This window comes from Myxocyprinus asiaticus, chromosome 25 (genome assembly GCF_019703515.2).
Source record: "Myxocyprinus asiaticus isolate MX2 ecotype Aquarium Trade chromosome 25, UBuf_Myxa_2, whole genome shotgun sequence".
Classification (NCBI taxonomy): Eukaryota; Metazoa; Chordata; class Actinopteri; order Cypriniformes; family Catostomidae; genus Myxocyprinus; species Myxocyprinus asiaticus.
Window position 1 is genome coordinate 36,361,876 of NC_059368.1, and position 114,374 is coordinate 36,476,249.

Genomic DNA, 114,374 nt, shown 5'->3' on the forward strand with positions numbered 1-114,374 from the left:
CAAATTATAGTGCATAAATTAAATTTTGTTTTTAAATGTTACCATAAGGAAAGCAGGAGAAAGTCTTGGAGAAATAACTGACAACCTCACGCGAGCCACTGAAAAATTCAAACAAAATGAATTTAGCCCACGAGCTGCTAGCTGAACAGGCCTGTAATAATGTCATAGCTCTTAATACAGTGACAAAAAGCTTTCTATGTAAATAGTGCTTAAGTGTGTATTTTTTCGTTGTTGCCAGTCCAACATTGTAACATTGGCTCAACCAGTGGTGTGAGTTTGGGGTGGGACTATCTGTTTGTCCAACACATGGAGGACGGGGAGTGTTCGGGAAACCTGTTTGAAATCATTAGTGGCGCCTTGCTATTATTGCTCTGACCTTTGTTTAGGGATTTTCCAAAATTGTACTTCCACACCAAATTTCGGCATCTAATTCGTCCCACACCGTTTGTGTTAAGGGTATGAGTGATGGCTTCAATCATGCAACATGTTGAGGAGACAGTTGCTTTGACTTTTAAAAGCGTTCAGGTGTACAATGTTACACCCTAGCAACCATCCAGAGCACCCTAGCAACTGTACTGAGTGTACTGAGGCCCTTGGTGGGATATTGTGGCAGCAAGTTTTCTTGTTATTTTTGCAATTCCGTTTGGTGACATAATTACACACTTCAGCTTTGATTAATGAACAGTTTTAACATCTTTTTTAACATGGTCTTTTAGAGTTTAAAAATGTATTTTAAGGGCACAAAATAAATATTATGTTATATAATGAAAGACACTTTAAATCTCCGATAGGTTTTCTTTCAAACTGCAAAGCTGGAACATCATATATGGACAACACAATTTACTGCTTCTAGGAATGACTGTTCCTCTGAGTTCTACAAGCCTTTTCTGTCAGATCTCTTCTGTGAGCTTTGGTTTCTCCAAGATTTCCCAAGGTCACTTCCTTACTCTCTTAGTGGGTTTTGGTTTAAAACCTCTGTAAAGATGCTTTGTGATATTTAATAATGTTAGAACTGCTATAAAAATAAACCTTTGTTGGACTGAATTCAATTGAACACACATGAACACCACAGACAACTCGTCCCCATCAATGAGGAGCAAAGGCCGTACATTTACAGCATAGCATAGCAATCAGTCCCCTTGAAAATCTTTGTTTTTATCAATTTCTTTGAAGGAATCATAATTATTGATATAATTAAATAATGCGTTTTTCAGCATTCACCTTATGGATGCCTAATTCATATTTGGTTGTATTACAAGTGAACATATAGACCTACTGGTCAAATCTATGCCCTGAATGCATTGCATGTGAATGTAAATGCATAATATGTAGATTTAAATTAACAAAGGGCCTATATGGGAAAAAAGTCAGCAATTGGTCTTTATAGGCAGTTCTTGTTTTTCTACAGTAGCACTGTAGAAATACATTAATGTCATAAATGCACACTATTATGGTACATGTTTGCCATTTTTAACCATAACCGCAGTATTGTTTATAACAAGAGCTACATTTGCGGGGACTAAATGATTTCTGTCAGCATCAGTGTTTTGTTTTTTCAGACTGAGAACCCAAAACCACTTCCTGATGAAAGTGTCACAAATGGTGTTAAAAAAAAGAAATAACAATACCTTATGTTGCCAGCATGTGGGATGCAACTCTCTACCTACCTGGACATTTACACTGAGTCATTTAGCAGATGCTCTTATCCAAAGCAACTTACAAATGAGGAATCAAGCAAGCAATTTGTCATACAAGGGAGATATGTCTCCCTCTATTGGATATTGTGGCACTGACCGCACATTATCAGACCTAAATTAAAATCTGTTGCATTTTGGTAAAACCTTAAACCTTAAGCACAGATCCGAAACTATTTTTTCATGAGCCGATGTATTTTAACAAGGTAAGAGCCAGGTGAATATCAAAGACAGCTAAAACACGCTTTTTCTTTGGTTCGCAGCTTATTTTCTCATTCTCAGCATATCAATAGAAATATCTCATTCTTTTTATACTTTATTTTACTATGGATTTGAAGTGCTTTACCAAATAATCATAAGATTAAACAAATAAATATTTTTTTTTTGTTGCCTGTAATCAGTGTTGATAAGTTACTCTAAAAAAGTAATTAATTACTAACTACTAATTACATCTTCTACAGTGTAATTAGATTACTGTACTAATTACTCTGTCTGAAAAGTAATTGCATTACTTATTACTAATTACTTTCTACAACACAACCTCTACCAGATGAAAAATACAAGGATGATACTGTTCTTTTAATTCTTTCAAATAAATAATATAAAATCAAATTAATTATTCATGAACCGGCCAAAGAATTTAAAGGGGCAGCGTTAAATTAGAACACACATATTTTAACATTAGACATTAAATTTCGATTTTAAATTCACTGTTGTTTTATATAGAATTCTTCTATAGTCTATACAGTATTTAACACAATTACATCAGAAGTAACTGTAATTAAATTACTGAAAAATAAAGAGTAATCCCTTACTTTAATTTTTTCAATGAAAAAGTAATTTAATTACAGTAATAAATTACTTATTAATGCATTACACCCAACACTGTCTGTAATCTAATTTAATGGTGCACTCAGTAATTTTTTTAACTGACACCTAGTGGTGTGGATGCAGCATCATTCAAATGCACTAATTTCAGTAACAGATGCCATTGTAGATGTTCAATATTCACAGTTAGCCATGATTCTTTTAATCCATGCGTGAAAGTGTCCAATAACAGGGCGAGGTGCATTCCAGTCCTCATGGGAAGTGATTTACCTTCTAAAGATCGGACCCATTTTGCAATCTGATATTTTATTCTCTCTTTTTTCACTTACTGGCAAAGCTTTTTAGTGCCAGTGCAAAAAAATGAAGAGCAAAGTCACACATTAGGTGTGTAAATGTCCTTACAAAGAATGTAGAGTTCAGGCAAACTTGCCGCCAACTTGCCGCAAATTCGCCACTCATTATTTTCACATGCAAATGAGCTCGCTATTCGCCGCAGATGATTGCCATAAATTTTCACAAGATTCCCCGTGCCTTTAGAGCTCACACACCCCCAAAACATCAGTGAGCCACCACCATGCTTCACAGTGGGGATGGTACTCTTTTCACTATAGGCCTTGTTGACCCCTCTCCAAACATAGCACTTATGGTTGTGACCATAAAGCTCTATTTTGGTCTCACTCCAAATTACAGTGTGCCAGAAGCTGTGAGGCATGTCAAGGTGTTGTCGGGCATATTGTAACCGGGCTTTTTTGTGGCATTGGCGCAGTAAAGGCTTCTTTCTGGCAACTCGACCATGCAGTTCATTTTTGTTCAAGTATCATCATATTGTGCTCCTTGAAACAACCACACCGTCTTTTTCCAGAGCAGCCTGTATTTCTCCTGAAGTTACCTGTGGGTTTTTCTTTGTATCCCGAACAATTCTTCTGGCAGTTGTGGCTGAAATCTTTCTTGGTCTACCTGACCTTGGCTTGGTATCAGGAGATCCCCAAATTTCCAACTTCTTAATAAGTGATTGAACAGTACTGACTGGCATTTTCAAGGCTTTGGATATCTTTTTATATCCTTTTCCATCTTTATAAAGTTCCATTACCTTGTTACGTAGGTCTTTTGACAGTTCTTTTCTGCTCCCCATGGCTCAGTATCTAGCCTGCTCAGTGCATCCACATGAGAGCTAACAAACTCATTGACTATTTATACACAGACACTAATTGCAATTTAAAAAGCCACAGGTGTGGGAAATTAACCTTTAATTGCCATTTAAACCTGTGTGTGTCACCTTGTGTGTCTGAAACAAGGCCAAACATTCAAGGGTATGTAAACTTTTGATCAGGGCCATTTGGGTGATTTCTGTTATCATTATGATTTAAAAAGGAGCCAGATAACTATGTGATAATAAATGGCTTCATATGATCACTATCCTTAAATAAAAGACAGTTTTTTTGCATGATCAGTCATATTTTCAAAATCAATGCCAAAATTTCACAATTTCTGCCAGGGTATGCAAACTTTTGAGCACAATTGTATATCTTCAGAAGCAACATAATAGGTGTGGTTGAGAGACAGATCAATATTTAAGACCTTTTTTACTCTAACTCTCCACTTTAACTTTCACTTCCACATTTGAAAGTGAAACTAAACAGGCACCATATGTGACTTTCAGATGTAAAAGTGAAAGTGGAGATTTATAGTAAAAAAATGACTTTAATTATCTGTTTCTCACCCACACCTATTATATTGCTATTAAGTGCTACATTACGGGAGCTGTCCAGTCCCATGGTGCTGAAATGTTGACCAATATGCACAGATGATTGTCTCAACATGAAAATAACGCAGAACTTCTGGACAAAATGGAAACTGTATGGAGAGCTATCAACTACTGAATTTAATTAAAGAAATAACGATGCATTTGGCAAGACAGGGTTTCAGATGTGGACTTCATAGATTTATAAAAGTAACACAAGAAATGCATGTAATGTAAAGAGAGAGAGAGAGAGAGAGAGAGAGAGAGAGAGAGAGAGAGAGAATCGTACACTCACTCTAATCTCCTTTGTTAACCATATATTAATTATTGATTTTTTTCTATTTAAGTTTTAATCTGAAGGGTTACTTTACTCACACATGTCTTCTTAAGGAATCTGTTTATTAAGAACATATTATATTTATAGACCATTTCAAGGACTGTTTGATGGTGACGTCAAGTGACGTCCAATTGGAACATCCAATGGCAGCCAACGGTCAATGGATGTAGAAAGGAAGTCCTGCCTTACAGGTAAAATAGACAATCACCTTTTAGATACAGAAATCGCCTGTCAATCAACTCGAGAACGCGCGTATGCATCAGCTATACAAGACGGTAAAATTGCATTTTTTAGCGTAATCTTAACAATTTATTATACCAGTTTTGACATAACAAACACGCCCCTCCCATGGATCATCGTTACCAACAGTGACTTTTCCCCATTTGGAGGTATGTGATGGGGCTCACCTGAACCCAATGAAGAGCCTCATCACCGCTGCCTTTAAACACTGTGCACGCCTCTCCTCGTGATACCTGCTGGCATCTTCGCAGGTCCAGGAATGGAGCGGGGAGAGTCCACTATGAGTTAGATGTGATGCCGGGGATTGGAGCACACATCGTAGCCGATGGGTCAGGATGCCAGGCTGCTATTCCCCTCAAGTGCCGAGGCCCAGGAAAGCCGGGCTGCTCGAGAGGAGCTGCCGTCCCACGCGCCTCGTACCAAGGAGGGGAGCGCGTTGCTGCCACAAAGACCCTGCCCACTATCACCTGGACCTTCCTCTGTCTTCACTACTCTTCCTTCACATAGCCCTTTCCACCGCAAAGGCCCCAGGTTCCCCTTTGTTTTGGACATTTTAAAGAAATGCCTCTCCGAGTCCTGACGCCACACCCACTGTGTCTGTCTCTTGCTCACTCCACCACACAGTGTTGTCAGATTTTACTGCTAATTTGAAATATGTTCTTTAATTGTAATCTTGACCAACCATTTTGGAGATTTCAGTATTTCCCCATTCAAGCAGATAGGAGCTGCACTTTCATGATGCTGGTTTACATAGAAAAATAGCTGCCCAAATTGCCCAAGAGCGATCTAAAGATTTTTGATTTTGATTTCATTCTTGAAATGGTCTATATTGCTATTGTGGTTATGCTTATGAAATAAGATCAATATAATGTTATACTGTATTATGTGACATGTATATTTCAAAGAAATGTAACAAATGACTCAAACAAGGTGATGTAGTAAACCCAAGAACAGATGTATTATAAAGAAAAACTCCAATCATCCCAAAACACCTTTTAAAAACAGATTAACAGGATTATCAAGAGCAATTCAAGACTCATCAGAACAACCATATCACACAATTAATACCAAACAAAGGTAAAGGAAACAATTGAAGTATATACACACAGATTAATTGGTAAAGGTGACCGGCTTGAAAAAAATCAAGAACTGGAAAACACCAAACTACAATTCCCTTCCACTCTTCTATTTTAAGAAGACTATACTAGAGGCCCAACACTTCTCACTCTGAATATTTTGCAGTACATACAGGGGAAACATCAGTTTTTTGACTGTATACTTCTGGCTCACAGTTCAATTGTCCCTGCAATAAATACATAATACATAGCATAGGCTAGGAAAATGTGCTTTTTCTGTGTTTGCCAGAAGGGTCACAACCAATGTTGGGTGTCATTGGATTGCAAAACAAATTAGTAACTGTAATTTAATAATTTTTAAGAACAAATGTTGTGTAACGGGTTACATTTAAAATTCTTGTAATCAGATTACAGTTACTGACTTTCAATGAAAGTACTTACATTTAGTACATTACCTGGGTCACAAATATTTTAAAATATAGTATTTATGTGTCATACAATTCAAATTTGAATTTCTATGTTCATATGTGCATCTGTTTGCGTTTCTGTGAGAGCTGAATGATGTGCAACAATGAACAAGGAGAAAATAGACATTGTTTTGAATTTTGTGAGCATAAAAACAAAAAATGTGACAATTGTTTTAGAAAGTAATTAGTAATACGATTACTTTTTCAGTGAAGTAATCAGTAAAGTAATCTGATTATAATTTGAGAGAAGTAGTTAGTCATTTGTAGTGGATTACTTTTTTTTAGTAACTTACCAAAAGCGGGTCACAAAGTATACAGCTGTCAGTACATCTATCAACATGCACAGTATTATTAGACAGAGCAAAGACACAACGAAGGAAGTGAGAGAACCTGAAAAAAACCAAAGGGCCACAATGACTACTGCCACGATAATCACAGATACAATCTCGTAGTATTTAAAGATGACTTCATGCCAGTGTTTCCATACACTCAGAGGCAAGAGATACAGCATTATTATCAAGTGATACCGATCTGTCAACCGAAATGTAATTCTGCGCAGTAAGTAAACAAAAAACACTGCGAAGGCTAACAGCCATGGCTTGTTTTCCCAGCTTTCCCTAGAACAACAAGACATAAGAACAGCTTTACTCAATATCACTGATCGAACAGCATGACACAAAAAATTATAAATATATTCTTGTCAGATGTATTACCATGCATCCACACATCTGGTGAGGATCCAGTACGGTTCATCCTCATTAATTTTTTCAAGGTATAAGGAACTAAGAAAACTGAAATCAAGAAGTGCTCAGAGATGACCCATATACACAGTGTTGACTCATATAGAGTGCAAAAAAAACACATATTAAGTGAGAGAATGGAAGAAGCAGGAGATGCACCTAAACCGGTAAATACATTTTTAAAACAAACTTTTACTGTATATAAACTTTTATTAACAAATACCTGGGCCTGAACATTGATGATTGAGAGCCACTGAAAAAATTCGACCTCCAGCTGAAAATAAATAAATCAGTCAATCATGTAGTCACTTCATTTGAGTAAAATACACGTTATGTTGTTAAAAGTCAATGGCTATAGTGTTGAAATTATACAATTATACCTGAATTTCTCATTTTTCTTATCATTGAAAGCCGTGAAACCCAACAATTTTGGTGTCTCAGAATTTCTAAAACACAATTAAATCTGTTAGTGAAACAGCACATTGTCATGTTTTTGAGTTAAAGTCCACATGAAACGCTGTTCTCAACCCATTTTACATCCGTAATCTGACGCATTTCCGAGTGAAACAAGACATACATTGAGAAAAACAAATCTAGGGTGGGACTTGATTTCATCCATCAGGAACTGACTGTTAAAAGTGGCTGTTACATACCAGAATGGAAAAGCAGGTTGGAGGGGAGGGGGTGAAAATGTGAAAAAATGTTTCGGGACATCATCCGAAAAGGAAAGTCTTTTCAAAGTGAAACAGTTTATTAGATTAAAAAATAAATAAATAAATAGAAAGATCAAAAAGACAAACTTTTTTTTCTTTGGAATAACATACACTGATGAATCGTGCACAATAAGACCAGGAACTTGTAAGAAAGTAAATAGGATCAGTTTTGATCAACAGATAAAGCAGTTTTGCTAAAAAAGACAATTATACCTGTCTTCTGAAACTTGTGATAGGGAGGAAGGTTTGTATGCTTCCAAGTGTGTTCTGAGAGTACAACAATTGTCAGCTTGTGAAAACACAGTTATCCTGAAAACAACAACAAATAAATCGGTAAGCGAGACCGTGTTTACACATGCTCATATTAAATGTTCACATGCTCATATAAAGTCCACTTTTTGAAAAAACAGGCACCGAAGAATCATTCACAATAAGACCAGGAACATAAATAAATAGTAAATAGGGTCAGTTTTGATTTCATGTTGACTTTTTAAATCATCAACAGACAAAAACAAAAGAGCTCAAATTGATAATCATACCTGTCTTGGAACATTGGTGGTGCAGAACAATTCAGAAAACTCGGCGATAAGCAGCTGAAAAAAATATGTGATTAGTGCCCATAGATTGTACTAAAACTTTGAATACATTTTCATTTATATCTGAAATCCTCATTTCTGACATAAACTTTGTAAGAGGAAACAATGGCAAATCAAATACACGTTTTAAACGTAGTAGTCTACCCTGTGTAGTCGTAACTTGGATGTGATGATGAACACTCCCAAGTTCTTGAAAAACAGGCAACATCGTTACCAGCCATCGTGTCTCAAACAGGACAATATGTCTGTGGCGGAGAAAGCTTTGAGCATTAGTCGTGTGACTGAAATGCTCTCAGCACTAATGTAGTGTACTAGAATGCCAGAACTTAAACCACTGGGTGTGGTCAGCAGTGAAGTATGCATTTCTCGTCTCTCCTTTCTTTTCTGGTAGAGCACAAAAAAGTCCCAAGTGTGCTGTCAGGTGCGGGTAAATCACAACATATTATGTTATTAAGGTCTACTCTAAGGTTTTACCACTGTGTTCTGAGCAGGGTCCTTATGCCCAGTTTGTTCCAGGAAAGCTGTCACTTAAAACGAATTTCTTTAGTGTGCTGAAGACTGCTCTGACAAATAACGCTTACTAAATGCCAAGACTTTTCCTTGAACAAGTATATTTCATTGTGACCACTTTCAAAAGACTATCAGTTTGAGATTTGGTCATTTATTTCAGCAGCTGAGATGAATAAATAATAGAATCATATTTTTGGTGATGTATTGTTCTGTACATTTTTTTTGAAAACTGCTAAAATAGACACACACTGGAACAAACTTTGTACATACTGTGTTTATGTACATGTTCCATTGAGACATGATGGAATCAGCCAATGATCTCTATTCAAATACTGTAGTCAGTCTGCATGTGTAGTGTATTGTAGTGTCATGAATTGATAGCAACCCTGTTATCAACATCCCATTCCTTTATTTTTTATTTCTTCTTTAAATCTCCCATATTTGGGCTATTTGCAATAACCACAATCTCTGTGTTCAATTCTTCATTTCAGTTCCTCATGTTCTGTTGAGATTTACTTTTTACATTCTTTTTGTTTAATGTCCCACAGACCCCAGTTTCACTGTAAATTTAAATTACCCTATTATGTATTATTTTACATTCATTTGACATAATCAAAACCCAGATGGCAGATGTTATTGAAGCTTTAAAGGGATAGTTCACCCAAAAATGAAAATTTTCTCATGATTTACTCGCCCTTATGCCATGGGATGTGTATGAGAACAGAACACAAATTGAGATTTTTAAAAGAGAACTCCAGCTCTGTAGGTCCACACAATGTAAGTGAATGAGTGCCAAAATGTTGAAACTTCAAAATCCTCATAAAGGGAGCATAAAAGTAATCAACATGACTCCAGTGGTTAAATCCATGTTTTCAGACATGATATTATAGGTGTGGTTGAGACAGATCAATATTTAAGACATTTGTTTTTTTTGTTTTTTTAATCCCCTTTTTCCTCCCAATTTGGAATTCCCAATTCCCAATGTGCTTTAAGTCCTCGTTGTTGCATGGTGATTCGCCTCAGTCCAGGTGGTGGAGGATGAATCCCAGCTGCGTCTGAGATCGTCAATCAGCGCATCTTATCACGTGGCTTGTTGAGCGTGTTGCCACAGAGACATAGTGCGTGTGGAGGCTTCACGCCATCCACCGCAGCATCCACGCTCAACTCACCAAGCGCCCCACCGAGAACGAACCACATTATAGCGACCACGAGGAGGTTACCCCATGTGACTCTACCCTCCCTAGCAACCGGGCCAATTTGGTTGCTTAGGAGACCTGGCTGGAGTCACTCAGCACACCCTGGGATTCGAACTAGCGAGCTAGCGAACTCCAGGGGTGGTAGCCAGCATCTTTACCACTGAGCTACCCAGGCCCCTAAGTCATTTTTTATTATAAATTCTCCTCCCTGCCCAGTAGGTGGCGATATGCACGAAGAATGTGAATCACCAAAAACAGAGGAAGAAGAATATGAAGTGGAAATTGACTGAGCAGGGAGGAGAATTTATAGTAAAAAAGGACTTACATTTAGGTTTATATTTATCTGTTTCTCACCCTCACCTATCAAATCGCTTCAGAATATATAAATTTAACCACCAGAGTTGTCTGGAGTACTTTTATTTAGCCCTTATGTGGGTTTTGGAGCTTCAAAATTTTGGCACCCATTCACGTGGATTGTATGGACCTACAGAGCTGAAATATTATTTTGTGTTCTGCAGAAGAAAGAAAGTCATACACATCTGGGATGGCATGAGGGTGAGTAAATGATGAAAACATTTTCATTTTTGGGTGAACTATTCTTTTAATTTTCTGTTTTCACAAAGTAGGCATGTACTTTTCAGAAAAGTGATTATTATCTGTTAACACTGTTTCTGTTTTGGGTCAATCTCAGAGAATGTTCTAAGACCCGAAACATAATGAATCATTTTCATGGAAGACCGTTGAAGCGTGTAATCAAGTTGAAATGTTGTTTCTAATCAGTTATCATAAGATTAAGAAAAGTCACAAAGTATCAGACTGAGCTCTTATAAGTGGTTTGCACATGTCTCTTAGAATAAGTCATTGTTTATAACAGCCTTCAGTTATCTTGTTTACCACATTGCATTCTTTCATTTGGATTTCTTTTTAGGAAGAACACTGTCATTAATGGAATTGTAAGTATGCTGCTCCCTCTGCCACAGTTCTGTCAGGATCCATCTGTAAAAAAATTCACCTGACAAACCTGTACTGGGCTGCATTTCCCGTAAACAATAGATCTTAGCTCTTAAAGGAATGTTCTGGGTAAAATACAAGTTAAGGTCAATCGACAGCATTTGTGGCATAATGTTGATCACCACAAAACTTTTTTTTACTCACCACTCCTTTTATTTAAATATCAAGGTTACAGTGAAGCACTTACAATGGAAGTGAATGGGGCCAATTTTTGGAGGGTTTAAAGGCAGAAATGTGAAGCTTATAGTTTTACAAAAGCACTTATATTAAAACTCATGTATTATTTGAGCTGTAAATTTGTTTAAATTGTAATTTTTACTGTCATTTTAGGGTTTTAGGATTTGTTGACATCACATCGTCATGGCAACGAAGTTGTCAAATTGGCTATAACTTTACACAGAAAAGTTAGTATGTGATTTTATCACACTAAAATCATGTTAACACACATTTTGTTTGTCTTGTGGCTATACTTTTGAAAAAGTGAATATTTTAATGTTCAAAAATTGGCCCCCATTCACTTCCAGTGTAAGTGCCCCTCTGTCATTGATCAATATATGTAATCAATATTAAGCCACAAATGCTGTCGATTGAGATTAACTTGTACTGAACCCGGAACATTCTTTTATGAGCGTTCTCTACGTGCGAAGTTACGAACATTCTTTCATTTTTTTCACGTGCGTTTGCCAACACTACACTTAGCAAAGATGCACTTTAACGCTACGTTTCCACTGGTGCGGAAGAAGTCCACTCAAAGCTGCTCACAACGCTAGGGAATAGCTTGCTCCGTGCTGCTGTCAATCCCACAATCCACCAAGCTTGCTCAGCTTCGCTTACAACGCGCCAGTGGAAACCTACGGTAGGTGCTACTCTAAAGCCCCGTTCACACCACCACCACCAGTGTCATCACGCAACGAAGCAACACAATCCCATTAATTTTCAATAAGAGCACAGTGACTTCCGGCAACACGAGACGTGGCGACCGATGGCAACAGAGATCGCCGTGACGAGCAACAAGACTATAGCACTCGCAATATCTCCTTCACTGACTAACCTATCTAAAAGATGTGTAAACGTGTGTGTGACGTGTGTGGAGAACGTACGTTCGTTACAACGTCTATGGCGCTCGGAATATGTCACTAGAGGGCGCTACTGACAAGTACATTAGACATCACGATAACACACGTTTATAGTATGTGTGTGTCAGTCATGTCACGCTGCACTGGAGACGTTTACACGGCAATAACGCGTACCTGTTGATTTGTGTAGACGTCAAGGCAGTGTCACTTTAGAAACTTAAGCATGTGGATTGCATCACAACAATGGCATCCCTTATGGAGGGAACTCCGTGCCGAAACCCAAGCGTCCAACCGACTGACAGACCGACCGAACATCTAACCCAGTGTTTCCCAACCACTGTGCCATGAAAGATTGTCAGGTGTGACGTGGAAAATTATCAAATTTCACAAAATAAATAAATGCATGAAACAAAAATTATAATTTCAGGGATCCAAACTCCTCACCTTTTGGAGAAATTTGCTGTTTTGAAACCATAATCGGTCACTTTTGTGATTGTGAAGAGCAATGATTAATGTGCAAAAGTGACATATTTATACACGTTAAGGGTCTTTCACATGACTCACGTCAGCACTGCAGAATACATTGAAGTCTATGAAGTGATGCCACTTTACACCAAAGTGTTTTCACACACACATTTTTGCTTCACCAATAATGTCTTTGAGAGTACTAAGCAACAAGAAATATTTAAAAACTGGCATTGAATGTCTCATAATTTCTTTTAATTAAATATTACCTTATCGTTTACGAATATCAGAGGCCCCAGTTATTGAACTCATTTAAATTCACCAAGAAAATGCTTAGACCTAAACATAAACGAGTCCTTTTATTACTTTCTGCTATCAAAGCAACTGCAAGATTTTTCTCTCTTCCAAATACATGTTTTCAATGTTTATTGTGCACACCTCCCGCTTTTTTATGTGGCAAACTCGTAAAATCGCCCCTCTGTGACACTTTCTGCAACTTTGTCATGTGGAGGGCAATGCGGCGCTTGACGCTGGCGTTGAACGGAGCGTTGACGCCTCGACTTAACTCAAGTGAAATGCGCTTTACAATGATGAAAGAACATTATTGAAACTCAAAATTATTATTATTTGTCTATTATTGTGGTCTTTTCTGATAAAAGCCATGCTCAGCAGTTTAAATAGGCTACTGCAGGAAAATGATACCGTAGATCTGCTTTGTGTTTATAATTCTTGTACTGAAGTCAGAAGATTTGTAGCCATGCAAGTTTTAATAAAGGAGAAGGTAAGGACGTTATTGAAACTCACTATTATTAGACTATTATTGTTGTCTTTTTGGATGAAAAATAATGCTCAGACTGAAGGAAGACTATAGATCTGCTTTGTTCTTTTAATCCTTAAACACTATAAAGTCTCTTGGTAGATTTCGGTCATGAAGGACTCAAAATGATTCACTGACTCACTCATAGCACATAAGACGCTCAATTGTCGCCACCTAGTGACGTTTCCAGAAGGGGTCACTGAACTAATCAGTTAATAAAATTGAACACATTTGTGACACAGAAGCAAGCCTCACCAAAATACTCTTTATTTTGCAGTTAATTCTGCACAATTGTAAACTTGAATAAACTTGAATCACTAAAATAGCTGGAATTGGTGCTTTTAGCTTATTCTTTAAAAAAAATATCTCCAGAAAAAATGTTCATGGACCAGTGATTGTCTTACCTTTTTCGCCCCTCATGAGTTTGCATCCCTGTAATTTGTTGTGGCATTGCAAGAACAAATCTACAAATTAGAAAAGAAGCAAAATTGTTGTTTTTTCATTACCCATTTAGCGCTCTTGCCACCTGTGACCTCACACAGTGTAGCCTACTTATGTGACTTGTTTTTTGTTTTTGTTTTTTTTTTTGCATAGCCGAATTTCAAACATTACAAGTAAACATGCTACTAAGACGGACAGAAAACATGGACAAGTTCTTGAAAAGGAAAAATATTGACGATGGTTAGCCTATGTGGAATAGTGGTGTGCCGTAGAGCTTTTTAGTCATAAAAAGTGTGCCTTGGCAGAAAAAAGGTTGGGATCTAACCGAACATCTGACTGAACGTCTTGTGCATTGAGCGTCTTACACGGCTGGTGACCCACGTGATGACCTGACGTGACGTCAACATCTTGAAATGAGCTGGATTTTAACTAGGTAAGGAGCCAAGCTGTTGTTTAAAGACTATAAATGGACAATACAAGCACTAGATGTAGATATTTTATACCTAAAACAATACTCAACCATTTTTCCTGTGTCCTGCTGTACTTCCCTCAATAAGCATTCAGAGAAAAGTGTTTATTATAAGGCTATTATAAGTCATTCTGAGTGATGAACTGATAGCTAAAAAAAAGCTACCACCTGTCTATCATGACTTTCTCTGATCATTTTGAAAGAAACGTACACATATTCCATGACAGAAGGATCTGAAGTTCTGTTTTCATTTTTCAAAGGCAGTGTGTGTGTGTGTGTGTGCATGTGTGTGTGTGTGTGTGTGTGTGTGTGTGTGTGTGTATGTTACTTAAAGAGAGCAAACATACTGTACATACATACATAGAAACAAAGTCTTAATTAATGTCTTTCTATTTTTTCATACTATTATGAAATATATTATTATTCATCCATATATCAATTTTTCATATAATTATTTGTCAAATTGCTTAATTTTATGTTGTGTGCTATATTGTCTCACAAGTTAGAGATAAAGAGTTTCAATTTCAAGGTCTTCAACGTCATGGGACGATGTTGTGGAGAAGTAATTGTCCATTGACTTTGCATGGTCTAGTAACACTTGTTGAATTTGTGCTGGTCAAACAAAGTCAGACTGAGCATTGAGAAAGACGCAATTAAGAATATTCAATAAACTCTGCTCAATTTTACCATCACTTTGTCTCCTGCCTTCTTCTGTATTCCCCCTCCTGACTCTTGGGCTGGTAGGAGAATAAGTTAACATAACAAGCTGTTGATGTTGACTGGTTTTGGAAGTCAGACAGAACTCTGATATATGGATATCTTCTGACCGAGAGAGAGGTCTTGTGTACATTAGATCTAACATGCATTTTCACTGCCTCATGTTTTCATTTTCTAAGCATATTGAATACTGTACATGGCATCACATCTCTGTCTATAGGCTATACACATAAGTGGTGGGTGAATGAATTGCAGAGTAAAGGTACATCAAATAAAATTAAGTAAATAAATAAATAACATTTAAAATACAAATACATTTTTCCCATCTGAATCCATACATTAATTTCAAGATTTTCAAATTGCAGGTTCTGCCTACTGTACAATGTTCACACTCCAAACAAAACACTCCAAATGAATAAATTGTTGATTATTGTTATTTGCACAGACACCAGTATTCATATTGATAATTATATTTCAATCCATCATTCTTTATATGTTCAGTCTCTTTGTTAGGGCTGGTTATTGCGATACGTATCACCATACATATGTCTGTCTGTCTGTCTGCCTATCTGTCTGTCTTTATCTTTCTTTTTGGAGAAGGTTTGGCACAAGGATTTACAGGGGAATTAAAAAATGTTACTTCATATCAAGAAATGTTGCAGACCCTTGCTGAAAATACCAGCTAAAACCAGCTTAATCTGGTTGCCCAGCCTAGCCAGTCTGGTCAGTTAGCTGGTTTCAGAGGGGGTTTGAACACTTTTTAGCTGGTCAGGCCAAGACCACCCTGACCAGCTAAGACCATTCTGTCCAGCTAAGATCACCCTGACCAGCGAAGATCAGCATGAGCATTGAAGGCCAGCTAAGACCAGCCTGACCAGTTTAAAAAAAGGGTTCAAAACCCCTTTAAAACCATACACACACACACACACACACACACACACACACACACAATTTTAGCAGCATCATTTATTCAATTGGCCTGCAGTGCTCTATGAAACAGCAAACAGAAAATAGGAAAAAAGCATGTATTTGCTCCATAGGCTAAACATGAGAAAAATGGCGCCATCTGGTGGAAAATATTAAAAATTCACATTTTGAAGCCAGGGCTCTGGAATGAAAGCATAATAAAATAGAATTCATGATTTTATGCTTTAATGGCACTGGGATCAAATATTGCAGTTTTAATGGGTTTCAATGGGGACATTTTTGTCCTGAAGGTCCTGAGTGTAACTATTTTGTGTACACAGTGTATTATAGATGTATTACAGGAACTGAGGTTGAAATATCAAAATTCCCCCCAAAAATACACACCTTTGGCAAAATTTATGCCGTTGGCATTAACACAGCCTGAATTATCGAAAAAACAAAAAATGAAAAAGACAAAAATGTCCCGAAGGTCGCACAAGGGTTATGCCGGAAGTGTAAGCAGACGGTTGCTGGCGACAGTCGCCACGGCAACAGTGACAACAAATGCAGAAACGAGTCCATCTTTCAACAACATTTACTGATTTCAGCCTCAGTTACACATCTGATACCCCCGTTTAAACGAAGGAAATGACCTCAACATTACAGCCACAGAATGAGTCGCAGAGCGGGGTTTACACGTTTTCCAGCCGTCCGCGTCCGGTTCCCAGCCGCCCCAAATATAGAAACACCGCTCCACTGCTGTGAGTCTCTCAACACCTCACATTCACTTCCATCTTTTGCCCATTTAACAAGTTCATGAAGTTCACAGGCTTTTAGTAACTATCTCTGAGACATGTTACTACTCCAAAAACTTAAATTAATATAGGATCTCCTTGAAACATTGTAATGTTGTGTAATTTTGTAAAGACAGTTGTGGCTAAAAGCAAGATACCTCAGTTTAATTGTAGTAATGATAACTGTGGAATTTTGGCGGAATTGTTTTTATTTTTACCATGTTTTGATAAAGTATCTTGAACATGGGTTTCTCTTCGATACAAAATGCAGGAACTATATGGGGGCGTGGTCTAAGATGATGACGTATGATACAGTATACTGTCATGTTATTAATAATAAAGTTTAAAAAAACAAAAGGTTTAAATGACCTTAAATGAGGGTTGTTTTAAACTTTGTCGTTTTCTTCTGCATTCACTCAAAAAATTATAATTTTAAGGTTTACACATTTCGATTTCATAACAAAATTCCAGAGGTATTTTTGATAAAATACCATTAAAAAAATTATTATTTTAAGTTTCATTAATTGAATTTGGTTAAACATTACACAATTCAATTAGATGGAATTTTGAAATTGAAATGTTTAAATATTAAAAATAGGCTAAAATATTTTTTAGTGCTTATAATATGTTTTCATAGGTTTTGGCTGTCTTGTAAGAAAGGTCTGGTTAAACAGAGGTTGGTTAAATAAAACTCTTGCTTCACTGTATGATACAGAAATGAAGAACAGGGCAGTTACGGAAACATCATGTATGACCGACGTATTGTCCGAGGAAACACATATGCTCAACATGTACTACCCATTGTGAGTATTTCTATATTCAGGGAGCGTAGAATCCTCTCTTATTAGAACAGATATAGTTTGTGTTGTCTGAAAGTTTAATGTAAGAATTGCTTTTTTCATTTAAGAGTGAATAACGTTATTTCTTTTTTTTTACAGTTTTGCTTTGTACTGTCCACATTTTACCTAAATTGGTTGGCAATACTTCTTGCTCCATGTTGATGGCACCTACTTTCATATTAAAGTCATTAAATAAATAGAAATGTGTTTTTCAGACATCTCAGACTGATCCAGTCGATTTCCTCAGACAACAGGAAGCCAGAAGAAAAGCTATGTCCAGGAAGAGGGTGAAGGAACAGTTTGGGCTGAAAACACCAGAACCACTGGAGGGCAGAAAGAACATAGATGTGCAGACAGGTAGTGAAGTTATCCGTCAGTCTAGATTGGTGTCCAAATTTCAAAATGGACACACAGTCTGAGGCTCTTATTGTTGAGCTCGAATCAAACTTAAGTCATAAAAACACTGACTTGAGACTTGTCTTGGACTCCAAATTAGAGACAATAATCTAGGTCAACAAGGAGAAGTATTTTCTCTGAATATCGCAACACTGTTTAGATAAAGAGTCTGTCATGCACTTGTTTTTCCTGTGTATGTGTAATAATTTGAATGTGTATTCCACAGCAGTGCTTCAACATGATGACAAGAGCTGGATTAATATTTTAAGGTTTAAAGTCATTGATGATTGGATATACAAAGTGGCTGATGAATAAACTATTAATATTTAAAGTGCATGGTTTTAAAGGTAAAAATTATCTTCTGATTCAATTAAAGCCTCACATACTCTCTTTTATACAGTATTAGATAAGTGTGACTTAATGAAGAGGAAATCCCTATAAATAAATGTATAAAAGTATATGAAAATAATTGTACTGCCACAGGTTTAGAAAACCAACCTGCAACTATCCACCTTTTTCCTGAATGTGGAAGTGTTCCACGATTCGACTGTTTTCAACATCCGGTCTCCAATTTTTTAACTTGCATTGGCATATATTCTCCAGCGGGTAATGGAGTGTTTAAGGTATTACATTTGTAAAAATTGTCAAAAAACATGTGGCTGTACAGTGCAGATACTTCACAGTCGAGATTACCATTTTTTTTTTTTATTGACAGTGCCTCAACTGACATTATATGACCTGACATGAAACGATGGTCCGAAATTAATTACTGTTGTTATGTAATGACAGCCAACAACAGCCTGAAATTCATTTTTACTCCAAGAAAACTTAAATGGTTGTTGTTCTCCATCTGGATCACTCATTTTTGCAGTTTTTACATTGCGTCTCGAGACCAGAAACAGAAAACCGGCAATTAGAATCATCATGGCGCTGCCCAGTGGTTGCTCAGGAAAACTGTGGATACAGAGACTTGATTCTTGGATGGAACTTAACACAAAGACTTGAGACTTGACTTACATTGAAAACACTGATAAGTTGACTCTACTCAATTGATTGAGTTAACTCATTTCCTCAATTGAATTGAGTAATGGCGTCTCCAAAAGGTGAGCAATGAAGTTCACCTAACTTGGTGTTCATACAGATTTAAGTTAAGGTGACTAGATGCAAGTAGATGAAACTCAGATTTGTTTTTTAAATGTTGTTGTTTCAACTAAATAATTTAAATTGAATGGACTCAAATTTAGGTCATACAATGACACAGCTTAAATAATGAAGATTATAACTGATTCTTGATCAGTCATCAAATAAACGTATTTCTCCGCATAAATGCCTGTAGTTCTGCTGCATATGCACAAGGAGAATTGAGATAGTGTTAGCAGGGTCCATCCAACTTGACCAAAGGGGACACAGATGTATGGAGTGAATTTTTAAAGTAAATAAGTCCAAAGAACTTAGATATTTGAGTTCAAGCCAAAAACTTGACCTTTCACGCAATGTTTAATTAAGAGAACTTGATTTTTCCAGTAATGACAACATTAGGGAAGTGTACAGCAGTGTAGTTTTGGCCTTGAAAGACTTGACTTGGACTTGTAACAAAAGAACTGAGACTTGACTTGGACTCTGAGTCTGAGTCTGAGTCTGAGTCAGGGACTTATTTAAACATGTTTGGATAATACCGTGTTTGAGCACCAGAGTTCAAGAGGCTGATCAAGGCTCTTACTGATGCATATTGTAGAGACGTATCTGGAGGAGTTGAGTGATCATATAGAAGACGCCAGTGTGGAATGCCAAACAGACATGTTCCTGGACAAACCGGCCACTCCCCTCTTCATTCCAGCTAAAACTGGACGAGATGTAGCCACACAGATAGAAGATGGAGAGGTGCAGTATGGATTCTCTTAGTTGTCACTTTTTGCATGCACCTGTTCTTGCAATATTTTGCAGTTCTCACACCCTTTGCATTTCATGCCCTCTGTTCAGTATTAATGCAACAGCAATTAATTGTAGTGAAATATTTAATACTATACAATCACGTTAATTCAGTCTTTAAAATGAGTCATGCAGGTAACCATGGCAAGTGAAGGTTTGTTAAAAAATGTTGTGGATAATATCTGTTTATCAGCTCAGGGCTGAAAGTCTGATTTTGCTGCTGTTGGTCTTGGTCGCAGCTGTTTGATTTTGATATGGAGGTGCAGCCCGTGCTGCAGGTGTTGGTGGGGAAGACAATAGAGCAGGCCTTGCTGGAAGTGGAGGAGGAGGAAGAGCTGGCCAGCTTGAGGGCCCAGCAGCAAGTATTCAAGGAGATCCGCGATGCTGAGCTGGTGGAGGTACAGAGGATGGAGGAGAGGGAACGGCGCCTCTGTTTAGAGAAGGTGAGAATCACTCCAATTTCATGCAGCTCAGCCACAGGTGTTCGTCGTCGTCATGGCAACAGAGAAACAGGACACAGAACCATTTTATTTTGTGGCAATAATGGCACGATTTGGTGGAAGGTGGTTGAACTGGTCCATGCTATATGGATTGGTGCATTGTGACCTGAACTAATTTTGATTTGCTAGAGTTTGCTCATCACTCCTGAAGGTGTGAGCTGCGTGTTTATTGTTCTAGCAAAGTGCATGAGGGTTGTTGACAAATTACATGGCATTTTTTATTCAACATCAATATTTTAGGATAATATTAATATATGATATGTTCAAGGGAAACTACGGAAGGCGCTGGTGTAGGCTCTAGCACCCCCCACGAGCCCGTGACACTACATAGGATAAGTAGGTGTAGAAAATGGATGGATGGACAGGGATATTGATTATTTTATTTGCAGCCCACTTAAATAGTCAACAAAATATTTTTTTAATTACATGTTGTCTTTTGATTAATATGAGACCATTAAAACATAATATTAGGAATTTGGGGGAAAAAATAGTTTGAAATAGCTTTAGATGAATAGCATGTGTGGAAATAATATTTTGAAATAAATTGTAAAAATGAATCATAAAAATGTCTTTAATTGGGGTCAGTAGTAACACTAAAACTATTTAAAAACAATATTAAGACTTAAAGGGATAGTTCACCCAAAAATGAAGATTCTCTCATCATTTACTCACCCTCATGCAATCCCAGATGCAGAAGTGTATAGTAACGAAATACAAATACTTCGTTACTGTACTTAAGTACAGTTTTTTTTTAATATTTGTACTTTACTTGAGTATAAATATTTCTTTGGACTTACACTTCACTACATTTTGAAGAGAAAATTGATACTTTTACTCCGATAAATGTCTCCAGACCCTTTCGTTACTTCTGCGACTGAACGCCGCAAAAAAAAAAAAAAAAAAGAAAAAAAACAGATGTATGTGCAAAAATGCATGCAGACCCACCATAGTGATATGTGATTCATTGAAAGAATCATTTAAGTCGAATCTTTTACATTTGATTCCTTTGAACTGAACAAAAAGATTCAAAAAGCGGTCTGAATGATTCGGTTTGCGAATCACGAATCTGAATAAAAATCACAATAGATGCACGCGCCAGATTACGTGTTCCGTCGTCTGTCTCCACGGGGGAAGACAAGAAACTGCTCATGTGAGTTTAAGTTTTTTTTGTTTTTTTGGACTAATTCATTTGATAAATTTAGGCTTAAATATTATGTAAGCTGTTAAATAATGAAGTTATGTGCGATTAGTCTCCCGCCTTTCCAGGAGACCTCATATAAAAGTCAATCACATGCGTTCACATTTTACATTTAAACAAGGTGCTATGTGTATGAATAATTACCAGCGCTCATAAAAATGTCCAACATTTATTTTTATATTTTATGAAGATGTCAAAACTAGTTTTCTGGTGGTTGCTAGGGCATGCTATGCAGTTGTCAAGGTGATCTCTGCTGTGTGTTTTGGCGCATTGCTACAGTATGTGGTTGCCAGGTTGTTACTATGCTGTTGCAAAGTTGTTTTCTGTGTTTTTGCACATTGCTCTGCAGTTGACAGTGTGTTCTAGGTGGTTGTCAGGTTGTTGCTATGCTGTTGCAAAGCTGTTTTAACTGTGTTTCAGCACATTGCTATGCAGTTGCCAGGTTGTTCTGGGTGGTTGCTGGGTGGTTGCTTATTGGCCCAAATGAAAAGAGCCCACCTCTACAAGTCTCTGTTCTGGTCACTAATATGACTCAACTCCGTCCTTCAGTGTTCCAATTTTTATGGACTGTGGTGTTTATTTACACATCCCATAAATATGATTATTCTGATGTGACTTGAATGTGCCATTAAAGGGATAGTTCATTTAAAAATGAAAATTCTCTCATAATTTTCTCACCCTCATTCGATCCAAGATGTGTATGACTTTCATTTTTTTTTCTGCAGAAAACAAACGAGAAAAGATTTTCAGAAGAATATCACTGTTATGTAGGTCAATTCAATGTAAGTGAATGGTGGCCAGACCATTGAAAGTGTCTTCTGAATGGATCCAATTGGTTTTGTGTGAGAATAGACCAAAATATAACTCCTTTTTTGACTATAAATCTTGACATTAGCAGTCTCCATGGCGATCAGGATTTCAAGCTCGATTACACATCCTATAGCACCATATAGGGCTCTGAGCATGCATCAAGCACTAGAAAGTGAAATCAAGCTTGAAATCATGATCGTGCCTAGAGATTGCAATGGCAAGATATACAGTGAAAATGAGTTACAATTTGGTTTGTTCTCACCCAAAACCAACTGAATCGCTTCAGAGGACATGGATTTAAACACAGTAGTATTTCGGAAAACTTTATTCTCCCTTAATGTGCTTTTTGTAGATTGAAATGTCAGGCCACCATTCACTTGCTTTGAATTGACCTATAGAGCTGAAATATTCTTCTAAAAATCTTTGTATGTGTTCTGCAGATGAAAGAAAGTCATACACATCTGGGATGGCATGAGGGTGTGTAAATGATGAGCACCACCAATCAAATAAGTTGACATGGGTTTAATGAACTGTTCTGAAATTTATGAAATATACTTGTACTTTTGATACTTAAGTAAATTTAATATCAGCTACTTTATTACTTTTACTTAAGTCGTTTTCTCATGAGCTACTAACTTTTAATTGAGTCAATTTCCATGAAGGCATCTTTACTTTTACTCAAGTATGACAAATGGATACTTTTTACAACACTGCCCAGCTGTGTATGACTTTCTTCTGCAGAAAACAAATGAAGATTTTTTGGAAGAGTATCTCAACTCTGTAGGTCCATTCAATACAAGTGAATGGCGGCCAAAACTTTCAAGCTCCAAAAAGCACATATAAAGGCAGCATAAAAGTAACTGGTTAACTCCATATCTTCAGAAGCTATATGATAGGTGTGGGTGACATAGCCCTATTTAGGAGGGCTTCAATCCCCCTAAAATTAATCTCAGCCCCCATGAAGAAGCATATCATTGGTTTGATTCACTGAACAAATACGCCCCATTCACCCATTCGATTCATGAACGAGCAAAGTTTAACATCTGTTGACCGAATGAAGCATCTCATTCGTTAAGTTCAGTAATCTTGTTTAACAAGGAGAGAAAGGGGCTGAATTAATTAAGAGTCAAATTGACTGATGACATTACAATGACAGCAGGACATACTTAAAATTTGTTATTATTTGTAATAATTTTAAGGCTAATATTGTTGAACTCTGCTTAAGTCTCTTAGTAGACACACAGCTTTTAATAAAGTATAATTATACTTGTTTCTCTCAAAAGTGTGATTTCAAAAATGGTCAATGAACAAGTGAACAAATTTGAACTAATCTTTTATTATTATTATTATTTTAGACTTTTACCAGGTTAGTCTCTTGAGATGAAAATCTCTTTTCTGAGTGATTTTATCTTTTGAATGAATTTAAAATTTCGAATCACAAGTTAATGCCATACAGAGAAACATCACCTGGAGTTAGTTCACTCCACTAAATAAAGACCAAGCTAAATGTAACATATATTGTAATAATAGGTTTTTGTAGTGTTCGATGTAACTTTAATCTACAGAAGTTGCAAAATTGATTCATGTTACAATTTTTGTTAATAAATGGAGAATAAAAAAAAAGGATTCTTTGAATGGTTCTTTAAGTGGTTTCAGTTATTTGTTTAACTTTATAAGTGTTTATTCTGAATGAATATTAGCCAGCTATGAAATACTGTATATGTGAAATACCTTAAATGTGCACATCTTATAGTGTCTTTGTAGGCTGAGCCCACCTAAGACTGAAATCCTAAAATCGCACCTGGTGGGTGATAAACAGATCAATATTTTAGTCCTTTTGTTCTGTAAATCTCCACTTTTTGGTGATTCACATTCTTCCTGCATATCGCCCCCTACTGGGCTGGGAGGATAATATATAGTAAAAAAGGACTTAAATATTGATCTTTTTATCACCCACACCTATCATATCTCTTCTGAAGACATGGATTAAACCACTGGAGTCGTATTGATTACTTTTATGCTGCCTTTATGTGCTTTTTGGAGCTTCAAAGCTTTAGTACCCCTTCACTTACATTGTATGGACCTACACAGCTGAAATATACTTTTAAAAATCTTCATTTGTGTACAGCAGAAGAAAGTCATACACATCTGGGATGGCATGAGGGTGAGTAAATTAGGAGAGAATTTTCATTTTTGGGTGAACTATTTCTTTAATTCTGATTCAAACACAAAATTCTAAATAGCCACATGCATTTCCTGATCTTGACACAATCACTGGGTTTAAAGTATAGTTAAAGAGTCTTAATGTGTCTTTGTGTATTTCAATGAATCTTTCTTTGTGTTTTTCTCCAAATTCAGGAGAACCGGATAAAGCAGCAGATGGCAGTGCTGGAAAAGGAGAAAGAGACAGCAGAGAAAATCGCTGCGAGAGCATTTGCTCAGCAGTACTTGTCTGACTTGCTGCCCACAGTCTATTCCAATTTGAGGGATAGTGGCTATTTCTATGACCCTGTGAAGAGAGGTAAGTGTGCATGACAAGCAGAGAAACTAGATTTATTTTCTTGATTTTAAATGCAACTTCTGCAAATACAGAATTACATACAATTACAAAGGACATAACTACAAGAATTACTAAAACACACCGCTCTGTTCAGTGTTAACTTGAACAAACATATTATAAAGTTGAGTGAGTTTTCATTCTCTCTGCTCCAGATTTAGAGACCGGATTCCTTCCTTTACTGATGGAAGAAGTCAGCAGTACTTTGGAACAGAGATATGTGGCTAGAACAGTGCTTGACAGTGAGTGAATGCTTTTCAGGCGAAGTTCAGTTTTAACTGTAACTTCCTTATTGTGTGTTTTTTTTTTTAAGATTTTCTGCTGTCTACTAAACAAAAGATTTGAATTTGGGATTGATCTATTAATATTGTGGTTGTCTTGTTGAGATAAGGCAACAACAGTAATTTCGGCATAATTTAGACTTGTTCCCCTTGTTCTTCCACAGTGCTCATTCAAGACGTCACTAACCAACGATTTGAGGCCTTTCAGCTGCAAGAATAAACTTTTGCTTCCAAGTGAGATTTCCCTTTACTAGAGGTAAACGGGATCAAACATTATTCACTTTAACACATTTGTTATAAAATCAAAATACACACAAAAAGCACATTGTTACATGATTTTTGTTTGTGTCAGCAAAAATACATTTATATAAATTATAAACTTGTAATAAAAAATAATTATCTAAACAATGTAAACAATTATTATTATTATTTTATCCCCTTTTTCTCCCCAATTTTGAATGCCCAATTCCCACTACTTAGTGATCCTCGTGGTGGCGCGGTTACTCACCTCAATCCGGGTGCCGGAGGACAAGTCTCAGTTGCCTCCGCTTCTGAGACTGTCAATCCACACTTCTTATCACGTGGCTCGTTGTGCATGACACCACGGAGACTCACAGCATGTGGAGGCTCATGCTACTCTCTGCGATCCACGCACAACTTACCACGCCCCATTGAGAGCGAGAACCACTAATTGCGACCATGAGGTGGTTACCTCATGTGACTTTACCCTCCCTAGCAATCGGGCCAATTTGGTTGCTTAGGAGACCTGGCTGGAGTCACCCAGCACACCCTGGATTCGAACTCGCGACTCCAGGAGTGGTAGTCAGCGTCAATACTCGCTGAGCTTCCTAGGCCCCCATAAACAATTATTATTGAATAACAACAATGACAATAATAATAACAATAAATTATATGATTAAATTAATTATCGTAGTGGCGGTGTGGCAGACAAACCTCTTGTTCAGTAGGGAAAGGAGGAAGCAGGAACCGGATTAACAATCATCAAGACTTTAATTACAACATAAAACGCTGAACTGCAACATAACGACACACACACACACACAGAGCGGCCGCGTGCATCTCTCTCTCTCTCTCTCTCTCTCTCTCTCTCTCTCTGGCGTCACCGGCTCCTCCTTTATCTCTCTCCTGCTTACGTCAAGGCCCGGCCACGCCCTCCTCCTCGTCACATACCCCCAACACCCGATTCAGGCCAAATTGGAAACCTCCGGAGGGGAGGGGAGGAATTCTGCCGCCGACTGGTCTTCGCCGCCTCCTGGGAACCTGGGTAGGATGAGGGGAGGGAGAGGGGAGAGAGAAAGAGAGCGGGAGAGCCCGAGAGAGAGAGAGAGGGGAGAGAGAGAGAAAAGAAAAAAATAACTCCGGTTCCCGACCACACCGCCATTCAGTCCTCAGCCAGCTGTCCAGCGATCCTCCGCGACGCCGGGCGATGGCACTGGATTTCGTCTTCTGGCGGACTGCTTCAGTACCATCGAACCAATCCTCCCCTCAGCGTCACGATCCTCCATCAGCGGCGAGGGCTCTCTGACGGCGCATCTTCCTCCAGTCCCAGTTTTCGGCACCAGTGTGGCAGATAGTGTTGCCAGACTGGATGGGTTCCTGCCCAATTGGGCTACTTTCAATAGATTTGTGTGGGCAAAAATGTGCTTGGGAGGGTGGTCAAAATTTGGGCTGCTTTGGAATGATTTGGGTGGGTTTTTAAAATGATAGAAGAATTTCCATTGCCCATGCAACTAAAATAAAGAAAACGTGTCCACACACAAACATTCAGTCAAATAGCCAGAATACTGATTGACAGAAAATGTGTTTAATCCTGTTCAGTGGAACTACGAGTTGCCACACCCACCAGTGAGTTCTGAATGTGCGCGATCTGCAGGTGTTGCACGTTGATTTTTGTTCTTTTTCTGTGCATGTGTGTTTGTTTATATGTGTGAATAAGAAAAATGGGTAAATGGAAAAGTTTTAGGAAACTTTATTTTTGCATCGCTTAATTGTGTTGTCAAGGTTGGAAAGGCAATGCTGTAGTATTATGGTTAATGTGCATTTCATTTTCATATACACTATTTGGGAATTTTTTTGTGCATTCGTGCAGGTTTTAAGTAATCATTGGGCTGGAAAATGTCAAACGAATCTGGCAACACTGAAACCGACACACACACACACACACACACACACACACACAGAGCAGCTGTGTGCGTCTCTCTCTGGTGTCCCCGGCTCCTCCTTTATCTCTCTCCCGCTGATTAGGCAACTCAGCGCTGGACATGCATCCTCGCGGCCCGGCCACGCCCTCCTCCTGGTCACAGGCGGTTACTGTGCTCACAAATAAATCTGTCCCGTGACATCAGATGTGTCCACTTTGAGCACATATCATGTTCTCTACATTTACACACTTACCTACAGTTACTCATTAATTTAATTAATTTTATGATTTTGTTTCTTTGCCGTAACCACAAGTGTAGTAACACATCTGCTGTATTTCCAATAAACACGCTCAGGAATGGGAACATTGCCATTTTTGTCAGCCAAAGATCCCAAAACAATATCAGTTTAATAAGTGTTTTATCTCAAATTGTGCAGCGACAAAGAAATGTTGAGGTGAAGAATTAACCTTATATTCCATTTTTCTCATTTCAGGTCATAACAGGAGTTGAAAAATGCACCTGGAAATTTTTTTTTAGTGTGAAATTTTTTTTTTTTTCTTCTTCTTAAATTTCAACACATTGGTTTTGGATTTAATTAACATTTATAAATAGAATTGTCAAATGTCATTTTCATACTATGAGTGAAATTCGAACTGTCAATGTTCTGTCTTGATGAACTGCATTTTAAGGACTGCACTGTAGATGGCGCTGCAGAGTCGCTAAATCAGCACTGATCATCACTTGAGATTATTCATTCTCCTGGCCACATGATCAATTTAACACATACGTGATGTATGGAAAACTTGTGAACGGCCCTCGTGGTTATTTTGGGTGTGTTAAAACTTTGTTTTGGGATATTGATGAAGGTTCAACAGCTAAATGGGTTGCCATTTGTTTATTTCGCCGATATAGGAGCTGCCCACAAAACAATTCACCATTACTGTCTCAATAAAGTGTTGTGGTTATTGTCGCGACATTATTCTCGTTTTGTCGTTCGTTTGAAATGTAGTGATTGTTACGTTCTCCTGTCGAGCTGACTCGTCTGGGCCGGTGACATTTCAACAGTTTACGGTTCCGCTTCAGCGTTCATGCACTTCACGTCATAGACTATATACGACTCTATTTTAATCCTGCTTCTTTATTGGTCAGCTCTCAGCTCTGACCACGCCCAAGTTTCACTTTGGGCGGATATGGCACTTAGAATTGGTAACTCAAATAGAAACGGGTGTGTTGATGTAAATATAACGCAAGGAAAGACCTCTGAGTCATATCATCACACTGTGCTGACTTATGCAGACCTCAGTACACGTAAATGTTTGCATGACCTAATAACAAGGCTATTGTTGGTCATTCAAACATATGAGGGGTTTTTATTACAATTTAACACAATATGAAAGCTTCAGCTATAGAGACCTTTTATGGGGAAAGGCTGCATCTAGAGAATGGGCTGAAAATTCTCTCTCTGATAACCATTTGCTTTTAAAAATTCAGCAGTTTGCAGTAATCCTCTGGATGATGAAAGCGTTTCATCATGTTACACATAGCCTACAGTATAGGATATTTCTTTGAGCATGGTTACAGTAATGACAGTAATATTAAATAAAAACCTCTTTTTCATATTAACATTTTTCTTTAGTCTATAGTTATGTAATAATGGGTCTCTTTATTGAATTAATGGTCAATATATGAAGCCAATTTTAATTATACAGAACCCCAAACTCTAACTTTGCCCTAGAAGAGAATGACTTGAATGTTGAATGTTTGTTGAACGACTGAATGCTTAGAATTACTGCATATTCCATCAATTGTGTCCCCAAAGTGTAGCTAAATAAACCCTAAAAATACATCTCTCTGTCAGACAAGAGCATTATGACAATATTTTTAGAATAGAAGAAAAAACTAAAAAACAGTAATGGATCAAATAATATAAAGCCCAGTTATTATACAGATGTTAAAGTGGTAAGGGGGATTTTATAGAATCTGGATCTTAACAGAAAAGGCCTGAATCGAGTGAGCGAAACACTATTTTGTGGCTGTCCTTAAATGTACAAAACTATAGACCACATTTATAATATCCTGTTCATGTTTCACAGAAATGTGGAAAGAAATGTAGAGGGAAAAAAAACATCTATTAGATAAAGCCTTTTAAGTGATTGACTTGTATTCCCAGCTGTCCGGTGATTCAGTTGCCACAAATATGATATACTGTACATAGAACCCCATTGAGTAAATCTATCTGAGAGGTGATGACAGTAATACCTCCCACCAAGCTTTTTATTGGTTCCTCAGTTTTGTTCACACACTTTCACTTTAATGACAGATGTACAGTATAGCTCCAAACACCTGTACTTTTCTGCCAACAGTCCATCTGTTTGTTGAAGTCATTCAGAGGGTTTGCAGGTTTATTATTTGGGTCACTGACAAATAAGGTTGTCCGAGGTGATAAAAATGAGAAGTGTTTTAAAATCTAGTTTCAAACACAAGTGTCAAGTTCATAGAAATGTAATCTTTGTGTCCATGTTGGTTTAACAATTAAATAAAAAAATAAATACAAATAAAAAAGATTTAATGATTAACATTTTTTATAAAGTGAACTCACACACAGTTCTGAGGGTCTAAAGGGGTCCTCTCTCTTTTTTTATTTTTTTTTATTTTTTTGTCCCATGGCTACCTACATGTTGGTTACACCACATGACTTGGATATTGTAGACAAACATTTTTAATAAATATGAATCATATTTTAAGAAAATTGTTTCACTGCTTATTTATTTTTATTTTTGAAATTATTCTGCACAACATTTCTTTTTTCAAGAATTTCAGCTTTTAATTAGATTTTGTATTTCTTTTTTTTTTTTTTTTTACTGTCTCTGGACAGTTACACCATGCAACATTTTTTACTTTCAGCCCCAGTGAAAATAACAAAATGACTTTGAATGGCATATGGACAAAGGGCTTTCACTTTAAAGGGCTGTCAACTCTGGAGCATGTTTCCAATTGAAATAAAATTAATACAAGATATAAAGTCATTTTACAATAATGCTTAAGCATTGGCTTAAAGAAAAACAGCCGTAGTCATGGTAATAATATATTCTCAGCCTAACTGATTTTATTATACAATATATAACCGAGTTGGGAGCAACCTCAATAAATGTAGTATTTTTTGTATTTTTTTATTATTAATGTTACTATTATTATTATTATTAATTTTCTTTTTCTTTTTTACTTTTCTTTCTAATTAAGTTTAGCTTATAATTATGATTTTTTTTTTTTGTCTATTTTTTGTCTATTTTTTTAGGAAAAACCTAAATAGGGACCTGAGAAGCAACTTAGCATGCGCTATAATCTCCATGTTCAATGCATCTTTTTCATTTTTTTCTTGCTGAAATCTTTTTTTTTCTTTTTTTTTTTTTTTTGTATTATCCTTACACAATGAAATAAATAAAATAAACATTAATTGAAAACATGCTTACCTAGAGGTAATTATTTTAAGTGAATTAAATTTTTTTTTAATGTATTTTTAAATGATTTAATAGATCTGGACAAAAAAAAAAAAAAGAGCATAATTGACCCATTTGAGGGTTTGGAAAAGTGACTTTACCAGTATTTACATGAGAAATGCATGTATCCAACTGGATGAAGAGAAGTCATATATCATATTCATTGACAAAAATAAAGATTTGATAATACTTTCAATGAGTGGCCATGCACTCAAAAAATATTTTAGCCTATTTTTAAAATTTATGCATTTTAATTTCATTAAAAAAATTCCATCAAATTAAATTGAGTAATTTTATGTAATTGAAATTCGTAAATCTTAAAAAAAAAAAATGTGTGAGGTTTATGACAAAATACTCAAAATATGACTTTCAAAAAGAACAGTACTGTACTAAAACAGAGTTTTCAGTATGACGATGTAAAGCACAATAAAATATTCAAGCATACAGAAAATGTGGTGCACATCCATTTGCAAGGCACCTGGTTCCTATTCTACCAGAATGATGCACATATTCTGTCTTTAAAATTTGTTATTTTTTTGCTGCAAACACCTCTGGTAATGTGAAAGGCCTTGGATGTCACTGTGGCCTGCAGGCTTCACTCTAAAGCACTGAGCTTAAAGGAATATTCAGGTTTCAATACAAGTTCAGCTCAATGGACAGCATTTGTGGCATAATGTTGATCACCACAAAAATTAATTTAGAATTCTCCGTCCTTTTCTTTAAAAAAGCAAAAATCTGGGTTACAGGGAGGCACTTACAATGGAAGTCAATGGGGCCAATTTTTGGAGGGTTTAAAATCAGAAATTTGAAACTTATAATTTTATAAAAGTACTAACATTAATTCTTCTGTTAAAACTTATGTATTATTATTTGAGCTGTAAAGTTGTTTAAATCATCATTTTTACAGTCATTTTAGGTTTTTAGGGTTGGTTCGCATTACATCGTCAAGCAACGAAGTTGTGATATTGGCTATAACTTTATACAGAAAAGGTAGTAAGTATTTTCTCACACTAAAATCATGTTTACATGCATATTGTTTATGTCTTGTGGCTATACTTTTGTATTTTAAGGTTAAAAATTGTCCCCAATTCACTACCATTGTAAGTGCCTCACTGTAACCAAGGTTTTTTTGTTGTTGTTGTTTTTTTTTAAAGAAAAGGAGGGGCAAGTCAGAATTAACTTTTTGTGGAAATCAATATTATACCACAAATACTGTCAATTGAGCTAAACTTGAATTGAACCTGTTTCAGTGATGTCACTTTTCCCTGCAGCCGCCATATTTGTGACCATCAGCGGGAGGAAACAATAGCGTTGCATGGAAAAACACCCAAAAAAACGATATCAAGAAAAACATCAAAAATGGCTTTTGATCCATGCCAATCACAGGAAAAGTGTATACAGGTCTGAAGACAGCACAAATATTGCCAAACTGAACTTTTGCGGACATTTAAAGACGTTATCCACGATTCATCTCTGTACGCCGGCGAGTCCGATGTGTGACTGGCGAGTACACACTCACCGGCACATCACCGTATACATCTCTCATTCAGAAGTTACAAATGTTTTGTGTTGTTTTTTGGACTGATTTAGTCACAGTATTAAAAAAAACGTCTGTAATGATCCCGTCTGTATGAACGTAAGAGGTGCTTTTAACTCCTGAAGTAGGTTTTTGTGGCATCTCACAGCGCAGCACAATGAAGGTATGTGGAATATCGGTCACAAACATGGCGGCATTACGTCACATGAAACAGGTCAATTGAACCGGACTATTCCTTTAATTGCTATGCCTGGAAGAGAAAACACGCCCCCTCATTACCATACAGACAAAGAAATGTGGAAATGAACAAATGTGAAAATACATAAAAGTTAGAAATAAATAAATGTGGAAATAAATACACCTATAAGTAAATGTGTAAATAAATAAATAATGTGTACATAAATAAATTAACATGGAAATAAATAAACAAATACAATAACGCATAAATAAGGAAATATAAGTGAAAATTGGCTACTCATTTGTCAGATTTGAAAATGTATTTATTTATTTATTTCTATGTGCAATTTTTTATATTTCTTTGCAAATTTATTTATTTATTTATTTTTTAATATTGTCACGTTAGGTCCTCCATACCTTTGTGCAGAGTGTGTGTGGATAGCGTCAGCGCCGCAGACGTTTCAAACAGGAACTGGATCCGCTGTCATTCAGCTGAGCTTACAAAGGTGAGCACACCGTCAGCCATTTCCCATCGCCGGACTCCGTACTCATTTCCGCGGAGGAAGGGGAGACTTTCGGGCGAAGCTGGACTCAACTGACTCACCGTGATCATACCTGCTTTGGTAAGATTTGCGCCGATCGATTTTCGCCTGGGTCAAGGACCACAATACAGTTAGTGCGACTATCATTCACGCGTTTCTCTTTGTACAGACGCCGCCCAGTTCTTAGCGAAATCTCTTCCAACAGGTGTTGCTCTGATTATGGGAGTAGAATAGCTTACATCTTAGCTTACAGACGGGGTCTTTTTCAAGTCATGAAAAGAATAAAGTGGCAATCAAGCTCCTCTTTTTGTTAATGACCAAAAATACCAGACATATAGTCTAGTCTCGATGCAAATGTGTCTTTTGATGGTAATCTGTATCAGTCCGTCTGTCTCCACTATTCCTATTTCCTATAGGCTAATACAAACTCAAACATAGCAAACTACTGGATGTCCAGTTAAACTGTTGTTTTACTGCGTTTAAAGACAGTATAGCCTATTATTACCCTTCTGTCTAATTTGTATGTGACTCTTAATGAAGATCTCGCAGTGATCTTCCAAACTTCTTTGATAATAATATTTGCACTCCTTTAAGGCAGGTGCCTCTATATTAGTAAGGGAATATTCAGATTTTCAAGGGTCTATCTTTGGGAAACACAGACTCAGATATTTGCAGAATGGGGTGGAGACATGAAATTCAAAGGCGGTGTTACCACTTCTGGCATTTTGGGTGAGGCTCTCATAATCTTGGGTTCCAGTATTTAATCGTGATTCATAGGGCAATGCATGGAGTGCATCAAGGCTCAGTCCTCGGCCTTCTCCACGTTTTAATGACTGGTACACTGTGCGTGAGTCAGTATCACTTGCGCTGCTCAAACGTGTTTCTCCTCTTTCTGTTTTAGGAGGCTCCGTGGAAAGTTCCGAATTGTTCTGAAGCTTTGTGACATTTTGACACGAGATTTACAACCGGATTCAAAATGCCGAAACCAGTAAGTATTCGCCGAAGCTCACTGTTATTGTTGTTCATCTGTTAGACTGATAAGTTTGTGTGTTTTTTCTATGCATTGTTTTGAAATGTACTTTCACAGTCTGATAGAAACCAAGTTTTATGTATCTTGACTTCTTGGGATGCTTTCACTTCAAGCTAGTATGAAAGACATTTCTTTAAAGGTTAAAAAAACCTGATATTTTCACTTTACGTGAGTCTGTTTACTAGGGAATTCTGTCCGTTCTTACTAAAAGCGACTTCTAAAAGGCAAACCTATTCATTTGAAGTCAGAGTTTGTCAGGTTTTGTTCTCATTTATGCCTGCTTTCTGGCTTGTTTGTCTCCAAGGGTTCAGAATGTGACTTATGCCGTTTCGATGGATCAGTTTGCATTCATTATCAAATCTCTCGGCTAAACTGGAACAGTTCAGTATTGAATGTTATCTGTGTTTTCTAGTAAAAACTCACTCTATCTTCCATGCAGTGCTTTGAAAAGCAAATGCAGCCTGAAGCATGTGTTGTCCGTTTGTTTAGGATGGCTACACAGTTGTCAGGGTCTGTACAGAGGGAATGACATCATTGTGCTGCTTTCCTCTGAGCTGCCCTTTCATGCTGGGCCCTCAGCACTGCTGGCCCTTAGCTATGAATGTATAGGCTTGTTCTTGGTGTTAGCCAAGACATTTTGTTCAAGATTGAGTCATTTATAAACTTTTAATTGGAGATGGATTATCAATAGTGTTAGACCAATACAGTATATTTGGCCATTTTACCTACCAGTAACCATGTTCGCTTGGCCGATTAACAGAAGCGTTAATGGAATATTCCAGGTTCAATACAAGTTAAGCTTAATCGACAACATTTGTTGCATAATGTTGATCACCACAAAATAAAATAAGTTTGAATCATTTCTCCTTTATAAAGAAAAAAAAAATTGAGATAACAGTGAGGCACTTACAACGGAAGTGGATGGAGCCAATTTTTGGAGGGTTTCAAGGCAGAAATGGGAAGTTTATAATTTTATAAAAGCACTTGCATTAATTCTTCTGTTTAAACTTGTGGATTATTTGAGCCGTAGAGTTGTTTAAGTCGTTGTTTTGGTGGCGGACTACTAAATTACCGGGATTATGGTACATTAAGGTTGCGTTACGTTGTCATGACAACGAAGTTGTTAAATTGGATATTTACACAGAAAAGGTTAGAAATTGATTTTATCACACTAAAATCATGTTTAATCAGGTTTACATCTTGTGGCTATAATGTTGAAACAGTGAGTATTTGAACCTTTACTCCCTTTTGCTGTAACCCAAATTCTTTGCTTTTTTCTTTAAATAAAAAAGGGAGAAGTCGAAATAAATTTGTGGTAATCAATATTATGCCACAAACGCTGTCATTTGAGCTTAACTTGTATTGAACCCAGAATATTCCTTTAAACATTGTGTCCGTTCCAATATCTACCAGTTGATCTGTTAGTGGCTGATTTTTAAGGTCTTTTTTTATTTTTTTTATTTTAAGTTTAAGCACATTTTTAAGTTTGAGTAAATATTGTATAAGTGTAAATTTTGTGTACATCTGATTTGCTGTTGTTAAATTGTTTTATGTATATCAGCATTTATTTAAGCCATCTGCCATCCTGCTTTCCAGATATCAGTATTGCCACTGAAAAACCCATATCAATCGACCAGTACTTAACAATTAAATTATTGGTTATTATTTGATTAATTAATCCTTTTAGATATCTATAAATAGTATTTACTCTAAACACATCAAAAGATATTTTCCCTCTTTTTAACATGCTGTACGACTGGTTTACTTGAGTTTACTGCTCAACATCTCTCTTGGCACTTGCATAATTTCTTGATTGCCAGATCATACTGTACAGATATACTGAGTTATTAAGCCTATTACTTAATACGAGAAGACCAGGAAGGAAATGTTAGGTAGGTTTCAGTTTAAATGTATTTTTAGGGTTGCCATGTAATTCTAGTTTCTATACTGTGCCTTATTTGACTCACTAAGCACTTTATTAGGAACACCTGTAGACCTACTTATTCATGTGATTATCTGATAAGCCAATCGTGTGGCAGCAGTGCAGTGTATTAAATCATGCAGATACAGGTCAGAACCTTCAGTTAATATTCACATCAACCACAGGGCTCCAGACTGCGACTAAAATGGTTGCAAATGCGGCCAAAAATAATTGTTTACGACAATAATTTAAAATCTAGTCGCCGTTGGCGACAGTCGTGTTGTGTGCATTCATATGCGGTTTCATCAGATATTATCTTGTGAGTTATTGAATACATCTTTAGAGCGTGCACCGTGCTGCTTTTCACCCATTCTGTTTTTGACGTGCTCGCTGCACCATACGCAACAACAAACCCAGCGCGAGAGAGTCGTGAACAAATGACTCTTTTGAACCGGATCTTTTTCATGAATCACCCGAAAAGAACTGAGGGTTTGAACTCAGGAGCTCAGGTTAGCAATTTGAATCAGATTCACTTTCTCAGCGAATCTCAGCCGTTAGTGAGCTCACAACTGAGAGTGCACACATTTCAAAATAAGAGTCACGTGTATTTAGGGTTTCTTTACAATTAAAAGTCCTATATTGTGTACCACTTTTTTTCTTCTGCTGGTAATTATTGATTGGGATTGGAGTAGCACAATAAACTGCATCTGGAATTTTATTCAATTTGCACTCTTGTAGTCTCTGTGTCTAGGCCATCCGGTAACAGTAAATAAAGACTTAAGGCAATATTTTAAAACAATTTAAATTATATATATATATATATATATATATATATATATATATATACACATACACACACACACACACACACACACACACACACACACACACACACACACACACACACTGGCGGCCAAAAGTTTGGAATAATGTACAGATTTTGCTCTAATGGAAAGAAATTGGTACTTTTATTCACCAAAGTGACATTCAACTGATCACAATGTATAGTCAGGACATTAATAATGTGAAAAATTACTATTACAATTTGAAAAAAAGGTTCATAACTTCTTAAACTACTTCAAAGAGTTCTTATCAAAAAAAATCCCCCACATACAGCAATGACAGCTTTGCAGGTCCTTGGCATTCTAGCTGTCAGTTTGTCCAGATACTCAGGTGACATTTCACCCCACGCTTCCTGTAGCACTTGCCATAGATGTGGCTGTCTTGTCTGGCACTTCTCATGCACCTTACAGTCTAGCATAAAAACTCAGTGGGGTTAAGATCCATAACACTCTTTTCCAATTATCTGTTGTCCAATGTCTGTTTCTTCGCCCACTCTAACCTTTTCTTCAAAAGTGGCTTTTTCTTTGCAATTCTTCCAATAAGGCCTTCACCCGAGTCTTCTCTTTACATGAAACTGGTGTTGAGCGGGTAGAATTCAATGAAGCTGTCAGCTTAGGACATGTGAGGCATCTATTTCTCAAACTAGAGACTCTGATGTACTTATCCTCTTGTTTAGTTGTACATCTGGTCCTTCCACATCTCTTTCTGTCCTTGTTAGAGTCAGTTGTCCTTTGTCTTTGAAGACTGTAGTGTACACCTTTGTATGAATTCTTCAGTTTTTTATCAATTTCAAGCATTGTATAGCCTTCATTCCTCAGAACAATGATTGGCTGATGAGTTTCTAGAGAAGCTGTTTCTTGTTTGCCATTTTTGACCTAATATTGACCGTAAGACATGCCAGTCAATTGCATACTGTGGCAACTCAAACACAAATACAACGTTAAGCTTCATTTAACTAACCAAATAGCTTTCAACTGTGTTTGATATAATGGCAAGTGATGTTCTAGTACCAAATTAGCAATTTAGCATGATTACTCAAGGATAAGGTGTAGGAGTGATGGCTGCTGGAAATGAGGCCTGTCTAGATTTGATCAAAAGTGACTTCTGTTTTTTACATCAGTAATGTCCTGACTATACTTTGTGGAATTAAAGTACCAACTTCCTTCCAAAACAGCAAAATCTGTACATTATTCCAAACTTGTGTGTGTGTGTGTGTGTACACATACATACACACACAGGTTTGTGTTTGAGTAAAATGAATATTTTTGTTTTATTCTATAAAGTACTGACAACATTTCTCCCAAATTGCAAATAAAAATATTGTCATTTAGAGCATTTATTTGCAGAAAATGACAACTGGTGAAAAAAACAAAAAAGATGCAGTGTTTTCAGACCTCGAATAATGCAAAGAAAAGAAGTTCATATTCATTTATAAACTACACAATACTAATGGTTTAACTTCAATATTTGGTGGAATAACCCTGATTTTCAATCACAGCTTCCATGTGTCTTGGCATGCTCTCTACCAGTCTTTCACATTGCTTTTGGGTGACTTTATGCCACTCCTGGCACACAAATTCAAGCAGCTCGGCTTTGTTTGATGGCTTGTGGCCATCCATCTTCCTCTTGATCACATTCCAGAGGTTTTTAGTGGGGTTCAGGTATGGAGATTGGGCTGGCCATGACAGGGTCTTGATCTGGTGGTCCTCCATCCACACCTTAATTGACCTGGCTGTGTGGCATGGAGCATTGTCATGCTGGAAAAACCAATCCTCAGAGTTGGGGAACATTGTCAGAGCAGAAGAAAACAAGTTTTCTCCCAGAATAATCTTGTACGTGGCTTGATTCATGCATCCTTCACAAAGACAAATCTGCCCAATTCCAGCCTTGCTGAAGCACCCCCAGATCATCACCGACCCTCCAACAAATTTCACAGTGGGTGCGAGACACTGTGGCTTGAAAGCCTCTCCAGGTCTCTGTCTTGAATTTTTACACCAGGAGTGGCATAAAGTCACCTAACAGCAATGTGAAAGACTGGTAGAGAGCATGCCAAGACACATGGAAGCTGTGATTGAAAATCAGGGTTATTCCACCAAATATTGAAGTTAAAACATTAGTATTGTGTTGTTTAGAAATTAATATGAACTTCTTTTCTTTGCGTTATTCAAGGTCTGAAAACACCTTTTGTTTGACCAGTTGTCATTTTCTGCAAATAAATGCTCTAAATATTTTTTTTATTTTTATTTGGAATTTGGGAGAAATGTTGTCTGTACTTTATAGAATAAAACAAAAATGTTCATTTTACTCAAACACATGCCTATAAATAGTAATTCCAGAGAAACTGCTAATTTTGCAGTGGTCTCTTAATTTTTTCCAGAGCTGTATAATTATATGAGATCAAGCTTTTGACACTTTGGACAATTGAGGGACTTGAACACAACTATTACACAAGGTGCAAACATTCATTGATGCTCGAACACAACACTACTATATGCATACTATACTTTATGTAAATATATGTAATGTAGATTCTGAAGAGCATTAATAAATAAAAAAAAATATTTTTTCTCTTATATTTGTATAAATTATGAAATGTGTGTGAACATTTGAGACAAAAGGGAATGCAAACTTATCTTAACTATATATATGGTTTTAAACCTCAGATCAATGGGTTATCAGCTGTCTTCCTTCGGCTTTTTGTCTTGTTTCTGAACAGCAGTCTAAATGGAGCCATTCTGTGATTTGGCAACTAAAAACAGCCATTTGGCTCCTTAATGTTTCAATTTAGGAGCCATTGGCTCCCAAGTCATTTTTTTTTTAAGTCTGGAGCCCTGAAACATCAGAATGGGGAAAAAAATTGATCTCAGTGATTTAGACCATGGCATGATTGTTGGTGCCAGATGGGCTGGTTTGAGTATTTCTGTAACTGCTGATCTCCTGGGATTTTAACACACAACAGTCTTTAGAGTTTAATCAGAATTGTGCCAAAAACATCTAGTGAGAGGCAGTACTGTAGACGAAAACGCTTTGTTGATAAGAGAGGTCAACGGATAATGGCCAGACTGGTTTGAGCTGACAGAAGGGCCACGGTAACTCTGATAACTCCTCTGTACAATTGTTTTGAGCAGAATAGCATCTCAGAATGCACAACACCTCCAGCCTTGAGGCGGATGGGCTACAACAACAGAAGACCACGTCGGGCACTTTGTTATGAACACTATGGTTCTAATAAAGTCCTCAGTAAATGTGTATGTTTCCTGCCTGTTTCATAACATGTTTCAGGTGTGTCTGAAATCAGCAGCTGATGTTGTTTCCTCTGAGTCCCAAATCTTTATCATTTGTTGGATATCAATAATTGATATCCAAACAATGTCTGTTATGCCCTTTAGTGATGTAGCACAAAAGCTCATTGTGTTGAAATCAATCCTCATGTGCTCTGTGGCTGTAGTTCATACCAGCTCAGTGAAAGACTAAAAGAACCGTTCAAATGGGAACTTTAAGCGAAAGTTCATGTAACTCAAGACACAGCTCTTTACAAAATCGTTACAGACCAAGCTTTTTGTCCCCTACTTAAGCACATGAAGGCAACATTTGCAGATCATAAATTTAGGCTGAGTAAATGGATGGTTTCTCTGCTGTTGCTTTAGCCCATTTTTTTATTAGGGAAAGGGGAGCATCAAGCTTATCGATTGGTCAGTTTTGTAGTCAGAATTTTTTATACTAGCCATTATTGTCTGTAAATTAGCAGTAAATGTAAGTTGCGGTAGTTGTTTTTACCATAACAGGTTTTTAGACTACTGTCCTAAGAAGTAAATCGCAAGCCACTTAGGCTGCTGTGATTGGCCAACTTGATTGTACTCAAATGAGAATTTCATGTTTTAGTCCTTTTTTTTTTTTTTTTTTTAGTTGGTTGAGATGGTTGTAACCATCGTGCAACAGAGATTGCTCGGGCTAATACAATCTCTGCCTGAGCTCGGCATCTGTGCTAGACTTCGCCAGTGTATTGCAGCCAAAAAAGTTTGTCTGGCAGCTAAAACCTTTATTTCTGCAAGCTGAGAGCAATGCACAGAAACTGTGGGATTCTATTGAAATGCAGCCTGATGCACAAGGTGGCTCATTGAGAGGATGTTTCTGAAAGAGACTCTTTGTTGTGCTGAGTAAATGGATACCCCTCCGTCTCTCCCTCTGGTGCTAGTACGATGCCAGTCTTTAAGCTGATCTCTTCACCACCAGATTTCAGATGTGCATAGCTGGCCTATGATGATCTGTGTTATTTTAACATTATTGTCAATGGAGGCTTAGTACCAAGTTGTTTAATTGTATATTTTATTTATCAATTAACACCAAGCATGGGTGTATAAATTGGGCATTTGAATGTGATTGTGTGTTTAACTGGCTGTAAAGCTGCTATCACAGTGCTGTTTGCAGCGCTCAAGATAAGTCCCAGCAGTCCTCTATTCAGTACAGGAAGTTCTTTCCATATTATGAGTGCTGTGGTGCTCATTGTGCACTAGAACTGGTGACAGTCATCCTTATAAACAGTGTTAGGGAGTAAGTTACTAAAAGTAGCAACTCTACTAACTTCATTTTTCAGTAGCAAGTTGGTAGCTCATTTTCACAATAGTGTAGCTTTTCCAGTAACTAGTTGTGCCACAAAATGCTACATTTTGCACATTGTATTCTGAACGCATCAGTGGAACCGAGAAAGTTATCAAACTCGCTCACCTAAACCATCCTCTCACATGTGGTGCTGGGAAAATCATCGACTTCTGAAATTGACTTGTCATTGGCTGTGTCTCGTTTGGAAGGATGCGTCCTCCGAAGGTCGCATTTGTTGGCCGCATATGTCATCGAGGATGTCTCGTTTCATAAAAGCGAGTAGGACACTTCGAATGCGACCTTCTTTCACAGGAATTCGGAGGATGCATGAGGTGTATCCTTCATGGGCACTCACAACTCATAATTCTTTGCTTCAACAGAAATGTCTAAAAAAAATAACGTCAATTTGCCCGTAAATATGTTCAAACGCAAGGAATGTTAATTCCCAAGTTGAAGTACCTCAGTAGATGGGTGCAGAGTATATAATATGTTAATTATGTTAATATATAATTAAAGTATTAGACTATTCTTTTCTCTTTACATCATTATAACTCTCCTAAAATTTACCTCATACATTCTCTTCCAGAAGGACTTTGTTCCCTTCTCGCTCAAAGCGCTCGTGCTTGATAAAGAGTGGCATGCTGTCATAGCAACCATGTTATGTTCCATTTCCGTTTGTCCCATGAAGGCCGTCTCGTTTAAACGAGGCTTGTTTAAAGGAGGACATTCGGTATACTGCAGCCTTCAAAGGACGCGACCTCCGGAGGACGCATCCTTCCAAACGAGAGACAGCTATTGTTATATTGCATATTAAAACATTTTATTTTCATGTTTAAGAAAGTGTATCTTATCCCCATCATTATTGCTCATTTTATGTTTTTAGTTTACGGTGTTATTACAGTTTCAATTGCATTATCAACTGAGGCTGTACCAGTGTTACATTTTCACAATAGTACTCGAAAACAGTTTAAAGAACGTACAGTGCTGTGAAAAAGTATTTGCCCCCATCCTGATTTCTGTTTTTGTGTATATCTCATACTAAATTGTTTCAAAAATTCAAACAAAATCTAACATAAAACAAAGGCAATCTGAGTAAACACAAAATACAATTTTTAAATAATTATTTATTGAAGCAAAAAAGTTATCCAATACCAACTGGGCCTGTGTGAAAAAGTATCTGCCCCTTTGTTGCTGAATCCCCAAATCTATGAAACTGCATTCATAATGGGGTTCAGCTGGGATAGACTGATTACTGCCAGCCCTGTTCAATCAAATCAGCACCTAAATAGAACTTTTTCAGCAGCATGAAGTTGGCTAAAAGGTCTCACCCAGTAGCACACTATGCCAAGGTCGAAAGAAATTCAAATCAAATCAAAAATCAAATCACTTTTATTGTCACACAGCCATATACACAAGTGCAATGGTGTGTGAAATTCTTGGGTGCAGTTCCGAGCAACAGAATTCATGAGAAAAAGTGATTGAAATACATCAGTCTGGGATGGGTTACAAAGCTATTTCAAAGGCTCTGAGACTCCCAAAAAAAAAAAGCACTCAGTAAGAGCCATTATCTCCAAATGGAGAAAACTTGGCACAGTAGTGAACCTTCCCAGAAGTGGCCGACCTTCCAAAATTCCTCCAAGAGCACAGCGACAACTCATCCAGGAAGTCTCAATAAAGCCATGGACAACATCCAAGGAACTGCAGGCCTGTCTCGCATCAGTAAAGGTCACTGTTCATGACTCCACTATCAGAAAGACACTGGCCAAAAATGCCATCCATGGAAGAGTGACGAGGCGAAAACCACTGCTAACCCAGAAGTGGCTCATCTGAATTTTGCCAAAACACACCTTGATGATTCAAAGCCTTTGGGAGAATGTTCTGTGGACTGATGAGTCGAAAGTGGAACTGTTTGGAAGACAGGGGTTCCGTTACATCTGCCGTAAATCAAACACAGAATTCCACAAAAAAAACTTCATACCTACGATCAAGCATGGTGGTGATAGTGATGGTGTGAGGATGCTTTGCTGTTTCAGGGCCAGGGCGACTTGCAATAATTGAGGGAAATGTGAATTCTGCTCTCTATCAGAAAATCCTAAAGGAGAACATCCGGTCAGCAGTCTGTGAGTTGAAGCTCAAATGCAACTGGATTATGCAGCAAGACAATGATCCAAAGCATAGGAGTAAGTCCACCTCTGAATGGCTGAAAAGAAGCAAAATTAAAGTTTTGGAGTGGCCTAGTCAAAGTCCTGACTCGAACCCGATTGAGATGCTGTGGCAGGACCTTAAACGGGCAGTTCAGTTTTCAAGCAAAATGTTTATTTTTAAAAGAGCAGCTTGAATGTAGTTTAAGTTATGAGAAGCTTGTAGCTTAGTTTCAGAATAGCTTCCCCAACACTGCTTATAAACCCACTTAACAGTAAGGTTGTATATGTTAACATTAGTTAACTTCATTTTCACTATGGCATTAACTTGTAACCAATAATTAGTCTTGGTTAATGTTTTTTTTCTGCATATACAAATACATATTAACATTAAAGTTTGTATGCATTAGCAATAGTTATTGTAAAATGAACTAACATGAACAAACAGTAGTATATTCAGGAATTACATGAACCAAGAATTATAAATACTGTAAAAATTGTTAGTTCATGATACCTATTGCATTAATTAATCTTTAACATATAGGACCTGTCTGTAAAGTCTCAACATATGTTTACAAATCGATATTTATTATCTGTTTAAATGCATATTACATTTTATGGACTGATCTGGTGTGACTGAGTTATGCATAGGTTAGTTATTGCAAAGTGGGGCATTTGTTTTATTTTTAAAGCAGTTACATATTTTGTATTTATTTTTGACTTCTCAGACAGTGCTCACACCCAGCATGGTGAGTTTTGTGATTCTCCACCAACAGTCAACACTCAATTTCTTTTTGTTCAGCCACCTTCATTTCCTTAGTTTTGTTCATCAGTGCTCATAGAGATCACATGAATATGAATCACTGAATACGTTTTATGCTTTACGTTCGTGTTTAGATGGGTGTTAACTGTTTTATGTAAATAATGGGAATTCTTGTTTCTTAACTCCTCTTAGATTGCTGTCTTTCTGGTTGAGAGTTAAATTAAATGCTCTCTCTTCCAGACGTGTTTTTATTGGTTTTCACAAGTAATGCCATTGTTCCTCGTTTCTATGAGCCTGTTGTTTGTTCATTGGGAGGAAACGCCTCCGTTTCATGTCCCTTGGGAAATTGTTTAAAAATGACTTTGTTTTTCCATAAAATGGTGCAAATTTGATTGTAGAGTAGACGGGTTGTAGACGGCCTTTTGCTTCTTTACTTAGTCATGTCAAACATTACTGTAGAATAGACTGGCATTTCCTCTTTTTCAAATAGTGGCGGAGGCACATTGTTCTGCACAGCCACTCCTGCATTTCCCCCAGCAGACTTATAAGCGGTCTCTTTTAAGCCATGTCTGTTTGAACGACCGCAGCCAGGGTCGTGCACCTGCAGCACAATCAAATTTGAGTTATCAGTATAGATTGTTGTTAATGCCTTCGTCAATGGGCCCGTTATGAACTCCGTTATGAACTCTTTTTTTCAACATGCCTGTGATAGTCTTATCATTGCAGAATTTTTATTGCCTTTGCCTAACTAAGATTTCCAGTCTTATCAGAATGGTTGTTTGCTACTGTAAAATGGAAACTTCTGTAGCTCAGTTGGTAGAGCATGGCGCTTGCAAAGCCAAAGTAATGGGTTTGATTCCCAGGGAACAAACTACTGATAACGTGTACCTTGAAGGCAACCTAATTTGCTTTAGATTCACACCAAAAATGAAAATTCTGTCATTTACTCACCCTAAAGTGGTTTCAAACCAGTATGACTTTCTTTCTTCTATGGAATGCAAAAGATGTTAGGCAAAATGTTGTCCTCGTTCACCATTCAGCTATTAAACTACCTCTTTAAATGGAAATGGAAACAATTAAAAAGTTGTAACCATATTGGTTACAACAGATGGCAGTTTTCTTCTGACACCTGTGGTTATTAATACATTTTCTTTCTCTCTTTCTCTTTAAAGCTAAATGTTCGTGTTACTACGATGGACGCTGAGCTGGAGTTTGCCGTTCAGCCCAGCACAACTGGCAAGCAGCTCTTTGACCAGGTCTGCACAACTACACACACAGCTACACAACTGAATTATCAAGCATGGGTTAGGGTCGGGTCATGTGCTTGAATGCTATCTGGTGGTTTCTTTTGGTTAAATGAATGCTAAAATAAGGTCATTGTGCATAAAATAGAGGGAAGGGAGATAAAAGGTGTTGGCTGAACCCGTTGAATAGCCTTGTTGCATTTGTGGAGCTACTGTAGATAATCAACTGGTCTGATATTAATTTGATCTATCTTCACTCTTTTTCAATGATTTTGTGAATTGAAGTTAAATTTTAAGTATTGTTCAAGAGAAAACTTGTCAACAAATAGTCATTTAAATGCTAAATAAAGTTTCTTGATGGTTAGTAGAGAATTATTCCCAGGTGCTGTAAGATTTGCATAGCTGGAGTGTAAAATAAACACAAAGCCGTAAGCCACAAGATGCCATGGTTAATGTGATTTTACCGTGGGTGTTAAGCACAAGAGTGCCTAAAATCCCCTTAAAATCCTGGCGGCGACAGTAATGAGATTAGACACCAATATTCAACAAATAATTGTATATTTTTTTTAAATAGAATAATAATCACAAATAATGATTCTGCCAAGTAATAATGTTCATTAGCGTGACAGTAGGTGGTTGATCCTCACGAAACCTGTCAAGAAAATACCCTGTTCCTATTTTACTCCAAAATCAAAAGAAACAAATAAGATGCCTATTTTAAATTGCATATAGAAAATAAAGCTTATTTTAGGGTCATTTAGATTTCTTACACTGTGACATTATTTTCATTAGTTACTGACATTTTACACACCATTGGTGCATTAATATAGAAATGAGTTGAGACACCGTTGGTCACAGGTGTGCATGTATTGCACATTGACAGTTTTGCAACGACTTTGAACAAGGCTCATCAGATCAGATTTCACTCTGAATAATCTGTTTTTAAACAAAACTTTTAGTAATGTTTTTTCCCCCAGAAAGTTAAATTTTTGCTGAAACCAATCAGAAAGTGGGATTTTGATTTAGTACTCTTCTGATTCTCTTTGAAAAATAGACAATCAGTTTGACCCCACCCCTATAACTTCCAGCTGTGTTAACAGACATTGTATACTGAACATCTGTAATTCATCAATGTAATCCCTTGATGACTGCATCCCATTCTCTTCCCAAATTCCCTTAATCTTAAATAAATTAGCGTCTCTTAGCTATTGCAGTGAGAAAAATAAGTTTTAAGAATTGTAAACGGTTATTCAAAGAAATTTTATAAGGTAAATCAAGACATACAAAAGAGCATTTTACATGTCATGGGGGGCCTGGGTAGCTCAGCGAGTAAAGATGCTGACTACCACCCCTGGAGTCACGAGTTAGAATCCAGGGCGTGCTGAGTGACTCCAGCCAGGTCTCCTAAGCAACCAAATTGGCCTGGTTGCTAGGGAGGGTAGAGTCACATGGGGTAACCTCATCGTGGTCGCTATAATGTGGTTCTCGTTTTCGGTGGGGCGCGTGGTGAGTTGTGCGTGGATGCCGCGAAGAATAGCATGAAGCCTCCACATGTCTCCGTTGTAACGCGCCCAACAAGCCATGTGAAAAGATTCGTGGATTGACAGTCTCAGACGCGGATGCAACTGAGATTCGTCCTTTGCCACCCGGATTGAGGCGAGTTACTACACCACCACGAGGACATAGAGCACATTGGGAATTGGGCATTCCAAATTGGGGAGAAAAAGGGGAGAAAATCAACAACAACAAAAAAAAATGCCTGTCGTGCCTTGAAGCAGGAGGGCAAATAAGAGAGTACAAAGTTTAACCAAAAAAAGATAAGAATTGGATGGAAAAAAATGACTATAATGTTACAGTTAAATCATTGGAATTAAAAAATTTACAAAGACACAATCGTGTATATTATATGCAGCGGTATACCACGGTATGAAAATTGACAGTTACCATACCATGTACATTTGCTTATCTACGGTATTGAGAAAAAAAAATGCAACCGGATGGAGAATCTCACCTGCGTGTGCGCATCTCCTCCAAGTCTGCCTGTCAGACTCGTCAATTTGCCGCGCACGCAGCGGAGAAAATGTCAGAGAGAAGCGAGGCGAGGGGGTCTGACATAAGTGAGTGTGTGTGAGTTAAAACAGTGTTTCTCAACTGGTGGGTCACAGGTCTATTCGGACTGGGTCACGGACAGCAGGGAAAGAACAATGTCATGGTTCTCCCATTGAAGATATTTCGGCGGCCGCCCAAGTGATAGACTATTTAGGACTGCTGAGGCAGATTTAATGATAATCTCGCAATCAGCTAAAGACTTCTCATCTGTTCTCTGGCGTGCGCGTGCAACAACCGGGCTTCCCTCGATATTGCGGAGCGCAGACCTCAAAACTGATGTGACCAATTTCAATTCTAGTGAGACCTTTCTAGTTTAAAGATTTACGGAGGAAGTCAAGTTGAACCTCTCAAACAGTAGGCAGCCCTGACATGCCAAACAGCCCTGAGGACGAAAAGAGCAACACTGTGCTATGCGCTAATATTTCATTAAACATCACCTTTACAAAATTGTTTCACAATTTGACATGAGTAAAAGTAACTTATATTTGGACAAAATGTTATAGTTTCATATGAAATAATCTAAAGGTAGAATCTATTAGACCTCATTTTATATCAACAGTGGCAGTTGTAGTTAAAGTTTCAAGATGTGTTTCAGCTAGTATTTATTTTTTCATAAATACTATAATTTGTTATTATTATTATTATTACTATTATTTAAGACCTAGCTACTGACCTAACCATGGTAATGAGGAGCCTTTCCTCTTGAGTAATATGTATGTTCTGTTTGAAATTAGAAACAAACGGGATAATAATGGGCTCATATAAGTAAATATGCTCTTCAATTTTTAAAAGGGGGAGAGAAAACTTCCTGTCGCTTTTGTTGTTGACGTCAACAAAAAAAAAAAAAAAAAAAAAAAAAAAAAACCTTCTGTTTTCACTCCTTTTAAGGACTGATAATAGTAATACTGTGCCATAAAAAAGTACCGTATACTGTGAAACCGTGATATTTTCGTACCGTGAAAATCTCATACCATTACAACCCTAGTGTATATGAAAGTCGATGTCATTTAAAATCTATAAACATGATCTGTGTGACTATTTTATTGAATTGTGTAATTTCTGTGCCACTAGTGTCACCAAATAGAATCGCAAAAAATGTATGATTGTTTTCAAACCGATTTCGCAAACATTCTCCCATCTGCCATTGGTCAGCAAACCAATTGTCCCAACCCAAACTCACTCCCAAGTAAAAATCCCATTCGTTTTTTTCCATGGACGAATTGATTTTTAACTATAACTAATAATCCTTTTAAAGACAGACCTACCATGAGCTCTGAGGATGTTAATCAATAGTATATGCTCTTGTGGAAGCCATCAGTCCATGTTATTTCAACTTCATTTGTTAAAAAGCATGTTGATTTGCGGAATTCCTGGTGAAGAACTACACTAACCATGAGGCTGAACAGAGATCCACCAATCAGAGAATCGCGGCAAACAGGGTCAAAAAGTTCAATCGAGTCTCTCTCTCTACACTCTAAAACTGCTTAAATATTTGTATATCTGAATATTTTGCAATAAGCTTAAAATTGATTGATTCTGTCCTTTTAATTAACAACTTTCAGTAATTTTATACTTTTCCATAGTTTTTAATCAGATTACATCATTCCCAGTGCTTCAGGGGGTTGTAGTTCTTGCCTTCGTACGTGGTCTTTTATCGGTGTACTAACTCAATTTTGACAATGTGTACTGTAGTTACCGCGTTTTGCCTTTGCACGGCAGTTTAATTGTCTCTGCATATTAAAATGGGTTTGGAGAAAGTATTTAAACACCAAGAAACTACACGCATCATCTTTAAGGACCACGCAGGAAAAACTCAGACAAGTTCGTTTGGAAACTGTCTGTCAGTAGCGCCGATGCCTATGACCTAATTTAATTACTGGCTTGGTGACATGGGATAATCCCCTGCAAATAGCAGGACAGACACACACACTTAAAGTAAGCCTCTCAGGATGGGTTTTTCTTTTTTTAGGAGCATATCCCTTGACGGATGACTCATTGACCATTACATTGGGCTCATTGACTGCCACGAATGTGGAAACATTGAATAATGGCTGTGGTTTCATCCCTTCAGTTTGGAGCATCTACAACAGATTCTCTCTGATCACACTTTAAACTTTAGTTTTCCCTCAGAGAACACAGCTGAAACTGTCTCCTTCAGTGTGAGTGCTCTTAAAGGGCCAGTCATGAATTGTGCATGGCAAATAGCACAGATATGAGAGATTTTCTCTGAACACCTCTGGACGTAATGCTGAACACCTCTGGACTTGCATGCAAAACAATCTTTTGGCAAAAATCATAATCACGATTATTTTGGTCAATATTGAGATCACGATTATTTAACACGATTACTCATTGACTTTGGAAACATCATGCATATATTGAACCTTTTAAAAAAAATATATATATATATATATATATATATATATATTGTTTTTAACAGTGGATTTCCTTGAGTTTGAAATGTAACTGCACTGGGTTGGGGAGGAGGCTATTGTCATATGATACTTTGTTACATATGGTAGTCAAATAAAGAAAAGCCTCCATCTCCATAATTTACAGCAGGGGTGCTCACACTTCTATGGAATAAGGTCTACTTTTTCATCATGTTTTTGCTGCAAAATCTACCATGTACAATAAATGCTATACATTATCACAATACCAAAATTTCAGTAGTCAGTAGTAAAATTTGACGATTCTCAATACCAGCTTCAATACCACAACAAATAATAACACTAACTAATATGTTAATTATGGAAGAATGGTTTCAAGTTCTTAATTATTAAAGACTAGTAAACAGTCAGTGATAAAATAACAATAAAAAAACAGTTATGAATAGAAATAGATGAACAAAAAATACAAATTAAGAAAATTCAGTTTTTTTTTTTAACAGCTTTAAAAGTTTTTAACAGCAGTAGGCTATCAAGTATTCAAGGAAACATTCAGAATGAAATGCAACATAAAATTACTACTTGTCTTCACTGTATGATTATAATACATTAATACTTTTTAAAACTACTAAAGTTACCCAGTCAAGAGCAGTGAGTGTTTTCTCATGACACACTACACTAGACGGCAGCAGGTCTATTAACTTACATTCACACTTACAAGTCCGACATTTTAATACAAATCTGCTTTTTTCTCCACTGTTTACGTTCACTTTAGACGTCACTCTGTTTACATGAATACCTCACCAAGACGGGCATTTTGGCGGAATTTTTAAATATATTTGACCGTTCAGACATTTTCGGAACACGCGCATGTTCAGCACACACACATACACCACCTGCCAATTAAACAGGGTGCAGCTGTTATTAGATCGCTAGCGAATTATAAAAATATGTGCTCTGGATTACTTTCAACAGCAGAATAAAGGCCCAAACGTACTTCAAGCAAGTACGCGAACGCAGACGCACCTTGCTACGCAAGCTCGATTCCACGTGTCATCGCATAGTGCAATGTGTCAGCACTCAATTCATAACCCAACGCATGTACGCGCTGCATTCTCTGCGTTGCCGCAAGGGGCGCATGAGCAAATGTTTTTTTTTTTTTCAGTCAACAACTGTCATGGCAGAGCAGCAATTTGAGGAGAGTCTTTCCGAATAAGTTATACAAACATATTTACGACCCCCTCGTCCCCTCTTCATTCGAATAAAACAGTGATTGAAAATGCTTGGCAAGAAATTGCAGCTTCCCTAAATTCTGATAATGATACTGTAAAGAGAAAGTGGAAACAACTACAGGACCGATTTGTCCAAGCCAGGAAGAAATGGAAAGGCGTCCGCAGCGGAGATGCCGCAACTAGCTATGGATATCCTGTCATTTTGGACTTTATTGGGATTACTTTTTGACTTCATAAAACACCGGACCACAGAGTAAAAGGTTCGTGATTCGGTAGTGTTGTTTAAATGTGACTGATCATAAGAACGTATTATTATAGTTATTAAAAGCAAACTTCAATGAATACCCCTAGCATACCTGTAAAAATTACCCCCCCCCCCCCATATGAATGCAAATTACTATTACCAAGTTATATTAAATTTTAGAGGCATGGAATAGTGCTGAAGACTCAATGACTTTTTCTTCAAATTGCTTCCTTAAAAATATACTCACTCCTCTGACCACTAGTGACCTCAATCCTTTGCTAAGCTCCACCTGCTTTGGTAACTGTTGCTTGCTGTTGACAAACTTTACAGGGCATCCCATATGAATGAATTGGATACATTGGATTTCCCATTAATGTGCTTATAAAGTGGTAAAACAATTTTTAATTAATATTTGTATGTGTGCTAGAATGGAGTGTGACTGCAAAGCATTTTGATCTGCTGTTTTTCCTTTAAAGAACTGTTAAATTACGTAGAAACATGATTTAAAACTATGGAGATTGCCTGTTTAGAATCAAGGCAAACAAGGGAGTTATCACAGTCAATTGAAAAGTTAAAAGTATCATTTGATAGGAATTACAACTGATAACATTGTAAGTGAACAGAACTGATCCTAATGTTTTTACATCACAGTCACTATGGTACTGTGAACACTTTAGTTACTGTCACCTTTACTATCATTTGAATTGATGCGTAAATGAATTAATGTTGGTTATTAATTTACCTTGGTGCAAATGTAGGTGTCCTTACTGAAGTCTTATACTGTATATTCATAATCCAGACTCTGCACTTCTCAAGATTCTTAAGATTTGGAAAAGCTAAAACAAAATACTGTATGTATTAGGGGTGTAACGCTTCTTGGTAAAAACCCGAACCATTTGGTTTGCCACCCACAGTTTGGTAAGCATTGGCACCGCGGTTCACCAAGTTTAATGACGCATCTGGTGCACAAGGTTTGGCTAAGAAAACAAAGCGTCAAATACAACCTCCTGTAATGCACCTGTATGGCTCTGTAGATGGACTCGCTCTGACTGTGTTTCACTTGGGTCAACTTGATGACATCGCATTTCTGCACGCTTTGTGTGTAGTTGAAAACGGCAAGTAGAGAAAATGAGCCGCTGGTGGAGAAGCCCACTGCGAGGGTTTAAAATAGGCAAGCGAATTCTTCCTGTTTCCTCGCGCGGCTGTAATTGATCACGCACGTAAGAGTCAGTAATGGCTTTGATTTAATGGCATTAAAATGCAATTATAGTAATACAGTTGAAGTCAGAAGTTTACATACACCTTAGCCAAATACATTTAAACTCAGTTTTTCACAATTCCTGACATTTAATCCTAGAAAACATTGCCTGTCTTCGGTCAGTTGGAAGACCCATTTGCGACCAAGCTTTAACTTCGTGGCTGATGTCTTGATGTTGCTTCAATATATCCACATAATTTTCCTTCCTCAAGATGTCATCTATTTTGTGAAGTGCACCAGTCCCTCCTGCAGCAATGCACCCCCATGCTTCACGGTTGGGATGGTGTTCTTCGGCTTGCAAACCCTTTTTCCTCCAAACATAATTATAGTCATTATGGCCAAACAGTTCAATTTTTGTTTCATCAGACCAGAGGACATTTTTCCAAAAGTAAGATCTTTGTCCCCATGTGCACTTGCGAACTGTAGTGTGGCTTTTTTATGGAAGTTTTGGAGCAGTGGCTTCTTCCTTGCTGAGCAGCCTTTCAGGTTATGTCAATATAGGAATCTGAAGTTTTGGCTTATTTCTTTTGAATTTCCCATGATGTCAAGCAAAAAGGCACGGAGTTTGAAGGCCTTAAAATACATCCACAGGTACACCTCCAATTGACTCCAATTAGTTAATTAACCTATCAGAAGCTAATTACCTAAAGGCTTGACATAATCTTCTGGAATTTTTGCTTAAAGGCACAGTTAACTTAATGTAAACTACTGACCCACTGGAATTGTGATGTAGTCAATTAAAAGTGAAACAATCTGTCTGTAAACAGTTGTTGGAAGAATTACTTGTGTCATGCACAAAGTAGATGTCCTAAACGACTTGCCAAAACTATAGTTTGCTAATATGAAATCTGTGGAGTGGTTGAAACATTTGTTTTAAACTAAGTGTTGAACAGTTGAACTTCTGACTTAAGCTGTATATCGATAATTAATCATTTACGCCGACATCACCCAGGGAAATATATCGCACGGCGTGCACAGAGCCTCAGGTGAGCCGAAACTGCACACATTCCCTTCCGTTTTTAAGCAGGCACACTGCTAATTCGGACAGGCATGAAACAATAACTAAAGCACTTAGGGTGTTCATGTGGGATTTCCACGTATGATTAAAATACTCGAGCCGCATTATCACAACATCCCTTCTCGTATCCATTTTAATAGCAAGGTTATTCCATCAATAGTGATGTACAACTTGTGAATTGTGAATATACAGTGCATCCGGAAAGTATTCACAGCGCTTCACTTTTTCCACATTTTGTTATGTTACAGCCTTATTCCAAAATGGATTAAATTCATTATTTTCCTCAATTCTACAAACAATACCCCATAATGACAACGTGAAAGAAGTTTTTTTGAAATCTTTGCAAATTTATAAAAAATAAAAAACGAAACAAATCATATTTACATAAGTATTCACAGCCTTTGCCATGACACTCAAAATTGAGCTCAGTGAGTGCATCCTGTTTCTACTGATCATCCTTGAGATGTTTCTACAACTTGATTGTAGTCCACCTGTGGTAAATTCAGTTGATTGGACATGATTTAGAAAGGCACACACCTGTCTATATAAGGTCCCACAGTTAATCAGATATGGTTAGACAGAGCATGTCAGAGCACAAACCAAGCCATGAAGTCCAAGGAATTGTCTGTAGACCTCTGAGACAGGATTGTATCGAGGCACAGATCTGGGGAAGGGTACAGAAAAATATCTGCAGCATTGAAGGTCCCAATGAGCACAGTGGCCTCCATCATCTGTAAATGGAAGAAGTTTGGAACCACCAGGACTCTGCCTAGAGCTGGCCGCCCGGCCAAACTGAGCGATCGGGGGAGAAGGGCCTTAGTCAGGGAGGTGACCAAGAACCCGATGGTCACTCTGACAGAGCTCCAGCGTTTCTCTGTAGAGAGAGGAGAACCTTCCAGAAGAACAACCATCTCTGCAGCACTCTACCAATCAGGCCTGTATGGTAGAGTGGCCAGACGGAAGCCAATCCTCAGTAAAAGGCACATGACAGCCCGCCTGGAGTTTGCCAAAAGGCACCTGAAGGACTCTCAGACCATGAGAAACAAAGACTGAATTCTTTGGCCTGAATGGCAAGCATCATGTCTGGAGGAAACCAGGCACTGCTCATCACCTGGCCAATACCATCCCTACAGTGAAGCATGGTGGTGGCAGCATCATGCTGTGGGGATGGTTTTCAGCGGCAGGAACTGGGAGACTAGTCGGGATCGAGGGAAAGATGAATGCAGCAATGTACAGAGACATCCTTGATGAAAACCTGCTCCAGAGTGCTCTGGACCTCAGACTGGGGTGAAGGTTCATCTTCCAACAGGACAACGACAAAAATTAACCATGGTTTTACTATAGTAATATTGTAGTAACCATGACTGCTGTCACCATGGTTTTCTTAGCAGAAATCATGGTTTTGAAACATTTAATCAGAATGAGCTTTATTGCCAAGTATGCTTACACATACAAGGAATTTGTCTTGGTGACAGAAGCTTCCAGTGCACAAACAATACAACAACAAGACAGAGATAATAAAAATTAGGGATGCACCGATTCGATACCTGAATCGGTATCGGCTCCGATTTAGATGGATCGGGTATCGGTCCGAGCAAGATCCAAATCCGATACTGTGTGTTAGTCATGTTCGTTCCTGTCTAGCTCCAAAAATGACACAAAAGAACCATAAAAACACCACTGAAGTAGTTAATATGACTCGTGCATTTTATTCAAAGCCACCTGAAGATGTGCGATAGCTCTGTGAATCACAAAAGGCTGTGTTTAATAAGTAAATATATAATATGCATGTGCAGCACCAGCACGCTGTTGAATGGCGCTGCTCTGTTTACACACACATTCACGCCTATTTTTAGCCTTCAAGCGTTGTGCAACATTTGAGTGCTACTCACGAACAACATCTCACATGTAGATGTTCAATAGTTCGGTTCACTTATAATATGCATTTAGAACAGTGCCGAAGGTAGATTTTACTAGAATTTGAATAAGAAGCATCGAATTAAACTACTGTGAACTTGCCTACAAACAGACACATACAGGACTTCCTGGAGAGTTCAGAATGTCAAAGTAAAAGCCCAAGGGTTTTAAAGTTAAATGTGCATGACTGAAATATATTACTGTTGTATTTAAAATTCTAAAAGTCAATAATAATGTATTATTCAAATATATTCAAAAATATGTCTTCAAAGACAAAGGACAACTGGCTCTAACAAGGACAGAAAGAGATGTGGAAGGACCAGATGTACAACTAAACAAGAGGATAAGTACATCAGAGTCTAGTTTGAGAAATAGATGCCTCACATGTCCTCAGCTGACAGCTTCATTGAATTCTACCCACTAAACACCAATTTCATGTACAACAGTAAAGAGAAGACTCAGGGGTGCAGGCCTTATGGGAAGAATTGCAAAGAAAAAGCCACTTTTGAAACAGAAAAACAAAAAGAAACAGTTCGAGTGGGTAAAGAAACACAGACACTGAACAACAGGTAATTGGAAAAGAGTGTTATGGATCTTAACCCCATTGAGCTTTTGTGGGATCAGCTAGACTGTAAGGTGCATGAGAAGTGCCCGACAAGACAGCCTGAGAATCTGGACAAACTGACAGCTAGAATGCCAAGGATCTGCAAAGATGAGAAAGCAAACTCTTTTCTGATAATATGGTGGATGGCAATGGTTGCTAAGTTTGGAGTGGTCAGTAAAGTTTAAGGGTTTTCGATATCGATTTCCTGTGGAAGGACTACATCTAGCCAGTTAAGCTTTAAAAATGCTTTTTAAAAACCTTTTGAGCTTTAAAGTTCAGAAAGTTCCAGATGGCAGATGCTCTCTCTGGTCCGCTCAATAGCCACCTGAGGGTGTTTTTTTTTTTTTTTTTGTGTGTGTGTTATTCATCATGAACATGCATTAATAATGTACCACGACACTTGTACTAGCTCAAGTCTATTTATTTTCGTATTTATTTTTATTCACAGTATAGTGTAGATGGACAGGAAATGATAAGAGGGGGAATGGGACTGGGAAATGTCAATAGCCGGCTTCGACACTCATCGCCCACATGGGCAACATCGCTCAATATGTTGACGCATGTGCTACCCGCTATGCTGCGTCTCCGAAACTAGCTCAACTCTTTGTAAACTCTCTGAAGTTAAAGCAGGTTTATTTCTGTCAAATCAGTTTTGAAGTGAATTTTGAATGTACATTTCTTCAGTGTAGTTGGACTGGAAGCTGTTGGTAGCAAGACTATCCACTAAATGAGGCTAGAACATTCTGATGCTTTCTCACATCCACCCCTGGAAAAGCTTATGAGTGCGGATGAGCTAATGACCAATTTAGTGAACGGATGAAGGCTGCTCAGTCTGCTTTTTGTTTGGAACCATTGGAGATGTATTTTAATATGCACATTTATATTATTTTCACAGCTGTAACCAGCCAGTGCTGTTGTGTGTTTTCAATGCACCAAACAGTCATAAACCAGTCAGCTACAGTTTAATAATGTATTCATTAGGGCTGGGCATTGATACAGATTATTTGATTCCAATTCAAAGTTTTCATTTTGAGATCGATTCAAATGGGTATATTTAAGATATAATGTCCATTTTGCTTACATTTGCTTTTCTCCCAGATAATTCTGTTAATTATAACAGCGAAATTCTACCTAGCTGCATTACGGAATTATCAGTTTTACTAACATTTTATTTTATTTTATTTTTCATCATTGGTCACTTTTTAAAAATGAACAAATCCATGTATTCAGTCAATAAATACGTTATTATATTATTATTTTTTGTTACATGTTTGTTTAATTGCATAATTTGTGCTATTTACAAGTGTTTACATTGATTTGTTGAACTCCTGCTGAAACCAGTACTGTCTCTTTAAGAAAACCGGCATTTCTGCAAAGAGCGTCTGTAGAACAGACACATTTGAACGAGAGACTCGAACGGCTTTATCTCGTCTGTGCTATGTATGATTAGAATTTAAAAGTTTATTTTTAGTTTTTGATCAACAACTGACTGTAGAGAACAGAAAGGGTATTAAATAAGACATTACTCAATGACAAATGGGATCGGATTTGTTTGTAAATGCGTGATTTCCTCTCATTCTAGTCGAGTGTTGCACATAAAGATCGATCGATCTTGGGATTTAAGAATCGATATCGAGTTTGTTTAAATGAAGTTCGCGATGCATCAAAATCAATAAATATTCTTACCACAATATTCTTAGTCAATATTCTTACCACCACTATTCATTCAGACTTCCAGTAAAAGGTTTGGACACACTTGACTGATTTTAAGTTTCTCATCTTAAAAACCTGTTTTAAAGGCTTATGCTTAAATATGTGAAATCACTGACTTCAATTTGTTACTTTTTTTTTTTTATTTGGAATGCCCAATGCACTCATGCACAATGCAATTAAGTCCTCGTGGCGGCGTAGTGACTCATCTCAATCCGAGTGGCGGAGGACGAATCTCCGTTGCCTCCTCGTCTGAGACCATCAATCCACGCATCTTATCAAGTGGCTTGTTGAGCGTGTTACCGCGGAGACATAGCGTGGAGGCTTCACGTTACTCTCCGTGGCGTCCACACACAACTCACCACGTACCCCACTGAGAGCGAACCACATTATAGCGACCACGAGGAGGTTACCCCATGTGACTCTACTCTACCTAGCTACCGGGCCAATTTGGTTGCTTAGGAGACCTGGCTGGAGTCACTCAGCACGCCCTGGATTTGAACTTGCGACTCCAGTGGTGGTAATCAGCATCTTTACTCGCTGAGCTACCCAGGCCCCACTTCACAGTTTTGATGACTTAACTATTTTTCTAAAATGTTGAAAATATTTATTGTGTTCTAAAATGTAATATTTTCCTTACAGGTGGTGAAGACCATAGGATTACGTGAAGTATGGTACTTCGGACTACAATATATGGACACCAAAGGATACCTTACATGGTTGAAACTTGATAAAAAGGTAATCGTACTGTATATTACCAGTTGATTGGCAATAGCGGTATTGCAAAACCAAATTGGTCCGATTTCTCCAATGAAGTATATACATTTAAAAACTGTGTTTGAATCTAACTACATTCCCTCTCCTTAAGCATGTTGAGCCTTTAACCTGTTGGACTGTTACACAATTATGTGTCCTGATTGTTGTCTTTGTGCAGCTTGATGCAGTATATTTTAAAGGAATGAGGAATAGTTTTGGTGAATTTTTATTTTATTTTATTTTTTCTTGATAAATTTCTGCAGGAAAAGAATGAGCCCTATTTGTACTTTTGATCATGTGAACATGTTTCTTTTTTTATTGAAATTTAATACAGAAAAATGTATTCAAACAGAAGTGGGATCAGCAGTTAGTATATGGTACTTGAATTCTACTTAGGCAAATTGATAACTGATTTAAGTTGGAAGATTTTACTTCAGAAAATGTGACTGAGAGAACAAACGAACAATTATCAGATACTGACAACTGTGACTTAAAAGTTATTAAACACTGAAGCCACACTTAATGCATGAATTACTTGGCATTGCATAACAAAATATCAAACCAAGTGACTTTAAAGGTAGATAGCACTAGAACAAAAGAAAATTTCACCAAATAAGTTTGTTATAAAACAATTAAGTATTAAGTATTGAGAAAAAAAAAAAAAAAAAACGCATCGACACTTTCTGATGGTCAGATTTTGTGCATCTCGATTTAAAAAAAAAAAAAAAAGTTTTTCAAAAACGCAAATTCGAATTAATCGGAAAAACCGCCCAGCCCTACATCAAGCTACATAAATCGGATAAGGAGCAGTAAAAAAAAATACAAAAGGGACATTTTCTGGAAAAGGAACTTGTTTGGCTTCATTCCATCTGTAAACATCGGATCAGAGCTCAGAATGAAAGCACGTAAAATCACGTGTTTAACCCTGAAACACTCACTTTTGATCAAATGGAAACTGGCTAACTTAAGAGAAACTTAAAGGACACTTCCTTCTGAAAAGGAAAATCCATAGAAGTAGTTTGTGCAAAATGAGTTGTCATTTGTTTTTGGTCTTGTTTTCCTGGAAAACGGTGCATTTTGTAAATGCATATAATCTGCTAAAATGATAATCTTGTCAACTTTTTGAGGTACACTAGCATACAGACCTCAAATGCTAACAGACATGGGCTAAAAATCACAAACCTCTATTCAAATGGTTATTCAAATGTTGAAAAGAAGTTTTCTTCTGAAATCCAGCATCTCCTGGGCTGTGGCCATTCTGGCCAAAATGTTCAGAAGCATATTTGGAGTAGTAGTGTATTCCAAAGTATTCAGAGTTGTCACTGATTCCAAAGAAGCATCTCTTATTCAGGACAATGATGTGGTAATATTGAAGTCATTAACTTTATTTAAACTTTCTTGCCTACTGCACACATGGGATTTCTCAGCAATTTTGAGCTGAGAACATAAATTATTTTTTTTATTAAGCTGCTGTTCTTATTGAAATTTCAAGACTGACCATCTCACAAATGATTTCCATAACTTCACAGGTCTCCTCTCAGGATGTAAAGAAGGAGAACCCCCTCCAGTTTAAGTTCCGTGCCAAGTTCTTCCCAGAAGATGTGTCAGAGGAGTTGATCCAGGAGATCACTCAGAAGCTGTTCTTCATGCAAGTGAAAGACAGCATTCTCAGTGATGACATCTACTGTCCTCCAGAGACTGCTGTGCTTCTGGCCTCCTATTCAGTGCAGGCCAAATTTGGTGATTTCAACAAGGAAGTGCACCGGCCTGGATACCTGACATCTGATCGCCTCCTGCCCCAACGGTGAGGATTTTTAATGAGCCTTGCTCTGAACTCTTCCAATTAATTAAATTGTTTAAGAGGAGACAACATGAAGCCTGTTGTAACTTGTTGATTGTTATGCCACACTCAAGGAGGTCTATAACAGTGATTCCCAACAAGGGGTATGGGTACCATGGAGGGTATGTACAGTAAGCAGTTTCCAGGGGGTATGCGAAAAGAATTGGATTTTGCTATGTTGAACCTCCCATGAAAATTACATGTATGGCTTAAAATAAAAATAATTAAATTAAGGGTGGGTAAAAATATAGATTTTTCCTATTAATTGCGATCTTCATTCGAACAATCCCGATTTAGATCTTTGACTCTATGCGAAGTAGAGCCCGACCGATACCAATTTTAGAGGGGGGAAATTCACTGATTACCGATATGGTAAACAGACCTTTTCTATGTGGATTGTGCACCGATTTTGCACCGATATGGCTATGCAGTGGTTCTCAGAAGGCTGCTTTCTTAAATATTTTTATCAAAGAGTATTTGACATTATTATTATACATTGTCAAACAATTCTAGAAGTGAACACTGAGAAAATAAAGAATAAATAAAAATAAAATAAATAGCTAAATAAACATCAGTATTGTATGTTCAGCATCAGTTGCTGACCATTTAAATAAAGAATAAATAATACAATAAATAGCTAAATAAACATCAGTACTGTTTAGTATCAGTCAAATGCTGACCATTTAAATAAAGAATAAATAAAAAATACAATAAATGGCTAAATAAACATCAGTACTGTATGTTCAGCATCAGTTAGTTGTTGACCATTTAAATAAAGTAAAATAATAGCTCAATAAAAATCAGTACTGTGTGTTTAGTGTAAGCCAGTGGCTGACCATTTAAATAAAGAATAAATAATACAATAAATAGCTAAATAAACATCAGTACTGTTTAGTATCAGTCAAATGCTGACTATTTTAATACTGCCAGTCAGTTAGGGGCAGGTTATAAAACAAGAAGCATTTATACCTGCAGAGTCAAGAAATAAACAGCGGCAGCGGCGTTACACCGTGTTCTGTTATACAAGTTCAGGGGAAACTTTCAACGGTGGAAAACCAGACTTCTAAATATTATATTTTGTAAATGCAATGACTGGAGGTGAATACATGTTTACACATTAGCTTCCACTCGGCTGACAAGCAATGAAAGTAGCTACTTGATTAGCTAGTTAGCTGTTAGCTCGTTGTCACGGAGAGTAAAAGATGGACGTTGTTTATTTTACTTCCCCAGCATTGCATCTCACCAACTAGGTAACAACGTAGCGTGAAATCAACACTCAACCGACACTATCCATTACCGCACCATTGTCTGCTGAGCTGCAAAAAGATGCTCTGATGTTTACCTTTCAATCTGCTACATTACTTACTGCACTGACAAACTATAGCTGGCTAACATAGCAAACAGATGTGATAAACTTGAGTGATATGGTTGTCAGGGACAGGGTTAACGTTATATTAGTTATATTGAAAAGGGAAAATGATGGGGTCATTGTTTATTAACTTTCCAGTATGTATTTCACAAACTAATTAGTAACTTACCGTGAAGACACCGCTCAACTCCGCCCTGTCTGCAGAACCACCGTCAGTTCAGCTCTGTAAACAATGGAGTCGGAGCGCGCTTTGCTGGACAAACTACATTATGACACCAATTCTAAATCACCCCAAGCATTGTTTTCTGCATTATATGTTCTGAAAAAAAGTTTTCATATCGGAAAACATATACACCGATACCGATATATATGTGAAAGTCTAATATCGGCCGACCTATAAATCGGTCGGGCACTAATGTGAAGTTTGGCATTAACATCCTTATACTGCTTGTTATGAGTAGAAGTTTGATTTGACACATCCCATATAACGTGCTTCCAAAGACGAGATCCATGCAATACATTTCTCATTGAATAATGTCTCTTTTAATACATTTTCTGTTCTTTACAGTTTGTTGATCAAAAACAAAAAAGAAGCATTAATTCTACTCAAACATAGCACGAATGCGCTAAAGAAACATGCATGTTCTCTCTTGTTAATATGTGCTCACTGACTGAACTGCTGCCGGTAGTCTTAAAGAGACATTACCTTCATAACTCTTGTTCTACATATCAATATAAATACTTGTAAAAAAGGTCAAATGATGCATGTAAATAATTAACATGTAATAAACCAAATGTGCACAATACTAAATTTGCAATTCCAAGACATATTTATTGATGGAATACATGGAATTTGTACTTTTTAACAAAAAGTCCAAATGTGACAAATTATGAAAAACTAATATACAGAAATGTTAAAATAAATATTTTGTTACACACCAATTTAGAAGGTATCCTGTATAATTAACAGCTTTAGCTAAGAGACCATTTCTTCCCTATGTAAGCAAAATTATACAGCATTTGAATTCAGCCATCTTTGCTCATGGGCACTCAGTTCTGAAGCCAAGTTTTTTTTTTTAAGTTGATCACCTGAGCCGAAAATCCCATGTTATTCATCTGTCTGAAGCTACAGGAATATGATTCTAAAAAGCTCCTTGGTCATACTCCATAAAGCATGGGATGGATTTTAGTGTGGAAACTTTGGAAAATGAGTTAATGTTTCTCTTCCTGTTTCATTGACCATTTCCATATTTTCTGCTGTAGGGTTCTAGACCAGCACAAGTTATCGCGTGACCAGTGGGAGGAGAGGATTCAGGTGTGGCATGAGGAACACCGTGGAATGTTGAGGTAAGCTGATGTTCACTCCATGGACTCTTTTCACATTTCTGGGTTCGGAATGTGGAAGTAAACTACAATGGGGTCAACTTTTAAATAGGAGAACACAACACATTTTATTTTGGTGTTCTCATTTGCTCCAACAGCAAAAGAAAAAAAATCCACTATTATAATTTCCCATGATTTTGACTAATCTAAACCATTATTCAATTATTTGTATAAAATGTACTCAGAAATTTAGCAGCGTGACAATATTCAAACTCTGCCATAATGATCATGCTTACATTGTTTGAGCCTTGTAGTGTATTTACCGTTTACATCTCAAGCGAGCTGCTCGACATGTAAGAAATCCAAAATAATTCCAAATTACTGACTACGCTTTTGTTCTAAAACTTCTTTTGAGTGTCAGGTGACATTTCTTCAGCACTAATTTTTGTGTGCCACTGTGAACAGAGGTGAAACAAAACAATCATCTGGGGATCAGAGTGTTTAAAAACTTGATATAATATAATAGACTAATCTGCTTAACAGACTACTCATCCGCTGCAAAAAGGCGTTATTCGAAACTTTGACGCAACGGGAGTAGACTATAATGGAATGCTGTAATCGGGAGTTTTCACAATTAGTTAATCGTGACATCCACAATTGTAATCTCGATTACTTTTTCGAATTGTGCAGCCTTAATTTATGATACTATATTAAGGAAATGCGTCATCACAATCTTAAAGGGTATATAGCAATCAATGGCTCATTTATGGCTAAAATATTAGGACTACTACTTCTCATCTGACTTTTTCACTTATCCCAGTTTTGAGGTGCAGTTGCCTCTATTGCAGGCTGATGTCTTAGAAACAACAAAATCGCACATAACACGGTTTTGCGTCGTGTGAACAAGTGGTGATCATCTTTGATCGTCACGCTCCGTCTTGGAATTTTTTCAGCATCTTGTGCTGGAGCGCTGCATTTTTAAGATGCCATGTCAAGTTCAAAGAACTTTAAATGTTGAAAACGCATCTCGACACATGCGTTCTGTTTGTTGTGCTGCACCATTTTTTTTTTTTTTTTTTTTACACTAGAACACGTTCATTCTGAATGGCCCCTAAGGTGTCCCCACATGTTATTGACTGTTGAAAATAATGGTTGACCAAAATAGTTTTTACAATGGCAATGGAAACGTTGGTCAGGGTAGATGCTTTATTCAATGCGAATGAAAAAGAGGCTCTGAGGGATAGATGTACAGTCTGTACAGTGGCATGCATTGTATAAAAGGTCCTAGATCCCATGTTTTCCAGACTTTTTGGCAGAAAGTTGCACACAAATATGGCCCGTTCGGCCTTTATTCATTTAACATGATCTGAACAAATTTGTGTGTAAATTGTTAGTGGTTTTAGTAACGATTTACATAAATGTTTTCTGCTCACGTTTCATGAATAAGGCACATTGAACGGACTGTACTCTGTTCCTCAGCCTCATTTTCATTAAAGTTCAATTAAAGCCAGAGTGTGTAATTTTTGCACTACTAGCATCACCAAATGGAACTGCATAAATAAACATTGTTTTCAAACTGCTTTTTTGAAAACTCCCCGTTTGCCATTAATCTAACTAACAGATAGCTCCACCCTCAACTCACGCCAGTGTGAGTCAGTGTTGTTGTGTCTGGCTGGACGGGTCTCTCAAAACAAACAGCAAGTTTTATAGCACCGAAGAGACAGTGTTTATAGTTTGAGGAAATCAACATATGATTGGCTTACTTGGTTATGTTTCTCCATAATAAGCTGGGATATGATTGTTTTTTTTTTACTTTTTAAAGAGTGCTAGCGCTAAGCGCCGCGCTATGCCATAATCATAAGCAAATAGTCAATGGGCGTGGCCATGAAGTTTTATTTTAGGTATTTTTGTGCAAGCATGCGCTAAGTCTAGACACATGGGTTTGGAGAAATTGTGTGTGCAACGCGCTGATGGGCGGGGTCAAGTGCAGTTTAATTCTGAGGTTCTTCTGTTAAATAGTCCATTTCCTCAAGCTCCAGCGATATAAACAAAGACAGCACATTCATTCAAGTTGGTAGTGTAAATGTACTGTATGCAATGATTTAGAATAATAGAAACCTGGACACTCTTCTTTATATGCTAATTCTTTTTTTATTATCATCAAGATTTGGATGTACGTTCCGTTAAATTATAGAGAATGTAGGTATAATTCATTATTTTCATCTACTGACACAAAAACCATGTCCAGTATTAATGGTGATTGTATCGGCACGAACTTCACTTCTACCGGTTGATTTTGAACAATTAAATTCATTTATTGAAACATTAAATAAAAAATTCAAATTGCACTTCAAACAAAACATTGCACACACTCAAATAGATCTCACGGTGTCCACCAGAAATCTCGAAAGCCCAAAATTGGCCAGTTAGTTTCTAATTATAATTGACTGACATTCAACATCAGTCTTTTACTAATTGAAAGTGATAATTTTGTTGTCTAATTTTGTTGTTTTATGCTCTCCTTAGAGAGGACGCAATGCTGGAGTATTTGAAAATAGCTCAGGATCTAGAAATGTATGGAGTGAACTATTTTGACATCAAGAACAAGAAGGGAACAGAGCTGTGGCTGGGTGTGGATGCCCTGGGCTTAAATATCTATGAGAAAGATGACAAGTGAGTTCAGCCTTTCCCTTCTTTCATTTAACATTTGTCATATCTGTATCTGTAGTGCCGTTAGAGCTTAAACAAATCTTTTCATAGATTTATGATGGTTTGCTTTACATAGTATTTTTCTCTGCTTTTGAAAATGGTTTAAATTCTCTTCCTTGATTGCAACACAATGGCACTGTAGTAGTTTCAGAGAGTCCCACCATTGTTCTTTGTCATGTACTGTGCCATTATTCTGTATGGTACCATATTCATATTCCATGTTCTGTACATGGCATCCAAGGGACTCCAAGAACTATGGCACTACCATTGTGGTCTAAAATTATACCATGTATTACCATTATACTATACTATGTCCAAAAATATGGTGTTTTGTGTTTTATTCATTGACCTCCTTAATTTACACACATTTGTTACTGAGAAGCGTGTTTTTACTTTTCAGTGACGTCTGTTGCTCTTACGTTTGCTCAGAGTTGGAGAACATAATTTCGGAGAATGTGCTCTTTTCAGTAACATCTATTTTATTTCCAGTGCACACAAACAGAGATCTCTTTGTGTATCTACAGAAGTTTAGTGGCGACTAATGGCTTTTTCCCTACAGTGCCCTCTATTTTAACCATAGCAACAAAGACTGGTTTTTCAAGCTATGCAGTCCTTAAAAACGTTGGGCAAGGATTGTGTTTGTGTGTGTTTAACGGAGAGAATAAGACTTCACAAGCACACACATGTAAAGATAAGAATCCATGTTGCACAACAACTTTTGAAATTGTTCACATTCATTGAAACTTTGCATTGTGTGTGCTATTTTTTGTTTTTGTGTTTTGGCTTCAGTGTGTCTGTTGAGTGGCCCATATCCTTAGTTTGACATTTGTTTGAAAGGAACTGCCTTAGAAAAAATGTCAATCGCCAACTGCACAAGGTTGTAGCTTAACACTATACACCGTGTAATATAAAAGCAATGTCCTGTAATGTCCCACAGTTAACTTGGCTTGTGGCTCTTTTCATCTAACATGGTGTGCCATGCTGGCAAACTCATCATGAGTCTTACAGTCCACAGCTCCTACGGTGATACATTAGTTTTTTTGTTTCGTTCTTCACATCTAAAATGCCCTTATGACTGAAATTATACCATCAGACGTTCCAAGGTAAACGGTATGTCAAGGTGGTCCAGAACATGATGTTTCTGTCCACTTTCTGTAAATAAATAAAATACATTAGGGGTAAAAATCAGTAATTTGAGTATGGTTGAAATGCCCTACTTACATTCAAACCTTTAAAGACCCCATTAAATCAAAATGACACTTTTGTGGCTTTTAATCCATGTGTATTCGCATTGAGCCAGTCTATTAGGGATGGGCGATATGATCATCTCATGATTCAGCACAATTTACAAATGATAACATTGAGTTTGCATTGTTTACATTTCATTTGTTTAACAAGCACTATAGTGGTACACTTAAAGAATTCAATGTGCATTTCTCAGACTCGCACAAGTGTTCCGTTTCACTTATTAATGAGTGAAAAGTCTCGGGGTTTTAGCGTATCCGTGCTATTTGTGATTTTAATGACTTTTTTTATTTATTTTTTTTTGTCTGGCTGTAAAGAACAAAAGGGATATTAAGACACATTATTCAATGAAACTGGAATGTGGGATCTCATCTTTGATGGGCACACATTTCATTGTGTTCAAGTGTTCGTTTTAATCTCAAGCACTTTTCAACAAAACAAGGCGATTTTCCTGGTAATCCAGTACTTGCATTTCTAAAAGCTAAATTCAAGCATTTAAGCCCTTTAAGGACATTGTGCAAACCCTGTAAACAGTGTAGAAAAAACACAGTAGGGGTAAAATCAAGCGATATAGAGATTATGTTTGACGGGTCATTTAATATATGATCACATGGCCAGAAAATAGTGTTGGAAATTTCAAAATATCGAGTTTTGACTTTTTTTGGTTCACGATATATATCGAAATTCAATATATCGTCCCATCCCTACTGTCTATAGTTAGATAGTGTACTCCTTAAAGCTGAGAAAATGTACAGATATACACATTTAAAATGTAACGTCTTTCTTTTTTGGGAGAATGGACCAAAAATAAGTTTATAACTCATCTTGCACTCAGGCTATTTTGTCCAATAAAATGCACTCCAAAATAAGAATGCCCTTCCCCCACTAATACCGCCTGCCTCTAACTAGCAATAGCAAGTTGAAAATGAATGGTTGTTCATTTGTGCTTCTTGTTCAAAAGCCCTTCGATATGTACCACCCAAACACCCTGTTTCAATGGGAAATGTGTTAACACAGGAAAGAAAATTGAGCTTCTCAAGCCATTTCATGGGGTCTTTAAGGAGAAGAGATGGTCTAATTTTTCTCATTCCATGACCTTGAATATTTGTTCTTTTTGAATATGTTATATTTGAAGGTCACTCAACCAATTTTGCAAGTAAGCCAGCAGTGGTTAAAGGTGAAGTGGTTGGTGTAAACCTAAAGTAATTTTTCAGAACATTTTTGCATTTTCCTTGGCTAAAAGGCGAGAAAACTTTGTCTACAGTGAGTTGGCTCATCTAAACTTAAAGTAAAACTATTTTAATGTTTAGAAACTACATTTAAACTTCGAACTGGTAGAAGAGCCTATTGAAAACATATATGCCAAACTGAGATTTGATCCACAAGAGGGAAAACTAAGCAGGAGATATCATGACACTTCTAGCACCTCTATTCCGCCTAGACCATGTCACCACGACAACCTCTCAGCGCAACTCTGTATCCTCTAGAGCCAATCAGAGCCAATCTTAAGACTTCACAGTCAAATTGTCCATTTTATACCACAAAGAGGACACTAGGCCACATTAAGTATTAAGAAGATGAGGAATATACTCCTATATACGGTACCTTCCTCATAGTTATTACAGTTGATAACCCTATACAATCAAGGTTCCATTTGTTTACATTAGCAGATGCATGTACAATATATGAACAATAATCAATTTTAATGTAAAAATACTTTATAATGTTAATAATTCTTGGGTTCTTTTTCAAAATGTATAAAGGCCTAAATTAAACTCTTTCTATAGCTTTCAAGCAACATCCACCACACTCGGCACAGGCCTTCAGACTGTTCTAAGTCTTTTCTGATCAGATTCACAGTTTTCGCACCATAGACAATCTAAAATCCCATAGACTTTCACCCTGTCTACACCAGATGTGAGCGATCTCGTGTCGCAACGCCTTGAGGCTGTCTACACTGGATGCGTCAAAGCTAATGTTCTTAACTGTCCATTTGTATTGTTGGCAGGAATACCACCAGTACGTGCAGTGCGAAATAGAACGGATTATCTGTTTACTGTCAGGGACTTATGCATCCAGTCTAGACATCTGTCCGTCTATGTAATGGTTTATCTGACTATCTTGATAGCTAGCTGTTTGTCTTGCTGTAATATCTTTTATAACCGTTCAAAATAAAACTTTTAAAACTAGTTACAATTTTCAAACAAGCCAACATCAAAGTTTGACTTCAAGTGCAACTTTCAGATTTAAAAATGCATTAATGTTGAAATGAACTTTTACAGCACATTAATCTTGGTTAAAAGTATTGTTCATCATTATTAATTTAATAAATGAATGTTAACAAATACAACCTTATTGTAGCTTTGTAAGTGTTAACATACCGTTATTGTTGCTATTGCGAAATAATAGTGAATTCAAATGGTATCTCTTTCAACCAGTGTACGAAGCTTTCAGAATCTTTGTAATTTTTCTTTAATTTTTTTCTAAAGACATTAATGGCTAATTCCAAGTTGTACTAACTATGACTGTATGGTATTTAATTTTGGAATCAAACTATGGCCACCATGGTAATTCTTTGCAAGGGTAACTAATAAAAAGCAAAAAGTCCTAAAATAAAAATTAATAGTGCAGGATCTATCATATCATTTCATCATTTTAGTTTGTTCAGGTTTGCTGTGTCACACATAAGGTGGGCCACAGTCGCATTGTGTTCTCTTTGCTACACATATAGACAATGTGACATGCGCATTAGAAGGTGTAATTGGATTGACACTCCCAAGAGCTCCACAGAGAGATCACACAGCTCACTCCTTACTGCGATTATGTAATTCGCTCACATTAGTCACAGGCCCTTCCTTGTCTTCACATTCCTTGAGTGTCTCGATGTTGGACCGTCACATGCCTTTGGTACAGCATTCTCAAAGCACAAGCTTTTGCATTTGATTACAGAGAGATTATCATATCTGAGTGGTGGTGGCGTAGTGGACTAAAGCACTGAACTGGTAAGCAAAACGTTGTTGGTTCAATCCCCACAGCCGCCACCACTGTGTCCTTGAGCAAGGCACTTAACTTCAGGTTGCTCCAGGGGGATTGTCCCTGTAATAAGGGCACTGTAAGTCGCTTTGGATAAAAGCGTCTGCCAAATGCATAAATGTAAATGTATATCTGTCATATTTTAAAAGGAGATTTCAAGATTTTCTCCCCAGTGCCATGTTTGTTTTGTGACTCCATGTTTGGAATGAACATGTTTGTTTTGTTTTTTTTAACTCTTTTGTCATTGTCTCTACAGACTCACTCCGAAAATTGGATTCCCCTGGAGCGAAATAAGAAATATTTCCTTCAGCGATAAGAAGTTTGTCATCAAGCCTATTGATAAAAAAGCTCCAGTAAGTGAAACCATGATTGTGGCGCAAGCTGTGTCAACACAGTCCCACCTGAAACTGAAAAACTGCTTTAACAAGAATTGAACAGCTCTTGTTCCGGCCTAATATACAGACGTTTTATGTCCTTCAGCTCATTACCAATGTTACAGCTTTGCTTTCTGAAACCTATACCCAATGAATATTTTCTAAATGTGACGCACTTGAAACATCGTTTCAACAGAGATGTAAAATCTGGAAATATCTGGGATATTTTAGGATATCATTTTAGCTTGGAAGGCCTGGAAAGTCTGCAGTATGGGATAACGTACAGTCAGCCGGTCGTTATTGCAAAATCAATCTAGACGGGGTGATCGGACCCAAACGCAAACCCCTGAAGGGGCTTATTTTGTGATAATGACCAGTTGACTGAAGAAATATTTGAGATCTGAATGTAGTGATTGACCAATCAGAATGTATTATTTCAGAGAGCTGTGTAGTGATAAAATCTTAAAATTGGGAAATTCATTGGTCAAAAGGTGTAGGAACCCGTTAGAAAAGATGGTAAGGTGCTTTCTTGGGATGTGTAGGCTTTTATTTTGCAAGCACACAGTGAATCAGTGTAAAGACTGATTTCACAATAAACAGATATGGCTGTTGAGCCTGATAAACGCCAACAGTCTGTCACCTCTGACAGGCAGACTTTCATACAGCCTTATCTCTGAGTGTAAGGCTATCTGCCTTTATGGCTACTCAGAACAATGCCTTCTGTTTTTTTTTTTTTTAGATTTATCATTTTTTCATTAATTTTTTTTTACACACAGCGGTTCTCAACTGAAGGATCGCTACACAAAAATGGATCTCAGGTCTGTATTGATTGGGTCGTGGACAGCAGGGCAGAATCAATGCCAAATGCAAATAATGCTGCAAATGCAACTAACCATATAACCATGCATACTGTAGTTAAGATCACAAAAAAAAAAAAAACCTCATCAAGATTTAAAAGGAAAGACAATACTTTCCGTATCTTTTTTTTGTTTTTTTTTTTGGTCAAAGGCTGTGTCCAATCAAACTATACAGTATTTTGGCCTATAGTCATATTTAGCCAAGCATATTTTAAGGTTTTTAAATCTCAGTGCATCAATTTTGTGTGTGTGTGTGTGTGTGTGTGTGTGTGTGTGTGTATGTATATATGTGTGTGTATAGGTCATACTTTAAAATAGTGCACAATGATTTATAAGTCCCTGCATCTGTGTTTCTCACTTCCTTCTTCTGAACCCTGCAGGATTTTGTGTTCTACGCCCCCCGTTTGCGCATAAATAAACGTATCCTACAGCTGTGCATGGGGAACCATGAACTGTACATGCGCCGCAGGAAGCCGGACACCATCGAGGTGCAGCAGATGAAAGCGCAGGCTCGAGAGGAGAAACAACAGAAACAGATGGAGAGGTGAGGATAGGTCACCATGGCGATGTGAGCAGTGATGTCTTCTCAGCAGCAGATGACCCTCTAGAATTAAACAAGCCCCCCCCAAATCTTAAATTCTTAAATATCGGGGGCATTTTTGTCACTTTTGTCACAGGTTAATTTCAGACCCTGGACTGGATAACTTCCACACTCTTGTGTATTTTACACCATCATTGATAAGGATGGACCAAGTTGCTGAATACTGAATGTTCATATGTAAATGTGGCTGGTAGTGATTTCATGTCACGGTTGTGATGTCACGAATCCATGAAGATTTCCATGAAGTTTCAATAAATTGTCTGGGTGGACTGGGGAGGGAGTTTTGCATTGTGAATGTCCGAGTATGTCTACATAGTAAATCAAACACATTTCGAAAGAGCAAGAAAAATCCTGTTTCCCATTATATGACCACTTAAAGAGGTCTAAATGATACAAAATGAAATGGTCTGCTTTAGCAGGTCAGTCAGAGAAATTACTTTTTGTGTGCATTATGTGGGTTTAGAGCTGTGCCCGAGTCAACGTCACAGTGCGTCTCTTTGCTTGTGGGTTATCTGCAGAGCTCAGCTGGAGAATGAGAAGAAGAGACGAGAGGCCATAGAGAGAGAGAGAGAGCAGATGGAGAAAGAGAAACAGGAGCTCATGATGAAACTCTACCAGTTTGAGGAGAAGACCAAAAAAGCAGAGAAAGGTAAGTGTCCAGAGTCAATGTTCAGTTTGCAAGTCTCTCATTGGTTCTTTGAGTAATATCAAAAGAAACATGTAAAATCGTGTTTAGTTTTGAATAAGATTAGTCTAATTCAAAGTAATTGCATTTTGTGGAGTACATAAACAATTGCAAAGAGTCTTTCTGTTGATTGTTCTGTTTAAATGTCAACCAAATGTAAAGGTTTTCTTTGTAATTTTTTATATATATATAAAAAAAAATCCTTTATAATTTTAGAGATGATGTTTCATAAAAAGGCAATACGGATTGTGATAAAAAGCTAACGACTGCTATTTTTTTAAATTTTTTGTTTTTGTTTTTTTTGCGCTAGTCACCCATTTGTCCATGTGGAAAGTGTGAATCATATTACGAGGTGCCAAGCTGCCAGCACTAACATTGACTTTTGGTCTTTTCAGTTTGTCACCCATTTGCTTGTTGGTCAGAGACATTGTACTGTGATCTCAAGTGTGCTCAGACTGAGGAAAAGCTGATATCATAGCACACCTGTTATTTTCACTGCTATTCACACATGCTTCTTTTGTACTTGCCTCAATGTTGCCTAGCTTGTGATTAGGCAATCAGACGAAAAAAAAAAAAAGATTTCAGAGAAGCCACATGCAGTCAAACTTTGTCTTGACAAAATATGAATTCTTAATTTGGGAAATGAACCCCACCCCAAAACAACCTAAGATAGTTCGCTAGTTTAAGCTAGTCTCCCAGCTTGGCCAAGCCAGTGCTTATTTGTTTTGGCTTGGAGTTTTCCAGCCTGATCAGCTTAAATGTGCCCGAAACACCTTAATCCTTCTATTGTCTTAGACCCCATTTCCACCTAGTATTAAGATGTGTTTTTGCTGATCTGATCACATGTAGTCAGCGCTAAACACAGGTCTAAACGTGGTCTAAAACTTTGTGACCGGATCACAGAAACCACAAACGCTGGCGGCCAAAAGTTTGGAATAATGTACAGATTTTGCTGTTTTGGAAGGAAATTGGTACTTTAATTCACCAAAGTGGCATTCAACTGATCAAAAGTATAGTCAGGACTTTACTGATGTAAAAAACAGCACCATCACTATTTGAAAAAAGTAATTTTTGATCAAATCTAGACAGGCCCCATTTCCAGCAGTTACCACTCCAACACCTTATCCTTGAGTAATCATGCCGACAAGACATCTATGCCACATCTATGGTAAGTGCTACAGGAAGCATGGGGTGAAATGTCACTTGAGTATCTGGACAAACTGACAGCTGGAATGCCAAGGATCCGCAAAGTTGTCATTGCTGCACGTGGAGGATTTTTGAAGAGAATTCTTTGAAGTAGTTACATTTTTTTCAAATTGTAATAGTAGTTTTTCACATTATTAATGTCCTGACTATACATTGTGATCAGTTGAATGCCACTTTGGTGAATAAAAGTACCAATTTCTTTCCATAAGAGCAAAATCTGTACATTATTCCAAACTTTAGGCCACCAGTGTACGTATGTGGTTAAAAACGCATGTGACCGCATCGTATTTGATACACATACTCTTAGCTATATGGCGTATAAGATGTGCTGATAGTTAATGAAATGTGGACCTGTGTATTAGACCTGCAGGAGCAGATGCAGAGGGCCATACAGTTGGAGCATGAACGGAGACTGGCAGAGGAGGAGGCCACCAGGTTGGAGTCGGAGAGGCAGATCGCCCTGCTTGCGAAAGAGGAACTGGCCCGACAAGCTCAGGATCAGCTGAAGAGTCAGGAACAGCTGGTGAGAACCCTACCATACTTCTCAGAAAAAATGACTTGGCTGTGAAGTGTTTTTCCAGTTGACAATCCTCCCTATTCATCTGTCTCAGGCTGCAGAGCTGGCAGAACATACTGCTCGGATTGCACTCCTGGAAGAAGCCAAAAGACGCAAGGAGGAGGAAGCTGAGACATGGCAGAACAGAGTAAGAGTAACAGTTGTGACTTCACCTCAAAATTAAATATCTGAATAGGTGTTTAGCATATCAGAATAGATAGTGGCCCCAAAAAGCATTTGGACACTTTAGCCACCTTTTAAAATGTATGAATGTTTTTGCAGACATATAATATAAAGCCAAATGGCATTTATTTGAAAGAAATGCAGAATAAGCACACTTTACAAGCAAAACAAGCAAAGTTTCTGCTAGGACACCTACTTGAACTTGAGTAGGGGTGGGACGATATGGTTATCTAAGAATTCGGTTCGATGTACTGTACGAGATGAGGTTCAAAATCCGACATAACACTTAAATGACAAAGTATGATAAATGATTAAGATGTTTTAGCAAAATGCAGCTTATAATCATCTGAATAAAGTTATCTAATACACCACATAAATGCCCAGTTATATAAAAAATATCTCAATTACATTTTCTTGGATACATTCAGATTCAGGCTGATCAGGTGCATAACAAGCAATATAACTGAACAGGATATGTCCTTAAAAATATGATTGGTTGCAATTAAAACAACAACTGTACTTATTTCTATCCCTAGCCTAGCTCAGACACATATTTTTGTGAGGAACATATACACAATATATACAGCTCTGGAAAACATTAAGAGACCACTGTAAAATGATCAGTTTCTCTGGATTTACTATTTATAGGTATGTGTTTGAGTACAATGAACATTTTTGTTTTATTCTATAAAGTACTGACAACATTTCTCCCAAATTCCAAATAAAAATATTGTCATTTAGAGCATTTATTTGCAGAAAATGACAACTGGTCAAAATAACAAAAAATGTGCCATGTTTTCAGACCTCGAATAACACAAAGAAAAGAAGTTCATATTCATTTCTAAACAACACAATACTAATGGTTTAACTTCAATATTTGGTGGAATAACCCTGATTTTCAATCACAGCTTTCATGTGTCTTGGCATGCTCTTTACCAGTCTTTCACATTGCTGTTGGGTGACTTCATGCCACTCCTGGCACACAAATTCAAGCAGCTCGGCTTTGTTTGGCTTGTGGACATCCATCTTCCTCTTGATCACATTCCAGAGGTTTTCAATGGGGTTCAGGTCTGGAGATTGGGCTGTCCATGACAATTTTCGAAATATACAATTTTGCCTCAGTGTGGTTCGTCATTTATTTTGGCTTGTGATATTTTGAAATTCGATATATTGTCCCATCCCTAAACTGACTTCATAATCATCTCATGCAATGACAACCAGACATTATCAATTGGGACTAAAGTGTCCAGTACTCTTTAGGGCCACTGTATGTCCATACATGTGACAAATTTGAGAGTTCTTCAATACTTGAATTGGTAGATTTGTGTTTGACTGTCTTCCCCACCAGGCTCGGGTAGCCCAGGATGACCTGGCCAAGACCCGAGAGGAGCTTTATACAGCAGTGTCAACACCTCTCCCTCCACCACCACCCGCCTATGAACACTATGAGAATGAGTTGGAAGATGGGGAGGAGAGCGCCAGTAGCTACAGCACAGACCTGCAAACTGAAGGAATCGATGACCACCGCCACGAAGAGCAGCGAATCACTGAGGCAGAGAAGAACGAACGAGTGCAGAAACAGCTGCTGGTGAGAGAGACTTTCATATACTCATCACCTACTTAACATCCTTGATCAGTTTCCTTTGTTGTTCTTAGAAAAACATTCCTATCAACTAGTCATTGCCTTCTGATTTAATGGTTTGGGTTAGGACCAGAGTTAGTGGCCTTGAATGGGGTTAATCATTCCAACTTCTAGAGATACACCTTCATGCATAGTTTCTAGTTAACTCTATACAAACACTCCTGAAACAACTAATCAAGGTCTTTGGATTTACAAGAATAATACAACCAGGTGTGTTGGAGCACGACTGACACTAAATTATTTAGGAAGATTGCTCTTCAGTTGCAACAGTTAACCCAGGCCTAGGCTACAACATTACCATATACCAATCATTACCCTTTAATATTAAGGGTTGGTTGAAGTTGGGGTTAGGGTTAGGTTTAGGGTTGGGGATAGACCTAGGCTATTTTTAGTTGATAAGAATGTTATTTCAGGAGCAAGAAAGGATGTGAAGTCAGGAACGTGTCCTAATTGGGTTCATTATTTTGTTTCATAATTAGATAGTTACTGTCATTTAACCAGTTAACAGGTTTTTAAATTATTTGCAAATTTTCTTATTATGCAACGGCACTTAAGCAAAACATCATATTATATCACAATTGAACATGTTAGTTCACATATTTCTAAGGGATATACACCGATCAGCCACAAAATTAAAACCATCTGCCTACTATTATATGTTAATATGTTTCTAAAGGGGAAAAAATGTGATCCCATTGATTTGGAGCGTGGCATGATTGTTGGTGCCAGATGGGCTGGTTTGAGTATTTCTGTAACTGCTGATCTCTTGGGATTTTCATGCACAAAAGTCTCTAGAATTTACTCGAATGGTGCCAAAAACAAAAAACATCTAGTGAGGATCAGTTCTGTGGACTGAAATGCCTTGTTGATGAGAGAGGTCAACAGAGAATGGCCAGACTGGTTCGAACTGACAAAGTCTACGGTAACTCGGATAACCGCTCTGTACAATTGTGGTGAGAAGAATATAACCTCAGAATGCTTTTCTGAGATGCGGGTTGGTGCTGTTTTGGCGGCACGAGTGGGACCTACACAATATTAGGCAGGTGGTTTTAATGTTGTGGCCGATTGGTGTATGGATGCATAGTGCAGCCCTACAATAGGAAAAATTATAAATACACCCAAATAAATCGGAGGTGTATAATAAGAGACGCTGCAACATAGGGCACAACACGGGGTGCAGAATGATGTGCTTCAATGTAGTGGTCGACCGATATATCGCCGAAGCTGATAAATCCGCCGATATTCTGACTTTTTTATTAGCACATTGGCTGATAAATGTTCCTGTTTGGCCGATTTGCTTCTTGAGGGCTCTGAGAATCGCCTGCTTGCATGTGAAGCGACTGAGACATATAAACGACCAGTCACGGTTCGTTTTGTTACCATCATGCCATCGTGTTATTACAATAATAGACCGGTGTGCAACAGTCTCATTTAAACGGTCCACATATCAGAGGTGCAGCAGATGCGTTTGAGCTCATTGTTAAAGTGCTTTGCCTGTTTCATTCTCCCTCTCTCTCCCCAACAGTTCCCTGTAACATTTAACTGTCTCGTCTAATGATAAAAAGACAAATATCCATTAAACTAATGTCATATTCCGTCTGCAAATATCCGCATATCTCATTTAAACAGATGTAATATGCAAACCTCAAGAAAATCCATAATGTCTTCCCGTCGAGCGCTCATCTAATATCTTCCTCTGAAGCGTGTATTCTATCTGCCAGGATCAGGATCAAAAGTTCCCGATTCACAAATCATGACGGTCCCTCTGTGACAATCCAAGCAGGTGATCCAGGCCGTTTAAACTGTCAGTAGATTGCTGCTCGCACTGGATCCGCACGAGCGCGTGAGTGCAACTTCAAAGTAAAAATGCTTCACGTGCACTATGAGTAAATGTCTTATTCACTGTGCACTGTATGTACAATTGGTTTGATTCTGTAATTTTTACGAGAACCATTAATCGTGACCACGAGGAGGTTACCCCATGTGACTCTAACCTCCCTAGCAACTGGGCCAATTTGATTGCTTAGGAGACCTGGCTGGAGTCACTCAGCACACCCTGGATTCGCGACTTCAGGAGTGGTAGTCAGCGTCAATACTCGCTGAGCTACCCAGGCCCCTTCTGCAACAGTTTATTAAAGCAATCTGTTGTCTGTCAGTCACCCCTACATAAAGAATCAGTAACATAAAAATACTGTCCTTTAACCTGTGGACTATGCATAATAATGGGAACATTGCTTGCAGCAGGCAATTTATAGTCCTATAATGACTAAAATTGGAATTTATTGCTGAATTTGGTGAATTTGTACTCAAGCCTTGCTTTAAATAATGAGGATGATTTAAGACGCAACTTCTCAAAGTTACCATGCTGAAAGTAACTACACGTGCTCTAGGGGTGGTTAAAAATACTGATTTTTCCAATGCGTCGCAATCTTCACATGCAACAATCTCAATATCGATTCTTAAATCCCAAGATCGATCTTTTACTCTATGCCCAACCCTCTACTACAATGAGAGGAAATCACTGGAATTTGCTACCAAATTTGGCAACTGGCTGGTAAAATGTTTAGTTTACTCACCAGTGATTGTGTAGTATAGTGGTGGAGTATTCAGCAGCGAGATCTAGGATGCCAAGATTATACGGTTTCACTATTAACCACGATTAAATACTATGTCATGGTTAATTTGACCACAAGAATTAAGAATCCACGTTTAAAAACCATAAAATTCTTTATTTAGACATGGCAAAAATAATTTATATAATTATAGTTTTTCATAAGATTTTGTAAGTCTAAATGTGAAAATCTCTGCTATGGTTATGGACAGTGACCGCGTGGTGCTTGGCCAGGTGTCGCGGACTGCACGTGAACTTTTAAATTTGGAGTTTGTGTGTGTGTGTGTGTGTGTGTGTGTGTGTGTGTGTGTGTATATATATATATATATTATATTTTTGCCGTGTGTAAATAAAACATTTCACAGTTTATAACTGTAGATATAAAATACTTAGTTAAATTAACCGTGACATTTTTAATTGAGGTTAATGGTGAAACCGTTTAATCGCCACATCCCTATTTACATTTTTTTTTTTTTTCTTTTTCATTTCACAGGCTCTGACTTCAGAGTTGGCCCAGGCTCGTGACGACACCAAGAAGACTCCGAACGACCTGCTGCACACAGAAAACGTGCGTGCCGGCCGAGACAAATACAAAACTCTCCGGCAGATCCGTCAGGGCAACACGAAACAGAGAATTGACGAGTTTGAGGCCTTATAAAATATTCAGACCAGGAAATTAGACTTTGGTAGTAAAGGAAGCAATGAGTCTCTTAAGTCCTTGTCTGGTTTTTTCTGTCCCTACTTCTGAGTGGTCAATGCAAGAGTCATAACCTGCGTACAGCACACTTTTCAAATGCAACACAGCTCTGATTAGGTAGATTTGGAGAAGACTGGTTCAGCGCACTAAAATCTGAATGAAAACTATTTAAAATTCACAAGGATTATTATTACATTTAATATAACTCCACACAGATAAAGATGTTTACCCCTTAATGGCATAGATCGTATTTCACAAGCACAAACCACTGACTTTTTCACAGGCTGTATTGAAATAAATCTGTTTTTGCCATGAAAATATGAAACTCCATATTTCTACACACGTGCCAACAATGCATCCCCTTTTGTTATTTACATGATTGTTTGAAATTCAGTAAACTGACTAAATTACAGTTTTAACCAGTTTTGGGTTGTAATAAGGCATTGATTTTGAAGTGTATATATATTGATAATGACACACTCAGCGCAGGGCTTGGCAGTATGATCTTAAAACATATGTAATGTCCTATATTAAAACTTTCATTCATGTTGAATATGCATTTTACTAGACAATTTATTATAGTGTATTTATTCTGTCTTTGGGTTATTTAAGAAGGTAATTGGGTAGATTAATTATTTGAAGAGATTCATATGCAAGTTTTTATATATATATATTAAAATGGATGTTAAATCATTAGATATCATACATTAGATACAAACTGATTTTTTTTTATATATTTTTATATTTACTCATGACTTTCAGCTAGTTATTAAATGTTTAGATTGTCATCACAGTGTGATAAAGGAAGATATGTTTTCAGAAACTATCTTGCCTTTTATCTTAATATGGATCTGTATGGCTTTTAAGTGCTAAATTGTCAGCACTGGGAATAGAGAGTTTACCAGCAATTAGATATTGTCCTAATATAGCACAAATTAAGACCCCATTCTGCTGATGTGACTAAATGTAAACTATATTCAACAATACAGTTGAAGAAATTAAGCATTTTAAGTTTGACACAATATGACCATTTAGTAAATTGTTTCTTTTATGATGCCTGTAACAATGCCATGCCACTTACAGAAAAATCTAATATTTTTGTTGATAAATCTTTTACAATTTTTACCACTGTTACAACACTGTTAATTCATTATTTGATTATGCTCTGTCAAAATCGGCTGTTTTACCCACTATTTGTAAATTCATACACTAAAAGGCTGTTCACATTATGCTTAACCCAAAGTTTCACACTTGTAATTATGAAAAGAGGTTAGCCCCGCTTTTAACCTAGGGTTGAAAATGACAAAGTTCAAAAGGCCTTTATTATATATACACAAACACACTCATTTTAAGAGTTACACATTTCAATTTCATAACAAAATTGAATTCAGTAATCTTGAATATAATAAAATCCTAAATATTTGAGTTAATTTACTTAATTTCAATTTGATGTAATTGTTATAAAAGTATAAATATTAAAAATAGGATAAAATATGTTTGTTTTTTTATATAGATATATATTGTGTGCATATGTGTATGTATATACTGTATATCTATATATACACAGTGCATTCAGAAAGTATTCCGACCCCTTCATTTTTTTCCCATTTTGTTATGTTGCAGCCTTATGCTAAAATGTTTTAAATTATTATTTTTTTCACATCAATCTACACTCCATACCCCACAATGACAAAGCAAAAAAGCAGATTTTTGATAACTTAGAAAATTTATTAAAAAGAAAAAAAATATGTAAATCTCACATTGACATAAGTATTCAGACCCTTAACTCAGTACTTAGTTGAAGCACCTTTGGCAGCGATTACAGCCTCAAGTCTTTTTGGGTATGATGCGACAAGCTTTGCACACCATTTGGAGATTTTCTGCCATTTGTTCTCTGCAGATCCTCTCAAGCTCTGTCAGGTTGGGTGGGGCCTGTCGGTGGACAGCCATTTTCAGGTCTCTCCAGAGACCACTCAAGGACATTCATAGAGTTGTCCCTAAGCCACTCTTGCATTGTCTTGGCTGTGTGCTGTGGTCACTGTCCTGTTGAAAGGTGAACCTTCGGCCCCGTCTGAGGTCCTGTGTGCACTGGATCAGGTTTTTATTAAGGATATCTCTGTATTTTGCTGCATTCAGCTTTCCTTCATCCCTCACCAGTGCCCCAGTCCCTGCTGCTGAAAAACACCCCCACAGCATGATGCTACCACCACCACACTTCACCGTTGGGATGGTATTACGCATGTGATGAGCGGTGCCTGGTTTCCTCCAGACATGACGCTTGGAATTGAGGTCAAACAGTTCAATCCTCGTTTCATCAGACCAGAGAATCTTGTTTCTCAAAGTGTCTTGCACTGAGGAGAGGCTTCCGTCTGGCCACTCTGCCATAAAGCCCAGATTGATGGACATGATCTCTGGAGATCAACCAGTGACCATCAGACTCTTGGTCACCTCTCTTACCAAGGCCCTTCTCCCCCGATTGCTCAGTTTGGCCAGGCAGCCAGCTCAGCCAGAGTCCCGGTTGTTCCAAACTTCTATTTAAGAGTTATAGAGGCCACTGTGGTCTTGAGAACCTTCAATGCAGCTAAAACATTTGTAGCCTTCCCCACACAATCCTGTCTCTGAGCTCTGCAGGCAGTTCCTTTGACCTCATGGCATGATTTTTGCTCTGATATGCATTTTCAGCTGTGAGATCTTATATAGACAGGTGTGTGACTTTCCAAATCATGTCCAATCAATGGAATTTGCCACAGGTGGACTCCAATCAAAGTGTAGAAACATCTCAAAGATGATCCAGAGAAATGGGATGCACCTGAGCTAAATTTTATAGCAAGTGTCATAGCAAAAGGTCTGAATACTTATGTCAATGTGATATTTCAGTTTTTGTTTATATATCAAATTTATCAAAAATCTTTGCTTTGACAATATGGGGTATGGAGTGTAGATTAATGTGGAAAAAAATAATTTAAAGCATATTAGCATAAGGCTGCAACATAACAAAATGTGAAAAAATGAAGAGGTCTGAATGCTTCCTGAATGCACTGTAAATATATGCGTGTGTGTGTGTGTGTATACATACATATATATATAGTTGCTAATAAATATATAAATAAAACCACAAGTAGCATGGAGGGAAACAACTGCTGAACTAACTTATTTTCTCCAAAGACAAGGTGTTTATTATATTACAAATAAAGACAACATTATTCAGTTATGACCTCATGTTTATGTTGAAATTTGCATGCAGTGGAAGAACGAAGTCATGCCACACTTCTGGCATCTGCTGGAGACGTTGCCATGATGATTCTGCAGAAATAAGCACAGAGGTTGTGAGACGTCATACAAGCCCATTTTCTTTAAACCAGTTTTCCTCAAAAAAAGGTGTGTCTGGTGAGACTTTTTCTAGAGAAGTCTACTGGTATGCATACATAGTCAAATTCAAATATTTATGTTCATTTTAATTAATTATATAAATTAAGAGGATCAGCCTTTTCACTTATTTGTATGTCATATTATTGATACCTTCTTCAGCACAGTGTTCAATTAAACTTTAACATACGCTCACATCAGGTTTGGTTATAGGTGCACCAAGTAATTGTGTGCTTTGCTGGCTGATACAATGATCTTGGACTTTAAACTGACACCTATTAATGTGGCTACAACATCACACAAAAGCAAAAGTTTACAAAATGATTGTCAAGGTGAAATCTGTCTAGTTAAAAAAAACAGCAAATTTAATGTGTGTTATGTGAATGTATAGAGCTCACCTTCTCCCAGTCGTGCCGATCTCAGTAAGCGATCAGTGAGACTGAAGGAGGTTTTCTCCCACAGACTGAGCAGCAGTGTGGCCTGCTGGAGCTCCTGATGCGTGAATCTGCTGAAGTTCATCTGGAGGGTACCGGCTGTCTTCTTCAGCACTGGAGTCCTCTGGACCAGCTCTCTGTCTCCAGGAAGGCACAGGATCCTGGCAAGCCAATACCCCAATTAATGCAACTGACTTCCAGTCATGTGCCACATAGCTGATAGTTTAGTCAGATTATTACAGAAAAGGTTCTTTTAAGGCACGAATTAAACCATTAAGCCACGGACCCAAAACTTAAATATGAGTGGTTCTTAAATGGTCTGGCAGAACGTTATGGACCATGCTCGACACGGACAGGTTAAGCCATTGTGCACCATCTCCAGGATGCAAATGGGGTCCAAGGTTGGGTGGCAAGTGGGGTGGCAAAGCTCATTTTTAGGGTGGCAGCCGCCACCCATACCACCCTTATGGCCCCGCCCCTGTGACCCACCAGTTAAAAACCACTACAGTATATCCTTCACATACAGATTCAGCTATTTATATGTGCTATACTAACTCAAACCCTAAAATACTTCAAGGTTTCTGGGGATTTCCCATTCACATAGTGTGGGGTTCAAAAGTCTGAGTTCACTTGTGATCATGCTTTTATTTAGCATTTTCCTAATTTAAAGGGGTAGTTCACCCAAAAATGAAAATTCTCATCATTTACTCACCCTCATGCCATCCCAGATGTGTATGATTTTCTTTCTTCTGCAGAACACAAAGATTTTTAGAAAAATATTGTTCATTCCACTGTTGGTCCATTCAATGCAAGACCATTATGTGCTTTTTATGTGCTATTTGGACTTTGAAAGTTCTGACCACCATTCACTTGCATTTTGAGGACCTACAGAGCTGAGATATTCTTCTAAAAATATTTTTGTGTGTTCAGCAGAAGAGAGAAATGTCATACATATCTGGGATGGCATGATGGTGAGTAAATGATGAAAAAAATAAATATATTTTTGGGTGAGATATTCCTTAAGTTTTTATTTTGTATTACAGATTATATTATCAGCATAACAATGTTACAAATTTGATTAGTGGCCTACAAATAGTGCACTGCAGAATCTTTAATATTTTGTATTAATTTTATGTAATTATGTTTTATTGTTCTCCTTTTTTTTTTTTTATCCTAAAATGTTATTTTCATGTTTAACCCTTATGTTGTGATCTGGTCATTTTGACCCGGACAATATATATATATATATATATATATATATATATATATATATATATATATATATATTGTAAGACTGTCACAAAAATTATCTGCATCACTTCCGGGAAAGTCAAAGAACTCTGCGAGAACCAACGTCATAAAACTCTCACACAGAGGAGCATCTCCACCTGAGAAAACACACCCCACTGATTGGGGACCATAAAACGCAAATCACACTCACATCTGCTCTCTCTCTCTCACCTTAGGTCACTTTAAGGACACTAAAAACCAAGTTATGACTTATCCTGTTCTGTAATGTAAAAGGTTTTCTGATCATACGTGTTTGGTATCATTCAAGAGGTCTCAGTGCAACTGGTAAAATGGTCTCATTCCCTTTCAGCAAAGTCAAATCACAAGTAAGATTTAAGAACTTAATAAAATACAATATTCTATCCGTGGCATGCCCCTCCCAAGTCTCACACAGAGACCAGATGCTGTATGCAGATTAGGTGTATTCTTTGTAAACATCAAACAACCTACTCAATCAAAGGTCGACTTACAACTCCCTAAATTGGAAACCAAATCCTAAATAACATCAAACACGCACATCTGAAATAACAGTGGAATTGTTTGGTACTAAAGGTAGGACCGAGAATCTGTAATACAGGACTTAATTGACTGGGGCTAAACGGTAAACCGAGAATCTATAATAGAATTTAGCCAAGTAGAATTAAATGGGAATACTAAGGGTAGGACCAAGAATCTGTAAGGACTTAGTCTAAAACTTACTAATATCTGAAACTGATGAATTTGTAGTTAAAGGACCTGTGTCCGGCCGGCACAGGACCCAAATAACATTGAAATAACAAATGCAGTCTAGAAGAGAAAATTACTTAAATTCAGAGCATAGATACATCAACGAGGTTTTTCATAATTGGAGTCAGATGAAATAAAGAAAAGAATTAATGATAAGATTAATAAAAACATGGAACTCAAATCAAATAATCAAAGTATTATTTAATGTCGCGCACGATAAGACAGAACACGCAGGAGACCTTCAGCCACGCCATTGGATACCGTCCTTGGACCAGTGGGTGACTTCCCCCTTACTATATATATATATATATATATATATATATATATATATATATATATATATAATTATTATTATTATTATTATTCATTTTTTTTTTTTTTTTTTTTTTTTACTTAATCCAATTGGAATACAATTCCTGGTCAAAAATGACCGGCCATTGGAAATGAATGGATTAGACAACAAAATACAGAAATATTAAGTGTTCAGGAGCATCCCAATCCTTTAGATGAGCACATATGTGGATGTGTTTGCACACACAAAGTCCTCTGACATGTACACAGACACACACACATACATTGGTTTTGCTATACTTGTGAGGACCCTCCATAGACAAAATTATTTTTATACTGTACAAACTATAGATTCTATCCCCTAACCCTAACCCTCATAGAAACCTTTTTGCATTTTTACATTTTCAAAAAAACATCATTTAATATGCCATTTCCCTTGTGAGGACCACCCAAAAGGTCCTCACAACCAGAAATGTCCTCACAGAACAGGTTGATCCTCAACACTAAGACACTCACACACTGTGTGTTAAGCGCCCTTTTGTGCATCCTCTTTTCATGTACACTTGTCTATGTTATATGTGTTTCAGGAAGTAATAAGGAAAACATGACAAAAAGCCACTCCTGTCTATTATATTTATGTGTGTCAGTGGGAGTTTTGTACACTAATACTAAAGTTCCAATTCTAAGCTTTAAAATGACACCTGTATAGACCAAGCAAGTGGTTATTAATTTATTATGTAATTATTATTATTATTTATTTTATTCCTGCAGGGAGTGCCCCCCACTGGCACAGTATAAACTCAGTCAAGATCAATTAATGCAGCTATCAGTAAAAATATATTTTACAAAAGGAGTACAAAACCTGTCATAATTACTAAAATAGAAGTTGGTAAAAATATCTAATACAATATCTTGTGATAATATATGCAATATGAGATATTTATAAACAATATCTTAGTAGGCCGGCAATTTTTGACCGGGAACACAAAATCTGTTCGCTCAAAATGAACACAACACAAGGGTTAAATCAGATGCTGAATCCCAGATTTTCAATGTGGACTGAATGTGGAACTTGCAAATTACACTCACCCCTCAATATAGGCTGTTTTTGAAGTGCAGTGCAGCTTTGGTAGGCCTGTGATGACAACAATGAGCTGTCCGGGTGTGCCAAATACAATATCTGTACAGACATAAGAAAAAAAAAACTTTCTTTTTGCATAAATACATTTCAACGAGTATTTATATAGAGTGCTGAAAGAAAAACATCCTAAATTATGATGGTAAAACTGAAGTTTATATTTTACTCTTTCTTTCATACAGTCATCTATTTCACAGCTGTCTGTTTTCATGTGATGTTGATAAAATGAGTTGCTATTTCAGGCTGACTGTAAGTGAGTGATAGAGTGATGTTCTCATACCATCTCTATGTGGGTGCATCTGTGCTGATTTCTGTGGCAGGAACTTTAATTGAGCTTTCAGCATCAGCTCTGCAGTGTACAGCTCTACATCGTCCCCTTGTGGATGTTCCTGCTATGAAAGAACAGATCCAGTTCAGTAGTCTTTTCATTTAGCCTTTTTACTTGCATTAAACCATTTATTATTTTCACATCAGCATATAATATACTTGAAAACATGCAAAACATGGATGATACAGAAGTAAGCTGATTTAATTTAGTCTTATTTTATTTTATTTTATTTTTAATTTGATTTAGATTCATTTATTTAATTAAATGTTATTTTTATTTTAATTTAAATAAAAAAATATTGTATTTATTTCATACACCTCAATTTTATCTCAAGAAACTATTTGCACAATCCTGAGCAATTAACAAATTTTTAATAAATTAGGTTTAGACAATGGTTTGCTTGTTTTACGATTTAATTAATTTGATCTTTATTTTTTATTTAATTTAATTGTATTTTATTTTATTTCATACATCTCAATTGTGTCTCAAGAGTATATTTGCTCAATCCTCAGTAATTAAAAACATTTTTTTTCATTTTTTTTCATTACGATTAACTTAAATTTGTTAGTTCAGAATAATTGTTCATTCTATCCCATAATAATTGGTTTCATGTCTATTTATCCTGAACTCAATGACTGGCATATTGTAAAGGAGTTTGCTATAAAAAGGTCAGCTCAGTTTGAGTGTCTTACCTTTGGACCAAGTTTGTACCAGACAGAGCGTTGAGTATCGAAGTGCTCCAGATACCAGTCTGCCAGCTGGATGAGAGTCTCACCCAGAAACACCTTCCTCTTGAGTCCTCTGCTGTGCCACACTGAGGCCTTAACTACACTGCTGACCAGCTGCTCACGAATAACAACACACTGCAAACACACACAATTTACCTGCATAATGACTACTGCTCGGACAATCACTATTGTTAAAATTGGCTATATTAATAAACCTGAATTCAACTGAATTGATTGCATGAAGAGAAACCTAGTACATCAGCAAACATAAGAAACCTGGGCTTAATCACTTGGTGTCCAGTTTGCTTCAGTTTATTGTAAAGTCCATTTTTTCCAATGCTGCTGTGATTTAGCAAGTACTTAAATCAGTTTCATTGGTTCATTGGTTAATTCTGTAAAATAATATTTAGCTCACTTAACCCTTAAATGCATGGGTGTTTTGCCAAACATCATTACATACCTTTGGTGTTTAGCAACCCGGCACTTATATCTATCAGAAATGGATCTACAAAATGCCCAGACAGTTTCAAAGCATTTTTAAAAGACAATTATGAAAAAATAGAATTGTGGTGGTGGGGGCGTGGTTGAGCGCCAGCTTGTGAATGGAGAGTGAGATCAGGAGATGAGAACGGTAAGGATCATCACCTGGCAATGATTGTCTCTAACAGCTGTTTGTCATTGCAGTGAGAGTGGAGGCGGGCTTTAAGTGCGAGCATGTCAGTGAGGCAGAGAAAGTTACCACGCCTAAAAGAAGAGACTGTGCTGAACTGTTTCCATTGAAAAGCGTGATTTCTGAGTTTAAAATAAGCATACTGTTTGAGATGGATTCGCCGTCTCCTGCTTCCTCCTTTTCCCTAACTGTAAACTTTGTTACACTGGTGCCGAAACCCGGGAATTTAATGGTGGAAGAACACCGCCATGGATCCCTCACTTCTGGAGGACATTGTCAAGACCCTTGCCAGCATCCATCAGACACAACACAAGGCCTTCCTCGAGTTGCGCACTGAGCAGGAGCAGAAATTCATTGCGCTCCTCCAGGCCCAAATAGAGGACCAGCAGGTGTTCCGTAGCTTGCTGCACCAGGAGGGTGTTACCACCATGAACCCGGACCCTGCGACTGCCCCGTCCCAGGTTCTGCTAGTCAAGATGGGCCCCCAAGATGACCTGGAGGCCTTCCTGGAGATCTTTGAACGGACGGCAGGGACATGCGGATGGCCGTGCACCCAGTGGGTGGTCCGGTTAATTCCACTGTTGTCCAAGGAAGCCCAACTTGCGGCGCAGTAGTTACCACCAGAGAACCTCCTGGTGTGCGCCGACTTAAGGAAAGCCATCCTGCAACGTGTCGGCTAGACACCCAAGCAATGCCAACACTTGTGCTCGATAACCATTGGTGTGCACGGCCACCGGTTTGCCTTCGCCTAACAGCTCAGATCTGGTGGTACTGAAGCAGTTTATCGCTCGACTTCTACGAGGGACAGCGGAGTGGGTCCAGTGCCACTGCCTGGTATCGCTCCAAACAGCCATCCAGCTGGCAAAGGACCACATGGCAGCGTATTCGGGAGCCAGGGAGCCCCGAGATCCAACTCTCTCTCTCTCTCTCTCTCTCTCTGTATCTTGTCTCCCCTCCTTCCCCTGCTTTCCGTCCTGTTCCTCCTCCCTGGAAGGAGCCTGGGCCATCTGTTGGAGCTGCGGGGAGCCCGGGCATTTCTGGGACCAATGCCCGGTGATGGAGATGGGGACATTGGTTTGGTCCACGATGCACCATAGGCCGCCCCTGATCGAGCTGGGACGTACCGCATACCCATGAGTGTTAAGGGGGGTACATACCAGGCCGTGGTGGATTCAGGTAGCAGCCAAACCTCCATCCATCAATGCCTGTTTCAAGACGAAGCTTTGGGTGCTAGTTCACACCTCACCCATCCGCTAATTTTGGGCATGAATTGGCCAGCGTTTTCCACGTTATTAAGGGAAATTTGTGCGGATGGGTCCTGTAACAGAGTGTTTTGTGTGCGATTTGTGGTGCGCTGGCTGGGGAGGTGGAGCCGGGGCCGTCTACATTAGCTCCACGTCAGGATGACGTAAGTCTCGGCTTCCCCAGCCCTTAGAGGATTCCCCGCCAGGGATTTCTGTCTGGAGCAGATGCGAGACGAGACTCTTAGGCATGCCTTAGACCAAGTGAGAGTGATTGATGGTCACCGTATTCAGTCAGACATTGCACTGGCCTATCCGTACTTTTCTATTATAAATGACTGGTTGTATCGAGTGACGCAGGATGCTCAGATAAAGGAAGATACAACCCAGTTATTAATACAGAAGAACCGTTGAGAAATGTTATTCCAGATGGCTCAGTATAATCCGACTGCGGGTCACTTAGGGCAGGAAAAGACACTGAAGCATCTAATGGCCCATTTCTATTGGCTTGGCATTCGCAGGGATGTTCGCAGATGGTGTGCAGCATGTCGTGAATGTCAGCTGGTGAATCCACGGCCACCACAAGAGTGCCTTTGTGCCCACTTCCTTTGATCGATGTCCCCTTCGAAAGAAGTGGTATGGACCTCGTCGGGCCATTAGAGCGGACAGCATGCGGGCATCACTTTGTGTTGGTTCTGATGGACTATGCAAAGCAATATCTGGAAGCAGTGCCTTTGCGCAACATCTCAGCACATAGTGCTGCAGAGGCACTCTTCAGAATTTTCTCCCGAGTGGGGATTCCGAAAGAAATCCTCACTGATCAAGGCACTAATTTTATGTCACGTACATTACGCGATCATGTTTTTCAGTGTTTTATTAAATCGATTCAGACAAGCGTGTACCACCCGCAAATGGACGGCTTGGTCGAACAGTTTAATAAAACCCTGAAAAACATGATTTGTAAGTTCATGCATGAAGATGCTCGTAATTGGGATAAGTGGCTTGAACCCCTGTTATTCGCAGTTCGAGAGGTCCCGCAAGCCTCCACGAGGTTCTCCCCATTTTAATTATTGTATGGGCGTAAGCCTCACGGGGTCTTAGATGTCATGAGGGACAATTGGGAGGAGGGACCTTAAAACAGCAAAAATGAAATTCAATATGTTCTTGACCTGAGAGCAAAACTCCACACATTGGGGCAGCTATCACAGGAGAATTTGCTACAGGCTCAAGAATGTCAGACCCGGCTGTATAACAGGGGAGCTTGGCTATGGGAATTTACACAGGGAGATAAAGTCCTTGTATTACTAACCAAATCAAGCTCTAAATTACTCGCAAAGTGGCAAGGGCCCTTTGAGGTCACACAGCGAGTCGGGGAAGTCGATTATGAGATTAAACGTAAAAGATAAGGCGGATCACGTCAGATTTACCACCTCAACCTCCTTAAACCGTGGAGGGAGGTGGTCCTCGTGGATTTGGCAACGGTGGTACCAGAGGGAGGAGCTCGGGCCGGAGGTGAACTTAAAAGCCAATCGTGGCAAATCGGTCACTTACGGAGACCACCTCTCACCGTCGCAAATCATGGACGTGGCCCGGTTGCAAAGAGAATTCTCAGACGTGTTCTCGCCCCTTCCTGGTCCTACAAACCTCATAAATATCGAACCAACCATATCAAAACAACCCCAGGAGTAGTGGTACACAGTCATCCCTACCGATTACCCGATTACTTTACATAAAAAAAGTGGTTCATGAAGAATTAAAGGCCATGCACGATATGGGGGAAATAGAAGAATCCCACAGTGACTGGGCCAGCCTGGTGGTGCTGGTTCCGAAGAGCGAGGGCTCATCCGGTTCTGTGTGGATTATAGAAAGGTTTGTGGTGTCTAAATTTGAAACGTATCCAATGCCTCGTATTGACGAACTGCTCGATCGGTTGGCGAGGCTCGCTTTTATTCGACACTGGATTTAATTAAGGGTTATTGGCAGATCCTATTAACACCAATGTCCCGTAAGAAAACGGCCTTCTCCACACCATTTGGCTTACACCAATTCGTGACCCTTTTGCTCAGTTTGTCTGGGGCCCCGGCTACATTTCAGCACCTTATGGACCGAGTACTCAGACCGCACACTGCGTACGCCACTGCCTATCTGGATGACATCATTATATACAGTAATGATTGGCAGCGGCATATGCAGCATCTGAGGGTGGTTCTGAGGTTGCTGCAATGGGTGGGACTCATGGCAAACCCCAAGAAGTACGCAATTGGATGGGTGGAGGTATGGCATCTGGGGTTCCACTTGAGTCACAGGCAGGTGCGCCCCCAAATTGATAAGACCGCAGCGGGTGCGGCCTGCTTGAGACCCAAGATCAAAAAGGAGGTGAGACAGTTCCTGGGGCTGGTTGGCTATTATAGGAGGTTTGTGCCTAATTATTCGGACGTCACCAGCCCGCTGACCGATCTCACTAAAAAGGGAGCCCCAGACCCGGTCCAGTGGTCGGAGCCGTGCCAACAGGCTTTTATGCGGGTGAAACCTGCGCTTTGTGGTGGGCCGTTGTTACATGCTCCTGATTTTTCTCTCCCTTTTGTTGTACAGACCGATGTGTCGGACAAGAGGGTTGGGAGCCGTGCTGTCCTAGGTGGTGGAGGGGGAGGAACGCCCGGTGCTGTACATCAGCCGAAAGCTTTCAGTGAGAAAGTGAGGTACAGCAACATTGAAAAGGAGTGTCTGGCCATCAAGTGGGCGGTCCTCACCATTCGGTACTAGACATTTGTATGAATACAGCACTCATTGGTCTTGCAATAAACAAAGAATAGATATCCTGTAATAGCAAACTTAAATAGATATGAAATAATCATAAAAAATATGATTTATAGAAGTGGACATATATAATGCTGCACTGTTACATATCTCAGGTCACAAAGACCCTATACACTTTTGGTATTTAAACAATTAGATTTTTTTTATTCATTTATATATTTTTTTATTGTTAGACAATTTATAAGAGAAAGTTTGAGAAACACTAAAGAGAAGGGGGCATAACTCCAAAAAATGGATGAGGTAAAGGAGGTGGATTGAGGTCCCAGGCCACTAAAGACCAATCAATACATATTAGTTTTCATTTTAATTGTTTGTTTTGAGTTGTAAACTTCTGTCACCAACTGTGACTTTTGGTTGTTAATTCTCACCATGAATGTTTCGTTGTAAATTGGGTTATTTCCTCTCTTGACCGTTGTCTTCATCTTGTTATTCTGATGTTTCTTCTGGAGTAAACAGACTTTCACATACCTGTGTGTTCACAAATAAATGATATATAGTGGCGTCAGATGATGTAGTAATAATGCACTCCTGTTATGCAACATTTATTGAATTCTACAATATGGCTCTTATTAAAAATAGTTCAGCCAAAAATTGTCAAGCTCCAAAATGATAAATAAGCATCATACAGGTATCAGAAAAGCAGTCCATATGACCATACATTGTTATGAACCACCTTTATGGTGCTTTTTGTCATTTTGAAGCTTGAAAGCACTAGTTCTCATTCACTTTCCTTATATGGAAAACAGTAGCCTGGATATTCTTCAAATATTCAATTCAGTGTTCCAGGAAAGAAAGCTATATGGGTTTGCAGTGACATTAGGGTGAATAAAAGAGGTCAAACCAACACTTCACCAAACAACTTACGGATTACATTTCTTCTTTGTCATATCTGCAAACATCAGATTTTTGCATGCTTTGACAGTTATCTCCAAACAGGATGTCCCGTTGTTGTAAGCGATGGCAATCTCTATTTCTCCTGTCACATGAGTGTTTTCAAACGTCCCACCATCCATTCCTGTGCTGCTGTTGCTGTCCTGAACAAAACATATTTTTGAATAAATTCATGTTCAATCATACATGAATTGATATATAAAGCTAAAGAAACTGAATTAATATGACAAACACTCATAAACATGAGCCTGCAAGTGTTATCTTATTGACGTCAATACGTTATCAAAGAATCTTTGAGACTCTTGCAAACCTTTTGCTTTCTGCTTCCTGCAAGTTATGCAATTAACGGTTATCTGATTAAATCAAAAACTGATTAAATGCTGAGTGAATACACACCCTTTGCTCATCGCTGTATGCAGATATGTGGGAAACATCATCATCTGTTAGGCAGACTGTACTTGCTGAACCGTTCTGCTCCGTGTCTCTGGTGTTCTGGGATAAGTTGGGAAGACTTGGAGCTTTGCACAGCTGTGAAAGGACAATATCAGTTAGGACATCACACTTCTGGCAGAGCAAGTTTCTGGTCATTGTCATTCCTTGTTCTAAAATGAATCAGGAAAAACCTTGGTGCTTACAAAAAACATTTAAACATAGGAGATAATTGATCTCCCAATTTTTTAAGTCAAATGTGGTTTCCTATTTGCTATCCCAAATCAGAAGTAGGTGCTAATAGGGGTGGGTACGTTCTCATTCTAGAAAACATTTTAATAGACGACAATTTTGTGAATGCAAGTTTAAATATTTATAGATTTATTCAGGGGCAAAGATTCCAGGGGTGATGGGGGGAAGGTAAGCAAGTACAACATTCTATTTTTCACAAAAACTTTTGTCTTAAAATGGTCATTCTGCTTTTAGTGTATAGGAAATACACTATACCCAAACAGATCTCAACATCATCGAGTCAGTCTGGGATTCCATGAAGAGACAGAAGCAATTGAGACAGCCTAGATAGACTGAAGAACTGTGGCAAGTTTTCCAAGAAGCTTAGAACATCCTATTTGCCAACAACCAAGAAACTGTCACATATTGTGTGTAGATGGATCAATTTGCAGGCTTTAATGAAGAAGATGAAGAAGATATAAAACAACATGGAGAACCATAAACCATATCTACTAACTAACACAAGTGTTACACGGATGAGAACTGACAATGAATGAACAAAACTGGAGGGTATTTATACACAAAAGGAACTAATGAGGGAATGGAAGACAGGTGAGGATAATGAGGAACAGATGAAAGTGATGAGGGCAGTGAACAATGGAAGATGTATAACAATTCAAAATAAGAGTCCTAGGGAAACATGAGGGAGACAGACTCCCCCCCCCCCCAAAAGGTGACTCCTGGCACCTAAAGGTAGTGGAGGGCAGGAGGAAACAGGTGACCATAGGACAGGGGAGTCAGGAGGTCTGGGGGGCGGCCTCAGGGCTGGGATTGGATCGGGAGGCCTGGGGGGTGGCCTCAGGGCTGGGATGGGATCAGGAGGCGGTCTCAGGGCTGGGATGGGATCCGGAGGCCTAGGAGGCGGTCTCAGAGCAAGGAAAGGATCCAGGGGCCTGTGAGGTGGCCACAGAGCAGGGACAGAGTCATGGGAGGCAGAGTCGGGGAAGGTTTGAGGGGCAGAGACATGGGAGGCGAAGCCATGGAGGGTTCGAGGGGCGGAGCCAAGGGAGGCGGAGCCAGGGAAGGCGGGGTCATGGAAGGCTCAAGGGGCGGAGCCAATGGAGGTGGAGCCATGAGAGGTTCGAGGGGCGGAGCTGTGGAAGGCGGAGCCATGAGAGACTTGAGGGGTGGAGCCAGGGAACTTGGTGCCCGGAGAGTAGCCAATGGCTTGAAGGGCCAGGGTGGAGCCGAAGGTTCGGAGGACCGAGGTAGTGCCGAAGGCTCGGAGAACCGAGGCGGAGCTAAGGGATCGGAGGACCGAGGCGGAGCTGGAGGGAAGGAGATCCCTGGTAGAGCCGAAGGCGGAGCCAGGCGACTGACGGACCAAGGTGGAGCTGAAGGGACGAGGGACCCCGGTGACGCCGATAGGCTGACAGACCACGGTGGAGACAGGGGACGTAGGGCCGAGGTGAAGAGGGATCGGAGGGCCAAGGCGGAGTCCAGGGCTCGGAGGGTCTAGGTGGAATCAGAGGGTTTAAAGTTCCTCTAGACCGTGGTTTTGTAGGGGGCGAAGGTCGAGCTGGTGACCTGAGGGGAACCGGCTGATCAGATTCTTCTTTTGACATCCTCAACATGCAACATTTTTCAGAAGTGCCTAAACTTTTGCACAACACTGTATTGAAGGTTTTATGAAGGTTTTATATATAAATATATGTAAATTCACTAGATGAAGTTTACTGGTATTCAAAAGATATCAAGTTGCAGATACGTTGTATGTGCTGACGAGCACGTTTCCATATAGTCACATTTTTCTTTGCATGCTCTCGCTTCCATTTAGAACACTTGATTAACTTGTCAAAATAACAAAATATGTATTAAAGTGAGGATGAAAAATATGGATGAATATTGTCAATGATGATTTAGATATAGCAAATCCCCACGAGGTATCAGTGATTGTTTTTATTTAATTTAATAATTTTATGTATTTAATGCTATCGGCATCTATCGGCATAGACTTACAGTCTTTTGTAGTTCCAAAAAGAAACTATCTGCACCAATCAATCGGAAAAACCAATATATCGGTCTACCTCTAATAGCAACAAGCATAAAAAGGGCAACTTTCATCCAATTCTTGACAAATAATGAGCATTTTAATGAGCACTTAATAAATGAACTTATATTAATCAGAAACATAAAATGCCCAAACTCGGGATTTATGTCAAAATGTTGCAAAATTGGTTATTATGGTGAGATTAAAAGGAGGTATCATGTGATTTTTTAACTGTACGCTTTGTGTTTATATTCATTACTGCTTATTGACAGCATATATCAAATAATAAAGCCTGATGACCATTAAACCATATTGAACTTTTTATACATACTGTAGGTTTCTAATGTTGGCAACTCCTTCTTTGTGTGTCCACTTTACAGTAAGGTACATTTTTATAGGATACTAATGTTGAACAAGTGTTAAAGGTGTACTCAGTAAGTTTTTGTAAATGGATGCCTTGGATGCCTCAATTAAACGCAATAGTTTTCAATAAAAGTTGCAAGAGAATCACTGTTCATAGTCAGCCATGATTAATTTAATCCACCAGTGAATGTGTCCAGTAACAGGGCAGTTACTGAGATTAAGCAGGTAGTTTTCGGTTGGTCATGTGATCCTAACATGGCAGCCCCCAGGAGGGGACCCAGTCCATGTAGAATAAAACAGCTTTAAAAGGTTACTGATATTACTGGAGTCTTCATCTCATTTTAGTGCTTATGATTTTATACATACATTTCAAAATTACAGTTAATTTCTTTAGGAGTAACTTTTTTAAATGAGGAAAATATTACTGGGTGCACCTTTAAGCATTTTTAACATCAGGTCAAATGCATACTGTTTGGCAGGTTTTACAAAAAAGTCCATCTTTAATGCATGTTGTTATAACCGCATATCAATGATTTATAATGCTATTTGTAAATGAATTACTAGTCATTAATGAACCCACTTGTAATTCCTTAAGAGTGACATTTGCCTTTGCTCAGCCTCAAATTTAGATCTCCATTCACACACCACCCACCCACACATCATCACATGGGTCCATTACTGCAGCTGCTCATACAAACCACTGACTTCTGACCTCATTCTCATGGCCATATGTTTAGAACACCATTCATCTATGACAAATTACGTTTCTGTGCATAAAGAATGCTTGTGCTCATACAGAAACCCTTCCTTTCCTAAACCCACTAAAAAATATACACAACGGGTGTCTGGGAATTTTTTTTATAAATGTGTCACTGTTGAGAATAGACAAAACCTTCCATGCATGGAAAAGTTCTTAAGTCAGAATTGTCGCCGTAGATGAACATGAGTTTGTTCACCAGATAGGGTATGAAGCTTGAAGTTATTAAAGCAATAATTTACCCCAAAATGACAAAGAATATGAACCTTTTCATGAGTAGAGTCAAAATTCCCCTGCAGTGCCCCCTGGAGTAAGTTATTTTTGCATGTGATACTGCACAGTCGGTAGAGGTGGGGAAAGTGTAGAGGAGTATTTATTTATATAGTAATACATAGTATTAATTTTTGATTTCTTGTCATAAAAAATGAAATAAAATACTGTATATAATATAGTAAAAGTGAACAAATGGGTTATGTCTGCTGTACTGTATTTGTTTTATTTATTTCGTTTTTATAGCTGTAAAAAACAAATGAACAAATAATATCAGCAGTCCGGTTTGCTTATATGCACTGTTTGACTTCTCAGACATTTTGTGTGTGTGTGTGTGTGTGTGTGTGTGTGTGTCTGATAAGCGCTTGTGCAAACAGACTTGGCTGCGTGCAGTGGATAATCACACTCGATCAGCATGTTTTCACTGTGAGTATACAAGTATTAAACTGTTATCGTGGTACTTTTATGATAGTTTGTCTGTCTGTTTCAGAAAAAAAACGTATTATATGCCTGAAAAGACTGTTTGAGTTGCTGTTTGTGTGAATGAAAACCGCATCTGCACCTAATAAGTAGATGTGGCTGCGTGCATGGGAAGATCATATTTAGATATGATGGCTGTGCAGATACAAGCTGTGAACTGTTATTGTGGTACTTTGGTGGCAATTAGGCTGTTTGTTACATAAAATAAACATAGTATCTGCTTGAAAAATCTCTTTGAGTAGCTGTTTGTTTGACGAATGACAACCGCTACTAATGTAAAAAAATGGCAGCATGCATTGGAGGAAGATCACATTTGATGTATTGACTGCGCATATAAGAGCTGTAAACTTTTTATCGTGGTACTTTGGTGACGAGTTGGATGTATGTATATAAAATAAATGTATTCTGTGGTTTAAAAGACTGTATGAGTAACTGTTTGAGCGAATATAATTTACAGAAGCTTGACCAGCGCAGCCTGTGTCGGCGTGAAAGCCGATTTGAATCTGGCTGCTTGTAATGTAACTGGCTGTTGCAGAAACACATATGTGTGATGCTACTCTGCGGGTCCCAGTTATTAACCGTCACATATGTGTGATGGTACGTATGAAAGGGTTAAGGGCTGATAGGCTCAGTCACCATTCACTTTCATTGCATTTCTTTTCCACATGGAAAAAGAAGTCACACGGGTTTTTAGTAAATGATGACAGAATTTTCATTTTTGGATGACCTATCCCTTTAAGAGCTTGCACACAACACTAAATGCACAATTTACAGTATGAAAACCTCTGGATCCACACAGAGAGAACACAGCTAGCTCTTACATTGCATGCTCTGTCAATGGCACCCTCTGATTGGCTATTGCGACCCAAGCTTGGCTCCAGCCCATTATCCACTGTCAAGCGACCTGCTTCCACACTCAAATCATTCTGAGATTTGGAAAGCTCTAGAATCAGGAACAGACCAAATATCTAGGATCAGACTGTTGTAAACACACTTTGAACGTCATAACAAAATGTGCACAAACTTGGGAAGGAATGGCTGATTTCTGCACCACTGCCAACATTCTGTAGTTACAACTATCACTTTTAAATCACAATGTACACTGAAAATACAATGCAATGCCTTTCGTTAATATCTGAGTGCTAACAATTCACACAGAGAAGTTTCTAGTTTTATTGCCTTACTTTTAATGTGAGCACTGACAGACACCATCAAGTTCTCCATGGATTTAGTAAAAGGCTTTGATTTTTTGAGTTCCTAGATATAAAGACACACCAAATTCACAAATATTAGGTGATGAGGAAAAAAGCACACACACAAAAAACAAATACATAGAAAAACAGACATAATCCTCTTCACCTGTGATTTGTTAAACAACGCAGCTTCAAAAAACGGAGGAGGTGTTGGAGGTACGACTGCGATGAAACTGAAACATAAAATAAAATAAAAAAGCACAAGAATTGTAATAAAGCAAGTGTATGCTATTTTGGTTATTGTAACATTTCCTTAAAGGTTTTTTAGTAGTGTTTAGTGAATGCTGTCCAACCTGAGTTGTTGATAAGACTGTAATATTTTGTCTCCTGTGGTCTCATGTTTGTTTTCTACAAAATAATACAGCAAGGCAGCATAAGTGTTATTTTGGGCATATTTCGTTTAGTAGGAATCAAGTTTGCATGTTTTGTTCATGTAAGGCATGTCTTGAAAGTGTGTAGTATGAATGTTTGTGTACTGTATTGTACTGTACTCTATGTGTAGTGTTGTGCAGGTGGGATATTTATATTTAGGCCATAGTGCAGATGAACAATGTTTCTGTGTAAAATACAACCCCAATCCCGAAAATGTTGGAAAATGCTGAAAAAACTAAAAGGAGTGATTTGTTAATTCTATTCATCAGCTGAAGACCTGAATAATGGTTGAATGGGGGAAATTCTGCTTGCTAAACTTAACAAACTTGTGTCTTCATTGCCCAAGCATGCACTTAATACGTGTTATTAGAAGAAATGGTGATGTTACACAGTGGTAAACACTCAACTGTCCCAACTTTTTTGGAGCTTGTTGTAATCATCTGATTTGTAATGACTGTATATTTAAAAATAATAATAATAAATTCAAGTAAAACATCAAATAATGTTTTTTTTTTTTTTTTTTTTTTTTTTTTAGTGCTTTAAAAATAGCACAGGGTCAATAGAATTTCACTCCTTTTTGTTTTAATTAGCATTTTCCATACTGTCCCAACTTTTTCAGACCTGGGTTTGTATATGCAACACAATAACAGCATGTATCCACAATAGCTGATCCTATTCATCAGTTGATAAGAGCAAACAAACCTTTAGAATCAGGAAATTTCTTTGCTTGCTGTTCCAGAAACCATCCACCAGATTTGATCTTAAATTCCCTGCAAACCAGACAGCAGTTTTTCTTATTTAAAGGAATATTCCAGGTTCACAAGTTAAGCTCAATCGACAGCATTTGTGGCATAATGTTGATTACCACAAAAATAAATTTCGACTCGTCCCTCCTTTAAAAAAAAAAAAAAAAAAAAAAATGGAGGTTCTAGGGAGGCACTTGCAATGGAAGTCAATGGGGCCAATTTTTGGAGGGTTTAAAGACTGAAATGTGAAGCTTATAATTTTACAAAAGTACTAACATTAATACTTCTGTTAAAAATCATGTATTATTATTTGAGCTGTAAAGTTGTTTAAATTGCCATTTTTACAGTCGTTTTAGGGTTTTAGAGTTTGTTGACATTTCATTGTCATGGTAACAAAGTTGTAAAATTGGCTATAACTTTACAGAAAAGGATTGTAAGTGATTTTATCACACTGAAATCATGTCAACACGCATATCATTTATGTCTTGTGGCTATACATTTAAAACAGTCTGTATTTTAACGCTCAAAAATTGGCCCCCATTCACTTCCATTGTAAGTGCCTCACTGAAACCTTGGTTTATGCTTTTTTTAAAGAAAAGGAGGAACGAGTCGAAATTAATTTTTGTGGTAATCAACAGTACGCTACAAATGCTGTTGACTGAGCTTAACTTGTATTGAACCCGGAACATTCCTTTAAAAGACCAAGAAAATCATCATTTGTGACAGTACATAGCTCAAATCATTCATAAACTGGGTTTCACAACTAAACTAATCATGTAGGTGTGCCTTTACCTGTACGCATGACAAACTGTGCACTTCCAGTCCTGCGCAGACCTGACGACCCGACACCTGTTACAGATGCGTTGACTACATCCACAGCACACGGAACCGCAGTCCCAGAATTTTCCCAAAAGTCGCTGACATCGTGCACATGATCTCTGACCATACGGACGAGTAAATGTCTTGGCACCCTGGTGACATATCTCTTGCAATTCTGTCCTCAGCCTTCTAAAACACGAGTCAAAAGTAAGCAATGTAGTGCCTTCATTGTTTGTTTTTCGTCAACGGCTTTATCAGTTTTATTGGCTTTGTTCGACTTTGTCATTATCTCTAGTACTGCGTAAAAATGAACATATTAATGGTTCTTTACAAATAAATCAATTGGTGAGGAATTAAGGGTAAATAAGAAGGAGCTTCAAAAAGTGTGTCTACTCCATCGTCCGCCACAGGAGGAGGCCCAATGGGAAGCAAATTATGATTGAGCCTATTGCAGTAAAATAAAGCAAATGTATTTATTTATTTATATTCTGCACACCAGCAAAAATGAACTTTACTGCTTAACAGGGTTGTTCTTCAACATTTTGGTACCTGATTCTGACAGCTTCAATAGTTCGAAGCGCTTTGTCCCTCTGAAGAACCTCCAGAACTCTTTCTCTCTCCAGAGCCTGGAACAACCCGAGATCCGTAATGCAGGATTCATGTTGCCTGCTTTCCCAGTTTTCCTGTTCTAATTTCATTTCCTCCTCAGTCCGGAAGGTCTCACTGTGCTCAGATTCTGTTATTTATGAAAAATTGGGTAACACTTTACAATAAGGTTCCATTAGTTAACATTAGTTAACATGAACTAACAATGAACAATACTTTTACAGCTTTTATTAATCTTAGTTCATGTTAATTTCAGCATATACTAATACATTTTTCAAATCAAAATGTTGGTGTTTGTTAACATTAGTTAATGCATTATGAACTAAGAATCAATAATTGTATTTTTATTAACTAATATCATCCAAGATTAATAAACTAATTTAAATTAATATGTTGTAAACAATATATTGTTCATTGTCTGTTAATGATACCTAATGTCACTGAATGGAAAGTTGTAAATTGTTACCAAAAATTGTTAAATGGCCAAATTGTAATTGTGTTTAGTTAACCTCATTTAAAGGGATAGTTTGCCCAAAAATGAAAATTCTTTCATCATTTACTCACCCTCATGCCATCCCAGTGTATGACTTTCTTTCTTTACAAGAACACAAACAATGATTTTTAGAAGAATATTTTAGCTCTGTTGGTCCATACAATGCAAGTGAATAGTGGCCATAACTGTGAAGGTCCAAAAAGCACATAAAGGCAGCATAAAAGTAATCCATCCGACTCCAGTGATTAAATCCATGTCTTCAGAAGTGATATGATAGGTGTGGGTGATAAACAGATCAACATTTAAATCCTTTAAATCTCCATCTTTGGCCAGCCCCAACCAATATGTGGTGATATGCACGATGAATGTGAATCGCCAAAAAACAAAAGAAGAATGTGGAGGTGAAAGTGGAGATTACCTGTAAAAAAGGACTTAAATGTTGATCTGTTTATCACCCACACCTATCATATCGCTTTTTTAGACTTGGATTAAACCACTGGAGTTGTATGAATTATTTTTATGCTGCCTTTATGTGCATTTTGGAGCTTCAAAGTTCTGGCCACCATTGCACTTGCTCTGAATGGACATACAGAGCTGAGATATTCTTCTAAAAATCTTAATTTGTGTTCAATAGAAAAAAGTCATACACATCTTGGATGGCACAAGGCTGAGTAAATGAGAGAACGTCCATTTTGGGGTGAACTATCCCTTTAATTGTATCTTTTTTACATGCAATGAAAGTAAAGGACTAAGTGTGTCATTGTTCCTAATATCTCCTTTTGTGTTCCACAGAAGGAAGATAAACATGAAAGAATAACATGTCATGAGGGTCAGTAAATGATGGCAGAATTTTCATTTTTGGGTGAACTATCCCTTTAAACACAGAAGCAACTATAATTAACCCACTAAGTCCTTTATTATCTCATTTGATCTCAATGCATATGTTAATAGGTTGGTTTTGCATCAACTAAAGTGTTACAACACACTAGAAAAAATTAAGTACAGATGTGGAGCAGGTAACCTAACCAAGGTCTTTTTTTAAAATTATGTCAGTCAACCTGTCTATCTGCAAAACTAGCAGTGGTTAAACTGAGTCAATAGGCCTGAATGAAATTCAGAGGAGTGTTGGATGAGTCTGCAGTCATTTCCCCCGTTCTTTATGAGATCATTTACGTGAAGTCACTGCGATGCACTCTAGTGCACTGAGCTGTCATGCAATGATGGGGTTATGTGGAAACCCACAATGTCTGGGTTGACAACTCACTGTGAGGGGCTTTTGCTGCACAATACCCATTTACGGAAAAGCTTAGCAATTGCCATGTCTGTTTGATGTAGTTCAAACTGAATGTTTTAGTTGGAAAGTCTGTTCAAGATTCCTTTATTACTTTGAGACATGCATATATTAGACTCACTCTAAAGCAAAAAAACTAAAATGCATGTTAAACATTACACAAAACACTGAACTGAACTATAGTTACTTGGGTTACATGCATTAGATCATTAACATCTAACATCTATTTCTCTAGCAGGGGTCGACCAACAGTGGATATTGCTTAAACCATAACAAAGGTGGTAGAAAAGGCCAATAACTGATTAATCGGCCGATATTTTTCTAAATCAGTTTATAGAATGTTATAAAACTTTCTTAGCCTTTCTTAACGGGCACAGACATAGAGGCTTCAAGAGTCCAAAATAAATAAAATCTCAGATGCAGAAAAAATTAAGATTTGGAACATAACGCAAAATAAACGTACTTATTTCAGGACTCTTATTTTGAAATGACTTGACTCCTTTACAATGCTCTATATTTAAGTGTTTACCAAATTAAACATAAAAATTTGTATTGCCTAAATATTCACCAGATTAAGGATTTTGTATATACGTACACTATATATAATTATATAAAAACCGATATATCCGTCTACAATTACTCTCCAGCAAATATTCTGACCATTGTTACTTGTGCAAGGAATATTAAAAACCAGGAATGAAGTATACTGAAAGTCTGAGACCACATTGAAAATTTGGGACTCAAAACCTAATTTAAAACTGGAAATAAACAGAATGTTTTATGTTTTTGAGGATTGTTTTTATGTACATAATATTAACAAGAAATATTCAAGATTATGCACTGATCAAGATTATTTCACTAATCAGATAAGCAAATTTGTGGCATTGGCCAAGTTAACTTTGTACAAAACGTCAATTCCCTTGCTTTTTGAAGCGCATACATGATGCTCCTTGGATAATTCCCCTGCCATGCTGTAATAACATGCATCATAAAAGTTTGTCCGTGCCAGCTCAAATGCATGTTGTCATTAAACCAAAAGGGGCACATACCAAATACTTCTGAGATACCAGTTAAATTTTAATTCAATTTGTCATTCTGATAATACAGTTTGTAATTTAAAAAGTTTTATAATATTAGAAAAGGTCAAAATAGATGCATTTTCACTAGTGGTCTCAGACTTTTGGACCCAACTATATGGTTAACATAATTACTTTTAGTATTTCTCTGTTAATGTGACCTACATAAACTGGTGAAGAGCTCAAAGGGCTAATAACCCAATATTAACTGTAAACACTGTAAAGGTTTTGCAGGTATTCCGAGTTACAAGTTCATTCACATCCATGCACACCTTGTTGTCTACCTTCTCTTCTCTATGTACCCCATTCAACTTCTCCAAAAGACTCTTGAGAGGAAAGACATTCAACGCATCATTCAAAAATATTGCATGCAGAGACACCTACCTTTCTGCAAGTTTCATGTGACAGCTCAAAGGGTTGAAATCTCGACCCATTTAAAGAGACTGAGCTGTTCGTCACCTTCCACTTCCTTCCTGTATAGATGATGACGACACAGGTCTGAGAATCTGAAATTGTATATTGACGTTTTAAAACTGCAGTGTGCTACATCAGTAAGAACCACTGACCTGCAGATATAAAACTTACTTGATAGTGAAATCATAATTCAAACAACTTGTTTGTAAGAGTACCGAGTGGGTTCTGTTGCAGTGATGAGGGAGGAAATACATTTAAAAGCAGGGGAGAATTTTATTTTCACCAATGCAGCTAGAATGGGGCATGTTGTTAAATGGGGAATCTGTCACACTGGCTATATCCCAGTAAGTATAAAGTTTTGACTCAAAAGTTCAATTAAACAAATGTGTGTGGTTTTTCTTGCAGTGGTTTTGTATGTCGGTTTCAAGCACCTAGTTTTGAAAGTGTCTTAAATTAGAATACATTTTGTGAATTTGATCTTCCAAATAAATTCCAACATCATCACCATCATCATGGTTTTGTAATAGCTGCTGAGTAAAGTAAACACAATAAAACCAACCTCACTGGCATGAATGTCAAGAGGTATAACCATCAATTAATCACATATTAAATGTCTTTTATTTAAGGATAGTGATCATATGAAGCCATTTATCATCACATAGTTGTTTGGCTCCTTTTTAAATCATAATGATAACAGAAATCACCCAAATGGCCCTGATCAAAAGTTTACATACCCTTGAATGTATGGCCTTGTTACAGACACACAAGGTGACACACACAGGTTTAAATGGCAATTAAATGTTAATTTCCCACACCTGTGGCTTTTTAAATTGCAATTAGTGTCTGTGTATAAATAGTCAATGAGTTTGTTAGCTCTCATGTGGATGCACTGAGCAGGCTAGATACTGAGCCACGGGGAGCAGAAAAGAACTGTCAAAAGACCTGCGTAACAAGGTAATGGAACTTTATAAAGATGGAAAAGGATATAAAAAGATATCCAAAGCCTTGAAAATGCCAGTCAGTATTGTTCATTCACTTATTAAGAAGTGGAAAATTCGGGGATCTCTTGATACCAAGCCAAGGTCAGGTAGACCAAGAAAGATTTCAGCCACAACTGCCAGAAGAATTGTTCAGGATACAAAGAAAAACCCACAGGTAACCTCAGGAGAAATACAGGCTGCTCTGGAAAAAGACGGTGTGGTTGTTTCAAGGAGCACAATACGACGATACTTGAACAAAAATGAGCTGAATGGTCGAAAGAAAGAAGCCTTTACTGCACCAATGCCACAAAAAAGCCCAATTACAATATGCCCGACAACACCTTCAAGTGTTCAAGTTCAAGTGGTTTTTTTATTGTCGTTCATCAATATACAGTTAATACAGTACACAGCGAAACGAGACAACATGCCTCCAGGTCCATGGTGCTACATAAAACAATATAAGACAAACACAGAACCACATGAGACTACACAGACTGAATAAGACCTACACATTCCTACATAGGACAGTACAATAATTACTAAAAAGGAAACAAGACAATAGGCACACCTTGACACGCCTCACAGCTTCTGGCACACTGTAATTTGGAGTGACGAGACCAAAATAGAGCTTTATGGTCACAACCATAAGCGCTATGTTTGGAGAGTGGTCAACAAGGCCTATAGTGAAAGAATACCATCCCCACTGTGAAGCATGGTGGTGGCTCACTGATGTTTTGGGGGTGGGTGAGCTCTAAAGGCATGGGGAATCTTGTGAAAATTGATGGCAAGATGAATGCAGCATGTTATCAGAAAATACAGGCAGACAATTTGCATTCTTCTGTACGAAAGCTGCGCATGGGACGCTCTTGGACTTTCCAGCACGACAATGATCCTAAGCACAAGGCCAAGTTGACCCTCCAGTGGTTACAGCAGAAAAAGGTGAAGGTTCTAGAGTGGCCATCACAGTCTCTTGACCTTAATATCATCGAGCCACTCAAACGTGCGGTTCATGCAAGACGACCAAAGACTTTGCATGATCTGGAGGCATTTTGCTAAGACGAATGGGCAGCTATACCACCTGCAAGAATTGGGGCCTCATAGACAACTATTACAAAAGACTGCATGCTGTCATTGATGCTAAAGGGGGAAATACACAGCATTAAGAACAATAGGTATGCAGACTTTTGAACAGGGTTAATTTCATTTTTTTCTTTGTTGCCATGTTTTGTTTTATGATTGTGCCATTCTGTTATAACCTACAGTTGAATATGAATCCCATAAGAAATAAAAGAAATGTGTTTTGCCTGCTCACTCATGTTTTCTTTAAAAATGGTACATATATTACCAATTCTCCAAGGGAATGCAAACTTTTGAGCACAACTGTATATACAGGGTTGGGGAGAAACAGAATACATGTAACGGGATTACGTATTTAAAATACAAAATATAAGTAACTGTATTCCACTACAGTTACAATTGAAATCATTGGTATTATAATACAGTTACATTCAAAAAGTATTTTGATTACTGAAGAGATTACTTTGCATTTTATTGTCATTTGTTTCATGTAATATTTAGTCCTTTCAGACGGAAAACATTTATACATACAAATGATGCAATCCAAGTGCATTTGAACAGGGTTGAAACACTTTCTTATGATGTGTTACATTCATACGAGCAGACAGAGAAGTAAGTTTGAAGTAAGTTTGGAGCAGAAGAAATAGAAATAAACCTTGTGTAAATTGTCAGCTTTACACTAAGCTAAAATGCTATTTCTAGCCATTTTACATGCACGTTACCAGGCACGATCATATTTTTTTATCAAGAAAATTTACGTTGGATCATAATTTCTTTTTTTCTAGTAAGACCTTTGATATTAGGGCAAAAATGTAAAAAAAAAAATGTTTTATTGTTTTCCTGTAAAAATGTCTAAAAATCCTTAAAACAAGATCAATTTGATTTATCTTGTTTTAGAAAAAACACTGCATAAGATACAGTATTTAGGTTTTTCAGAGAATGTATTTTTAACATGTGTATTTTGTCTTACTGTACTGGCAGAGTTTTTATAGTCAAAATAAGTGAAAAAAATCTACCAGTGCTGAAGAAGCAGAGGTGGGGTCTTGATCTTGTGGTCTTGGTCTCAAGACGTCTCGAGACCATATAAACGTGGTCTTGGTCAAGTTACTCAGTGTCTTGGTCTGGATCTCGGTCTCGGCCTAAGGTCTTGATGGACAAGACCACTGTGTATTTACCAGTGCACTAAATGCGATTATTATTTCAGCCACTAGTGGGCGCTGCATCTTTACCATTACTGAGAATTTGCAAGCGCAGTACTTCTGCCTCGGTCATACCGCATGTAATGTAAGTGCAAGAACTATGGTTTAACAACACAAAGCAAACATTAATGATTTATGATTACATCTGCCATGTACAAGCTGTGACTTCACTCGGGGTAATCGCGCGACCCAATAAGCTGGTTACGTTGCGAGGTGTTCTTTATTGGCGGGAGTAGGGCTGAATGATTATGACTAAAATCATAAGTAAAGATTTTCCCCCCTGATACTGTAATCGCAATTAATAAGATATATGAATATAATTTTATTGCATGCCATATTTATGCAGCTACACATCCCAAACAAGCTGAGAACTGTGTTCCTGAATTAGTTAATTCTATTTATTCATTAGTAGCCTAAATTAAGACAACTTTACAATGTTCCTCTTCTTGGCAGCATGAAATAAAACATTTAAATTGTGATTAAATTATATACAGAAAGCGAGCAAAACGCAACTGAAGTTGTCAATCAAGGTCACTTGAGTTCTGCACTCTCCCCAAATCTCTCATTATAAACAATAAAGCTGTCGTAATTGCACAATAAATGTCTTATTTACATCGTTTTTACTCCTTGCTTGAGAGTGCGGCAGTAAGCACTTACAGATCTGTCTGTGAGCGACGGCTGAACCGGTGACTTAAACGCCTCTGATTGGTCTGTGATTTAAAAAAATAAAAATAACAGTATTATTTTGTTAGAGTAATAATGCATATGAAACATTTTTCATATTATTAATAGTGTACATGCAGTGAAAATCAGACTAATGCCATGCAGACTTCAACTGTTGTGCACTAGCCAATTCAAGTCACTTCTCTTTAGTACTATTTGATATATATTTGGATTATGAAGGCCTGATCTGGGTCTTGGAGGGTCAAGTCTTGGTCTTGTCTTGGTCTCCAGGGGTCTAGTCTTGGTCTGGGTCTGGGTCTTGGAGGGTCTAGTCTTGGTCTTGTCTTGGTCTCCAGGGGTCTAGTCTTGGTCTGGGTCTTGGAGGGTCTAGTCTTGGTCTTGTCTTGGTCTCCAGGGGTCTAGTCTGGGTCTGGGTCATGGAGGGTCTGGTCTTGACTACTCCTCTGTGAAGAAGTAATCCAAAGTATTTAGAATACGTTACTGACCTTGAGTAATCTAACGGAATATGTTACAAATTACATTTTACAGCATGTATTCTGTAATCTGTTGTTGAATACATTTCAAAAGTAACCCTCCCAACCCTGAATATACAGTACTGTGCAAAAGTTTTAGGCACTAGTGAAAAATGTTGCATTTTAAGGATCTCTTCAAAAATAATGTCATAAATAGTTTTCATTTATCAATTAATGTCATATAAAGTCCAGCAAACATAAAAAAAGCTAAATCAATATTTGATGTGACCACCTTTGCCTTCAAAACAGCACCAATTCTCCTAGGTACTCCTGGACACAGTTTTTCTCGGTTGTTGGCAGATAGAATGTTCCAAGCTTCTTGGAGAATTTGCCACAGTTCTTCTATCTATTTAGGCTGTCTCAAAAGACTGACTCGATGTTCAATAGGGGGGTCTGTGGGGGCCATGACATCTGTTGTAGGGCTTCTTGTTCTTCTATTCTAATCTATTCTATTTACAAAAATAATGTTTGGGAGTCTAAAATTGATATTTCCTCTTGACACACTAAAGCTGAAGAAATACATAACTATCTTAAGATAAATGTTTTTGTGAAACATCTTATGTGCCTAAGACTTTTGCACAGTACTGTATATATAACATGGTGGCGGCGCGTTCACACGCAGCAGCCCAGCACTCCTCGCGTTTGGCCTCAATTTTAGTATATAGCAGATCAGAACTGCTTAGGTTCGCGAGTTACATTGACCACACTTTACACGAACATATTCCACAGGAGATACGACACTCTTCCGAGTTTAGAGGCACTGCAATTCTGCAGGGGACACAACATAGACCTCGAAGGCACAGGAGCCGGAAGAGGGGAACGAGCTCGGCTAAAGGCAAACCCCTTCAAACCTGCCATCCCAAGCTTCTTTCTCTCCAATGCCCAGTCTTTAAACAATAAAATGGATGAGATATGACTGCGTATTACAGCGCAAAGTCTGGACTGCTGCACGATGATAATAACAGAGATTTGGCTGGACGCAAACACCCCGGATGCAGCTATTGAGCTAGCAGGCATCGCCGTCTACAGAGCAGACAGCACTGCCGACTCCGGTAAGAGCAGAGGTGGAGGAGTCTGTATTTACATTAACAACAGCTAGTGTATTAATACCAGGGTCATTGATGCACACTGCTCACCGAACGTTGAATACTTGATGCTGGACTGTAGACCTTTTTACCTGATGAGGGAGTTTACATCAGTCACTATTACTTCTGTTATGTTCCACCACAAGCTAATGCTAAGTTAGCATTAGAGGAGCTTCAGGACACTATCAATTCAACTGTCAGCACATCCGGACAGTATTGCTATAGTAGCAGGGGATTTTAATCATGCCAATTTACAGTCAGTTATGCCAAATTTAAAAAAAAATTGAACATTCCCATACGAGAGAAGAATATGCTCGATCAGGTGTACACCAACATTACAGGGGCATATAAGCTGCTGCACTGCCACGCCTTGGACTTTCGGACCATGTATCCTTGCTTCTCATCCCTGCATACAAACCAGCAGTTTGCAGGCAGAAACCAACACTAAAAACAATCCAAGTTTGGACTGAGGAAGCCACCTCAGAATTGCAGGATTGTTTTGATACTACTGACTGGAATATATTTGCAGATGATGCGAATCTAGAGGAGTATACATCAGCTGTCCTTTCCTACATAAACTTTTGTGCTGCAAGTGTGACAACAACAAAGACAGTTAAAACGTTTCTCAATCAGAAACCATGGTTTAACAACGAGGTATGTAGGCTCCTCAGGGTACAGGACTCTGCATTCAAAACTGGAGACTTACTGGCTTACAATGAGGCACGAGGCAATTTGAAGAGGGGCATTAGAGATGCAAAATGCAGATATAAGCAGCGTATAGAGGAGTACATTGATAACAATAACTCGCAGCGCATGTGGAAGGGAATAAAGACAATTACTGGATACAAGGACAGCTATCCGGTCTTAAGTTACAGTGACAGCACATTTCCAGACACACTGAATAAGTTCTTTGCTCGCTTTGACTGCCAAAAGAGAGAAAATGTCTGTTCCATGTGTCCAGAGATGGTACAGTCCATAAAGCTACATCAACATCAGGTCAGATCCACCCTGTACGCATTTGACACTCGTAAAGCATCTGGACCAGATGGGGTCTCCGGACGGGTACTGAAGGCCTGTGCAGACCAGCTAGCAGAGGTATTTTCTGACATTTTTAATCTCTCAAGCTGTGGTTCCCACTTGCCTAAAGTCAGCCATAATTGTACCAACACCTAAGAAAACAGCAGTGAATTGTCTGAATGATTATCATCCAGTGGCTCTAACTCCTATCATCGTGAAATATTTTGAGAGGCTGATTCTTACTCACATCAAGGCTGTCATCCCTGCTGGACTGGATCAACACCAGTTCGCGTATCGGACCAACAGATCAACAGACGATGCATTCATAACAGCTGTTCACACAGCCCTCACACATTTGGACCAGCCCTCACATATATGTGAGAATGCTATTTGTTGATTTTAGTTCAGCTTTTAATACCATTGTTCCTCACAAACTAGTCCAAAAACTGATGCACCTGGGCTTGGACAGTTTACTGAGCTTATGGATACTGGACTTCTTAAGCAACAGACCTCAAACTCTCAGGATAGGAGGCCGCACCTCGTCAACTTTGATCCTGAATATGGGAACACCAAAGGGGTGTGTCCTCAGCCCTCTCCTCTACACACTCTTTACACATGACTGCTCCCCCATTCATCCCTCCAATACCATTGTCAAATTTGCAGACGACACCACCATTATAGGACTGATAACACATAACAATGAAACAGCCTATAGGGAAGAGGTTCAACATTTAGTGGAGTGGCATACCAATAACAATCTGGATCTTAACACCTCCAAAACTAAAGAGACGATAATAAACTTTAGAAGATCCAGACGTACTGAGCACTTTGCCCTCTGAGTACTAGGAGAGGAGGTGGAGAGAGTGGAGACTCTAAACTAAAGTGTAAGAGCAGTGCAGATGTGTAAAAAGCTAGATGTGTCTCTTTACATATGTTTTTGTGACATCGCAGATTTTAGCCAGCATGTTGCGACAAAAGACCATTTTTGTGTGTAAATGAGCTAGCTGAGGTGACGTGCCTTTAATCAGCAGCAGCGCTGTCTGTCAGTATTTTCATTCTTCGGCACAATACAACAGTTCAATGAACAAGTACATAAAAAAAAAAAATGGTCACATAAAATGCATTTGTGCATGGAATTCTTTCTTACACGACGGATCGGAATCTGCCGTTGCTGGATCAAACCAAATGATGTGTCCAAGCCTTTCAAAAACGTTACTTTAGAACTAGTATCATTGCTTGGGCTGTTCCTAACAAGTTATAGGAGAAACAAGAATGTGTGTGTGTGTGTGTGAGAGAGAGACAAAGAAAGAGAGGGAGAGAGAGAGATTGACCGTGTGCGATCACCTATGTCTGTTGCCACTCCCAAGCAGAGATGCTGTAGTGTGTTTGTCAGCTTTCTGAATATAATGTCATTTTGGTCAAATGCATCCTATTTTCTCTGAGGAAACATAGCCGTCTGAGCAGGGTATTCCTCCCTATTTCGCGGTAGCCGGTGCGCAAGTGTCTTTCACTATAGAAACTGCAATGTCCTCCGCCATTTTGAACAGTATGTCCTCTCCAATGTGGAAACTCCGGTAAGAGGTAACTGCCTTGAGTTTGTGTAATTAATCAGTCTGTTGTGTCTCTCAGCTGTGATGAGCCTTAATGCTGAAGTTGTTAGTTTAAAGCTGTTTAAGGTTATTGCCCAGCATTAGTAGTGTAGTAGTAATCTGAGTGATCACGTCATGCCGATGAATGAAAATACTGACTGACAGACTGACTGACTGACAGCGCCGCCTCTGACTTAATGCACGTCACCTCAGCTGGCTCATTTACACACAAAAATGGTCTTTTGCCGCCACCTGCTGGCTAAAATCCGCGATGTCACAAAAATATGTGTAAAGAGACACATCTAGCTTTTTAAACATCTGCACTGCTCTTACACTTTAGTTTAGAACGGTACGAACACAAGCATAGTGATACAAACAGTGAAGTGTCTGAGTGCTGATGTTCTGAGACATCGGTACCCTTGGAATGTCTCTCGTCCAATCAGATTCGAGGACCGGAACTAACTGTTGTATACTGTATATATATATATATATATAGCCGGGGGGTTCTGAATAAACCACACTTTACCAGACTTTAAGGACATGTATAACAGTTTAAAACAATATAATTCACATTACGCATACTCTCACATATAACACATATTACACTTATTCACTAAACTGGAAAAGACTCTGGGCTATAAATCAATAAATATGAAATGATTAATTCTAAATTTACATACCCAGTCCTACGTGTT

The 114,374-nt window shown here is 38.0% G+C and overlaps 4 protein-coding genes across 5 annotated transcripts; 2 read left to right on the top strand and 2 right to left on the bottom strand.

Annotated features, from left to right (window-relative positions):
• Positions 1-5,790: 5,790 nt before the first annotated feature.
• Positions 5,791-8,721, bottom strand: LOC127415868 (uncharacterized). The gene is made up of 7 exons (XM_051654877.1): positions 8,577-8,721; positions 8,376-8,429; positions 8,050-8,145; positions 7,504-7,569; positions 7,347-7,397; positions 7,097-7,174; positions 5,791-7,000 (listed from the first exon to the last, which is right to left on the bottom strand). Exons 1-7 carry the CDS (start codon positions 8,651-8,653, stop codon positions 6,673-6,675), a joined length of 750 nt encoding a protein of 249 aa, XP_051510837.1. The 5' UTR covers positions 8,654-8,721; the 3' UTR covers positions 5,791-6,672.
• Positions 8,722-16,596: 7,875 nt separating this feature from the next.
• Positions 16,597-30,240, top strand: rsph3 (radial spoke head 3). The gene is made up of 9 exons (XM_051654861.1): positions 16,597-16,801; positions 17,550-17,637; positions 17,889-18,030; positions 19,805-19,950; positions 20,238-20,441; positions 24,865-25,027; positions 25,219-25,305; positions 25,509-25,600; positions 28,000-30,240. The coding sequence occupies exons 1-8, from the start codon at positions 16,689-16,691 to the stop codon at positions 25,562-25,564; spliced, it is 999 nt and encodes a 332-aa protein (XP_051510821.1). The 5' UTR covers positions 16,597-16,688; the 3' UTR covers positions 25,565-25,600; positions 28,000-30,240.
• Positions 30,241-33,190: 2,950 nt separating this feature from the next.
• On the top strand, positions 33,191-80,525 carry ezrb (ezrin b). The gene is made up of 14 exons (XM_051654790.1): positions 33,191-33,340; positions 34,161-34,247; positions 45,729-45,812; positions 58,922-59,017; positions 60,565-60,839; positions 63,508-63,591; positions 66,094-66,240; positions 70,811-70,907; positions 72,166-72,329; positions 72,905-73,035; positions 74,640-74,800; positions 74,889-74,981; positions 76,365-76,604; positions 79,763-80,525. The coding sequence occupies exons 2-14, from the start codon at positions 34,236-34,238 to the stop codon at positions 79,925-79,927; spliced, it is 1,749 nt and encodes a 582-aa protein (XP_051510750.1). The 5' UTR covers positions 33,191-33,340; positions 34,161-34,235; the 3' UTR covers positions 79,928-80,525.
• Positions 80,526-81,239: 714 nt separating this feature from the next.
• On the bottom strand, positions 81,240-105,550 carry LOC127415813 (synaptotagmin-like protein 3). Of its 2 annotated transcripts, none has more exons than XM_051654781.1 (16): positions 105,507-105,550; positions 102,206-102,392; positions 101,630-101,845; positions 100,794-100,861; positions 100,013-100,067; positions 99,826-99,892; positions 99,651-99,723; positions 99,288-99,409; positions 94,283-94,414; positions 93,860-94,029; positions 93,364-93,463; positions 88,232-88,402; positions 87,492-87,600; positions 87,163-87,253; positions 83,731-83,927; positions 81,240-83,269 (listed from the first exon to the last, which is right to left on the bottom strand). In XM_051654781.1, exons 2-16 carry the CDS (start codon positions 102,352-102,354, stop codon positions 83,175-83,177), a joined length of 1,815 nt encoding a protein of 604 aa, XP_051510741.1. In that variant the 5' UTR covers positions 102,355-102,392; positions 105,507-105,550; the 3' UTR covers positions 81,240-83,174. The 2 variants fall into 2 exon arrangements, with proteins under 2 accessions (XP_051510741.1, XP_051510740.1); XM_051654780.1 differs by having other exon boundaries at positions 87,492-87,603.
• Between the last annotated feature and the right edge of the window lie 8,824 nt (positions 105,551-114,374).

What these genes read in the sequence shown, in the direction of transcription:
- rsph3 (XM_051654861.1), top strand. Translation starts at nt 16,689, where the DNA reads ATGACCTCAACATTACAGCCACAGAATGAGTCGCAGAGCGGGGTTTAC. An exon ending in AGAAACACCGCTCCACTGCT is followed by an intron (nt 16,802 to 17,549) that starts GTGAGTCTCTCA and finishes TGTATGATACAG; the next exon opens with AAATGAAGAACAGGGCAGTT. An exon ending in GAACATAGATGTGCAGACAG is followed by an intron (nt 18,031 to 19,804) that starts GTAGTGAAGTTA and finishes TGCATATTGTAG; the next exon opens with AGACGTATCTGGAGGAGTTG.
- ezrb (XM_051654790.1), top strand. An exon ending in GAACACCGTGGAATGTTGAG is followed by an intron (nt 63,592 to 66,093) that starts GTAAGCTGATGT and finishes TGCTCTCCTTAG; the next exon opens with AGAGGACGCAATGCTGGAGT. An exon ending in GACCAAAAAAGCAGAGAAAG is followed by an intron (nt 73,036 to 74,639) that starts GTAAGTGTCCAG and finishes CCTGTGTATTAG; the next exon opens with ACCTGCAGGAGCAGATGCAG.
- LOC127415813 (XM_051654780.1), bottom strand. Translation starts at nt 102,354, where the DNA reads ATGAAATTAGAACAGGAAAACTGGGAAAGCAGGCAACATGAATCCTGC. An exon ending in CGTTGTTTAACAAATCACAG is followed by an intron (nt 99,724 to 99,825) that starts GTGAAGAGGATT and finishes CTTTATATCTAG; the next exon opens with GAACTCAAAAAATCAAAGCC. An exon ending in CCATTGACAGAGCATGCAAT is followed by an intron (nt 94,415 to 99,287) that starts GTAAGAGCTAGC and finishes GTCCTTTCACAG; the next exon opens with CTGTGCAAAGCTCCAAGTCT.
- LOC127415868 (XM_051654877.1), bottom strand. Translation starts at nt 8,653, where the DNA reads ATGGCTGGTAACGATGTTGCCTGTTTTTCAAGAACTTGGGAGTGTTCA. An exon ending in AAGAAAAATGAGAAATTCAG is followed by an intron (nt 7,398 to 7,503) that starts GTATAATTGTAT and finishes ATTTATTTTCAG; the next exon opens with CTGGAGGTCGAATTTTTTCA. An exon ending in ACCAGATGTGTGGATGCATG is followed by an intron (nt 7,001 to 7,096) that starts GTAATACATCTG and finishes TTGTTGTTCTAG; the next exon opens with GGAAAGCTGGGAAAACAAGC.